Here is a 116,970-nt window from a genome sequence, read left to right on the forward strand (position 1 = left end):
AGTTCACAAATCACACCCATGACTGGTTTCTGAGCAGTTTGATGCCATTGGGAGCAACTTTGATGGCTCAGGTGTGGCTGAGCCAAGCAGTGTTGCAAGGTGGATATGCCTGGGTGCTGAGAATGGGGGATTTAGCTGTCTGTCATCATCCAGCCTTGACTGAAGGGGATTTTGTAATCTTGAAAACATTAAAAGGAGCATTTTCTCTCTTTCAACCCTTTTGTTGAAAACCCTATCACAGGCTGACAAATCCAGTGGCCCAATAGAGGCAAGGCTGCTGCAGGTCCCTGGCCCCAGGGCCAGCTGGCAGTGGGGCTCAGTGTGTGTTCCCAGGAGGCACATGAGCACAAACACACTTAACACATATATGGGTACACGTGTGATCAGTTCCACAGAAACACTCAAAACACACAAAAACACAACCAGCTTCAAGAGCTCATCCTGTTCTGCTCTCTGGCAGATCATGATGAAAGCCCATTAATAGAATATAGAGATATAGATATATAGATATAGATATAGATATAGATATAGATACAGATATAGATATAGATATAGATATATATTTATATGGACATCTATACAATGTGGATTCCATCCTGCCACTATCCTGAGACTCTCAAGTCTACAGCATAGCTGATCCCTGAATCCTCGTGTCTCCAGTTGGCTCTTGCACAGGCACACAGAGTCAGGTCTTTCAGTTGACTTCCAGGTCCCACAATACCCCCTGTAGCTGGCCAGGACCCCCTGGTCCCTCCAGTAGCCAACACACAGATCTCTAGTGCATCCAGACCAGCCTTACAGCTTCTTTGATATCTGTCTCCTAAAGCCTTTTATCCTACTCACCTGTTACAACAGCTTGACATTCACCAGTGATTCACCTAGACCCCCAACATACATGTGCACACAGAGCAGAGTCTCTCACCCATGAAAAGCCTCTGAAGTAGAGTTCAGTGAGAAGACAAGCCCTTCTGACCAGGCTCAGAGCATGACCAGCCAGACCAAGCAACCAGGCAACCCTTGACATGCCACTGGCCCCTTTGATCCCCTTATTGTTGTGGTTTTCCACCCTTATTTCTTTCCAAACCACCAAGATACCTCTCTTTCCCTCTGCATTGTTCCTCCTCTAAAGGTCCCATAGTAAGTTTTATGTAATTCCAAGATGCTTCTTCTCTGTGTCCCACACTGTGTCCTGTACCCCTTCCCCTCTCAGTCCACACAGCCTTTCCCTTTAGCTCAGGTGTGTCCCAGGCTGAGACTGCCCAGGACAGCCCTGAGAGGGGCTGCACCAGGGCTCCTGTCCCCTGCTGGGGGTTTCTGGGGTTCCCCCCACCGCCTCTGACCCACATGTTCCTGTGGTTCCAGGGTTTAGTAAAGCTCCCCAGCCACCATGGGAAGACAATTTTGGGTGTGCCACAGGCTGTGCCCATCATGCTGCCTGCCAACACTTACCCTGGAGGGAAGTGAAATGTAGCTGTGCTTAAAGCCTTTGGCAGGCTAAAGCATAAATAAATATTTATCAACGACCAAAGGTAGGAGAGAGAGATAATAAAAATACATCTTTTGGAAGGCTCCCTGTCCACCAGTTTTCTGCAGGAAGGTAAATTTAAATTAATGTTGCATTTAAGCATTGCTTTGCTTTTAAAAACAATGAATGGGCCCAGATACATTTCCAGTGACCTGCTGTAAACCTGTTACAAACTGCATCAATAGTAAATTGCCAACAGATGATGATGCTCTGAAAATATGAGACAGTCAGCTCAGACTTTTTCTTCTCTTCATCCCAGTCTCACTGGAAAGAGCACACTGGCTTCTTTCCCAACAACTGGGGAACAAGATCCACAGGGCTTGGTCAGCCTCTGCCATGGTTGTCAGAGCATCACCATGGTCCCCCTCACTAAACCAACACTTCAGCCTCATGCAGGGACCACAGAGGAGAAGGTGAGGGACTGGGAATGAGCAGGACCTAACATCACAAAAACAATCTTGTTATTTTCTTCCACTGCAACCCAAACAGCTGGATTCCCATTATAACTAGACAGATATGGAAAAGCCTCATGGTAACACCTATCAGTCTTTTTTGACACATTTCTGTGATGATTGCCATATGGATCAAGGGATGAGATTGCAAACTCAGCACTGCCTTTTTGTTTTGTGTTCATACAGTGCCAAACATGAGGGGCTGTACCAACCCAGAGGAGAGGGAGGTGCTCTTGATAGTGACAGTGTTTCGTGATGTCATTTGCTGATGTCTGGCCACAACCCAGTTGCTTTAAGACCACAGCAAATCATCACATCTGATAAACTCTGTTAAGCAGAGATCTCCCTAGATTCTCAATCTGTCAAGAAAAGACACTAACACATTGCTATTACCACAGTGGCTTCCCTATGTGGTCATCCACCATGACCCCTAGGGAAAGAAGGAGCCCTGGAACAATCTTCACTCACTTTGACTCATTGAGAAGCCATCCACCCAGTGCAGAATCTGGTCTTGGCACTTAGTCTGCTGCCCTATTTCAGCTACAAATTAGTGTTAAACATAAATGTAATTTATCTCTAATTAATTATTAAGGCAATGTGTAACAGCACTCAGGAAAGATCATACTGGTGTGTGTCTGGATGCAACCCAGCCCTCGCTAAATCATGCTGAAACCTGACTTCCCTCCTGCTGTAAGCAGATTACTTTAGTCTCAGTGTTGGTACATAAGGAGAAGATTTGTCACCCTTCTGGAAAATCAATAGACTTTTGGCAAACTGGCTTCGGTGCTGTTAATCATCCCAATGGAACCATCTGCCCATCTTCCAAACTGCAGCAGGAGAACCACCCTGCCTGAGGCCCAGCCACAGACCCTCTCAGTGGCTGCGGAGCCCTGGCACAGCTGGGTTTGCACCTCTCACTGCATTTGAAACAAGCCCAGCCGGAGGTAAAGGAGGATCTGGGAGTGCAGAGCTCATGGAGGACTCTGTCATGTCTCAGTATTTCTGTTCCATGTCTGGGGGCAGTGCCTCTGCCTGGTGCCCAAACCCAGCCGAATGTTCAAAGTGAAAACAGAGGAGTCAAAAATGCTGAAAATTCCAGATGCCTGAGGCATCACTGCTGGTGTGTCTAGCTCCTTAGCACCACATCAACATGCAGAGGATGGCGAAATCCCGGCTGAGCACGCTGGCTATGGACTATCACTTGTCACCATATGAGGCTCTGGTGTGAGTGCCCCACGTCTAGTCCTCATCCTCCCAACCCAGCTCGGTGCTGCTCCAGCAGACAGGAGCAACAAGCAGTGGGAGAACCTTCTGTGCAGGGCCAGGACAAGCTGGAGAGGCTGGAGTGGAACTCCAGGAAAGGATGAAGCTAGTGACAATCTGTAGCATGAGCAAAGGAGCGCTGGCCAGGTTCACATGGCCATTGCTGCTGCTGCAGACATCCCGGCTGCTTCCTCTGGAGATGCGCTCAAAGGGCAGCTGCTGCCCGGCTGCTGGGATGGGGAAGGGATGGGGCAGGATCCTCACACCCCTGCTGTGGCTCCCCACGCAGTCTGCCCAGTCTCTGAGATCCCCAGTGCCAGCATGGTGTGGGACCTGCAGAAAGCCAGGCCTGGTCCCACAGAGGGGGAGGCGAGCAGGGGCAAACAGCAATGCCCGACTTCCTCCTGCTCCGTATTAATCAGCGCTTTTCTGAATCACTGACGTGGTTCAGCTGTGGGATATCAGCTATGAAATTCAGAAATTAACTCAGGAGCTTTGGATGACTCAGACTGCTAACAAAACACTCCAGGGCAGAAATGAGATGTGGGGAAAATTTACCCTGGGGGTGTCTCTCAATGGACTTTAACTGAGAAAAAATTTAATTTGCGGAACTGAAGCATATTTTATTTACTTTTTTTTAACTAGCATTTTAAATTGAAATAGTCAAATAGATAATCAAGAGGCTCTTAATGGGTTGCTTTTATTGAAAGAGAGTTTGTTTTAAATTCCTCAACCTCGGAGTCGCAGACATATTTCCTTCCTACTAGTGAATTCTCTGTTGAATTTCTCTACTGCATTAATTATGAAAATCAGAATTCACCAAATAAACAGACAAGATGACACAGCACTGATGTTAAGCTGTCCACAACCTAACCCATGATCCTGCTGGAAGTTGTCTGTAAGTCCCAATAGAAAAGCAGTATGCAGTAGTCATATGTGGTTTTAGGAGTTTGTAAAGACAGAGCTCTTTCTCATGCATCACTGGGCTCCCAAAGATGGGTCTAAGTTATAACAGCCCTTAGAGTTCACTTAACTCTGCTGCCAAATGTCTGCCTGAGAGAAAAAATACATACATTTTTGTAGCTAGAAAAATATTGAGGCAAAGGATTTGAAACACTGAGCCATATGGACTCCCTTAGCTCTCTCAGAGCAGCAATGCTTCATTGCAATCAATAAATGTTTCATCATCATTTCTGGTGCAGGGAGGCTTTAAGGAGCCCAGACTTCATTCTTGGCTCCACTGTCTGCTCTCTGTGAGTTTTAAGCTTTGTTTCGTGTCAATACAGCAGGACTCTGTGCCCTGTTTTTTTCACAAAATGCAGGCTGTGTGCTGTGGACCCCCAAGGAAGAATCAGAATCAGAATCAGAATCAGAATCAGAATCAGAATCAGAATCAGAATCAGAATCTGAGCTGTTTGGACTGCAAGAAACCTTTAAAAGCCATCTAGTCCAAGCTGTCTGCCATGAGCAGGGACATGTTCAACTAGATCAGGTTGCTCAGAGCAACTTGATGAACTTGTTGTTCAGCTTGACCTTGAATATTTCTAGGGATAGGGCACCCACCACCTCTCTGGGTAACCCATGCCATTATTTCTCAACTTACTGTAAAAGCTTTCTTCCTTATAGCTGATGACCCTCTTTCAGTTTAAAACCATAGCCCCTTGTCCCTGTGCAACAAGCCCCTACTAAAAAGTTTGGCCTCATCTTCCAGTACCCTGGTACTGGAGGTTGCTATAAGGTCTTCCTGAAACCTTCTCTTCTCCAGGCTGAACAACCCCAACTCTCTCAGCCTGGAGAGGTATTTGAGCCCTCTGATTATTTTTGTGCCCTTTTCTGGCCTCACTGCAACAGGTTGATGGCCTTTCTGTGCTGGAGACCCCAGAGCTGGTTGCAGGAGTGTGGTTAAGATCTCACCAGAGCACAGGAAAGAGGTAGAATCCCCTCCCTTGGCCTGCTGTGCACTCAGCTTTGGATGTATCCCAGGATGTGGTTGGCTTTCTGAAGTGGTGTGGGGTGTTCAGGTCAGCTCAGGCTGCTCCACTCCCTGGGTGTAGGGGATGGACAGGAGCAGACTGTGGCAATGGAAAGGACCAGGCAAAATTTTTACGTGCTTTCACCCCTGAGAAGCCAATGCTGGTGACTGGCAGCTGGAGGGAAGCCAGGTGGCTGTACATTACATGAAAGAAACCCTGAGAGCAAAATCTGGGGAAAGATCTGGGGAAATTCCTTCCAAAAGCAAGACCTTGTGCTGGAGGACACATCTGGAGATGCATCAGACTGTTTGAAAACTCCCTATGACCCACTCAGGCTGTGAGAGACAAGGGCTGGATCTGGCTGTGTTTTCATAGATGGAAGTCTGGGACATGACCAGGGTGAGATTCACTTGGGGGAAGGAGTTCAGAGAGACCTGTGTGTCTTGCACTGGGCTTTGGGAGAACCTCAGCAGGAACTGAGGGGCAGTTTGGCCATGTCTGCCCCCAGTATGGCACTTCTGTGACAGTGGGGGTGGGGGATGATTTTAAGGCTTTGTGCTTAATGATGCAGGATTTATATCAGGTTGACTTTCTTGCTTTACTGCTGGCTGTGCCTGTTCCTCCCTTACACCCCCCAGCCAATCTAAGCCAAAGCCACACCCACAAAATGCTAAAATAGTGTTATGGACAGTGTGGATCCTCCTTTGGAAAGGATGGTCAGTATCCCAGGGGCAACATAGGTCGCAGGACATTGGCTTGTGAAAAGACAGAAAATGGAACATAAAATAACCCTGGAGAAATTGCTTCTCTGAGTAGTAACAAAGAGACAATTGTTGAAGCAACCTGCTAATATTCAAAGTGCTTTTAGGAATTAATTAGCTATTGCTGATGCCATTCATGACTGACTACATCTGCCTGAGACATTGTCAGAACCATCAGCCAAAGTTTTTTCCCTTTTGAACTTTATTTTCTAAAACCTCTTACAAGCTAGAGTAGGTATAGTGCTTTACATGTATTTTTTTCCTTTGAAAGATTTATGACACAGGTTAGATTATCTCCATTTCTGCTCAAAGCCATAGAAAACATCTCTGTGGCTGCTGACACGTCATGAGCATGCAAGATATTCCCTACAGGAGATGCAGGGGAAGGGGATACATCCTTGTATCCAAGTTCAAGGCCGTTGACCTGATAGCTCTGTTTTTATTCTGCCCCAGGAGGAATGTGCTCCCCTGCTGTCCTACCTGAGGGAATGCTGGAAAAGGAAAACTGAGCTTGTTTGCCAGTCCCACCTCTTCTGAGAAAACACTCCTGGAGGGAGCACTATCCCACAAAGCATTTCCATGGGTCACACTTTGCAAAGCCCATTGAACTGCACAGTAATTGGGGTTCCAGGGTGTAAACTGCATCTACTGAAAAACACAAATGTGTTTCTTCTGCAAGTGCAGGCATTGTATAGCAGAGTTATGCTGAGATGGTCTCTGGCAAATGGTTTAATTTTTGAGGGAGCTTTTGCATATGTACAACAGAATGCAGGTCCTAACTCAGCTACAGCTTCTTTGTGTTAGGAACCAACACATCTTAAATAAATTATAACATTCTTCCACCCAAAATCCATCTGCAGAAACGATATATGTAATTAACTCTTTCCCATTATCCCCTGTGTTTATCTGTTTGCACTCACCTTGGATAATGAAAAAGTCAGATTCATTTTGTGCCCAGTTACACAACCTGAGCCTTGAGTTTTACTCTGTGGGTTTCCAGCAAGCCGTGAGCTCAGCAGAGCAAGGTCCTGCCTGCTCCAGGAGGCAGCTCCTGCTTCCCAACTGGCTTTGATCTCAAGACAAGACAAAGAGCCAAGTTTTTAAAATGCACTACAAAAGTACCTCTGGGGGTATCCAACTCCAGCACAAAAGCGTTTTATCTGGATTTCCAAAATGGCAGGGTGATGGATATGTTTTGAATACAATGATGAATAATTCAGTTTTCATGCATTTGTCTGACTTCACAAGGACCCATCCTGATTTCAGCATGAAAGCTGCCTTCCTTTCTAACCACTACTGCATCAAGAAAAAAAGCCATGGCCCTTGGGAGAATCCCCTGTCCCAGGGCAGTTGCTGCAGCCCAAGAGAAGTGTCCCCAGCGCTGTTCAGCAGGTGGCTCTGGTGGGTGCTGTGCTGTGGGTGCCTGGGTACAGACTGGTGGGTGCTGTCTGTGGGTACAGACATAGGGACAGATGGACACAGGAACCAAGAGGCCACTACTGCAGAGGCAAGGACTTGTTCCCTTTTATCATTTCACTTCCAGCCCCAGGACTGCCCTCTCCCTTGCTCCAGGGCTGGCATCTCTGTACAACCAGAGGTGTTTGAACTCAGCCTGCTGCCCCAAAAGGAGCTTTTCTGTTGTAAGTGGAGGACGGCTCTGGGTGGGCAGGGGCTGCATGCAGCCGTCCATTGCAGCACAGTGAAACTGCTCCCTGGGCACGACCGACCCCACTCCTGGGTCTCAGCTCTTTGTCCTGCCCAGCCGCAGCAGGGACAGAGGCTGATGCTGCCGAGCTCTTCAGCCCTGACTGCCACTGCCACCTGCCAGCCCCGCAGTCCCCTGCCATGTCACCTCCCTGCCCCTCGGCTCCCTGGACTCCCTCACCTGCCTTGGGCATAGCAGACATGGGAACTTGTCTGAGCTTAGGGGAGACCTTACTGCTCTCTACAATTACCTGAGAGGAGCTGTAATGAGGTGTGAGTCTCTTCTTTCAAGGACAGGATGAAAGGAAATGCTTTCAAGTTGCTCCAGCGAAGGTTTAGATCAGATATTAGGAAATATTTCTTCACTGAAAGGATTATCAAGCATTGAAACAGGTTGTCCAGGGACATGGTGGACTCACCATCCCTGAAGGGATTTTTTAGAAGTGTGGATGTGGTGCTTAGGGATGTAGTTTAATGGTGGCTTGAACGCAACGATCTTAAAAGTCTTTTCCTACCTAAATGATTCTGTGATATTAAGGAAGCCAGTGTTAAGCTGAGGTTTCAGCCCACAGCTGTGCAATACCTTTCCCATCATTCCCATCTGTGCCAATGTCTATTCCAAATCTCCCAATCCCTGTCCTTTGCCCATATACAGGGCTCCTGAGTAAAGTATTTTGGTGCTGTCTGAGGGGTATTTTGCATTGTAAATATGAGGAATGTTACTTTTAGCACAAAGTAAACTAAATAAGAGTGGAAAAACAGGCAGGGGTTTGCTGGGCAGGATGTCAGCACAGCCCTCAGGGCAGGAGGGGCAGGAAAGCTTGCTCCTAGGGGACATGGGGTGAGAGGACCCATTGGGAAGCTGAGGAAGACTGCAGGGGATTTTTAAGGACCATTTCTGCTTCCACAGTGAAGTCCAAGCAGCTCCAAGGGGATGAATAGTGACCATATGCTTCTTTACCCATGGCCATATAACCACATAACCATGTGCCTGGTGCATAAGAATCCTGGTAGGAACCTGCAGCAGGATCTGGTCCAACTGTTTTGTCTTGCTCCAAGAGGGGCAGCTCTCCACCCTCAGTGTTTTCCAAGGTTTTGGGGATCCCAGGGTCTCTGATGCTTGGGATGGTTTGCAGCATCACCTGGGCATGCTCAGATACATCCATGCTCCTCTGTACTTTCTCTCTGTGCATGAAGCATGGCTCCTGCCTGCAGAGTGCCCACATGGCCCCAGTGGACTGGGAGCCATCCAGGGACACCAAAAGGGTGGCTCTGCTGGTACAACTTACCAGACTGGCCCTTCAGCCAGAATGAAACCCTCCAGATTTTCTGCAGCCTCTGCACACTCAATATAGATTGTAAAAGTATGGGTAAGAGGGACTGCTTGGCCTAGGAAGAAAAACTATTGGCATGGTTTGATCTTCCGGCTTCCTCTTCAGCGAGATGAGGTTATTTCCTTTTATTTACAAATATGAATGAACTGAGATGCACAACAGCTCAGACAGGCTGAAGTCTCATTAACTCATCTTTAAACAGGGGGGGATGTGAGTGGAAAACTGAGCACACAGAGCCCTGGAGTAAGGCCACAGCAAAGGGAAGAGGACAGCAGATCCAATACCCTGAGAGATCCTGGAGACAGCTCTGGATTCCTCGTTCAGGAACTGGTGGTGCTCCTTGTGCCAGGGCCTGTACCTTCTGCTGAAAATCTGTGTGCATTCTGGTGCCATCTCTTCAAAGGAATCATGACCTGTTGATGATGTTTGGCAACCACAGACTGAGCAATGAAAAAAGGCTGAACCGTTGCTCTAATTTGTTAATGACACAGTTATGCTGTGGGAAAAACAGATTGTGAATTGAAGAACAGGCCCAGAATGTACAAACAGAAAGGCAAACAATTACTGCTTAGCAAAAAAAAAAATTATTCTGTCATTTCAAAAATTCTGGGCATGCGTCTTTGCTGTTTGGGTGTTGTCCATGTCTGGATTTTACATAGGTAATTCAGGCAAGCCAAGACTTGTATGTACAGTAATTCTCTTTCAAGCTACTTTGCATTTTCCCTGTTCTCAGCTCCCCTGTTGCCTTTTGTATCACCGCATGGAAACCAGGGCATAGACCATGAAATTAAACAATAACAATTGATGACCAGACTTTAGAAGGAAGAGATGATCATTTATCTGCCAGACACTCAAACCATAGGGTTCAATGTGTCTGAGGACAAACATGCCATGGTAGCATGATTTTAAAAACAGATGGGCTGTTTCACTAGCCATTAATCTCACTGGTAGTTCACAAGCCTAAGACCACCCATTTATTGTATGACCGTGGGTGTGCATCCTTTTTTAGCACAAGCACTCCTTCATGAGGAATGAGTCACATACACAAAGACCCTGACTTTATCCAACTAACTAATCAATAAATGGTAAAGTGCAAGATGTAGATCCCCCTGCACTGCTCGACTGAGTCATCCTGCTGCTGGATTTATCACAGCCTAGACAAAGTCTCTAATAAGGGCACAAACTGTACAAGGTAAGGGTTTGCCATTGCCTTCAACAGTGTCAGCTGAAGCTCTCTGACTGACTGAAGTGACTGACTGAAAGGGTTACACATAGTGGCCTGCATTATGAATGGTACCTAAGCAGACCAAGGGATGTCAGTGTTTCTAGACTTGACACCTGTGACGGCACACTTGGAATTTTGCATTCAATTTTCTGGCCCCTTCCCAGTTCAAAAGGAAAGCAGAGGAACTGCAGAAAGTTCAGCAGAGCTCCCAAGCACAAGTCCAGAGCACTTTGCCTACAAGAAGAAATTTCTTGAGTCGGGCTTGTTGAGTCTGATAAAAAGAAAAAGAGGCAACATAACAGCAACCTACAGGCCCATGAAAGAGAGTTACAAAATGGATGGAACCACTTTGGCAGCAGAAGATGATACAGGGAAAGGCAACAGCCACAAACTGCAGCTTGAGATGTTCAGATTCAACTTCAGGAAAATTTCTTTATTCAGAGAGCAGTGCAGAGAGATGGTGGGCTCTCCATCCTCAGTGTTTTCCAAGACATGAAGAGACAGAGGCACATGTAACCTACTTTACATGATAATAGTCCTGCTTCAAGAAGGAAATTGGACTGGAGACCTCCAGAGGGGAGTTCCAACCCACACTGGAATGGTCTGTGATTCCCAGAGCTGACTGTATTTATTCAATCTCTGAAGAGAGAAGATCCCCTAAGCGTGATGACCTGAAGAGCAAGTTAACATTGCTGAGAGAGTCCAGTGAGGTCTTTTTTATTCTCTATGTCCCAACAAAGAGCAGGAGAGACTAAACAACAAACCCTGTGCACTGGCTGAGAACTGTTCAGATAAATCCAGTCAGTCCAAGTGGGCGAACTGTGTTTCTTGAACAGAGAAAAATTAAAGTAATCATGAATTCTGCTCTGTCCCACCCAATTGTAAATTTGTCCTCAACCACAAATTATGGCAATCACTTGAATTCGGGCATATGAGCATGCCTGACTAGAAAATCACCAAAGAAGGATTTTCTGTGTTCTCACACACACTGGACTGTCCTTTACTGTCCCCAAGTGTAATCCATCTCTGATGCTTCTGAGGAAGTCAGGAAAAAGTCCATAACACATTCAGCTTTGTGCACCAAGGTAAAACTCCCAACTGGTAGTTGCAGGTTGACAGCTGAAGGATGGGACTCAATTATACTCAGGGTCTTGAGGTGAAGTAGAGATCTTACAGTTATCTTGAGGTCAAGGCTGATAGTCCATTTTTCCTTTGAGCCTGTGAAGAAAGGGTCTAAGCAGAGGTCACAGGGATCTGGATCTTTGGAAAGACAGGACCAATAAGATCTTGTAGTATAACCTGTACAAACTGCAGGTACAGAACTCTGAACACTGTCACATTGTCACTGGGCCGCAGGAATGAATGGTAAGGATGTGTTGCCTCTTCCTGGCACTTCTATTGTAAATGTCTCATGAAGGAAAAAGAGATTCCAATTTACATATCCTGGGGCTGAAGAGATAAGCAATCATTTTGAAAAATGAATGTACACACATATAAACACCCACACATGTTGTTAAACCTTCTGACCAAGGAGAGATAAGCCTGATGCTGATTATTTATGATCATGCAGTAAAATTTCTACAGAATTGTTTTTCTTGGATGAAAAACAGAAACAGACACATTAACTCACTTTATTGTAATGCCCATTTTATTGTAATTATCTTGCAATTCTCTGAGCTTTCAGCATCTTGTTTTGGCATTACAAACACCTGCAAATCCTAGGCAAAATAAATAAAAAAAAGAACATCTTGTTACAATAATATCTATAGAAAATTAAATTGGTGCAAAGTATGATAATTGCAGCTTTTCAGTTCCCTTATATCCATACACAAACCAGTAACACATAACGGCCATTTATTCAAAGTGCTATGTCTTTTCATGTTCTTTATAAGAGCACAGCCCCATGTGACAGGCTTCATAAATAGGTAGAAAAAAGATTGTTTAAAAAAAATTATAATCAGAGAAATTGTATTATTGTAATTTTTAGGTAAGTAGCTGAGATGCAGCTTCTTTAAGTTTTCCTGACATCAGATGAAGAGCCTGGGGCAGTGAGGAAGGTAATCTAGAACTCCTAACTGCATCAGTCCTTTTAAGAACATCCTCTCCTTTAAGAGTTGTGTCCCAAGAATTTTAAGTTGTCAGGAGATTCAGAAGGAAAAATTGTTCCCTCATTGGCCTTTGCTGGCAAGTCCACTAAAAATCAGTGGAAGGAAATCCTCCTAAATACTATTTAAGCTAAGGATTTGGATGAGTGGCATCTGGGCTATCCATTATCATACCTAACACTTAGAAACAACAGACTGTTGGCACATCCCTGTAGCTGCTCACATCACCACTCAGAGGAACAGAAGGGGTGACATTGCAGAATGAGATTGTAATCAGATACACAGCTCTGAGATGGGCTGGAAGAGGGAGGATCAAGTGACCTGTGTTCTAGGATCACAGCAAGTTAGGTAAAAGGTAGCAGGATTGTAGCAGGTTCTATAGAAGAATGCTGACAGAAAGTTAACTTCCAGTACTTTAACAAGGCATTTTAGGGAATAACTCCTACACCCTTTTAGTCTCTGACAGGACAGGTACCATCCTGGAACCAGCTGGAAAAATGTGAAGAAAACAGTTTCTAGTACCTCTCCTTCCCCTAGAGCAGGAAAAAACCAGTTGCACCTCAGGGTAATGGGAAACAACAGTGACTTCAGTGTGGGTGAGAACACAGCCTGTGACTTTTGTGCTATGATTTTAGAATCACAAAAATTGATGGAAATGGCTGTGGTAGGAAAGGTAAGAACTGAGATCTCACCACCTTTCTGCACACTGCTTCAAGGCTGCACTGCCCTCATGGGGCACATGTCTTCTAAATCCAGCCTGAACACCTCAAGCCACAGCTTGTAACCATTGCTCTTGAGTTTCCATTACAAAGAAGGTGGTCTTCACAACTCTACCCTTGAACAGCATGGATGCATGATTTCAGGTGTTGAGTCCAAAGAGACAGACTGTTCCCTTGCTCTGCTGGCCACACTTCTCCTAATGTAGCCCAGTATGTGGTTACTTTATTTCCTAGTCAGAGTATCTTGCTGGCACATATGCTCTAGGGTTTTAGTTGTTTTGTTTTTTCCTCATTTTGTCACAAAAGAAGTTATTTGTCTTCGGGGGGATCACAGGAAGCACATGGGTGAATGTTGGTACTCAAGTGATGCTGCTTGTGTCCACATCATGAATGGATGGATCCCAAAAAACAATCACATTCTCAACTAAGGAAACTGACAGAGCTTTAAAGCACTTCTTGTCTCATGTAAGAGGGCTTGCTGTGGGAGATGTGGGTTGATTTCTGAGACAGAGAAAGGACTGTTGTCACTGTACACTTGGAGTTGGAAGAAGCATAATCTTCCCAGAGTGAATATGTGAGTGAAAAAGAGTTTATTTCTTGTGGCTGTGGAGAGCCCTTCCTTTATTGATTTGAGAAGCTCTGCAGTCACAGTGAGCAGAACTAGGTGTAAATAATTAAAGGCATTGCCAGGAATGGCTTTGGCATCCAGCCTGCTATAGGAAAAATATTTCATTGTCTATCTTTTGATGCTTTTTATCTTGAAATATGAGATAAGATCCTGAGAAACAGCCCTTTTTGGGATGAAAAATACAAAAGCACATATTGCTTTGGAATCTATATGTAATGCCAAGGCAGACCTGAAAAGGAGAAAAACATGTCCCCAGAATTTTAGGGAAACATGAGGAGTCATAGCTGTAGTCTATCTCACATGGACACTTAGTGTCACTCGCATGTCATCGCAATCGTGTCATTGCTCTTTACAGAAGAATATTTTCTGAGCCTTGAAAATGCAGGCACTGGGATAAACCATGAAGTGTAGCCAGCCATGTGAAGGGAGGATGTTATCTCAATTTGCATCCTTGGTAGTTGGAGCAACTTCCAGCAACAACTGGAGGTGTAAAGTGGCTCTCTGTAAGAAGCGAGGGTGGTACTTAAAGCGAACCAGTGGGAAATAAAAAATGATGCCACTGAAGATGAACAGGACGATGTAGAGGATCTCTATTTGGGGTTGGTCAATGATGGGAGCTAACACCAGGTACACAGCTGCCACCAGCACAATTATGGGGATGATAATTGGGACCTGTGAAAGCAAAACATCAGCATAAGAGGTCATGTTATTCTGGGCCTCTGTGTCTGGACAACCCTGGAACTTCTGCAGAAGGCTTTTTACATGAAACCTTTCTGCAAACTGAGGTATTACCTAGAAATATGAATTAATGGCGACATCCTGCTTCCCAGCATAGCCCCACTCCGAGGCTGAACATCCCTGCAAGAGCTACAAAACCATATCACAGCTTAACCCCTGGTCTTTCTCGCCCTCCTAGACCTGAAGGTACAGACTACTGGGTTTAATGCCAGGTCTGTTCTTGCTCTCCCTACTACCTTGCATCTAAAAGCCAAGCTGTGGACAAAACACACAGCAATTGTATTCAAATCAACTTGGCACCCTTGCACAAAAAGTTTTTACCATGTGTTGATAGACAGGTGGACAGGCAATCTCAGAGGCAATTTCTGTAACCCTGATCAGAAAGCATTTAAACTTCAATTTGAAGCCACCTTCCTCAAAGGAGGGTGGCTTGTGCCTTCATTAATAATCCTCAGTCACCGAGGAAGCACTGCAAATCAGCTCACTCATGGCATCAGGGGAAGAACACTTGACTAGTGATTTCCTTCCTTTTATCTGTTTTTTGGGGAACAAACCTGTTCCCATGTCATCTCCAAGAACTTGGAGCACTCCACCTAAGTTATTTTTTCCTCTGCCAAGTTCTTACGCCTGTTCTCCCCTCCAAGGAGTTTGCCCAGAGTCTGTGACCATAAACAGGTTACAGATTACAATGTTGATCAGAATCATCCTTCATTTACCACTTAAATCTGTTAGGAAAAAAGAGGATATGGTAGATATATTTTCATAGTGAGGAGGCAGGGCATTATTAGCTTATCAAGACAGAGAATTCAACCTTGACTTATGCCTGTATGTTCACACTATCTCACCCCTTGTTGGCTTTGCTGATACAAAACTTGAAATGAGAAAAGGAAGGACAACCACATTAAATCTGTAAGCCACCAGTGCTCACTCTCTTCTCTAAATGTTCTCTTAGTGATTTGAACAATATATGAAAATATTTGAGGGTTTATGTTATTACTTTACCTTGTAAGATCTTGGCAGTTCTGGTTTCTTGATTTTTAAATACAGGAGCCCAGAAATAGTCATTCCATAGAAAAGCCATGCCACAAAACTGGAAGAAAAGAAAAAGAAAATAGACAGCATTAAACTTGGGGTGAGATAATCCAGGAATGTCAGCCCTGCCTTGCAGATCCCAGATGTTCGTATCTCCAATTAAAAAGGTGAATATTGATATAAATTTAGCAGTTCTTCCATTAATTTCCTTTCTAGATCAAACAACGAGAACTTTAGAATTATCTGAACATTGCTGATTCAATGGGGATGAATCACATTCAGTTAAGTCTCTAGTGACAGGAGCATTCACCCATTGCAAAGGTGCTGGTTCCCAGTCTCTTCTTTCTTCCCTCCTAGTCTCCCCAGTATTGGCTAGAAAGCAATAGCCCAGGCTCAAAAAGATAATGCAAGAAAATACTTATAAACAATGTAAAACCCAGGAGCACAGAGGATGCAAACAGAAACCCTACACACACATACCTGAAAAAGTTCACGATACTGGTAAAGCTTCCTGATATTATCATTATTAAAGACATTGCAGACGTAAACAGTAGAGCAGGGGAGGGCATGAGGCATCGCACGTGAGCCATGGACAGAATGTCTGGCTGAAAAACAAAGCAAAACTCTGTGTCATGGTATGATGGACTCAGAGGTCCTTACTCACCCCCCTCAGCTGTGGGTGGGAGCTCTGCCTGCAGCCACAGCCACTCGTAATCAGCAAATAAGTGTCATATAAAACCAGACCAACTTCCAAGGAGTGTAAATACAGAAAACTCCTTCAAGGGTATTTTTATTGTGTCTCACTGGTTTCATATCAAATATGCTCAGTCTGAGCAGGCAAAATGAGGTTTTCAAACTACTGATGTGACAGAATGAGTCAAATTAGAGCTTTCCTGACCACCATCCGGACCTTTTGCCATGGGCCCACTCTTCTGCCCTCTGTCATGTCTCTCTGGGACTTGACTTCTCTTGGGATGACTGGAAAATAAGACAAGGCCTAGTTCTGAAATATTTATGTAAATACAAATTAAACCAGGATTTTTTTTCAGGACTAGTAGCTTCTTTATTGTTTGTTTCATTGGGAAAGTTTAATGAGAAAGGCTGCTTTTAAAATTTAATTTAATTTAATTTTTATTTTATTTCATTTTATTTTTAATTCCCAACAAAAATATCATGCAAGGACTTTTGCTAGAGATGAGTGCCTGAGAAATGGCATAAGCATTCAGCACATAGACTAGATTGGTCAGATACAGACCATGCACTTCTCAGCACAGAGCTTGCCAGGATAGAGCAGACACTGTCCTTAGAGAGAGAAGTTGAGGAACCAGTAACCACCGAAACCAGGAACCACCAAAAGCAGCCACTACCAGTCCAGTCATCTCCACCAGTCTGGTCATTCATATGCATAAAAGATTCCCTGCTATGAACCAGGAGCTGGTGTGGAATCATAGATTCATGGAATGATTTGAGTTGGAAGGGACCTTAAAGATCACCTAGTTATAACAACCCTGCTGCAGGCAGGGACACCTCTCACCAGACCAGGCTGCTCAGAGCCCCATCAAGCCTGGCCTCAAACTTCCAGGGACTGGGCATCCACAACCCCTCTGTGCAACCTATTTCAGTGCCTTCACATCTGAGGACAGAAATGCCAGATGCTGTGGGTAGGAAGGACCAAAAAAAGCAGAGAGAATACAAGAGGCCTGCTCAAAAGAGAGCATAAATGCAGCTCAGCCTTTTTTCTCCTTTGTGGAGCAGTGTGGTTACGTGTGTGTGGAGGTGTACCTGTGAATGAGGAGGTCTGTATCAGCAGCTGGGATGTGGCAGCAACCTCAGGGGCTTGTATGCCCAGGTACCAGCAACTGGGAGGACTGGGATCCAGGGGCTGAGTATCTGAGCCCAGCTACTGGAGGAACCCACACTGTACATATGTTTCTATATGTATTTCTCACTAATAGACCCCTGATCAGCCAGAGAGGAAATCAAAGGCCCTTGGTGTTGTTAGTGCTGGTGTTTGTGTGAGGCCCAGGTAAGTCTGTATGTGCAGCTCTGTGTTCCCTGCTGTCTCTGAATGTATATATGCAGCTATACATGTATGTATGTGTGTACGTAAACATGTTTCATACCTGTGTTTCTGTGTGTGTATGGCTACTGGGAATACATGCTGGACATGCTGGACTTACTGGTTGGACCAGGGAGAAGGGATCTGCAGCAGCCTGACCTCCACTGGGTTAGATCTGGCCCACCTAACCAATGATAAACCCAAGCTAGGAGAGATGTAAGGCTTGGTGTCACCTTGTAATTGCTTTGAAGCTTCAAGAGCAGAGATATCCTATGCTACATATAAACTGGTCTACCCATGAGAAGGCTGGGGTAACCCCTGAGACCAACCTGTGTAGTCAGTACAGTGTGCAAAGGCAGCTGGCTGGTGCTGGGCTACCTTCCCAGAGCAATCAAAGGTGCCTTACAACACATAAGCGTGGCCAGGTTCCCCTTCCCTGGCAGGTGTACTGTCACCCCACTGCCTGTGCCTGGTGTTCCAATGCAGCAATATTTGACTGGTTCATTTCAAAGCTGTTCTTAAAATTCAGGCTAGATGTGAATATGTATTTTTCTGATATCACCTGACAGAAGAAGAAAGCCCAGAGACAACATATACCTTACATTTGAAAGAGATGGGGACTAAAGTCTTTGAGCAAGGAACAAAGACAAGGAACGCCTGAAGAGCTACCATTCTGCCAGTTGAACATACACAGTGTTTTCCTGACTGCTTTAGTGTCACAAGAAGGTGAAGTTGCTCAAAGTAAGCCAGACCCATTTCTTTGTGCTTACCATATGTCCCTCCCTGGCAGCAATGTAGCACACACGGCCTCCACTGAAGAACGTGCCATTCGATGAACCAAACGTAGACAGGGCCACTGACAGGGAGATGAGCCATGCCCAGCTGCCCAGGACTTTGTCCCTGAGGTGGGAAAGAGTTCACAGCATAAGAGCAGTTTGTAGATGTATTGAATATTCACTGTAGAACCAGACAGGTTTCATCCCTCCATTATTTCTGTATCATACTGATTTTTTTCTGAAGTCTTTCTAGCAAGTCTTCTTGCAATTCCCATAATATTTAGCGACCAGTAAGTTTGTCTTGTCTGACAGCTTTTCTTCTTGCTATATATATTCTGTCCACACTGCAATGGTGTAAAACACCAAAACGGTCACAACAGGCAAAAACACCTTTTTTATGTACTGATGCTGTGGCAAAACGCCTAAAGACACTGCTATCACAACCAATAATATTAGCTTGGAAATCACAGAAAAACTATTCCCATCACACTAAAAGAAATATTCTGCATTACAACCTCTTCCTGAATATGCATAGAATTTTAACCCTTTAATCCCACATGCACCTATTACTGCTCTTCCGTGAATCAGATTTAAGCCAAAGCGATGGTTTGAATTCCAGACATTTAGTTCTACAACACATTCAGACACTTCTGGTTTGCTTTCTCCCTAACAGAAGAATTAGCAGAGTTACAGAGTTCACGATAAACATTTGAAGGAATGATAATTTTCTCACCTAAAAGTGAAGATTGTCTTTTGGAATGAAGCAACATTAAGAGTACTAATAGAGTAATAAATACTGGTGTTTGGGGTAATTATCACATGCACAAACACTCTGTTTATCTTATTGGAAAAAATCCAAAACTCAAATGTTTTTTGGACCACTTTATTTACAAGCAAACTGAAACCTGTGGTTGCTGTTAAATCATTGTAATCAAAGAAACACTGGGAAGAGTTTCCTGAGCTCCTTTTGTGGCTGTACCTCTCACCACTGAACAATGTTTCTTTCTGGCAGTTTTCCTCTTGTATAGGGAATAAATGCATTTAAATGTGACAAGTCCTCCTCTGGCTTCTTTGTACTCCTCCCATTCTTTCTTAATGGCCTGAATAGCTGCATCTCTTGCTTGTGAGCCACAACCTTCACCCCCTCCTCAGACTGGCTCCCTACCTGTTCCCCAGCCTTTAAGTGCCCAGCTTTCTTGTGACTAGTTCAATATTTCTTCCTGAATTGCTCTCTTGGGTGAAAAGGTTAATCAGGCAGGAAAAGGAGATGTGTTACAAAGGAGGAAGCTCACAAATAACTGTTAATTAGGAATGATGGGAAAGGAAGTGCAGGAAAAGTTCATAACACTGCAGCTTAGTGAGGCTTTGAGACATGCTCAAACAAAGCACTAGACCTTTAAAATCTCTTACTCATAATGATGTGAAAGGCTATTAGACAACACATCCAGCAAGAGCTCAGTCAGATCTTCAAGTGGGAGATTTTGTGGAATGCACACAGAAGCAAAGCTGCTGCTGCTGACTTTTCCAGAAAAGGATGAGCAGTACATAACCTGTGTCATCATTTCTCCCAGACATTTTTAGGGCATGATTTAGGGCAGTCAGGGATTCTGTGTCTTTGGAAATATTTAGACTAAGACTGGATGTTCTGCTGGAAGATCATTGATGGTGTCTATACCTCTCATGATGGTCCCTTCCTTCTGTTCCTAAATTCCTTGTCTTGTACAGAAACTGTTTAATGTCACCAAATACTTCAGGTTGATGAAAGGTAGAAATTGTTTCTGTGCAGCTCTGGAAAAACACAAGCCAATTGAAGTTACAGTTACCAAAAGCTACCCAGCCTGTGTATAACACCTCTCAAAGGTGTTGTTGAGATCAATGCCATTTTCCATTTCCCCACAGAGAGAGAAACTGAGACAAAAGACTCGGGTCTGCTCTAAATTCCAGGTGCCAAGTGGACAGGATTTACCCAGTTAACTCCAGTCTCACTCTCAATCCACTGCTTCTGCATTAGCAGGGCAGCACATTACTGTCTCAATTTCCCTGGAGATACCTAAAATGTGGGTCATTTCTCAGTCCCCAAGTCTGGATACGTACCCTGGCTGCATTCCCAGTGCCTGTGGGGAGATGTTCCTGTTGTGACCTTCACCCCTCCTTTATGGACACTTTCCATGAGGTAAAACATGAGTTGGGAGGAGCTACAGGTTCCCAGTGTAAACAAAGGGAATGGGGAGTAAGGAACGTGCCATCTTGGCAGCCTAGAGGCACCTTGGAGACCATGGCCAGATGGAGCTGGTCAGCCTTGGCCTCATAGAACCATAGAATTATAGAATCATAGAACAGTTTGGAACGGACCTTGAAAATCATCCTCTTCCAAGCTCCTGCCATGGGCAGGGACACCTTCCACTAGACCAGGTTGCTCAAAACCCCCTCCAACCTGACCTTGAAGGTTTCCAAGGATGGGGCATCCAGAGCTTCTCTGGGCAACCTGTGACAGTGCCTCCCCACCCTCACAGAAAAGCATTTCTTTCTTATGTCTAAGCTAAACCTACTCTCTTTCAATTTGAAGCCATTCCTGCTTGTCCTACTTCTAATGTCCTTGTAAAAACTTCCTTTCCAGATCTCTTGTAGCCCTTTAAGCACTGGAACGTGCTATAAGGTCTCCCTGGAACTTTCTCTCCTCTAGGCTGCACAGTCCCAGCTCTCTCAGACAGTGTGCTTCAGCCCTCTGAGCATCTTTGTCACCCTCTTCTTCTCTGTAACATGGCCTGACAGCTCCTCCTGGTCTGACCAACTCAGTGCTGCCATCCCCTCTGGGAACAACATTCAAATCTCCTGAAACTCGGGAGAGAACCAGTGTTTCTCAGGGCTGCATTGCCCGTGTTGCCCCACACAGAGCTCACCCCCAGGTGACAGCCACAGCTCCTGAAGACAGCAGCTCAGAGGGAGTCATGGCTGCCAAGTAGCTCACGTTTACCAGCAAATACAGGCACGTAACCAAAGGAATGGCGATCATCAGAGCTCTGGGGAGGGTCACCTGGAAATGGGATGACAGCAGCGTTAGGTTTAGCACATTTATGCCTGCATTGTGCTTTTTCTGTTTTGTTCTTGCCACCACCCACGTCTCTTATTCAAATTCCTCCACTCCCTAAGAACCCAGAACAAGACATAGATCCAGATTCACATGCCAGTTTTCACATCAGTCTTGTACAGTTCTGAAGTTAGTCTAAAAAACCCCACAACCAAACAAACAAAATAAACAAAAAACCTCACCAATTCTTAATAAAAATGTTTTGATTTGTAGCTGCCCAATATGCCTTTTGCATAGTTCCTGATTATTTTATTATTGATTTATTTGCTATTAGTGTGTTATGTCTCCTGGTGTGCTGCACCGTCCCATAAACACCTCACTGCCATGGACAAAGTTCCAGTGTGTGTTGCATCACATTTAACTACTCCACAGTTTAAATCAAAACGGGGTTGAGCTCAAAGGAGATTTGCTCTAGAAAGGAAATATTTATTTTTTATTAGTGGCAGGATTGTGTCTTAGAACACCACAGGATCATTTTAAGACTCAATAAAATCAACAGTGTCTTACACAACTGAAAACACCAGGAAATGGCAACTGTATGCATCTAAGAACCTGAAATATAAATTTTTGCATTCCCCATTCTCAACACAGAACAAGATACAGCAATTCCTAATAGTGGTGTCTCCACTCTGGAAGAGCCTGAATACCAGTGCTCATGATCCTGTGGGAGAGAGTGATCCTGGGGTCTTTGCTGCCATTTAGGTTAATGTTTAACTGTGTATTTTCATTTAATCTGTAGGATCTAGCGTGCTGCGCTGGTAGAAAGCACTTTCTATAAACTCTGCACTCATACAACTCCTACAAAATAAGAGTTGTTCACTGCTGCAGTGTTTGATCTGTGAAAATGGGTAATATGGCGCAGTGAAGGCTGATGTGAGATGCAGGTGAACTACTTCAGTTCCTATTGCACAGACTGCACAGTGCTAAAATATAAATATTTAAAGATAGGGATCATTCACAAAGTTAGATTCCCTTTCCAATGAGGTTTGGCTTGCTCTGAAGTTGCCCCTTGATGCAACAGGGACAGATAAAGTAGTTCTCTAAAGCACAGATTATAGATCAAGTATTTAAGGAAATACATGGTGTTAAGAATACTTTATGGATTACAGTAGTGAGTGCTTTTCTGAATAAACCTAGGTGACTACAGTGAGATCCTCTAAACACTACAACAAAACTTCATCCCCAAAGCATCCAAGTGCTGCCTAATAATTTCTTTCCAGTTAATGGGTTATTTTAGGACTTTCATAGGACCACAAGATGGTTTGGTTTGGATTGGACGGGATCTTAAAGATTATCTGGTTTTAAATCACATGCAATGAGCCAGGGTTCCTTCCACTACACCAGGTTGCTCAAAGCCCCACACAAGCCACTTTTGAACACTTCTGGGGATCGGGCTTCCACAATGTCTCTTGTGAGTGTGTCTCACCACCCTCACTGTAAATCCCTTGATTACCACTCTTAACACAATCACAGATAGAATCAAACATATTAGCAGCAGGATTAAGTAGTAAAACCCAACTCACTCACTCACTCACTCACTCACTCACTCACTCACTCACTCACTCACTCACTCACTCACCTCAGGCTTCTTCAGTTCCTCAGTTACATAATTTAGGTTGTTCCATCCATCATAGGACCAGAGTCCCTGGTAAAATGCCACTCCAATTGCCCCAATACCTGAAGTCGTGCCTTGAAAACCATTCTGAAAACTCTGAGTTTGTCCCTTGGCAAGCAGCACCAATCCACCCACCACAATCACCAACAAAGCCAAGAGTTTGGCAGCTGTAAAAATGTTCATAACAGATGTTGCCAGCCTCACGTTGAGACAGTTGATGATAGTTAAGATCAGGATGCAGGCAGCAGCTGTACATTTGACGGCAACCTGCGGAGATGAGCATCCTGGGTAGAACGGCGCAATGGCATATTCAGCAAAGCTCAGACAGACAGCTGCCAAACCAGCTGGTCTCACCAGGATGACAGAAGTGTAGGCGAAAAGGAAAGCAGGAAAGGAACCAAAAATCCTCAAAATGTAAATATATTCTCCTCCAGACTCTTTAATTATTGTTCCAAGCTCAGCGTACGACAAGGCTCCAAACATGGCCAGGAGACCACATGCTGCCCAGATCAGCAGGCTGCTGGCAGGGTTCCCCATGTGATGTAGTACCCACTCAGGGGACATAAAGATCCCCGAGCCTATCATGGTGCCTGCAATTAATGACACGCTGCTAATCAGGCCGACCTCTTGTTTCAGTCTTAACTTCTCCTTCCCTTCACTCAGATCTGTGGACGAATGAAGTGGATCTGTTGTCTTCCTTTCCCTCATTGTGGAAATGTGAGCAGATGCTGTTGTAAGGAGAGAATCTGAAAAATGATTAAGGCATTTGAATAAGGACTACCTCAGGCTTTAAGGTTTAGTTAATAATTACAAAAGTCACGCTGAAGGCTGTTGAGAAACACGAACTTATCTTCTGCATTTCACATTCTTTCATTACCCATCTTATCTTGGTAATTTATTACACTGAGTTTGATTATCCCTGAATCTCATTGCAAGCAATGGTAATGGATAGTATCCAGCAGCATCTCAAAATCACTCAGCAAATTACTGGACTGTGATCCTGGTTATCTTTCCTTTAAATCATGCTTCAAACAGCCTCTGAAGTAAGGATCAGGTAAGCAAAGTCCCCATGCAAATCTGTACTATATTATTTGCTTAGAAGTCAATGTTCAAGCACTCAATTCAGTGCTCAAGCATATTTTCATTCTTCACTGTAGTATGATCAAACAAACAAGTCTGTTGGCCAACATGCTAAGGCTTTGCTCAACAAGGAACAATTTCCAGTGTCTTAATCAAAGAAATAGAAATGTTTTGCTAAGCACAGTCCAAAGACTTTTTCTGCACAGTAGTAGAGGGTAATATGGATTTTTTCCATTTATAGAAAGTGCAGGAGGAGAAGCATGAAAAGGCTACAATTACATTTTTCCAGGGCCTTTTTACCGTTGTACATAAGGTGTGCACACTCCTACCAGCCACAATCTTCAGAGCACTTTGTCACAGCTCATCATACACACATTTCAATGCACATGTGACAGATGTCAAAAGCTTTTGAAGACCCCTGACCCTTACTTAGATATCTAACCCATAAAATTCCAGACCTTGAGGCAGGTTCTGCTATAGATATGACTATTACAGTGCATGAGGGTATATTTTGTGATCTGTGATGTGTATGAAGTATTGAGCAGAAGGGAACTTCCACATGGATTCCTTTGAACATGAACTAAACTGTACTGGAGAGTTACTGTCCTTGGAGGTCTCATGCAAATTTCTGTTGTGGTAAGTACCAGAAGTGAGACTTTCTCTGCCCTTCATGGCAACCACAGACCTTGAATCTTTAAAACTATCTGTCCTTCTCAAACATTTGAGCTAAAAAAAGTGTTACTATAAACAGAGCAGTAAACTATAAACAGAGCAGTAATCCTATTGTTTCTCTAAAAATTTCTTCTAAGTCATTTAGACTTCTATTTCTTTACCTTTTCTAAAAAAATAAAAAATAAAAAAAAAATTAAACAAAATCTAAAAGAAATCTAACTAGCTTTGGACTGAAAGAAGAGTCCAAGGTAACTCTTGGATCCTTAGCAAAATTCATGAGTCCACAAGAAATACAACATATACAAGTCACATAATTTCTCATGCTAAGCAAATAAAGTTGCTCAAATTTTATAATCAGGTAAAAGGACCTCAGGTTCTCTAAAGAAGAAAAAAGCTCTCAAATATTATTAAAAATTAGGGGAGGTTAGAGTATAAATGTTGTTATTATTAGATTAAGGAAATAATGAGAAAAGTTTGATGGGTTTTATAACGGATTTCAGAATCTATTCCTAATAACACCTCTCTAGTATTCACTAGGAAATGGATGCCAGCTAGTTTTCTCCTAGTTTCAAAGTCTCTTATAGAAGTTCACAGCTGATCAAGGGGTAGCTGTAACAAAAGCAAAAGCTTATACTTTATCTGTCAAGTAGGATTTTTAAACTTTCCCAGCAAAGGTGTGAGTTCTGACAATAAACATACACCTTGTACTGCAAGGGTGCAAATTAACACATTGCAAGTTAATGGTTTGCAAAGTGCTTGAGAACTTGGAGGGAGGTATCTCAGTAATGTATTTTGGTTTGCTTTTACTTAGTGACAGTGCTCTTCTTGTCTGGTTTAGCTATTTGTAGTGTACTCTTCTTTAAATTGCAAATGACACTGAAAGGCGATGCTGGAATCCTTCAGTGGTCCAAAGGTCTGGTTTTTTCCTGCACTACTGACACTCTACTTCTATGTGCATCAATGCATGTATTATGTATACCAAAAACAAAGGCACTAAATATGGTTAAATCAACACTAAAGGAAAATTTCATATGACTATAAGTAGTTAAGTATCCTTCTAGTAAGGCTATAGATATATTTCTCTAATTCTTCTCCTGTTTTAATGAAGGAACTTCTGTCCTGAAGTGTTAATGCAAGGTTCTTGGAGCAGATTTTTTCAAACCTTTACAGTTCTTGCTCCTAGAAATGAATAAGTTTTAATCCAATGTTGTAGGGAAAAAAAAAAATTAGAATTTCTTCAAACTTGATCATGTCAAAAAAATTTTTGTAAGGCCCCTCATATGACCAGAATTAATTAACTGGTATGTCAATAGCCTCAGTCAATTCCTAGAGGGAAGTCTATTTCCGATCCCAGATTGTTACTTAGTTCTAACTGCTTCCACCTAAAGTAATAAGGAATCTAATTAATAAGAAGAAGAATTTGAGGCTATTCCCGTGGAAACTAAGGCGGACTGTTTGCTTTGGATTTTTTTTCGCCATTGTCTTGTCCTTTTTTTGACTGATATTAGCAGTCAGGAGCAGCCATAAGATATTTAGTCAAATTAATTGTCACAATTAAAATTTTTAAAAACTGAATATGTAAAAGGGCAACCCACTGCTCCCTTCTAAAAGGAAGAGGTATAAGAAGGAGTAAAAAATACAAGTTCTGCTTTCTCCTGTGGAGCAGCAGAGCTTTGCTGCTCAAGCTGTCACCTAATAAATCCCCTACCTGAACAATTCTCACTTACCTTTGGCACTGCAATGGGTGGTTGCCATCTACTGGTCCCGAGCAATAATGCGACATGGCTCAGTCCCCATTTGGGTTTGGTATTTTGCATTCCTGGCTGAAAAGAAAGCCCACTCCACGTATTACTTCTTCAATATTAAGATAGCACAGACTATATTCGAGTTGTGAATGAAAATTCTCCTTAATGTACTTATGGCTGTTTTTATTTCAGGAGTAACTATGAGGACTAGAGAAAAGTAATTTAAAGTAAAGGTCAATGTCAGTGGTAAAAACTAGGCAAAACATGTGGGCAAATATTTTGCAATATTTAATTTTAGGTCCCAGGAGTGATATTTGAAACACAGTTATGGTCTTGGATTCCCTGTACCGCACTTGGAAAAGTTACAAATCTCTGGATGGGATTAAAAATAACCTGTAATCTGAGGGTGGAGTTGCCAAAACCATTGCCCATAACTTTCTCTGGAGGTAGATACCAACACTATACTTATAAATTCGTGCAGGGATCAAGATTTTATATATATATATATATTTAATTAAAAAAAAAATCAAACAACAAGCATCAAGTTGGATGAGAGGTACTAAAGGTTAGATAATTCATCCAGGACGTAAGATATAGGTTTGATGGCATTCTGTACTTAAGAACATGGAAACCCACAAATGAAGCTTGAATACTCTCACCTCCAAAATGCAAGATTTGAACTGCAGTTGCAGGCAGATTTTGGTGCCTGTGCTTGCTATATAAGTAGAGATGCCTGACTGAAAACAGAGAGGAAATAAAGACCAGGAAAGTGGTCTGAAATACATCTTGAGCCCAGAAGAAAAACTGGGGCAGAAAGAAAACACACCCCAGATGTCCTGTGTGAAAACAGACAGAGGATTCATTGAGCGGTATCTGCCTGGGGAACAGGTGCCCCATGTGTTTGATTCTAGGACTCTACATCCCTGGTGCATCCTGGCTCTTCTCACATCTGAGCTTGAAAGAGTGAAGCTTTGGGCCTCCACCCCACTGGGATGTCCTCGACCCTCCAGCTTCTTTCATGATGTGCCCATGGGCCAGCAGTGTGTGGCTGCCCCCAAGGCAACAGTGCCCCTGGCATGAAAAACAGAGCTCCTTGTGCAGCAGAGTTCTGGCTGGGATTTTAAAAATACCAATGTGAGCTGCAGCTAGAAAAACAAAAGCACAGCTTGGGCTACTGGGAGTAGGATGGTGGGGTGGAAATGACATTTCTTAGGATGCAGGACAGCCCTAGGCTTCACAATAAGAATAATCACTAATACTGAGCTTGTTTATGTTTAGAGAAACTGCCTTTCCCTGCCATGTTACAATAGAGGAACTGAAGTTGGAGGGTTAAGAGTGGATCTTAAACCCAATAATTTACCATGAGCTGAATTAGTGCTCCCTGTCTGGGTCTGCAGACAGCCTGCAGCTGAGGTTGAGCCTTCCTGTTCCTGCTCGGCAAGAGCTCAGCATATTCTGGTTCTGCAACTATTAAACTTTGAAAGACTTGCTTTTGTTTTCTAGATATTCTTTATTAAAATGTATTTGGTATCCCATGTTTCCACTTACACACTGAATATTTTATTTAGTTATCTTACTGTGTTCAAGAATAAGCTGCTAGTGCCATACTGCACGCCTTAAAAACAATGGGATCCAGGTAGAAGAAAATCTCAAAGGCTCAGGAGCAGGTTGTCCCTATGTGACTCACCCTAAAGGTTAGTCAGTGGGAAAGAAAACCAGCCTGACTGAATAGGGAGGTTTTGCTGAAACTCAGGGGGAAAAAAAAAAAAAAAAAAAGAAAAAAGAGAGAGTTTATGACCTTTGGAAGAAGGGGCGGGCAACTCAAGAAGAATACAAGGATGTCACTGGGTCATGTAGAGAGAAAATAAGAAAGGTGAAAGCTCAGCTAGAACTCAATCTAGCCACCACTGTGAAAGATAATAAAGAGTGTTGAGAATGAGAGGAAATGGTCTCAAGCTGCACCAGGGAAGGTTCATGTTGGATATCAGGAAGAATTTTTTCACCCTTTACTTGAAAAGGTGGTTAAGCATTAGAATGGGATGCAGAGCGAAGTGGTGGAGTCACCATCCCTGGTGGTGTTTAAGAAATAACTGCTTGTGGCACTTAGTGCTAGGGTTTAGTTGGCATGGTGGTATTTGGTCAAAGGTTGGACTTAATGGTCTTGGAGGTCCAGCCTTAATGATTCTATGATACTGGCTGCTCTAGAAGATACTGATGGAGTAAGATGAAACACTGATGAAATGAGAACCACAGCTGGTAAGAAATAATTGCAACTTGGGAAAAGTACTGATCCCAACACTGCTTGCACAGGTTGAGCTAATCAATCGAGTACTAGTGGTAGTTTTACTTTCAGCAACTGACGGAAATTATACAAATTTCTTCCTTCATTCTGTATTTCCTGGGTTTATACCTATATATGTACACAGTGTATATATACATATATATATATATATATATATATTTACATACAATCTGTCCTGTTTTCCTAGCAATACCTTGAATTAGCCTTTATAATTTATTTGCATTTGTTTGTACTCTTAAGAACTCCTTTTTAATGTTGGGATTAAGTTTTCATTTATTTATTAAGTTTAATTCAAGATTAGATTATCTTGTCTGACACACAATCTGTTTTGCAGAATCATTACCATTTGAGTGCTGTCATTACTGGAATACAAATAAACATATTCATAAAAATTTTCTACCAAACAAGATTAAAAATAGAACTTAAACATGCCAAAATTCTATTTAATCACTGAAGTGCATTCCTATGTTTTTGAGTAAATGCACAATAATACCTTCACTAACACAAGACAGTTTTATTATTTTTAAAATAAACTTTTACAACACATGCTTAGAGTTTAACCTGTAAATCTATATTCACTCTGTTAGGTGAATTCTACAATAAAATAGTTTCCTCTGTACAATTGCTATCAGAAACACCATAATAACATTGACCCAAATAATTCATTTTCCTCGGGTGAAAAGGTGACATAGCAACTGCAGGTACCAAACTGAATTCCTTTAAAACTTCATGATAACTGATCCCTATTTTAGAAGGAAACCCTGGACCAGAAGAGACATTTAGGGCCCACAGAAGGCAGCTCCCTTCCCCAGCCTGCCTCACTGCTGCCACAGTGTTTTCCCAATAACCCCGAGGACTGAAGGGCTTTTTGCCCACCTGCCTCTTTTCTTCTTCTTAATCACAAAAGTGAGGGAAGCACCAGCCTTGGTAGTAGTGTGGCACACCAGAGGACCTGCCCTACTATTAGGGGACTAGGAAAAGCACGTGGAGAACAGCCAGGAAGGAAAATAGGGCAACGCCGCTTGCAGCAGCTGGTGAAAGTTTTGTGAGCTGCCTCCACCTGTTTGCTTTCCCTGGGCCACAGTCGGGAGCGCAGGGTGGGGCTGGGTCCCTTATCCCTGCCTGGCACTGCTGCTGTCAACACGTGTGAGGCACATCACCCTTGCACTGCTCTCCCCCCACGCAGGGATGGGAGGTGTTTCAGCTCGCAGTCAGGGCCAGCATGAGGGCAGGGTTTGCCCCTACATGTCCAAAGCATTTTCTTTGTGGAGTGGCTATAAGCTGTACAATGGGCTCTGGGCGATCCATGCTTCCAGCCCTGTGAAGCTGATCTCCTGGGTTAAGCTTAGCCAGAGTCAGGGGAGCTCAGTCAGTTTCCATACCAGATACTGCCTAGCTTCCCAAAGAGCTAGAACAAGAGGGTAATTTTAAAGCTATGTAACTATAACAACCTGTAGACTGTCAAATATAAAGGAAAAAACAGTGTTTGCCTGGAAAAGTCATGTAAGTCTTTAACATCTCTGGTGCTTTATGACGTTGCAACAGACATGTATTTTCCAGCTAATGCTTCATCTTGTGCATTTTTACCAACAGAAAAACTAATGATCTTAGGAAGATGGTGATGTGTTGAGACTAATTCCTCCCATCTGAATGTTTTGGTTAAAGCTGAAAATAGGTATAAATAAAAGGAAAGGTGAAATGGATTAAGCATCTTTTCTTGGCCTTCCAGGGGAAGTATATATGGGAGATGGGAACCAGGTTTTCATTCCATTTGGTAAATTTTCCCCTGAGATTGTATGAAGAAAAGAACTGTGCTAAAAGGTTTGGAGGACTCTTCCTGGTCTAGAGATCATAGCTCCTTAATCACCCTTGTCAGTGACACGGTCAGCATTATGTAACACAGATATACAGGAATCACTCTTAAGTAGTATTGTTCTATTGAATGAAAATTGGATGCATCTACAGTTGATGTCCTCTAATTCTTAGTCCTTAGCCAAAATGAGTGCAAAGGCACTCTTATTTACACATATAAACTTCCTGATTTGCAATCCACTAACAGGATGTATTACGAGGGAAGAAGTTTTCCAGCCAAACTGGATTTCCATCTGGAGCTAGCTCAAGCCAGTAGGCAAAGCAAGCCACAGACTGCAGGGTGTGGTCTTGTGCCTACTTTTCCTGTGCCAGGGGAATGGAAATTGATTGTTCCCATTTGAAGAGCTAATCTCTGCTTCCCCTTGCACAGCTCTTTCCTCCCAGTGTCATAGAGACAGAAAAGGTATGGCTGCATGGGTAGTGGGTTCCTCCCCCAGCAGCTCCCACAGGAAAACAAAGCAATTCTCTTCCCTCTCACCCTGCCTTTTCCATTTTCTGCTCCAGATGCCAGCTCACCCTTGGGTCCCCACCCCAGCACTGGGGGTGCGGATGCACAAACAGCTGTTGGGCCCTGATAACAGATTAGCTGAAGACAAGGGTCCTCTACTGCAAGAGAGGGAGAGCTGACTCACAAAAATAGAACTTGAATTTTGCAATGTTTAAAAACGCATTGTTTCAGCTCAATGAATTTCTTGTTTTGTTCTGTGTTTGACTAACTGCCTAGGAAGTAGGATGCATCAGAAACAAAAGAAGTACTTTAGAAGTCTGTAAAACCTGCAGATATAATTAAAGGTAAACAGAGGTATGAATACACTGCTATTATTTATGTAATATGGGCATAACATTGGCACCTACTTTTCAGTATTACAGTACTCAACCACTTTGATTATGCTCAGGAAGCAAGATGGAATTTCCCTTCCTCAGTCTGTGTCTGGCATTCTTTACTCACTGTGCTGTGTCTTGCTGCTTGGAAGGCATGTTTGGCACAGGAGGAGGTTTGCATGGAAATGGGGGCCAGTGGGTATGTCTTCATGCTATAATCATGAGTCAGAACAGAGGTCTGAACTAGCTCTGAGCTAATACAGCTGTGCTCCATTTTTTTATTTAAATCATGTGTCCAGTCACCTTTTTGCTTGCGGTTGGTCTCCCTTGACACTGTACAAAAACAGGAAATTCTGGTGAGCTTCAGGTGCAGTTAAGATAGAAGAAAAAATTATAGTCTAGTGATTACACCAAAAGAGCAGAGATGACTACAGATGTCCAAATGTCACCCTAAGCAAGCTCCACTTGGCGTTAAGGCTGCTGGTTCAGAGCCCTGTCAGAAGAACCTTTGGCAATTGGGAGGATCAGTATTTGATACAGCAAGAGGCAGAAGGGTGTTAATAACCTAAGACATGAAATTATATGTCATTATATGCAGATCATTCTTTTAGTTTATCCTTTCCACTACAGCTTCTCATTTTTGGAGATACAGAGAAGTTCTAGTTAATGCAAGTTGGTAAAACTTTATGTAAAAAAATCAAATGGGTTTATGGGAATATTAGGGGAAGGCCTTTTTGTACCAGTTTCTGTGTTAAATGGGAAATTTTAAGGATAAGTAACTTAGAAGAGTTCTTCCTAAACATGGATAAAAACTTAAAACATGTCATTTTAAACATTAAAACCGGACAACGGATGCAGCTGCATAATGTAGGTCAAATGCTTCCATATCAGAAGAGAGGGTTGAGACAGGCTGTGAAGGCTGAGGGAATTCAGACCACTGTATAAGTACACGGAGAAGCTGCAGAGACTGAGTTAATTAACACGTTAGTGGTCAAAAGCAATAGAACTGAAGATCAGCCCTGACTTAGCACATGAATGGCTGCAGGGAAAGGCTCTGCTTGTGAAGCAATGGTGGGGCAAAAGGATGCATGAATGGGGAAGTCCTGCTGTGAAAAGAGTCTGCAGCTCCTAAGCCTTTTCTGAGGCTCTGGGAACAGATTAGCTGAGGGGGAGGCTTGTCTCATTGGGACAGTTTCACTGCAGTAAACTCTCCTATGTATTATCGTCACTGACAGCATAAAACATAAAATACAAAAAAATTCCTGCAGCAATGCATCCAGCAGCATGTCTAGTGACTGTAGCATTTCAGACTCATTGATTTTATTAATTAATTTTAAGTCTTGACAAAATGGAATGCAGAACCCAATGCATTGGGTGCCTAGATTTGGTATGCAGTGGTGATGTGGGAAAGTTAACTTCAGGATGGGATCTGCTCCTGCAAATGCATGAAACTGCAACTGTTGTTTCAGAGAATTCAGAGGTTCACACATCCACGACTGCCCCTCTTAAACTGTAGGATGACAGCTAGACTGGGGCTTAGACTGGGATAGTTAGGCTTGAGGTTTGGACTAGAGGGTCATTAAATCCCTTCCAGCCCAAACAACTCTGTGCTTCTCTGACTGCAAGGCCAGCAAGGCCATTAAGCAGAAGATCTGAGACGAAGATAGGGACTTCTTCCCTGCAGAACAGCCCAGCTGCAGCAGAGGGCAGCCAAAGTAGGCTGCTGATTTTGGGGACTCTCTCGAAGCAAGTCATGCCTGTAAATCTTGAGCAAAGGGATCAAATCTGGGTGCTTCTCCATCCTGAGAGTGAAGGATGTCACACGCTTTTTTTAAAAGAGTGTTAGCTATTGCAGGGACCTTCGTTTTTTGTGGAGATGGTTTGAGAGTGTCTACCACACCTAGTTGTTTCATTTTCATTTTCATGGAGGAATACCTTCATTTTAATTAAAACAGGTTAATTATTTGCTACCCTGATAGATCCAACAGCACTGTTTGTCAAAACTGCTGGGGAACATGAATGTCATGGCACAGCAGGATAAATTCTTTTTATGTCCAGAGTTTTAGGTCCTTAGGTTTGTGGCTTTTGAGAATGTAGACCTCTTCATGATTAGGCACTAGCTGAGTGAGGGTGGTTATGTCTGCAGCTTTTGGTTTCTATGAGTGCTTCTCAGTCAAGTGCCTTACCCAAGGTGTCAGAGGAAGACTCTGGAGGAGGGCAAAGGCATCCAGGCTTTTCATATCCTTGGCTACTGTCTTAAACTGTATATTTGTTAAGCATTTTTCATTGAGGATACTTATTCACAGAAAAGAAAAAGCATAATTACGTTAAAGGAGTTTATCTGAAATGTCTGGAGTGTAAGCAGAGCCCTGTCAGCTGTTAACACACCCTTAAAAAGACGAATAGCTAGGAAAAACATTTTGTAATGGATGGATATCAAGTAAAACTATCTAAAGCATTAAATATTTTTAAAGTTTCCACTCAGAATAAAGGTAAAAGAGAAAGGCATTTCTTTAACTCTTTTAGCATGACTCAAAAACTTTAGCGCCATTATTAAATTGTGAGATGTGTGGTAGTAGAATTGTTTTATTCTCTTTTTTAGAAAAACACTTCAGAAAATAATAAAATAATTGTATTTATCAGATCAAATCCCAAACTGATTGCACTTAAACATTTTCCTTTTTCATGATCAGGTTGAGTTTTTCTGAGAAAAAACACACTGGGAAGCACACTGATGTGGTAATCATTCAAGTTTATGCTTATCAAATGCATGTTGAGTTCTTTGTGAAGATTTGATGCTTTATACAAACACTGATTAGAATTATTGAGGACAAACAGGGTCCCCAGAAGGGTCAGAGCTGGAGAGCTGGTGTAAGGTAGACCAGCTGCTGTAAGTGTTCAGGATGCCAAGAGCATAACAGGGTTTCCTTCAGTCCCAGCTGGTCTGCATGAAGGGAAGGGCTTGCTTGAAGGCTGTGACTTAAGAAGCCTTCCCTCTTCAGTAAGCACAGGAATTGGCTTTTCAGCCCTGCAGCCTCCCTGGAGACAGCCCCAGGTGGCAGTGGGATGGGACACTGGGGATCATAGAGATTAGCCATGCGAGTGGCAGCAGGCTGCAGATATCTGAGTATTTAGCTGACTAGTATTAGGCTTGAGAAATCATTTTAATTTCTTGCAGAAATGTTTCTATCTTTATCAGGAGCTGGGAACTTTTATGTTCTCAGCCATGTCTATAAATACTGAAACCAGTCAGGATTTTCTCCTTTGAGACATCTCTATTTTTAAGAACACAGTTGGTAGTCACAGACAGCCACACGACTGCTGTGCCAGCAGTAGCACCAGTACAGGTGCTATTCCTGCAGCCCAGCTCGCCTGGAGTCCCTGCGACAGGCAGGGCCTGACTCCTCCCTGCCTACACATCAAGGGGTCGGCAGCAGCGCCTGTGCACTGCCCGCAGCACCCAGAGCTGGGTTTTGTCTGAAGTTCTGATCTGTGGAAGGCATCTGTCACTGTCTCCTGCAATGGAGCACTCTCTAACCAGGCTCTTCAAGAATGGGTAAAGAGGCACAATAGGGGATTTTCTTGTGAAATACGTGTTTTAAAATGTCGCTGACATGCAGAGATCCCTCTGATTTTTAGGGGCTGCTGAATATGCAAAATTTATGCTCCTATTGAGTGAGGTCATCAAGATGCAGCGCTGGCAATGCTTACCCGCACCAGAACTGTATTTACCAACAGCACAACCCCACTGTACCAGTGATCCCATCTTTACCTCTCTGAGGGGAAGGGAATAATTGGCTCTTTGCCCAAAATCACCACACAATAACTATTAGCACAGCAGTTAACTAATAAATTAGTAACTGCTGAGATGTGTTTTTGTTTGGTGTAACACACACATGCAAATGCACATCCTAGGGGTTGTGCTGGGTATGGAGACCTCGGCAGTCACCAGGGACCACTGGGGACCCCTCAAACAGGCCTCGCCTCCCCTTTGTGTTCCAGGCCCTCAGGTGGGCACCACCTCCGACCGCCACACTTCCTGAAAGGCCTAGAATCACAGAATCACAGAACTGTTAGGGTTGGCAGGGACCTCTGGAGAGTATCTAGTCTAGCCCCTGCCAAGGCAGGGTCACAGGAATGTGTCCAGGTGGGTTTTGAATGTCTCCAGAGATGAAGATTCCACAACCTCCCGGGGCAGCCTTTTCCAGTGCTCTGCCAACCTCAGGGTAAAGTTCTTCCTCATGCTGAGGTGGAACTTTCTGTGTTTTAGTTCACTGCTACTGCTCCTGTCACTGCGCAGCCCTTAGAAGTCTGGCACCAGCCAGGTGCTTCAGGCTGGAGGAGACCAAGGGGAGACCTCCTTTCAGTCTTCAGCATCCTTATGGGGGGAAGTGGAGGGGCAAGTAGTAATCTCTTCTCTCTGGTGACCAGTGACAGGACCCAAGGGAGTGGCTTGAAGCTGTCAGGGGATGTTTAGGTTACGTATCAGGAAAAGGTTTTTCACCCAGAGGTTAGCTGGACACTGGAACAGGCTCCCCAGGACAGTGGTCACAGCACCAAGTCTAAAAGAGTTCAAGAGGAACTTAGACATTAAGTCTAAGACATTAGACATTAAGGCACATGGTGTGACTTTCAGGATGTCCTGTGCAGGGCCAGGAGTTAGACTTCCTGATCCTGATGGGTCCCTTCCAACTCAGCAAATTCTGTGATTCTGTGATCCTCTTGGCACCTGCCTTTGACATACTTATATGCATTAATGAGATCCCTCTCCGTCTTCTCTTGACTGAACAGGCCCAGCTCCCACAGCGTCTTCTCATACGCGAGATGCTCCCGACCCCACATCGTCTTTGTGGCCTCCGCTGGACCCTCTCCAGTAGCTCCTTGTCTTTCTTGCACTGAGGAGCCCAGACCTGGCGACAGTAAATGAAAGTGAGCACAAACACACTCAGCCCCCCACGAGCCCTGCCTTGCTGCGGGAAGGACAGGGACGGGGACGTCCCCCTCCTGCGGTGCCCGCGCTGAGGGGCGGCGGGCGGCGCATGCGCGGCGGAAGGGCCGGGGGCCGACGCCTCCTCCCTCCGCCTCCCCGCGGGCCGGGCCGGGGCGCGCAGGCGCGGCGGGGCCGGGGCGGGCAGGGGCGGCGGGGCCGAGCGGCGGCGGCGGCCGGGGGGAGCGGCCGGGGAGGTTCAGCCGCGCTCTCGGTGTCCCTGTCCCTCCGCGCCATGTTGTTGTGAGCCCCGGGCGGGCGGGAGGGGAGGCAGGAAGGAGCGGCGCCCAGCGGGAGCGGCAGGAGGAGGAGGAAGGGGCTGGCGGGCGGGCAGGCGTGTCCCAGCGGCCGCTCAGGCTCCATCGCCGCCAGCCAGCCCGTGAGTACCCCCGGGGGGCCGGCGCCGCGCTGGGAAGGCCGCGGGCGGGCGGAGCGGGCAGGCGGGCCCCCCTTCCTCCAGCCCCCTTTTGTCTGCGGGTTCGGCTGCGCGCCGAGGGAGGGAAGAGGGAGGGGAGGAGGAGGAGGAGGGAGGGAGGGAGGGGGCCATGTTGTGGCAGGTCACCGGGCGGCGCGGGGCCTGCGCGGCGGCCTCGCCGCCTTTGTGTCCGCCCGGGAGCGGCGCCGAGGTGGGGACGGAGCGAGCGCCGTGACGGGCGGCGGCGCCGGGGGAGGGAGGGGCGGCATTGTGCGCTCGGAGGGGCCCGGGGGCAGCCGACCCCGGCCCGGAGGGGTGTGCGGGGCCGGGTTGGTGCCTGGGAGAGCGTCGGGGGCCCGGGGCAGACGGGGGCGGCCGCAGCGCTGGGGCTACAATGGGCTCCGGCTCGCGGGGAGCGGAGCCGGGGGCGGCGCTCGGACCCCACGGGCCATTGCGTGGCTGGGATCGCACGGGCTTTGTTCGAACGTACGAAAAACTTGTGCTATTTTTTTAGTGCTCTTAAGGGTAATAACCGCTTCCTGAGAGTGCAGCGAGAAGGCCAAATGCCTTTGGTAGCTGGTAGAACACAATGAAGCGGTAGGGTTTGATTCTGCTTCAAACCTGCCTGTGCAGACCATAATAACAAAAAGTTGAGGAAAATGCCTCCTGTCCTGAGTGGATCGTCCGTACAGCGAACAGTTTGGGGTTAATCTCCATGGCAGTTATTGTGCAAAGATTTTTGGGGTTTTTTTTTGGCATGGTTTTCTTTCGTGCATTTCCTAAGGTCAGACTTCTATTTCCTTGAGAGAAAATTAATATTTTTGGGACGGTTTATATTTTTCTGTTTTACAGTTTGTAGCAAGGTGGCTTAATACCAAAATGTATAGCGTGTTTGAGTTGTGATAAAGAGGTTCTTATCACCTGATTTCGGGATGCTTTTTTCTGAGCAATTAGATGTGTATGAGCAATGAGAATTGGCAAAACTCTTAATTCGCCTAATATTCACTTATAGGCTAGATGTGAACCAGATACTTTGAGGTTTATTTTACTTTCTCTTTGTTGCATCTCTACTGAGAGATCAGGCCTTCATAGTTTCAGTGAGCTGATGGTGTAGCTCTTCAGGTATGTGGAATATGAATGCATTCGAAATCTAATTACTATGCCATGTTACCATTTTTACACATAAAGCATAGGTTTTTTGTTATATTTAATCACGTCTAGGTTTAAAACCAGATGTTAACAACAGTCGCAGTTTTGTTGAGAATCTGAGGAAAATGTTGCCTACTTTGCTCAACAACTGTGTGTCAACGCGAATATAAATATGTTAGGGAAGTGGGAGAAGGAAACTCGAATAAAAAGGGAAATGCTAATTTAGTAGTGGTGTAGTTTGGGTTATATGTGTGGAAATGACACCAAATCACCTGACAGTTTTCTGAAGTGTTCAGAGTTGAAAATTTGGAATTTGGCCCAGCAGAATGGTTAGTAGGCAAATGCATGTGATAAACTGCTTGATAATGTACATTCTGCAGATTATTATGTGGATGTTGCACATAGGAAAGTCCACGTTACTAGAATCCTATTTTTTCTGCATTAATAACAATGGTTTGTTTTTATTTTTTTCTTGTAGTATCACTGTAGTACTGAATCCTTTTCTTCTGTTAGGGATGTTGGCACAGTGCTGAGGCAACTGTAATTGTATCTGGTATCATGATTGAGCTAATAGTGCAAGCAGTTGGCTGAAAGAGCTGGGCTTGCCTGTCTTTTTATGAGAAGATGCCTCTTGTTATGATAGTTTAAATCAAATCATACAGTGGATTGTGGAGTACACTGAAGGCTTTATGTAGCAGTTTTCCTTGGGTGTTCCTCTGCAATGTTCTCGGTGGGCCAGATGTTGCAGATGTATACAGCAAGTGTGTTAACAGAACATCAGCTTGCTGAATACTGTGGGCTAGATCTGATTTTTAAACGGCACTTTCTAGTTCACTTTCAGATATTGCCTCCTCTCCTTGGTTTAGTGATATTTGACTGTACACTGAATAATCAGCATGTGTAGAAGCATTCTCCTTGGTAATTTCTTCCTTTTCTTTGTACAGTGGTTTCCAAAATCCCAAAATTATTTGACCAAGTTTTTATACACAGAGGCATATAAGCCAATAGAGGGTTTGAATTCCTGCTTGTATGTCTTCTTGCTTTTTTTTGAATCTGGAATTATATGAAAATTAACTGCCTATTACAGTAAAAAGAAAGCTAAATTCTCTTGAATGTTAAATTCTGTGTTGTGAATCTGTAAAACGAGCATTAATACATTGTATTTTTTTTTTTTTTAAGTTTGATAGAAACTCTACTGAGGAAACAACATAAGACAGTAGACGTGATGTATAAATGCATCTCATTGTGTTTATCAAAAGTATAGGTATGTAAGAGAGTTATCAATCTTCTTTCTCTTCAAGTAATTTAGGTAAAAATGTTTGCCTCATTTAATTGGGATTTCCCCACCCATAGCATCTGTTTTCTTGCTTATTCCACATAAGCCAGTGCCCAGGCCTTTCTTTGTCTTGGGAATGAGGCAAGAAATCTCTCCTTTAAAAGTTACTGTAACGAATAATACTAATTGTCTAATGTTGCTAGTAATGAAGTTGTAGGCACTTGCACAGTCATTTAGTGGAAAAGCATTTTAAATTACATCAAAACATATAAAGAATTTGGTTCTAGCTGCTTCAGTGTCATTTCAAACAGTTTGTGTAAAATTTATACAATGGCTTGCATGCTAAAACTTCAAAGCAAGATTTAGTTTGGATCTCGCTTGGAATACCTGCTGTGGCTTTTAGAATAGTAGGCAAGAGCTGATATGTGAAATGTTTATCTTACAAATAAAGACCACTTATCTCTAAAGATTATATTTCATTATTGCTTAAAAGATACTTTTTCTAAACAAGGTTATTTAAGAGCAGTTGTAGATATGTAGAAGAACATCTGAGGAGGTTATGACAACCATCTTAGGAGTTAAGAAGGAAATGCAAAACTCCATAGCAAAAGCATCTCAGTAATAATCCACAGTTGACTTTTTTGCCAGTTCTCTGTATATGAATCTATTTGCACTACGTTTAAGTGGTGATATGATCTGCTGTCCTCTGCAGGCTATGCTAAAAACACATCTGCAGCCATTCTAGGCAGGCTTATTTTTTGACAACAAATATTTGTGTAACTTGGACTAAGTAATCTGGTGTACATTTTGTAGCTGTGATTATTTTTAATTAAATTTTTCATACAACTCCAGGATAGGTTACCTCTTACTTTGTTGGCAAAAGTCTCAGTTACAGGTAATAGGTCTGGTTGCCTGTTTTTCCATATAATGCTTCCAGTATGTAAATCCTAGTGGAAATGAGTGGAGTCATGTCAGAGCGTCATGTCATGTTCATAACTTTGCTCTTAGATTTCATCTGTGCTTTTCTAGGAAGAATTTTGGGTGATGGATTGAGCTAGTCATATAGTCATTTTGCATGGCTGATATGAAGTTTCATGTAGAATTAGATCATAAATCTCTTCAAAGAGGAAGTGAGTTTTTAAAAGCTGCATTAAGTTCTGTAACTCTTCACGTGTTTGTATTGATTAAATACAAGCTAGACTTGCTGGAAATGGCTTTGTGTAGTTGATCTAAAAATGAGTCAGGCTTGACTCATATTTTTCAAGTATCTTCTGTTTGTCTCCTCTGTGATATATATTGCTTAAATTTTAGTTCTGGCATGGTAAAGTGATGAGTTAATCAAATATTCTGAAGAAGTTGCAGAACTCATGTTACTACAGTGTTTTGACAATAAGCAAATGTCTACTGCAGCAGTACTGATAAGACAAAGTAGCTTTAGATCTTGAATTACTCACAAACCCAAGATTGTTCAAGATTATAAAAAAAACCTACCTGTATATATAAAAAAATAACTGTCTATATATTACATTTTTTCTTAAAGATGCGGTGTTTGGTAGTCTATAAGACTCAGTAAAGAAGGTAGAATTGTGTAGAGGGATTAAAGGACTGGTTTATTTTGTCTATATTTGAGATCTAAGTATTGTAGTCTGATTAAATATCTATCCACATATGTTAGATTTTAATTGGACTCACCACTTTCCTTTAGCAGGAAAAATATTACATTTCTTGGACTGAAATATTTTTTTCTCCCTTAAAAAGTACTTATTTTAGATTATAGGTGGTGTTTTGGGTTTTATTTATGTCCATTCACATACTAGAAGTTTGATAATACATTAGTTATGGTGGGTTCGGAGTGGAGATCATTAAGTGTAGGTGTGCAGGCAGGGACAGGTGTTTCTTCCTGAGAGGATTTTGTCGATACCAGAGTGTTTTGCTGTTGTAATTTATAATTATTTTAAGCAAAGTCTTAAATGTTTCACAAGTGAGCTGATGAATTTAATTTTAATCTGAGTCTGAAATCTATATTTTTGTGAAGACCTGCACATGTACTGTTGTATGGGTTAGAGATGTTTAATGTCAATTACTATGTTGGAATGTTATGTGGCTTAACACATTTGAAAGAACAACTGAGGCTGGGGTGTAAGAGTGAGATGTAGTTCAGATAGAGAAGTTAGTTTTCTGTGCTACTTTGTTACAGTCTACTAATTATAGAATCAGACATAGCAGTATAACAGAATTAGTGGTTTTACACATCATGCTGAGTAATAATGTAAAAGAAACTGCTGCCTTTGTGATTGAAAATTGTATTTTGATTTTTTTAGCAAGGAAATATGTGGGCAAGCGTTTATAATGTAGGGAGCTCTACCATTTGAATATATTGTTTTCTAAAAACCTCTGTGGTGCTTTTTTTCCTTTTAGAGTTGTAGTTTGGCAATGGCATTTAAGATTTAAGGTTTAAATCAGTAAACATATTTCCCAATAAATATTGTTCTTGTATTGCTTAGACTTTTTTTTTTTTTTCTTTCTTAGTACTAGTTATAAGAGCTATATATGTAAAGATATGTAGGAGAGCCTTTTATGTCATCAAGAGTTTTTAGCTTTCTGAGTGGAGTGAGCATTTCTTGTGTCCTCCTAGGCATGGATGAACTGTCCTGGCTGGAGATCAGAGGCACGGTGCATGTGAACATGGGTCCAGAAGCCAGTGAGGTTGGAGTAGGAGTTGCCCCAGATGGAGAAGTAGCTGCTGTAACATCAGGGCCCAGTTCAAGTGGAATCACTTCTCACACCATCCCTGTAACTGTGGTGTCAGGTGCTTCCAGTATCCAGGTACCCCTCAGTGGACATTCTCCATGCCACAGTTGGAATTTCTTCCAGCAGCAGGCTGGAGGGCAGCTGTGTGTCTGGCAAACACTGCTGGCCCACAGGAGATGGCATTCATATAGGTCATACAGTAGATAGTTGATTTGTTTTTCACTGGAACAGTCACTGTGTTTTGTTTCAAGCCAAGTCTTTAGGAACAGTATGTGTGAATTAAGCTGATTTTTCAAGGCTGTAATAATACAGCCTAAAACTTGACACGGATTTTGTTAAAGCAGTTATACATGAAACTGCATAAAGTCATTTTGAAATGTTCAGTTGGAACCATTTGTTTAATTTGCATAAGCATCTCATATTTCTCTGAGTGCCTGTTTTTATCAGAATATGATAAAACAATTAGTTCAGAATTTATGCGAAGCAATTGCTTCAGTTTGAAAAGGCACTCACTCCTGGTAGGCTTTATGAGAAGTAATATGCATTCAGTACTGAGTCTTAGTTGGTGCACTTAGAGATAAGACTATTTTATTCAGGTGAAATAAAATTAAATGTAAATTAAAATGTAGCTTTCCTTTTGCATATGGTGACCTAGAAGAAAAAAAAAATCCCGTTTTTAAGCTATTTGCCCTCAAATTTTTGATACACCATCCCAAGTTTCTTTTAAAAACTTTTGTTTGGATTTGAAGGTAGGAATTACTTTCTCCCCCAGGATTCTGGTAGTGTGCCACATTTTAGATCTGCAAGGAACTTTTTGCACCTTCCCAATCCCAAGGACGTAGGGACTGTTCTCAAGAAATGTATTAAGTGTAGGAGCAAATGTAAATAAATAAAATTTGCTGACCTTACAAGCAGGAATACCTGTTATATCTTCATCTTTTTCTTCATGTGTTCTTTCTCATACTTAAATTCCTTTTGGCATTTTCTTTCTGGCTTTCCCTTTTACTATTTTCTTCCTCTTATACTGACCTACATAGCAAAATAGAAAATATTTTACCTGACATCCTGCTTTATGCTGTATCATGTTCGATATTACTTGTACAGAAACCATAAAGCAGTTTTGTAAATCTAAAAGGCTACAATATTTTATTTGTCCATTTGGATACATTTCTTGAGAATGAAAATTATTAGTTTTTCCACACTAGTCGAAGTTGTACAGGTAATGGTACTGATAAGTTTACTTTCACAGGTAAGTAAATGCTGAATAACAGTTGCATCTCCCTTCTGCCACCTGCTTTCCATTCCCAGTGATGAGAGCTGTGCCTTTATCAGCAGCTTTTAGTTCATTTAGGTCCCTCCAAATACTTCTGGATTCCTCTCACAGGTGAATGTCATGAACCTCATATGTGTTTTCTGGTAACTTAAATGGGGGATGCAGAGGAACTGCTCTTCATTTTTGAAGTGCTTCAGTAGTTCTGTGCATTATGAAGATTTGGTGAAGGGGAAACTGCTCTTTGCTGTGCATTATCCACGTGAGAACAGTAGTTTTCAGCTTACTGTAATTATCATCTTACTGTTGTGCCATTTTTTGACTCATTTGTTCTCATTCTTCCGTAGCAGTATAAACCAGCAGAAATCAAGGACAGATCAGGGGACTTGTCCATTTCAACTCTTTGATTTGAGTTCTGTGTACTACTGTTCTTTGAGATGTAGTTAAGATTACTGTTCTGTTGGAGGTTTTTTCTGGGTTTTTTTGGTTTTTTGGGGGGTTTGGTTGTTTGGGAGGGGTTGTTCTTTGTTTTTGTTGTTTTGGGGGTTTTGTTTTTACATGAACAGAAAACTATAGAATTACATGTACTAAAGGAATGGGTTTTCTAAAATCTGTATTTATGCAGACAGTGGAAATTTACCTGGGATTATGTTCTATGTCTACTACACAGACTGTGTAGGGTAATATGTTAAAAATAGAATTTTTTATGCATTCAAAGAAAAAAATGGAAAGAAAACTAGTAGAAGCAAATATCGTAGATAAACATCTTGTAATGTCTGATGTTCAAAGAATCACTGAATGGTTTGGGTTGGAAGGGACCTTAAATACCATCTAGTTCCAATCTCCTACCACACCATGGGCTGGGACACCTTCCCCTAGATCAGGTTGCTCGAAGCCCCATCCAGCCTGGCCCTGAACACTTCCAAGGATAGGGCAGCCACAGCTTCTCTGGGCAACTGATACCAATGCCTCACCATCCTCATGGTAAAGAATTTCTTGTAAATACGTGCTATAAGCCTGCCTCTATGTCAGTTTAAAGCCATTTACCCTTGCCCTATCCTTCCATACTTTGGTCCAACTTTCCTGGAACCCCTCTGGGCACTGGAAGGTGCACTCAGGTCTCCTTGGAGCTTTCTGCAGGATGAACAACCCCAGCTCTCCACCAAAACCCCAAGAACTCCTCCCCAGCATTACACTCCGTCCAGTTTTCCAGGTATTGACTTCTGTCAAGTAAGTCCCATGAGCCTGAGGCCTTAACCAGTGATTTCAACTAGATACAGAAGGTGCAAAAATGTATACTTCTGGTACTTTCATACCAGAAGCCTTGAAAGAGTTGTTCTTGTATCAAGAGAGATAAGACAAACAGATCTGCTTGTCTGGAGTCACTCACAGATTGTGAAGAATCTTCAAATTAGTTAAAGCACTACAGAACCTCAGTAAGAGAATAAGAAGTTGATAAATATTATTCATTAATTGCAAGAAATTAATTCCTGATAATACTAGTGAAACATTATCTTGGTCTTCTAAAAGCCATCTGAAATATCTTCAAAAGAACTGAAAGCAAGGCAAGACAATGTCTTTAGTAAAGATAATTATTTGTCTAGTAGGATATTTAATTTTTACTTAATTTTTGGTTAAAGACTGAGAAATTGCTTGTCAGTGTCCCTGATAAGGGGTTATTGAGGGATGAACTGTGGGAATTATCACTGAAGTGTCAACAGTTGGAAAGCAGTTCATGCCATTAATAAGATGCTTTAAATTTTGGTCAGCTCTGAAGTGATCAAGTAGTTGGATTAGATGATTCCTTCCAGCTGACATATTTTATGTTAATTCACAGTAGCACTGGAGGCCTTTGAAAGCCCAGGGAAAGATCAAGTGGGTTATCCTGGAGATCCATGGCAGTATTGAGGCTTAGTGTACCCTAATTTGGAAATTATCAAGACTAATGGAAGAACTCCAGGTGGCACACACATTTAAGAGAGGAGCAGGGAATTGAAATACACCACATGGAATTGGATTCAACACTTGGTTGAAATGGAAAATTCCTTTTGCTAAGTGTATACTTGACACATTGGTGTCCAAATTAACCAGCCACTGCTCAAAGCTAACATCATCTTACAGAGCATTTCAGCATAAGAGGCACAGAAACATGCGAATTATTAATATTCTCAGTATGTTATGTTCTTCTATCTCTGCTTCAGCTGTAGCAGTAAATATTGAAGTGGTGGACAACAGTTACTGATGGCCAACACTTCAGAGACTTGAACTACTTTGCAGGCAGAGGGGGAGGCTCTTAACAATAATTTGCAGCACAGGAGAGGGCAGAAGCTAGAGGAACATGCTTTGTGTGAGAGGTGATAGCCAAAAATCTTTGGACACAGCTGAATAGCAGTGCATGCACAACTCCTCAGTACAAGATGTGAATGCCAGCACTGTTAATTTGAGTCAGGACACCGCCATTGTCACCTTCCATGCTAATACAGTAGTGACCATCCAGTCACTGACAGGGTTAAATATAAACTCCTTAATTTAGAGATAATCATCCCTGAGTGTCATTAATCTTTCTTTGAAATATTTAATAGTGAAAAGAGTTATGAAGGATAGTGAACTAAGCAGAAAAATTATTTCACTTGAGGTTTTGACATTTTTTTTCTTTCCCTCGAGACCAAAAAAAACCCAAAAACATTTCAGTCTCTGGTAGCAGAGAATTTGAGGAAGACTGCTGTGTTCTGTGGCATCGTCCTTTTGTTCACTTCCTCATGGGGCTGCAGATAGGTTAGTGATCTGTTTGTCATTAATTCCCATCATTTCAGAAATGAAGAATTGTCTAGGATAGAAAGGCATAGTGATCAGCAATCAATATGCAATATTTGGAGTTAGCAAGAAGTTTTTTTAAAGTCAGGATATATTTTCCAGGATGTTGGAGTACTTGCAGATGTTCTCCCCACATGCAAACAGCTACAAGAGTGTGATACTGCCCAGGCTACTTGTCCTGTCTTTTCTTAGTTCATCTCCATCTACTTCCCTCTGTTATGGCAAAGGTAGTTAAACACTTCATTAGTTCAATCTAAATATTTTGGGTTGTGAATTTTAACATGACCTGGGTGTCTTTGCTTCTTGCTTTTGAAAGAAGCAAGAGTTGATCAACAAGACTGACAGAGAAAAGCTTCGGCTGTAGCAGGCTTTTCCAAAATTCCAAAGGGTAGTGGTGCTATAAGCAAAAGAACATAAATTGTATCTTTACACAGAGTTTCAATTGAGCTGCAGTTGCTGCAACTCATTTGTGTTAGAATTGACAAACATCTCAAAGTTTTGTGAGTAGCTGCTGTAACAAAGAAAAACCCTTCCTTGAAGAGGAAGAGGAGAGAACAAAGGGAAGAGTCTTACTGAGTTCAAGAGCTTTTTGGCACTTCTATGGTCTGGAGAGAAACTGTACATTTCAGTTTTTGCTGGTATACATCCTGACTTCCATGGGGGTCTATTAGAACTAATGTAACCATGAGAAAATGTATAGATGCTATTAAACTAGCAAAATGTGCAAATACTTAACAGGGTGAAATGGACAATTCCTAGCAAAAATTCTGCCTTGGTTTTAATAAGATTTTGTTTGTTGTTCAAATAAGATAGACTAATATGTTTGTGCAATAGAAATTGGGAAATCATTTTCCCATATGAGACCTCACAGTCATGTAGCCATCCCTTGAAACAATGAACATAATTTCTTCATTCAAATTGAGAACAACATAATCTATTTCCTGACCTTACAGTGGGAATTGCATTTCCTCAATCATTAGTTCTTCCTTTTATAGATTTTAGTTAAAACTGTCCCTAGAAATCTAAATATGCTTGCAGTCCATTTTTTTAATTTCCTGTCTTTGTTTGCAACTTTTACTTCAGCATAAAAGTTTAGTGTAGTTGTGAAATATAACTGTTTTAAAGTGATTTCAAAATAATTTTCAAAAACAGATTTTAAAATGCTTTTGCAGGTGTTAATCACCTATACAACACATAAATACTTTAATTGCTAGTTTTTCATTGTAATAGTTCAAGTTTTATCTTAGCTGATTGATGGGGTTGTTCTCCCTGTAAAGTTAACATCCCTCTAAAGCTATTTTGATTTCTGTTTCTGCAATGCAAGCAACAAGCTCTCTAACAACTTTTTTTAAGTATTATCTTTCTGTGCTTGGGTTTGCTCTGGTTTAATTTTGAGTTTGCCCTTGTCATCAATTAGTTCCGGTAGCATTTAGCTCCACCAGACTAGAAGTCCAGATTATGGTTGTTGAATGTATGATTTAAGCAGCTTCTCAAACTTGCAAATAACTAAAACTTTTCAAGCCTCACAAACTAGTAAAAGAAATCTTAGACTGGCAGGATTTTCCGTTGTGCCTAGAGGAGATCTGAGGGGGGAGGGCATTTGATTCCTTCTTTGGAAAGTCTGTTCCCTGTTAGAACATCTTGTTCAATAAATTCCTGGTGAGATTTTTCTGTCATAGTAGTGCTGTATGAGATGGGGCAAATACTGTGAGTTTCTCAAGTGAATTGTAAAGTTGGGCCTTTTTTTCTGTTAAATTAAATGTCTTTCAACTTGCTTAGTGAGCTATCACCTTACTGCCTGCTTGTGACTCTCAGTTCTGACAGCAGACATAGCTGGAAAGAGGAAGTTTGTCTCTTTCCCCTCTCTTCGATTTGAAGTAGCTGAAAAAGGAGTATTTTGTCATGTATTACAACGTGGTTTCATGTAATTGGACTGAAAGAAAAGCATTGAGAAATTTTTGGTGATATGCTTTACAGCACTTCCCTTGATGGTAGAAAATTACAGCATTGAATTTTGCAGATACTTGGTTTGTATTTTTAGTATTTTCCAGCATGTAATGCATGGAATAGGCAGCTTAATGTGAGCTGTCATCAGGGCAGGGAAAAGAAGACTAATTGCAGTCACCTGACTGTGCAAGCAAGTTTATTCTGACTTCTATTCTTTTTGAGACTTGTTTTTAATCACTCCTTCCAATCACATTTGCTGTTTCTTTGCATCTGCACACTTTGTGACCTTTTCCAGCAGCATTTTGAACTGCAGGCGGTGGTTTCAGCCAGTGAGGATCTTGACCATTTCCCCCCTAGTGCATATTGTCTGATGTGGTGTCAAGTGGTGAACTGCTACCTCCTGCACCAGGACTTTGTGTTAGTTGTATCTTTATTAAATATCTTCACCAGTGTCCTTGTGCTGTCCAACATCCTCCCATACATTTCCACCTGCCTTGATGTCTCCAAATACCTGGCAAGCATTGTCAAATGTCTTCATATGAATGACTGCTTCTCACTTTACCATTTTGGTTTCTTGTATCAGTCTTTGTAATATGTCTTAGAGTTCTTTGAAGCAGAGTCCCTCATACTTTAGTGCTTATTCAATAATTAGCATAGGGAGAGCCTGGTTTGATACTACAGCAAACATACTGTGTGGTCAACTGTGCATTATCTTGGATTTACATATAGATAAATTATGGTGTGCGCTTGTGCAGCAGTGGCTCTGCACAGAATCTCTTCAGGTCTGTGAAGAATTACTGATAGCTGCATAAACCTGAACAGTAGTGCTGCTTCCAGAGGGAGTGTGAGCTGGGAGCAGCTGTGGAGCACGAGAGTAGGAGCCAGAGACCTGAGCTGGTGGTGTATGGAGCCAGCTGGACTTTTTTTTTTTTTTAATTCATTCCCATGTGCTCCTGGTTCTAGGTGAGGTTGTGAATGAGGCCTTGTTCTAAACATCGTTATTGTGTGGTTGTGGACTTCTGTCCTAAAGTTGGAAATGGTTTAAGGCATTCTGTGAGAGTTTTGCATTACATCCAGGTGGTGGGAGCCAGTAAACTTTTCTAAAAATGACTGCATGTAGGCATTCAAGCATTTTGCATTAGCAGCAAATTTCTTGATATGTTCTTATTCCCTTACATTATTAATGGCATCAAGAAAATAAAAATATGGGTTAGTGTTAGTTCTTCTGCTTAATCTACGTTCTTACCTGTGGGTATAGAATGCTGTTTACCTTTTTTTTAATGTGATTTAAAATTGGTGGTTTTGAAAATAAGACACTGCTGTATTGCACGGAGCAGCTGCATTTGGCCTTCTGAACTACCTTGATTTGGTACCAATTACATTAAAGTCAGGGTGAAGAAGGCCCTTGTGTGTCTTTATGAAGAGTTATGTGAAAGCTTTTTTCTCATCAGTGTAAAGATGAAGAGAAAAGCAGAGTGGTTAAATAGTGAAGGGAAACATGTAGTTGGGTAGATTATTTCAGGGAATACTTTATTTTGTGTGAGGATGAATAACCTGAAATTTGGACATCTAACCAGAGATTTTGCTCATAAAATCACCATATGATATTTTTTTACATGATAATTCAAATGTGGCTTGCTTTATCCACAATTACTGTTTTTGCCTGCCCTATGTACTGTGCCTGTTTGTGTACTGATAGCGGCTTTTACATACAACTGCTCTTGAATTTTTGGCTTCTTAAATGAAAAAAGTTGAAGTATTTGGCTTTAAATCCATTGAAGCGCAGATATATCAATATCATTCTTTGAACTAATTTTTGTTAAAAAGCTTTTGTCACTTCAGTTTAATTTTCAAATAGCCTACTTAATTTTAGTTTTTTACTTTTGTGTACTGTCACTGGTATAAAGTCTTTGGTGTTATTTATGACTGTCTATTACTTCCTTTGAAGGACTATGCTAGCCAGCATTTAATGAGATATTAATGTCCAAAGCTAGGCTGCAACTCTTAGTGAGTTAGAAGTGAGGGTTACTGAGTTGGAAATAGTCTCTAGTTCTTTGTCGTTTTTTTTTCTAGAGTTGGGTTGTTTTTTTAGCTTTTAGGCAACTGTAGAAATCTATGGGTACTTTAAATACATGTTGTCCAAAAAGAACATCCATAGAAAACAGCTGAAATAATTGATAACAGCAATTTCTTTAAATGTCTGTTTACCTGCTGTAGACAGATAAATAGAAAACACATATACTTCCCTGTAGCAAGGGAGGAACTAAAAAAATAAACTAAAAGAAATATGTTTTACCATTCTCTGGCTCTCCTTGAGGTTATGCAGAATTTACAAGCTAAAAAAAATTCAAGGTGGATTTTGGAGCAGATTGACATATACTTGAAACCTTGGGGTTTTTCACTGTTATTTTATGCTGAGGATACAGAGAAGTTGTGTCACCTTTCTTTGCAAAAGCTAGTTATTTGTAGTGGAATGAGGAGTCTAAAAATTCCGATTTGTTTGTTTGGGGTTTATTTTTATACTCTTAGCTGTTGAATTCATTGTATAAGAGCTACGTATTTTCATTTCTGGTTGTAGCATCCACTTTGAGAAGATCAGACTGTGTTGTTATTCCCTAGTTTCTTCATGCCTGCTCAGGAGGGAAAAAAAAAAAAAGGTAAAACTGAAAGGCCAACAGCTTGTTCAAAATGGCACTGGACCTTGAGGGAGAAGAATTCATGATGCTAGAAACTTCTGAACAATAGAATTACTGGGAGAACTTCAGTTTTTCCATGTAGTACTGAAAACTAAATCCTTGAGAAAGTAATATTTTTTATGGTACATACATCTGCCATAGTCTGGAGTAAACAAAATGAAAGTAAATGCTCTGAAGAAGGGGATTGTTATATATCAGTTGCTGGAGGTGGGAGGAATGTTTGCGATATCAGCTCTACAATAACAAAAATCTGTTTCTGGGAAATTCTGTTAGAGTGACTTCTGGAATTTCCTCAGCCCCACTTTTAATAGGGGTGGGGTACATGTGTATGCACATACATATGAAATAATTTTCTTCATATAAATTGTATTGTTTATAAATTAGTTATGTTCAGTGTGATTCCTTAGGATCACATTCTTTTTAAGATGCTGTTAAAACCCCATAATTTGTCAAATAGAAATTTAAAGTCTGTGCTTTTGTTTTTGTTTTATTGGGTTTTTTTTAACTTTTCTGACATTTGTGTAGGGGAGATGTTCTGTTTCGGATTCCTTGGTAGCAAACAGAAAAGTGAAGATAGTTGAGATTTTTAAACAAAACACATCAGCAAAAAGAATATTGATTACAATGTAGAAAATTAATATATGGAAATTTTTACTTGTTCAAGACCTGTGGATTCCAGTGTTCCAATTCTTGTTTACACATTTAAGAAAAGCTTGTTGACTCTATTAGAATGAAAATTGTTTCATTAGTCATTACAAAATACACTGAGATAAATTGTCCCTGGTTCCTGCTTGCGTATAGATATCTTTAGGGTTTTTACAGAGTTTCCATCTTCAGAAAAGGCAAAGTTTTAAGTCTTTTTTTATAGTATATTGCCTAGAAAGCACTTGAAGGTTTTTTAATTTATTAAGTAAAGCTTTTGAGTGAGAGCAAATGATAAAGTAATGAAGGCTGACATCTCAAAACAGCACCACATCAAATTAATGTCACACTTCTATATGGAAGTAGCTGTATAGTTTCTACTCACTGACAGAGCCTTTCTGTGTAGAACAGGATAATAATGGTTAGAAATTTGGGTCTTAAAGTCCTCTGAACTTGTGCTACACCACTTGTAGCACTTGCTGCTGTTACCAGAAAGGTGATGCTGACTAACCAGCTTAACAAGAAATGTAGATATTTAAAATTAAGAAAAAAAAAGCCATATGCATTTAAGTAATCAGCACCAATTAAATTAAGCATGTTTAGACAGAAATTGCAACTCATTTCATTTCACAGCTTTGTTTTCAAATGTCTGAATGTATTTAGTGTCTTCCTTTTTTGTTTCTGGTATATTTATGGAGGAACATTGGAGTGAGAGTTGCAGAATAGTGTGTGCAGCAGAGGAAGGTGAAGAGTTTCACCAAACTTTGTGGGATTTGTACCTAAACTATTTCATGTTGGAAATTAAACCTGCATGAAAAATTTTTCTTGTATGAAAAATAGTTCTTCAGTTTGATTTCTTGAGCAATAAAGGACCAGTCAGCCCCTTTTAAAAATAATTCCTTTTTCTTGTAGCTCATTTAATAAGCTAAAAAGTGATAGGAAATATTATTTTAACCAATTGTTCTAATTGTATTTTTAAAATAATTTTCCGTTTAGAAAAGCTCTCACTGGACAAGTTGTTACAGGCTTTTTCTTCCATTTTGTAAAACTATATTATATACTTTTAATCATGTTTCTAGATTTTTGTTTTGCAAACTTCTGTTACCCTCCCTACTGTGCTGTGTATTTCTTAGCAACTTTTGAATGGATAATTTCTTTTGCAATTAAAAAAACTGAGAAACTTGCTAAGGTGATTTAGTCTAAACTATGTGCCCTATTTATGTAGGAATATATCACTTCAGCTTTTCAAATGGTGCAAACAGCATAACTGTTATAAATAGTTATGAAATCTGGTTTCAGTACAAACACTTTAATTTATATGAGCCTGGTAGCTCTGCCAGTATTTGGCTGTACCGATTAAAATCCTGAGCTTGAGGACATTTTACAGTATTTTAGGAAAACTTGTACAAACAGTTCCGCCAGTCTTAGGGCAAATCTTGAACTGGTTGGGTGGGAAGGAGAGTCATGAAAGCCTGTGCAGTGAAGAGACAAGTTTCTTACATGATGGAAGAGTTCATTTTTAAGGGAAGCAAGTGCAATTTCTTAAGAGTCCACAGCTCACTTTTTAGGCCATGAACCATCATGTAGGTCTGAAATGGGGCAAAATGTCTATCATTTTCCTCTATGTTTCTTGGTGATACTGATGATATAGTAATGATTTCTATGTATCATTTGTTGGCAGAAGGCTATTCATATTCAGGTAAATCAGTATTTTCCAAACTTGATGGTGACTTGTGAGATATTATCCAGCATGCTTTAACATATATATAACATATGTGCAGATTTATACATGCTTTTGATAAAAACCTAGAGAATTAATTTCTTCTCTGTGCAGGCTTTGAGGTTATTGATATTCCTATTGAAAACAAGGAAGCAAAGAATGTGAGTTGGCTTTTTCAGCAGGCTGGACTCTGCTTTTGCTGAGTGTATTCCCCTGCCTCTTTAATGTACTGCAGAAGCCCCACCTCAAAATCTGCTCTTTTCTGTCATTGTCAGTGTTCTCAGTGCTGCTGGGATTGCTTCTCAAACTACAATACAAAGCTCACAAAGAAATAAAGCACAAGAACATTAAGGTCCAGAGTGATTGCTGAGCCAAGACAACTAAAATGAGAAATTTGGTTTTGTTAGAATATTTCAATGTACTAAGGGTCATGGAGTTCAGAAGTATAGTACTGCTCAGTCTGAGAATGAATTAAGAAGCCAAAAATATTTCAGCTGAAGAACTACTCAGTTCCTTGCAAAAGTTTTAGTTGGTTCTAGAACACTATTTTAACACATTGAAAATTGTTAAGTGCTTACTGGCAGAAGTAGTACTTTTGAGATTGTAACCATAGAAATATTTGTTAGAACTCAAATTTGGTTGCCTAAGTCTTTTGTCTAAAGTGCCTAACACCTTCTTTATTTGGACTGCTTAAGAAACCTGGACATTTTGGTGTATTTTGTAAATTTCTCAGTTGTGTTACTGTTCCATGTGGCCCTCAGAAAACCTTGCCTCTTATCAAAACACAGCACCTGTTGACTTTGACTTACTTGGGAGCAGCAACTTTCATTAACCAGTTCGGTGGTAAGTGAACTTTGGTTATCTGATGCTTCAGAGATGTGCGATCTACTTAAAAGCAGTTTTAATCAAACAAATGTCTTGTTTTCTTTTGATGTTACAGAAAATAGTTGGTGTTCAGTGTATAGAACAGTTCACTTGTGCTTGTAGTAGTTGCCTGCTCAGCTTCTCAACAGCTTTTGTTATCTGGATGCACTGTGGGTTGGCCTCTAAACCAAAGTAAGGATGTTTTAGGTAATTTTGGTAAAAATATTATAGAGTAGAAATCTCTATATACAGCCCTTTACTGCAGTATGGCATAACAGATTTGGATATGTGCATTTTAGGCTGGTTGTATAGTTTTCTTTCTTGTTCTTTGTAAGGAATCGGTTTGCAATTTCTGTCTAATATTTGTATTAAAAATACTATTTTTATTTAGTAGTTTCAAGTAGGCCCCCTATCTGAAAGGTTTTTGGTGAGTTGTCTTTTTGGGAGTTTTTTAAATGTCTTTTCAAAGGTCTGGTGGCTTTACAATACAGTGTTTAACTTAATGGAGGACTGGCAGAATTGCTGTTGGGTTTTCAAAATAATTTAAGTTGCTCATAATGTTAAGTCTCTGCCATAAGCATATATCTTACATAAGATAAATGCTACAGAGGAGCCACCCCTGTAGAAAACTGCTGGAAGGCTATTTTGCATTGAAGTAATTTAGTGAAGTTAAAAAAGCAGAAGCATTTGCAGTGTAAATAGCAGCTTCCCTTTCTTTCCAGCTGCAGTGCTGTAATTATCAGGTGTTTTGTGTTGAATTTCTGGCCTAGGACACAACTTCAACTGCAAAATACATCTTCTTTGTCAAAGTGGTTAGGGTACTTACCTGAGAAGGGAGGGATGGGATTTGGAATTTCTTAATGCAGAAAAAGTGGCTTTCCTACTTTCTGGTCATCTGGTTTAGCTACTTTTGATGTATAAAATAAAGTAATATAATTCTCTTTGATACTGTATTTTTTGTTATTATTTTCCACAGCCTTTTCTCAAAGAAGGGGCTGTTCTTTGTGCAAGAAAATTGTTACAAGCTTATTTCTTGCAAGATTCAGGGTTATTTGAGAGAGTAGTTGTCCCAAGGTCTGGATGCCTGGATTCCAGAAATGGATATTACTGTAAGCAGTGTTTCTTGTGGTAATTCTAGATGATTTCCAGTCAAGAGTCTGCATCCGTAAATCTGCCTGCTGACAGTTTCATGTTACTGGTTGAGTTACCATGTAGCCAGCACTGAGTGGATACTCCTGTCCCACCTCTCTCAGCACCAGGTTCTCCTTGTTGCTCTCCCCAAGTCAGATATAGTAATCTCATCTCTGTGATGTTTTACCCAGTTCAGCTGGGTGATGTGGCAAAATTTTCATGCATGGAAAAGGAATGGAAAAACCAAAACCTTCTGCATCAGTTACCTCGATGATTACCAAATTCATTCAAGGGGAGTGGTAAAAGCTGTTAGGTGAAGGGTGATGGGACTGTCCTCTACAGAGTCTCAACAGAATAAAGGAATGGGTTTTACATAGGCCTCTAGGTTTATAAAAAAATACTTTAACTTTCAAGGGGAGAGACAAAGTGTAAACTTTAGGAAGAAAGAGTATACTAAAACATAATTTTGTTTTTTAACAGAAATTTTGTGTTAAAATCTAATTCCTAGTGCTGCAATGAAAAATGGACTACAATATGCTGGTATGTTGTATCTAGAGCCTGTAGAAGGGGAAGAAGAGAATTTTCTATTGGTGTGTTTACGGGGAAGAAATCATGAATGTTTATGGCATTTTACCTACATCACAGCAATATGTGAGGAACTGTTTTACCTAAAGACAGCTCAGTGTGTAATACCTGTTTGTGCGTAATTTGGGGGCCCTATGGAATGATCTACTGTGTATAAGAAATTTGAAACCATTGTCCAACCCCCTGCCATAGGCAGGGACACAGACCTTCCATTAGACCAGGTTACTCAGAACCCCATCCAGCCAGGCCTTGAGCAGTTCCCAGGATGAGGCAGTGATGTAATCAAACAAAACCAGAAAAAAAATTTTGTAAATGTTGAGCATGATGTTCCCCAGGCCTCTTTGTGACTTATGAATTATTCTGTATGACAGGGTATGAATAAAAATAGAAAAAGAGTTGTTTTTTTTTTAATGTTCTGAATTTGTGTTAAAAAAGGTATTCAAATGTTTATTTCTGGAACCTATGAATTAGGTTAATGCTGGTATTGAATTAGAGAAAATGAAACTCCTTGGTAATACAGATAATCCCAACCAAAGTTTCTCCTTTGGGGAAAGGGTGTGTCTTTATACATAGGAGATCCAGCCGGGTGTCATTCTGGATGTTTCCTTCTGTTGTTGGAGTGATAGGGCTGGGTTAGTGTTGAAGAAAGATACCGGTGCTGCCTGTGTTTTCTTCAGTTTGTAAACGATGTGTGAAAAACAGATTTATGATATAGGGCAGGATCTTGTGAGCGGTTGTTGTGGAAGGAAAAAAGGACGGTATTTTTTCTCTTGCTGCTGGTAGCAATAGATAACGTTAACTTAAATTTTAAATTTTTATGAAAGAGGCCAGTGAACAAAATTAATGTTCATTGTGCTAAAATGTATTTACAGTTTTATAAAACTTCAGCTTCTTATAATGGTCTCTGAACTGCTTAGAAGAAACAAGGAGTGAGCTGTGCTCTTACCCTGATTCTTGGATCGTCTTTTCTTAAAGATATGGAAGGAGGGGTGGCCATGGTTTTGGACTTCACTGAATTGTGAAAAATAAGCATTTATTATTAGGTCTTGAAACACCAAAAATACCTGAACAAATAAAACCACCACCACTGAAAGTTAAAACAAAACCAACAGAAAAACAAACAACAAACCCCAAACAACCCACCCAAAAACCCCAAACAACCAAAAAAATTACGCCTCTTTCAAGCTTGGTTGTTTGTTACTTAACAGTGATTTGGGTAGCATTTATGGTAAATAGTTTGGCAAGCTTTATCTGCAAATTTGTTTAGAGATCATGGAGATCAAAACTACATATTGAGACAGAAGTACCTAAATTAATACTGGTTTGTACTTGAAACTTAAGCCTAGGTAAGATAATCAGCTGTCTCAGCAATCCATAGAAGAAATAACGTATTCAGAAACTGTAATATTTAAATTCAGATGTCTTCAAGGTTTGAGTTTCTGATTTTTCTTTTCAAGTAATTGCTCTTCTATAGTTGTATTTTCTCTGTGCATGCACAAATACTTGATTGTCCCTTGGAGCTAATAAAAGTTTTGCATAAAATATGAACATATTTTTTAAAATACTCGTCTGAAGAAAAATATCTTTAGCTTTTTAAAAGACATGTTAAAATCTGCTTTCAGTTTTTAAAAGAATAAAATCAACCTAATTAACTTAAGTGTCAGCATTACTGGAATAAGGCCAGTGTGATGGTGTGCCTACCCCATAATTCAGTCTGAAACTAAATTTGCTCTTCAGTATCGTAGTGAAATTGTTGGGAAATTATTTCAGACTCCATTTTAACTTAAATATTGTTCTTCTTGAGGGAATATTTATTTGAGCGGTGAAATTTCTATGTCAAAAGCACAGAGACAGCCTCAGAAGTTAATGGCTTAGAATGATTGAGGCAATAACAGTAGTTTGGGAGTAGAATTTCGAGAATGGAGCATCTATTGGCCAGTTTTCCAATGCTAAGAAAGCGTTGTTTGTGCCATAATGTTGAAAGCACCGGATTGTTTCTTTGCCTAGTATTTGAGGATCTGTTGAAAAGTGTTAGTTATGCGTTATCAGCTGTGTGGCGTAACTTCAGTTTGGTTTATTGGCTGGTGGAAACAGATGGATTTACTGGTCAAAGTAACTCCTCAAGAGAGACTGGTATTGGGAGGGAAACTAATGTAACTTTACATGCTGCATGTCACTGTTGGGAGAGAAGGGAAGGGAAAGAAACAACTCTGAATTTCCTTTTTTTATTTGCTTTTCTAAGCTTATCCTGGCTTTGGAAAGTCCTTATGGAAACCATCTTCTTAGAAAAGAATGACCCCAGTGCATTGTATCTGTGCCATGGAAAAAAGCGGTGGTTTATGCAGCAGCAACTCTTAGTTTAATAAAATACCTTTCATATTTACAACAAACAAAAAAAAAAGAACAATCTGCAGAGAAGGAAAAGTGTTACTTCCTGGAAGAGAACATGAGGAGTTGTGATAATGCAGTTACTAGATTATAAAAGCAACACGTTGCTAGTAGGTTTTGTGACCTGCCTTGTGAGCCTTTCTGTGTTTGCAGCCAGATGTGCTTAGTGTGCAACAGGTCCTGTCCTTTCTGAAGGATTTCATATGCCCAAATCTTTCATTTCATTTTTTCTTTTTTTTCTTTTTTTTATTTTTTTAATATTCATTGCAAATGTAATGGCTATCATTTCTAAAGTAAGCAATATCTGTACAGATGTGTGGACATTAAACTGTTTAAGTCACTTGGAATTTCTTGCATGTTATTTTATTAGCAGGGTACATTGAAGTGATTACTAACTATATCTGTTCATGAAATCTAGACTCTTGTTCAGACTAAATTGGGAAGCACATGTTTTGTGTGCTTTCAATATTCAGAAATCTTCTGGAGTATTGAAAACTCTTACTTTTGAAAAGACATTTAACTAATGGATCTTTCTTTCGGTTTTCCCTTTACAGGTTCGATCTGTGGATGAGATGAATCATGAGTTTCAAGCTCTTGCCCTAGAATCTCGGGGAATGGGAGAGGTAATTATTGAGGGCTGAAAATCCAGTTCGTGGTTCAGAAATGTTGATACAGTTTAAGAAGTCTAAATAATACAACATGAAGCAAAGAGCTTCTCTTAAGAACAAATTAATTATTCCTGTCTAAGGTGAAGAGAAACTAGGTGCCTTAAAGGATTGTTATTGACTGTTTCTGCTGTGTCTATGCCATTCTTGTTAGATGCGTGATAGTTCTAGGGAAGTGAAAGGGTAATTTTTTGTAAGAGTGTACAAGTCTATGAAAAGAGTCTCACTGTTTTCAGTCTCACTGTATCTAAGCTAGTGGGACAATGCTTGCTACTCTTGAGAAACCAAGGAGACTGGGATTTGAAAAAAAAGGTTTGGCTCCAGAAAAAGTGAACTGGCATACCCAGCAGAAATGTGTGATAATTTGCTGTTTTTTCACTGGTAATTACTTCTTAAAAGATTTTAACTGGGCTGAAGAGTGCTGTTATGTAATTTAGCTGCAGGGAAGAAGGACTATTTCTCTTGACTGATTTGATTTGTTTGGTTTTTTTTTTAAAATCAGTGTACTTTAAGGTTGGGGGAAGGAATTTAAAAACATGAAGAATGACTTGGCTCCTTCAAAAGCAGTTCCCTGAACTGTGTAGTAGGTAGTTGATAAGTATTAGAGTTATTTGCCCTGACAGGACCTGGTGAAGAAATTCATGTTGAACTAAGACTTCAAATGTGGATCTTCTTGTCTTGCTGGATATTTATCTAATTCAGTTGATAGTTGATCCAGTGACAATATTGCAGCCTAAGTTTCTTAAAATGATGGTAGGAGTCTTCATAGAAACCATAACTTTCTGATGAAAAATAAGTGCTGTGTTGTAGTTGCTGAATGTTTCTGAGCTGACACATGGCCATTCTTACTTGATTTTTTTTAAATGAAGCATTCAAGCAGTCACTTGGCTTTTCAGCAATTTTTGCTTTATCCAGGGTTGTCTTTGAACCAGCTCCCATTTGAAAAAAACCAATAATAGATGAAGCCCTGCTCTTTAGAAATCTGAGTAGCCACACTGCTCCCCTCCCAGTTCTTAAAATTCCTTTTGAAAAGTAAAATGTTAGTGAAGTATCTGTGATAGTACCAGCAGTGTGAAAGTGGATGGGTAAAGTTCATGGTGGTATTTGGTCTTTTCACACGCACAAAGTACTCTTTAAAGCTTTAAAGGAGTGAAAGTGAAGGATGGCACATATGCCTGGGAACTAAATTACAGTACATATGACTGTTCATACAGATTTTCATTTTAGGTTATCTCAGATGGAGGGGTGTATTTCTGCATGATTAGGATTCTGTTGGTTTGTTCTCTTGGCATTCAGTGGCTCTATAATGTTTAAAAAAACAACACACAAAGAGTAAGAGTTTTGATGCAGTACTGCAGCATCAGAAATTGATACTATATTGTGACCCTGCACTAACCAGGTTATTTTGTCTTTTATTTCAATGGTGTCTTCCAGGTATCTTGAGGTAATACGTAATACAGGTTCACATAGCTAGGTCGACTTACTCAGTAATTAACTTGATGCATTGCACAACAATAAAGTAGTTCTGGGATACATTCCATAGCTGTTTTAATCTTCTTCTTGATTATAGCCTTCTAGAATATTAAAGGAAATGTCCTTATAAAGTAAACTAGAATTGGTAGATGCTCCTACATGCTTTGAAAGGTATGAAAGAGAAGTCATGTCAAGTGAACTGTTTCCAGCTATTGGGAAATCGTGTTCCTCATTTTCTCTATCTGCCAAGATTTTTCTCTGAAAATTTTTCTCTTCTGAAATTGATTTCTTTTTCATAATTCTACTCCTTACTGATACTTTTCTTCACAACTTGATATCAATACTTGGCATTAGGAAACTTTAAGTCTGTGTTGCAGACATCTCTCTAAATGTCTCTTAAAATTTTAGCTTGCTTAAATTGTGACATTGGTTATACACAGGTGATGCTTCTGGCTCCAGCTCCTAAAATCTATGGTGACCTGTAAGGTCATGCTAGTATTCTGAAGAAATAAGAACAAATGATGCTGTTTCTCTCTGGGCATCTGCTTGCACTATATCAGGGCGAGCAGAGTGGGCTGCAGGACTTTTAGTGTGATCCAGTACAGCCACACAAAACTTACTGCCAAACAGAAGAGAAAACTAAATCTTCTTTTGATAATGTCTTGGTTTAATTTACAGCGTCAAAGCACACAGAGTTCATTTTAGGAACAAAGTATTAATTTCTAATGTCAAAACTTCATTCAGAGAAATTCAGCTGATGTGTTCATTGAGCTCTGTAACAGGAATAACTTCTGATCTTAAAAATAAATTCTAAAAAGTAATTTAAAAATCCTTAATTCAAGAGACAGTAATGGAGACTGTGCAGTTTCACGTCAGAGAGCTGGTTAAGAGGCAGTTTTAGCATAACTGGTTGTTATTATTTGTGTGTCGTAAAGGGCATTGTTCATCTGACAGGCACCTAACAGAGATCATTGCTGATACTGAAAAGGAGACATTTAGTCTCCTTAGGCATTAATTAGTGCTGTCAAAGAGTAAAACACAATGATTTTAACTACCTGTATTGATTTGAGATTACACTTCTAGATTGTCTTTTTCAGTAGAACTAATTAAGCACATTGTTTTTCTGGTCTGCCAAAGAATACATTTCATTTTTCTGAAAAGTGCTACTTCTATTTTAATTCCACAGTTAAAAGAATTGATAGCTGATAGGGCTGCTTATTTGATAATCCAAGGGCTAATACATTAATTTAAAAAGAGTGTTGTGTATGTCATAGCCATCTGTTAAATAATAATCAAATCAAAAATAAAATCAGTGGCTCTCGGGGAGTTGCAATATTGTTCACTTCATAAGATTGCATTTATTTAAGTATTTGAGGGACTTTGTTGTGTAGAAATTTTATGAAGACCATTTCAGTAAATCTGTTTGATCTTCAGTAGTTTAAATTTAGCTTCTCAGTGTGGATGATGCATTATGTTTTGTGTTAAAGATACTTTATAGTCTTTGTGTACCAAAGTACATGAAGACTGAAAGTAGTGGAATTTATCTGTTTGGAATTTGAGAGTAAATAGTTAAAAAAACCAGGAAAACCTCAAAAAAACCCCAAAACAAACCTTAAAAACCCTCACAAACAACAAACAGCAAAATACCCTGAAACAACTTGCACTTTTGCAGTGAGGATTATTGCTTCTTTATGCTTGGGGTTAGTTTTCCCTCTCATACAAATCATATGAATGAGTTTTGATATCAAAACCAGTACTGCAGTGTGCTTTGCTCTAAATTTTCTTATTGTTCTTAACTCTGAGTTGTCTGAATATACCTGTCTGATAGTGGAATTTACTATTTCAGGGTAAGCATACTTCAGGTAATTCTCATTTTATGGCACCTGAGATATTACTAGATCTGTTTTATTCTGACAAGGTTGTGTTAGATGCTGACAGCTTCACTTACTTCCATGTTTCAAAGCTCTCAGCTGGACACGTATTGGAAATATTGGATATTGGCTTAGACAGCATTTAAAATGTGATTCCCAAAATCAAAGTCTTGTAGATAACATTAAATGCTTGATTTCTGTTCAACCACTCTCTTACAAAATGAAAATTAAGTAATATTGCAAACCTGTTACAAATAGAAGGCTAAAAGTTATGTGTAGATTGCATAGGCAGATCTGGATTTTGTAATCTGCTTTTAGTTTAAATGCAGTTGTAAGATTCCCTTGTCTATTTCTCTGCCTTCGGATGTCTAACTACATCCCTTAAATTTGGGGTAAATTTAATACCGTGCTGGTCACAAAGTATGTTTGGTTGACACCTTGTGGTGATTCTACAATGCATTTGAGAGTGGGAGTCTGTCACGGCAGATCACAACAGTACAGCACCTCTTGCAAGCATAATACTCTCCTGTAGTTTTGTTGAGCTTTGGCTGTTTATCATCCTTCCACCTGAATCCTTCTCTGTTAATAAATTTTTGTAAGGAACCCAGCGATTTGAGGTTAGCCAGTCAAACACTTTTATTTCTGATAGGAGCTCTGGGCAGCACAGAAAAACAGCAATCCTTAAGTTTGTCCAGAGGAGCTCTTGTCACCTCTGTTGCAGTGTTAATACTGGGGCCTGCAAGTGCCAATCTTACCCACCTCCTCTTGAGGCTGTTTTCACAAGCGCTTTCAGTGTGACACTAGGAAATATCTCTGTTATATACTGACTCCTGTTAGCAGTTTTTTTAGTCACTTAATTTACAGAAGGAGCAAATTTCCAGAATGTACTCATTTATTGCGAATACTGTGCATATGAGGGATTTTTCTTCCCTATAGTTTGCAAGTTGTTTTCACTTTAGTTTCTGTTGATGTACCTTGTAAAGGACCTACTCTGTCTGAGAATACAGTTTTTTACTTACAGAGAGAGAAAATATGACATGTAGAATTTGGCATTTGTACTGATGGGAAAAGGTACAGGAATAAAGCAGTAAAATCAAAGTGAAATGGATGCTAGTATTTGAGAAATTGTTTGTCTGGTGCTTCTGTCATGTCACACTAAGTCTTTCTGTCCTTGAAGACAGTCCAAGAAGTGATACTGATCTAACATGACACTTTCTGTTTTACAAGTAGGAATGAAAAAAACATACATCTAAATAACAGTGTTGGTATATGGAACTTCACATATGAATGTCACAGATTTTTAACAGCCCTATGGTCTAAAGGAGTTGACTTGCTACCATGTGTATTAGTCACTTTCAAAAATTTGGAGCATGTTGCATTTCCAAGTGAAGAGAACTTCACGATGAAGTGCTGCTCTTTCTGATTTTCATAGTATTAGTTAACAGCCAAGCTTTTGAGTCTTTGGCAGGAAGGCAGTGTGTAGTTAAAGCTTCTGAGAAGATTGTCTTGATTTAACACAGGGATTAATTTGATTTGCTTTTTTCACAGCTGTTTCTATATTCTGTATTTCTTCCTCAACTTCAGAATCTCAATCCTGTTTGGGTTATTTTAGCAATTCCTTTTTACAGCATTAGCTTCAGTAATGGGAAGCAGATTTCAAGTGTTAGGATCTCCTCAGCAATGTGTATTAATGTAGTTAAAGCTGATTTTTGTATCAGTCCTCAGCACAGGAAGGATGTGGACTTGTTAAGAGTGGGTCCAGAGGAGGCCACAGTGATCAGAGGGCTGGAACACCTCTGGTGCAGCTATGAAGACAGGCTGAGAGAGCTGGGGTGGTTCAGCCTGGAGAGGAGAACGCATTGCAGCCTTACGGTACTTGAAGGGGGCTTACAAAAAAAGAGGCAGAGCAAATTTTTACAAGGGCAGATAGTGGTAGGATTAGGGGAAGTGGTTTTAAATTAAAAGAGATGAGATTTTTGATCAGATATAAGGAGGAAATTCTTTACTGTATGAGTGGTGAGGCACTGGAACAGATCGTACAGAGAAGCTGTGGCTGCTCCATCCACGGAAGTGTTCAAGACCAGGTTGGATGGGGCCCTGAGTAACCTGCTGTACTAAGTGGCAGTCCTGCCCATGGCAGGGAAGTTGGAATTAGATGATCTTTAAGATTCCTTCCAATCCAAACCATTCTATGATGCCATGATCTAAAACTAATTATTTGCATATCCTCTTAATAGTATTGCTGGTTTTTGCCCATCTATAAGCATATTTAAATAAAACATTTTTCTTCTTTTTTAATAGCTTTTACCTGCCAAAAAGTTTTGGGAACCTGATGATTCAGCAAAAGATGGACAAAAAGGGATATTCCTTGGTGACGAGTGGAGAGAGACTGCATGGGGAACTCCTCGTAAGTGATTGGTGTATATGTACTGAAAAATCAGTCATGATTACTGAATGTTATTTCAAAGCAAATTTTGTAACTGTATATTAAATTTAATTTTCCTTTCATTTTAATTGTGAAAATGCATGGTGAATGTGTTTCAGTAACACTTTTTGAAACTGTGATTTGAAACTTCTAATTTAATTTTGGTTTTAATATTGCTTTTGTAATGAAATGCAAAAACCCTACAAGTTACTATAATACTATAGTTTTATTTATTTGTTTGTTTTTAACAGACCATTCTATGTCCCAGCCTATTATGGTACAGAGAAAGCCTGGACAGGGTTTTCATGGAAACAGTGAAGTAAATGCTGTATTGTCTCCACGATCAGAAAGTGGTGGCCTTGGAGTGAGCATGGTAGAATATGTGTTAAGTTCCTCTCCAGCTGATAAATTGGATTCCCGGTTTAGGAAAGGAGCTTTTGTAAGTAATGCAGTGTGTTCAACTTGCCTGGTTACCTGCTGTGGTCTCTGTTACATGGTTATAATTTCTCTTTGTCTGTTTTTATTTTTTAACTCTTTCCTTTAGAAGGAAGTGTGTAGTTGCTATCTGTCTTCCTTGGTTGGACGGGGCAGAAGAGGGAAGTGGTTTGGGAATCTTAACTAAATAGACGTCTTAAAGTGCTTTCCTAAAAAATTTATTTAAAAGTAGGAAAAAGACCGCAAATAGCTTAATTTAAAATGTCTGATGAGCTTTATTCTTGATTTTCCTATTTTATGTTTTTATGCGGGTTTGTTTTGTAACTGGATGTTTTAATTGTACAAAATAAACTTTTCTCTAATTCAGTGTTAGTGCTTTAACTGCACCGCTATAGTTAAGGTTGAGTTAGCTCTTCCATTATAAATCTTGGCATTCCTTTCACATTTTGGCAGTTATTAATTGCATGTGGTTGAAACTTGATGACCAAGTTACCCACCAAATGCAATTTCATTGACAACAAACTGTTTGTATTGTTTACGTGCACTGTAGTGTAGAATTAGGTCACCTTGTGGTGCTCCTATTGTGTTCTGTTCAATATTCAGAATCAAACAGATTCTTTTTCCTCAGGGCACTAGAGATGCTGAAACAGATGGACCTGAGAAAGGAGATCAGAAAGGCAAGGCTTCTCCATTTGAGGAGGACAAAAACAGAGATCTTAAACAAGGAGATGATGAGGATGTTACTAAAATAAATGGCAGAGGTTTGCCAAATGGAATGGATGCCGATTGCAAAGATTTTAAGTAAGCTTTTAACTGTTTCTTGAGAAGACGAGCATGTCTCTTAAGGGCATTATTACAGTTCTGATTTGTGTGTCAGCTTTAAACATTACCCAGCAGCAGACTGATTCTTCCCCTCTCAAGTCCTCCCTTTCCCACTGTGCCACATGTTTCTTAGGATGTCATTAATGTGTGTGTCACTTCTCATGAGACAAATTCATCTTAACATAGTAACTATTAAAAGTAAGTGGGTACCTTCTGAATGTGGTGAATTAAAGAGGGATGAAAACTTTAATCCTTTTAATGTCAAACTAAATTTCTTTCTCTCTCTGCTTCTTTTTAATGCTCTTTTGCATCTGAGTGTTCTTGTAGAGAGTAAGTCCTACAGAATTTTAACTTTCCTGATGATATTGCTAGTGGATACCACAGCCTAACACAACTAATCATTTCCCCATAAGTCTTTATAGAAACCATATCTTTGACTAAGGTGGAGCAATGTATTTTCCTATTCATATAATTAAATGTCACCTATGGAATGGTGTTGTGGTTTGGTTGTTTTTGTAGGGAGAAATAGATTTGATCAAGCTCAAACTTCTTGAACAGTAAACTCTTACATGACAGCACAGCCAGTCTGTTTTTTTTTCCTAATATTAAACTGCATTTTAAATTGGGTATTTTTTAAGGGTTGATCCTTCTTTCTTGAATGACTGTGGTGCATTTATAAGTGTCATAAAGAAGAATTAAAAAGATAGAGAACTAGAGTGCTGCTCATAAATTTGTATTAATGTGATGAACATGACCAGATAGTTGTGGTTTCATTAGTTCATTACGGAGCAAGTGTATTAAAATGCATGTTTGAATCCCATACGTAAGTATTTCCCACCCTTTAAAAAATGTATTACCTGAGGCTAAGGAGGGATTCCTCAAGCCTATTTTTCAAGATATATCATTGAAAACAATACAATACCAAGCATACCAGAGAGCTCACATTGGCTCCTTTTGGACACGTGCTGCAGTACGCACAATAAACAAAGCTACCTTCATTGTTACCCATTGCAAGTACGGAATAACTTATGTCCTGCTTTTCCTTACCAGTATCTATTTCAATTTTGAAATAGATGTTTGTAAAGTACCTTCTGTATTCTTTAAAGAGAGAAGTTATTAAAAAATACACAAATGCAAAAAAGCATCCAAAGCCAGTAAACCTCTCAAAACAACAACAACAACAACAACAAAAAAAAAAAAAGGCCATCTAAATGAAATGGGCCATATAAAGTGGTGGTATAGAGCCCTCCAAACAGAGGTTTATAATTGAAGTATTGACGCAACTTTAACTATAGCAACAGAACAGCACCAATGTAAGGAGCAACCTGCATTAGCTAACCATAAGTATTAACAAAGAAGCTTCATCCTGTCCTCCTCCTTGTATTTTTATTGTTACTTGTAGCATTTTTAAACTAAGTTTGTACTGAAATAACTGCCTTTTTTCCTTTTGTTCTTCACTTTGTTGATGCTGTATTTCACTTGGGAAAAATAGGGAATATTTAACGGCTTTAAATTCGAATTTTGAGCAAGACATGGTTGCTTGCTAGGATACTTAGATAGTAAGCCAGTATGTTCTATACAGTCATCATGGGGTTGCTAGTTACATTAAAAAAAACCTCTAGCCAAAAACTCCTCCTTTCTTTGACATATTTTGTCCAGAGTAATATATCATACAGTGTTGCTGTAATAAACTCCCTTAAAGGCTGATTTCTAGCTGTACAGACTTAAGTGTTGCTATCAGTCATTACATAAGTGCTAGGAGATTGCTTCATATTGATCATGTGCTTCAGTGAGGAATAGATACTTTGGCTTTGGAGCCCTGAAAAGGAAGCAGAACAGGTAGTACTGAGGCTGTGTCTGTGACCTAGAACTAGCAGTTCAGCAAACTGGTCTGACACTGTACTGATGGAATAAACATAGGTTCTTCCTGCAAGATGGCATTTGGTATTTGAGCCCAGTTTTCACAAGTACAGCAAACTTAGCTAGAAGTTTTACATTTCGTTAGAAACAATATATAATCATAAAGTTCTGCCAATGCAATAATGTTAGAGGATCATAGATTTTCTCACACAGCTCTTTCCTAGTAGTTAACTTAGATTTTTGCTAAAAGTTGGTAGTCTATGGCCTCGCACAGAAGTGGGGGTACCACTCCAAATTAAGGTATCCTAAATCTAACTAAATGGTGTTGGGAATCTCTTTAGGATGTTACTCTGTTGACATCTCACTTCTTCTGTTTGCCTGTAGGTGTTTATAGGTGTACAGAAAGTCCCCTGTAGTCAATGGGAATATGATTAATACTGCCAGTCCGATAAGAGAGCAGTTCAGCTTTTATATATAATACTGTGTCTATGATACTGTATATTCTATTCAGGGTTATATTAGGAACACTTTTCCCGCACCAGTCATCAGTGTAGTATAGTCTATTAAATGAGTAGTGTAGGAAATGAAATGTTTCAGTCACATGCTAAATAGTTATTAGTTCGTTTTACTCAAGTAAAAATGTGTTGTTTGTCTTTTCAGATGTGAAAAATGGTTACTATATTGTATGTTTGTCTTTTCCAAATGAAATTTAGCTGTGTCTTTCTGTTCTTTGGTGTAAAATGCCCTTAGCATTTGTTTTTGTAAAATTTCTCTTCAATACATTTCACGTCACTACCAAAATACAATAAAGAGACATCCCAAAATTCTCAGGTGGCCACAATTCACTCCATTTGACTCCAAACAGCCTCACAGATCAGTTTGTTTTTCTCACAAGTGATTTGAAGAGCTCTGTAGTCAGTCTTAAAAAAAAAACCCAAATAAAATTATACTTTGAAGTTAAATGCATCCTTTATCTTGAGCCATCAATGCATGCTGGTTGAAAATGTTAAAATGAGTCTGTCATTTCCCTTTGTAAAGTCATTTGAGTTCAGAGCTTCTTTGAAAGTAGAAATACTGTACTCTGTCCATGGACAGCTTTATTTAAGACTGAAGAGTCTGTCTTAAATTTCTTCTGAACAGTCGTACCCCTGGAAGTCGACAAGCCTCCCCAACAGAAGTAGCTGAACGCCTGGGCCCCAATCCCAGCACCACAGAAGGATTAGGTCCACTTCCCAATCCTACAGCCCACAAGCCTCTGGTAGAAGAATTTTCAAATCCAGAAAATCAGAATCTAGATGCCATGGAACAAGTTGGTCTTGATTCTCTACAGTTTGACTATCCTGGCAATCAGGTACAAATGGACTCTTCAGGAGCTACTGTAGGACTTTTTGACTACAATTCTCAGCAGCAGGTTAGTAATGGACTGTGGAAGATTGATCCTTTAAGTTGTTGATGATCCTCTTGATAATCAGTCATTTCAACATGCAATGCATTGAATATTATTTTGTCTGTGACTTAGTCAAGGGCAAATAACTATATAATTAATCTAGAAGAATATTGTTGCATAATTTTCTAGTTTAGTAACTTGATATTATGAAGCTTGTTTTGACGTATTTTTTTTTTTCATAAGCATATCCCAAGTATATTATAGCCTTGACTTTTGAAAACTGAAAACTTTTTTTTTTTTTTCCCCCCAATAGCTTTTCCAGAGGACTAATGCTCTGACTGTTCAACAGTTGACAGCAGCCCAACAGCAGCAATATGCGCTGGCTGCAGCTCAGCAGCCACACATAGGTGAGGTTTCTGTACAGTACAGCAAGTGTCCCTGGCAAAAGTGGGTGTGTTGCTTTTGAATTGAAAGAATCCTTTCTGTTTACCCAGTCTTCTCATTCAAGTAGATACTGATCACTTGGCCAGTTGTAGTGGTTCTCATGAATACTGCTCAGAATGACTGCCTATGGCTATACTGTCCTTAGTGGAGGTTTTCTGTTGTTAATTTTCTCCTTTGGACAGTTTTATACAAAGAAATAAAACTTACATTTGCCTCTGTAGCATAGTAGTTGAATGTTGATGGGAGTAAAAGTTAAAAATGCTTATTGCTATAGGCAGTAATAGAAGCACTAGCTTTATATACTAGAAACCAATATGCGAATGTCAGATTCTACTGCAGTTTTGTATTTTTAGTAATCCAGTTAAAAACCATTGTAGAGTAGAATTTTTAAATCATACTGTTGGGTTGATTAAGCTTTATATTTTCCTTCTTAATGGTATCATTTAAACAGCTCTTCCTTCTTGCAGGTACCCCTGTGATAGAGCTAATTCTTTAGCAGGCATTTTTTCAGTGCCTTTAGTTCAGTGGGTTAGTTAAATGCATAAGGTTCTTTGTGTGCTGCAACTCAACAAGGAGCCTTTATTTCAGTGACAACAATTTTATCTTCCACTGTGGGGAAGCTGTTGGTGTTTAGGGGAGGGAGGTTGGAACACAAGGAAGTAATTCCTTGTTTATGGAAGGGAGATAGGGTTTAAAGATTTCAACCCTCTCCAGTTCCACTGGGATGTTGAGGTGTGTGCACAAATGTCTTTCCTCTGTGAGAAAGAAAAGATTTTGAGATTCAGAAGGGCAGGTAGAAGTAGGAAGCATCTCCAGTGACTTGTGTCCATGCTCTCTGCAAATAAATTTTCACACCAGCTTACTTAGGTGGGTTGTGAGGTCTGTTCAGACAGGGATCAGCAGCCTATAACTGGGATTGAAAAGTGGCAGCTCTTTACTGTTAAATAGCTGACAAAAACAGGCTGAGAGCTGGAAGCATGGCAGATTGAGATGTTTGTGTGAGTCCTCAGGTCCTGTCTTTGACTTACAAACTTTGGAGAAGCCTCTACTTCGTATGAAGTGCTGACTCAGTAGTCAGCTGTAATTTTCCTCTTTAAAATGTAGCCTCTTGTCATCTGCATATTAATAGAAATTTATCAAGAAATGTTTGGAAGGAGGGACATAGTTTGCTGTGCCTTGCTTGCTGCAGCAGTTGCTGATTCAGTGTTGGATAAAGTTCGTGAACCCAACGGACAGGGGAAACTGGGTAGCGATGCTTTGTTTGCCAGAGTTTCTACAGTTGTCTGTATCAGTCTTTACAGTTCTACAGCTGTCTTTATCAAATTGGGATTCTTGGGAAGTAAGATTAGCATCTCATAACTGGCTGTTTAAAATTTAGGTATCTGACTTAAACTATCTGGTTAAATTTTTTCTTAATCATCAGTGAAGAGAGATTTTTGTCTCTAGCCAGTGGTTCATTTCACCTGGCTGATTCACTTCAGACATTAGATGACTTGTTTGCTACCACTTTCTGTGCAAGACTAGTTGAACTTTCAGATAGTTAAAGTTGGGCAAGATAAATTTCACTTTGAATAATCCCTTCTGTGTAAGGATGGATAGACACATATGTGATAAATCTTCTTGGATTCTGTAGATCCAACAAAACAAAGCTGTTAGGTCTTGGGATTAGTAAGAAAGGACAGATGAGAAGATATAGAAGTGTTGATTTCTGTAATTATGTACCTGCTCTTAAGAGCTTCCAAAGTACAAGCAGTTCTGATTTTAACAGATAGGCTGTGTGATTTGGGTGGTGTGAATATGATGATGCTTACTAAGAATGTTGGCTGTAATGAAACTCTTTGTTACTGCAGCAGGCGTCTTCTCCGCAGGCTTGGCCCCAGCTGCTTTTGTGCCAAACCCGTATATTATCAGCGCTGCTCCTCCAGGGACTGACCCATACACCGCAGCTGGATTAGCTGCAGCAGCTACCCTAGCAGGTAACTGAGCCCTGGAAAGTGTTTGTCTTGACAATTCAACGGAACGAAAAGAGGAAAAAAGTGAAATTTGTCCTTTTTATTCTCTGCAAATGTAGTTCTAGGAGGGAGAAACTTGTATGAAAATACTGCCATTTTGAAAATCTTTACTAAAATAGAAAAGCTTTCAGTTTGTTATATATGGATTCCAAGTTTCTCTTGCCGCTGGACTTCCATATGCAAAAATTAGGGCTTTTTTTCTGTTCTGAAAATGTTTATGCTTAGTAAGGTGCATGTGACATTGACAGTATGTATTATTTTCATAAGATGAGACAGCTGACCTTTCCTTTTATGTTTTTACTCAGTGCATTAATTTTCTAATTCCAGCTTTTCTCATTTGCAGTGGGCATGAGAAAAAAGATGTTCTCCAGAGCATGCTAAAGGGCTCAGATAACAGAGAAACACAGGAAAATCTCTTCAAAAGTTACTAGATATCAGTGTGAAACAACATGACTGAGTATTCAAGTCCCAGGTAGTGCTCAGACTTGAGCAAAACATTTGAAAAAAAACAAACCCTTCGTTTACACATGGTGTTTCACAGGGAAGGCAGTAGAAAAAACTAAGACGTGTACGTAATGGTGTATGTACAATGCCATGATACAGAGAGATTATTCTTCTACAGATAGACTTCTGCAATATACTGGAAGAGTTAAGTGTGCCCACTTTGAAGAGCATCATGTAAATGCAGGGGAGGCACATGAAATAGTTGTGTTTATGAGCAAGGGCATCATACAGAAAGGAGGAATCAGATTATCAAAGTCTCAGTACATCACTATCAGGAGGATAAATTTTGTTCATTCTGTGATGTTCTAAAATGATCTTTTCTTTCAGCCATGAAAACTGATTTTTTATGTTCTTTGGTACACAGACTCTGAATGCTTTAAGGTTCTTTGTCATCTGAGTCTCACAAGGGTATTCATTTTTTCATAGAGAAGATATGACTTGGTGTGAATTTTTTTAAATTAACCCATTTGTATTCATGTGTCATTTTATCTAATATGGGAATTCTTTCCTTTTAATACCTATTTCTCTTCTGACACTGAGAAGATGGATCAATGAGGGATGCTACAAACAGTATTTTAAGCAGCTGCACTAGATGGAATAATCATGCTTTCTGGTTTTAGGTCCTGCTGTGGTTCCGCCTCAGTATTATGGTGTTCCATGGGGGGTGTATCCAGCCAATTTATTCCAGCAGCAAGCTGCAGCAGCAAATACCACAGCAAATCAGCAAGCGGCTTCCCAGGCACAGCAGGGACAGCAACCGGTATGTTCAGCATGAAAAGCAGAGGGGCCTGACCTTAACATTCCAGTGTGTTGGGGTCAGCTGCTCTAAAATTTTACATAATTCAGATGTTGTGTTTTATTGTATGATAAATGAAGGTTAAAAACTCACAATTTTCTTACTGATTGTCACTGTCTCACACCATATTAAAGTTATTTTACAGTCTTGTTTCTTAAGACAATAAGCATTAAAAATAGTTCCTTTCTTCAGGTTGCTGTGCTATTATGTGCGTAGCTGATGCTTCCTGTGTAGCAAATTATTGTGAAGTTTAATCTAGAAAACTGACATAAGGGGATGGAAATATACATTCTGGCAATTTTAAGAGGATATTGTTTCTTTTAAGCTTGGGAAAAAATTGATCTGTGTTTTCATAAATTAGCTGGAAGATTGAATGTTACACATTTTTCTATCCTGTCAAAAAGTAGGGGAAAAATAGGGAAATAAAGGTGTTTCTAGTAGTTCTGTTGCTTCTCAGGGAGGAAGGCTTGCCCAGCTTTTTTTTCTGTGACATTAATTGTATTGCAGCATCACCATATACCATATGGTGTTTTTGCCTTGGTGAAGCAAGAGCGAGCAATTGTTACAAGAACTTGTTGAAAATTATGTTTCTTTAAGTAACTTTTTTAAAAAATGCTAATTTTCTATTGTTACTCTGACTACATTTTTAAATTGTTATATGAGCTTCCAGTATAAATGAGTTGCAATTTTGACAAAGGAAAACCCCAAATTTTACAAAAACTTTACATTTGAATGAATGTAAGCGTCTCAAATATTTTACCAGCAATATGGTTAATTTCAGTGCTGTTATTAGAAATGTAATATAAGAAGTCTGAGATACCACATAATTTCAGGGGTTTCATCACTATTTTTATAATCAGGTGGATATTTCTTTCTACTAATTGTTTTTATCAGAGACCTGCATTGGTAACTGAATGTATATCATCTCTACAGTGTCTTTGTTTTCACTATAAAATTAATAACTGATTCATGCAAATAGCATATACAGTTCTTTGTGGGAATATATTGTAAGTTATATTTCTCCCTTATTTCAGACCTGAAGAAGTTGATTTTAACCAAGAGAAGTATAGTTTTAAGAGTTTAGATTGCTTTCAATCAGATTCCCGGATATTCACTGTCAGAACATAATAAAATATGCCTGCATTGCATGGTGATGGAGTGTTATGTGAATGTTTAAAATTTAGTGGGTGCATTATTTACAGCACTCTTGGCAGCGGAGTGTTAATTATTCAGACAAGTTACTACAAGTGCGGAAAATACTCAAATTTACATCATTCAGTTGCCTGGAAATAATGTAAACAAATGTGTTTATCAAGGAAGATCAGGTGTTCAGTTAATAAATAATGTAAATTGTAAAATGTATCACTTACAGATTTTCTTCCTTCCTTTATACTCATTACCATTGATGGAACATGCCTGAGTCCTGCTGTCCAAAGCAGGGCAGAAATTTTATGGTCATGTTTGTCGGCAAAATAGTATCTACCTTTTATTCTTTGTATGTGTATATTCTGGAAACCAACAAGGTGCAGTTTCCCAAAGTGGAAATCAGGGCTGAGAGGCATCAAATACTCAAAGCAACTGTTCTAGACCTTTGTTAGCACATAATAGATTGGCTTCCTTACCTTTTAAGGAAGGGTGTTGTATCGGCCTTTTCCAGGTCCTGCGAGCTGGAGCAACTCAGCGCCCGCTCACTCCCAACCAGGGGCAGCAAGGGCAGCAGGCAGAGTCACTTGCAGCAGCTGCAGCAGCAAATCCAGCTTTGGCTTTTGGTCAGGGTCTTGCTACAGGCATGCCAGGTATGTATGTTAGCAGTGGATTAGAGACTCGTGGAAAGTAACAATATTGGTGTTATTAGGTAAGAGATTAACCAAGTCCTGTTACGTTTATGATAAGCTGCTTAGAGCTGAGTTTTATAGTTTTATGTTACTCAGTTGGTTTAAAATACTGGCACAGTATTTTTAGAGCACAAGAAACTCCTAGCATTTGTCAGTTGGAGCATTTTCTCTGTATTTGCTGTGACAAATGTATGCACAAGAAATATAATAGATTTTTGCAAGATAATTTCATCTATAATGAAGAAACTGTCTTAAAAAGTCATGTGTTTTCTGGTTCCTCTACAACATTAAGTTTTGCTAGAATAACTTTTATTTGGGACATAATAATATCTAAAACTCAGAATCCAAAATTAAGAAATTTAAAAGAAAATTACTGCTTGATCATATCTGAAGATCACAAAATGCTTGGAAGCATTCCAAAGGTTGGAGCCTCAGATTTTTTTAGCGTACATGGCTGACGCCCTGAGGAACGGTTCATGTGTTGGGAGTGGTTAGCTTGAAGTTCAACATCACTTCTAAGCGTTGGGTACAGTTACCTGAGCAAGAGCAATTTCAGTGTACTTGGCCAATCTTTAGTATGAAGGCTAAAGTTTTTACATAGTTAAGTTAGATGATGTTGATGCATTCCTTTGACCCCTGTACAAGTGCTCTCCTTGGTCAACAGCACTGTGAGATGCCCTGCAGCCTGGAGTTAGAGTTGTTTGCTGCATACTCTGGGACTGTACTGTTCACTTGGCCTTCCATGAGCACATTTTAGATTTTTGCTGCAGAGCTGACTGGCTGTTGTGTTCTTCTTGTCTGTTTTCTTTTGTAACTGCAGTTTCTATTTCTTCTTCTGCAGCAGTTATCTTCAGCTTTTAATACCTTTCTCCTAAAATGAGAAATCAGCAAAGTCCTGTCCTGGCACCTGCCAGGTGGTACTTCTGCACCTCACCAAAGCAGTGGATAAGGCCTACAAACAATGAGGCATGTGAGAGATGTTAATAAGCATCTTTGCACAAGCCTCAAAGGCTTAGCTGCAAATTTTTTTCTTTTCTTTTTTATTTTTTTTTTTTTGAGAGGGGTGTGGTGTATGTTTGTTTACATTTACTTATTAGTTCATACTTTGGATCTGGAGTAGTAGCTGTCTTAACTCAAGACTAGCTCTTAAAACCCATAATCTTCCCCCCGCTCCAGATTGTTGATTGAAGGTAATACTGAGTGGTTTAATACATAATCTTAGTAGTGCAAGAGCCTGTCCTTTGAAGAAGGTATTTGAAATCTTTTTTTTTTCCCTCTTCCACAAGCCCCAAAAGGTTTTCTGTGAGGGCAGGAGCCTTTTTTTTCAATTTCCATTGTAGATTTCTGCTTTATCCCATCTGATGCTGCAAGCCTGGATGACCAGAGAAGAACTTTATTCTTGGGAATATATTTCAGACTGTTCTATAATAGAATTGTGTGCGACTGACTTCAGCCTTACCAACCACACTGTTACAGGGAATAAGGCTCAACATATAAAGAAAGACATGTATTTTTTCAGTCTTCACAAGATTGGATTTGTAGTGAGTCATAGGGAGTGCTGGTGATTCCTCTTTTTAGGGTAAGAAGGTTGAGGAAATGAATACATGCCTTTATATGTGGGAATCTCATTTCATACACTTGGTTTGGTGTCTGTATTTGACAGAGATGCTTGAGCTCCATTTATAGCAAGCAAAGAGAAATAGGAACTTTTACTCTTGATTTGTCTGCCTCTATTTTAGTTTCCTGATTTAGGATAAAGTGAGTTTGGCTCCAGAGATGCCTTTTTCTATTAACTTACTATAAAATTGAGTCAAGATGACTAAATAATATCTAGATACCAAAATGTGACTTAGTGAATCCCGGACAGCAACCATTGATCAACACGTAATATAGTAAACAATATTAAGTCGTACAGAATTCATATTGCAATGGACGAAGATGTTTTACAAGAAAATGAAGGTCCAAATAGAGTTTGAAGCTTTTAAATACTCTTTACAGAGAGAATATTTTTAGTTTGACTTCACAGTTAGCTAGCAAGTGAGAGTATACTGTTCAGCTTGTCCATGCTGCTGTCCTGAAATTATTTGAGCTGCTTTCTCCTTGTCACAGCCTTCGAGTTGGATGAAATTCATGTTATCCCAACTATTTAATGCCTTTGTTTTGAAATTTGATATTTCAGGTGTTTCTTTTTTAACTATTTAGAAGTGTGTATCCCTGTGTCACTTAAGATACCTATCTCATTCTACATGCAGAGAGAAAGTGCCTGAAGTCCAGGTTACCTTTCTCATAATGTCACTGTTAGGTCTCCTTTCAGAAAAACAGAATGATAGAATGGTTTGGGCTGGAAGGGGCCTTACAGATCATCTCATTCTAGCCCCTTGCCAAGGAAGTGGAACCTTCCACTAGACCAGGTTTCTCAGAGCCCCATCCATCCTGGTCTTAAACACCTCCAAGGGTGAGGTGCCAACAGCCTCTCTGGGCAACCTGTTCCAGTGCATCACCACCCTCACAGTAAAGAATTTGCTCCTAATATTCAATGCAAAGCTACAGTCTTTCCATTGGAAGCCATTCCCTATTGTTCTATCACTTCATGCTCTTGAAAAAAGTATCCAGCCTTCCTGTAGGCCCCTCTAGGTACTGGAAGGCTGATAAAAGGTGAAACTTTGGGTTCTTGTTTAAAACCACTTAATATGAAAAGCGTTTTGCATTGGAGTTGCGCAATTCCGTTTAAAATTCTTCCTATATTAATTGAGCAAGTCATTCAGTAACAAAGATTCTTAAAAAACAAAGTGTTTCTGCCTGAGTGTATGTGCCTGAATGAGAGTGTCAGAGGGTATTCCCAATTTCATAGGACAATCAATATACATTCTGGTTTTGAATAAAAGCAGTCCTCATCACAACTTCTGGACTTGGCTTAATCATCTAAAGTCAGGAGTCTGCTTTAGACTTCAGCTATCTGAGGAGTCATTGTGCTCAGGGGAGAGCTCCGTTGTGCAGTTGCTGTAAAGAGTCTGCAGAGCTGCTCAGCTTACCCTAAAATAGATGTCTATAACAGCAGGTCAGCCAAATCCCACTAGAGGCTCTGCACTGACTAGGTCAGACACAACTTAGTTTTATGGAACTCACACAGTAAAGCTGTCATGGTGCATCTGGCTTGCAGGTGGACATACAAAGTGAGTAGTCTGGGAAAAAACACCCATGTATAGAACATTGAAATCAACAATTTCTATCCATTGGCTTAACATTTTTTGGTTTTATTCCCTAGAGGAATTTGAAGTGTGGCATTGCAGTGGGTAGTATGAAACAGAAGTCAAATTTCATTATGGCAGATGTACAGTATAGGCAAAGTTACAGTGGTTATAGAACGTATAAATGGGTTACTGGCTGGATAGTAAGTTCTGCATTGGATTTGTGAGAGGATGTGCAGCGATAAGGCTGAGCATATTTTCTTCAGAACAAGCAAAAAGTTACAGGGGTTCAGGTTTTGGAGAAAGAAAGTTGGGAAGGGGAGAGGATGGCATTTGTAAAAGGGGCACATAATTGAGTTGGCAGTAAGGAGTGTTACATCTGTTAAATTGTGTAGAGAGAAGTAGCGAACTGGCATACATTTGGGTGTCATCACTGGGGGAAGTTGCATTGCTGGATGGATCTGTGCAATACTGAGGAAGAGCTGCATAAGCCAAGAAAGCAGATTTAATTTCCTCTCATTCTTAAGGTGTATTCAAGGTTTGTGTGGTAAGAATCAGAAAGTTTTTCAGTCTGTGGTTTCTGGAGACATTTAGAAATCCTTTCAGCGAAACACCATATTGATAAACTAGATTGTTTACTTTCAAATTCCCTGCTGATATGGAGACAGTAAGTGTAGATAGAGCAATTGAACTCTAAAATAAAAGATGTGATTAGGAACTGATTAGGAAACCATATGTTTTAGTTTTCTGACTGCGTGGGAGCACCACGATGAACTTGAAGGCACTGAAGTGAGCTTTGATAATTGTTAATTTTGAGAGGAAATTGCACAGCTACAGGGAGAGATGATGTGATGGAAAGTAATAAAAACTGAAACAAGGAGACGGAATTAGAGAGGAGATCTGCCAAGTCACCACCTTATGTCTGATAAGAGAAAAGGCAGGGGAAGTTTCTAGATTTGTGCTCACCTTTCTGGGATAAGGCACAATTTGTGGAATAAAAAGGAAAGAAGAAGAAGAAGATCAAAGTTTTGCTGTGAGAACCGTTCTTTCAGTTATTTAATCTGATCTTAAATGGTCTCTGAAATTTTATTTTTGACATCAAAACAAAAAAATTTATACCTTTGAGGCTGCAGGTGCACTTGGCAAGGTTTTAGCAATTTCACAAAGAGTAGGTCCTATGTTGCTTTGTTGCAGTAAATTTGAGTAGAAAGCTAAGGCCTGTTTTGGTTCAGAATGTATTTCAGAAATTGGAAACAGATGAATCCATCAGTTCTCATGCATAGCTTGAACCTTCTGTGACAGTATCTGGATGGTCTTGACCTAGTTTATCATTACTTTAAATGAACTGTCTGTGGGTGGATCACAGGTTCATATAATGTCGGGGAAGTATCAAGAGGGCTTGGGCATCTTGTAATGCAAAGAAAGAGCAAGGGCAGGTTGCTTCCATTTTTCAGTTTAGCAGTCATATGAGTAAATTGTTTTATACAATCTAATACTAATGTATTAAACTGTGTAAGTATTAATTTCTGTAAATTTAATTTCTGCAAAGTGTAAGTTATCTCCCCTACCCTCCTCCAGGTATTTTGCATTGGAAAATAGGCTTGTTTGCATCGTGGGCCTGAAGTCACATAAAAAGCTGTATGTTAGTTTTAGATTAATCAAAGGGTATAAACATAAAATCAGTGGGGGTTTGTAGCAGTTAAACAGTTAAGCATTATCTGTGGGTTTGTGCGTTTGAAGAGGGTAGATGGGCAGAGCAAATACAGGTAAGCATTAGCCAATTCTGAGTTCTGAAAAAGTAGTTTTATATGATACAGCAGGAACAAACAGCAGAACCAACATGGTGTTATCAGTTGAACCTGCTATGAGTAAAAGCAGAAATTATGTGGGTACTGGTAATTAAACATTGCTAATGTGTTCAGGAACACATATTATTATAACAAGCTTTCCTACTGTGTCACTAAACTAATATTTTCTGGCTACAGAACGACAGTAAAACAGAAAACAGTTTGTCATCTTTCTGTACCATGGGAATGTAGCAGCCTTTCTCATGAAGAGGTGAAGGGGGTAGAGCAGAGCACATTTTTGTAGGTGGAAGAGGCAGTGGCATCTCTAGCAAAGGTTTTCGAACCAGTTCAAGTGTAAGAATCTGTTTTGGTTGGTTTTAACTAGCCAGGTTTTCAGACAAATGATGTGGAGGACAACTCTTTTCTTGTGCTGTTGATGGGAAAGAAAAGGTAGATGTGCCTAGAATGCAAAGCAAGTAGTGAGCAGTGAGAACAAACAGGTTTAGAATGATAGCAGTGATGATTCTTCATAATTAGCATGATGCATTCACCTCCAGAACTGTGAATTGAACCTAAAGATCTGGACTGTCATTGCTCCTGTCCTGTTGAGTGCTACCTGAGTCTCCTTCGAATCTTCATATTTTCTTAGTGTGTAAGAATTGGGACCTGTGTATCCTGCTTCCCTGCAGAGCACTGTAACCACCAGGCCAGAAGGCAGATGATGTTTCCAGCTCTTTTTTTGGAGTGTATCTAGGCAGAAGAGATTACAGAGATGTTCTAGAAACCGAGGAGAAAATATGGCTTGGAAGGCTGGTGACTGTGATACTTATCTTAAATCAGAGGTCCAGTTATGTTCAGGTACATATTTCAGAGAGAACTCTGCTAGACCTAGTTCTGAACATACAAGGCAACTGATGGGAGCAACTGACTTAAAATAGAATGCAAAATCTTTTCTTACATCTACAAAAATAGATGTGTGACTTTTGCAATCTTGTCTTTTTTCTTAATAGTGTTAGTAGATATTTGAACATGGGAGGGATATTGAAATTTCATTGGGTTTTGTTTTATTGCTTCGTAAGAACAGTCAACCTAACAATTAGAATTTGTAACATTTTGAATACCAGCACCATTTCTTAGATTATTGTAGCTTGTCTTCCTTTTTTTAGGGATTCTTATTCCAATTCATCTACTTCACTATAAAGTGTCAAGAGCTTTAAAATTAATTCTCTTGCTCTTGTTCTAAATAAAGGGTTTTTTTCGGCTTGGCTTTCTTTTGTCTCTCTTGCTTTTCTTCATTCATATATTGTATTCTGTATTCCTTCCTATGGCTTGCTTTTCTCCATTTTCAACTCCTCTTCCTTTTCTGCATCAGTTCCAGTTCTTAGCTGTCAACTGAATGAAGTGTTATGCTTGGATTACAGTCATCTTTATTCCTGTGAAACTGACTGGTCCAAGGTACTCCTGCACACACAGCATTCATTTCCTAATGTGTTTTTTGCAGATGGACTTTTAAGTGTGGCTAGTTAATGTGTGGAATTTCCAGACTTGCATTTAGCTCAGCCCTTTAATTGTGCATGTCTCAGTAACTTCTCCATGTACAAAGGAGTACAAGAGGAATGTAGTGTATTTTAAACAGCTGAAAGAAATTGATTCGATAATGATCCAAACACTGCCAGTTGTGTTGTACCTGTGCCTTCTCACTATGGTGTTAGAAACTTTAACCTTGCCAATAAGTTCAACTTTAGCCACCTAATTTTAGCAGTTATTTTAGTTGTTAAAAATTACTTGAAGCATTTCTAAATCTGATTTTGTGCCATGATGTTTTCTGCTTTTTCTTTGATGTTTAGTTGATGTTCAAAGACAGTGTGGCGGAAATGCTGGTTTATAGTTTGTGGTTAGAATATTTCAAGGAAAGAGGAAATGCTGACTGTATGATACTATCTATACCACTAATCTTTGTGTCCTGTGTTGTGTAGGCTACCAAGTGCTGGCTCCCACTGCCTATTATGATCAGACTGGTGCCTTAGTAGTAGGCCCTGGAGCGAGAACTGGGCTTGGCGCACCAGTCAGATTGGTGGCCTCAACTCCTGTTCTAATCAGTTCTGCAGCAGCACAAGCAGGTAAATATTTAATCCTGCACAGAGGTTTCTTTCATTCTCTGTTGAATCTTAACAGTAATGTTGATTAGTATTTGACAATGTTGTTTTCTATGCAACTCTGAAGTTTTCTGGTTGTGAAGGATATACTGTGCATGCTTGCTTTATTATTCTGTCTCCTCCTGTTCTTTGAGACTGTTCTTTCTCACAGATGGGGTTTTCCATTTTTAATTGGAATTTACAGTCCTCTTCCCATACGTACACAGGCATGTTTCTGCAAATGTTACTTGTCAGATAACAACATTTTCTCCTACCTCTCCCCATGCATTATAACATGCACTTCTCATCAATCCCCTAAATGGTGTCCTCTAGGAAGCATCATTCCATTGCTTCGGCCTGGCAGAAGATGGACTGCTCTGGAGCCTTGCTATGCTTTTCTCATGAAATTTATTTTCTCCTGAAAAATGTGGCAAGGAGAAAGCTTTGTATAGAATGGAAAGCAAATGAGGAGAATTAGTTATATCGAAAGTCTCTAGTTTCCTTCTTTTTTACCAGTTGTAAGATCTAGTATTACTTTACTGAACCATTTGTTGTATTTGTTAAATTAAAATCCAGAATATTAACCCTGGATTAATTAACTTAATCTGTTCAGAAAATTAGATTTTAAGTTAATCTACCAGCTTCTTTCTGTATGTAGAACTCACTTCTGGCAGTAGCTGAAGATGTCTTTGAATGACTCTTAGCTGCAACTCTGCTACTGCAACTTGGGATATAAAAAGTTCAGTAAACAGTAATGTCTTATATGTTTACACTGAAAATTCCCTCAATTACATTAACACTTCTGCAGCCTTAATTAGCCTAAAACATGTTCTGTCTTCACCTTTTTGCCTTGAGTAATTAAGATTGTGTAATACTATTAAGTCTCTTAGTCCTTTAATATGTGAATTTCTGCTTGTTTTAAGAGGGCTTCAAGAAAATACAATTTAGTTCTGAATAATCCATTTTCAGTCAGAAATGTTCAAGAGAGTAATTATGATTGAAAACGTGTGTTTTACAGCTGCAGCTGCTTCAGCTGGAGGAACAGCAAACAATCTCGCGGGAGCCACGAACGGTCTATTTCGGCCACTTGGTGCCCAGCCACAACAACAGCAACAGCAAACAAATAGTAGCCTACAATCCAATTCATTTTATGGCAGTAACTCTTTGACCAATAACTCCCAGAGCAGTTCCCTTTTTTCACATGGTCCTGGCCAACCAGGAAGCACATCTCTTGGCTTTGGAAGTAGCAGCTCTTTAGGAGCAGCTATCGGCTCTGCACTTGGTGGATTTGGCTCATCAGGTAGGTTGTTAATATAGTGAGGACATTCTATGAGACTTTTGTGCTAAGCAAAAAAATGTATCTGTATCAGGCATCATATATATACATACATTTCTCAAAACAAGGTAAAAATAGGTTATTCAAATTTAAAATAAATTGTAGGGGAATAAAAAAAGCTTTTTAAATTAACTTGGGTTCTGTATACAAGATGCATTTTTGAACAATATCCTGTAGTCACAGGTATCTCCAAAATACTTCTCCATGCTGATCACTGTACTCTGCCCCAGAAGTTTGTTACTGTTTTTCAGTAAGCTGCTTTTGTTTTCAAGGAAGTCTTCATTATTTGGTTAAAGTAACAATTGATGATAGCGAAGATACACATGTTTTAATTATCATATTAGAAAAATTCATAATTTTTGGGAACAAATTAAACAGTATTTGACTTTCTAAATTTGATCTAATATTGAAGTGCTTGTTTCCATAACATTTTTTAAGGATTTATAAAACAAAAATACTTAATACCCAAGAATAGTCCTTGTTAACTCTAGCAGGTTTAATCTTAGATATAGTTAAGCCTAAATAGTTCTATGCACATCTGGGGCCTTTAATTAATTAATTTCAACAGATACTCCTAAATGTAACCAACCTGTTTGTACTTAAAAAAAAATAAAATCATTCTGTCACATTTCTGCTCTAAAGCAGAAATTTCATACTCACACAGTTTTTAAACATGCAAGGTAGGTTATCTTATATTTCAGATTCAGTTTTAGTAAGGCAAGAGAAACATTTATTTTAAAGAAGATTTCCTTTTGCTATTAATTTTTAAGTTTACACCACTGAATTGCTTCTTATTATTAGCATTATTTTAATGAAATCAGGGGAGCATAATCTTGCATATCTTGCAGATGGGTAGAAGTTGGGGGAATTGTATGTACTCTTAACAGTATTCTTTTCAAAATTAAGGAAAGTTAGCATTAAAGAAAGTAATTTTTAAAAAATTACAAAATATTACAAAATGGCTTAATATATAGGGGATAAAAAACAGAAGGAAAAGCACACCCTTCAATGTTAAGAGAGGTAGTTGTTATTTGGTAACTAAGTGTGACTAGTGACATCAAATATACTGCATACCAACACAGAGTTTTTCTCAGAGTTGTTTTTCATAAAATAATCAGAAAAATTATTTACTTTAACAAAGCTAATGCTAGGAAGTCCAAAATTAGTCCAAAATCAGGTTTTTAGACTGATGCTGTCCAGTATTTAATTTTAAAGAGAAACTCAAAACATCCCATGTTGAATTTAAATAAAAATTGAGGCTACTCAGTGTAGTGTAGGTTTTATTAATTTTCATTAATGTCACAGCAAGTAAATTTTATTTATAAAATTGTGCTATCCAAGTGTATATTATGTAATGTAATTTTTCCTGAGCTATTTGTAGGGTTTCAGTGAGTCCTTAGCAGCTGTGTTTCACTCTAGGTACAGTTTCGTTACAGTGATAGATAGTGATAATAAATATATATATTTAATACAGCGCAAACTATTTAAGGTCTCCAGATAGAATAGATTTAAGTCATTAAAGTTTTTATCCTGCATTATCTGAAGAACCTCCATAGAACACAAATTTTAGCTGTGTATCTATTTAAGAAAATCAGCATAGTTTTTTCTGGCACAGGAGATGAAGCCTTTTTCTTTTAGTTAAGGTCAGTTCCAGAGCTTTGTCCAAAGCCCTCAGCACAGAAAGCACATGCTGAAATCTTGCAGCAGTATCCAGGGTGATTTAATTAACATGATAGTTTGCACAGGGAAGCAGGAACTTTATGCTTTTGCAGTTTGAGAAGTGCTGATGAAAGGTGCTATCTAAACCTGAAATATTTTTAGTAGTGTTATTAGAATAAACGTATATTGAAAGTGCCCTTCTGCCAAGTATAAACTGTATTTGCCCTAACAGCCACTTCAAAAATGCTTCCTGGTTATTTATTTATTTTTTTAGAGTTCTGACCTGTATGTATATATGATTTGAATTACACAGATGACCACTTAAACAAGTGATAGTCATGCATATTGAGGCAAATTGAAAACAAGTTTAATTTTTTATGTGCCAAGGTTTCAGCTTCTTTGTAACTCCCATCAGTGTATTGAAAAGGTTAAATTTCAGTTAAAATACAACCATGAAGACTGATAGATGTTAGAACATATTTTGCCCTTATGTTTTCAGTTTTTGCACGGGGGCAAATATAGCTGCAAAAAATGCAAAGGTGAGCATGTTCTAGCTTGAATGACTGAACAAAGTAACAACTGAAAGCAGCTAACATACCATATAAGTGACTATGTGTACTTACAGTCTTTGTTCTTTTATAATAAAATTATTCACACTCCATTTTAAAGGTTTAGGTACTCGGGGAGAAGGATTGCAACACATGATGATAAGTTACTGCAGCTTAACAGGTAGCCAAGAATTAGATCAACTGTGGCAGCTTTCCAGATGCCACCTTCTGGCTTATAACAACTGTAAAGGAATTGGATTAGCTTAGAGAGGGGGGAAGAAGAGTAAGCTAATGCAAATTATCTTCTCTGTTTTGTGAGCTTTGCTTGTGTGTGTGAAAATGCAGCTCAGCTGGTTCATGGTAACTTGTTAAGCTGCAGCAATTTAGCTGAGTAAGAAACTCTGAAAGATGGAAAAATAGCAATCCATCATGTAGCATTGTATTAGCATTTATATGGTTCAGTGAGCCAGAGCCTGTAGAGCTGGTCTCAAAGCTTGAGATTTCTTTACACTGTTGCCTTTATTTGCTCTTCTGGTTTCTTATTCTCAATCTCCTTGCCTAGTTAGTCTGGTATCTTTTCCTTCTGGTTTCTCCTCTAGTATGTCTTCCTTCCCAGTTTCCAGGCAACATTTATCCCCTGCTTCCCTCCCCCTCCTAACTATGTTTGTTTCTACTTGTGCTCTGTGATGTTCCTATCATCAGCTTACTATTCCAGTCTTTTTGCCCCACAGTCACATATACTTTCTACAGCCTAACTTTTCTTCAGATCTGCTTTCTTCTCATCCTCAGTCCCACTGAAAACGCTTGCCAGTTTTTCTTGCAGTCCCTTTGTCTTACCTTTATTTCTTCCTCTTTCTGGTTTCCTTTTTTCTCTTTTCCCCACCTCCCTAGTCTATTTCTTGTGTTTGGCTTTTGTCTCCCCTGCACTTGAAATAGAAAACTGCCTTTCCTCGTTGCCTCATGGGCCTTTCCAACACAAGGTAGAATCTTGGACAGCAGTTTTAAAGTCTGTTTTTGACATGGCACAACCCTTAACCAACCATCTCAGACATGCAGTGTATGGTCAGGAGTTTAAGTTTTCAGCTATAAATCTGTAGCAGATCTGTGCTGAACTTGGATGAACTGTGGTCTTGCAAAGATTTTTAGTTCAGTCTAAAAGTGTGAAAATAAAGGTCTCCTGTTGCTGGCATATTTGGTCTGAGTACATGAAAGCATCAACTTCTCAAAGAGGTAGCTAGATTATTTTGGTAAGGATAAAACACTTTGCCAGTATTGCTTAAATGGCAGTATTTAGACAGAAGTTCTGTTAAAATTTTTGTCCAAGCAAGTTCCTGCCATGAAAAATATTAGCCAAGTTGTTAATGGTATGAGAAAACAAATTAGTATCTTAAAATGGGAGGTTTCAGGCGACCTTTATATTGTGCCATGCTGCCAGCTTTAATAGGAAGGTACTTGAAAAGGATAAAGGTTGTGGAAGTAAAAATTCTGACCTTTCCTTTTTAAGTTGAAGTAGCCAATAGTAGTAATCAGTTTTCCAAATTCAGCTTAAGAAAGATACTTGTTACTAAAATATCCATAATCTTGGTTTGGTTCATGAGTATAATAATGTTCCATGTTTAAAACAGGCATTCTAGTTTAATACTTTGCTAGTATGCAGCAGTTACTAGAATGTAACATTTCTAAAACTTTTTATTGTTCTAATTTGTCCTAGACTGCTCGTCACCCTGCTGAATGATGCTGTGCAGGATAACCAGTCCTTCACTAATACACTGTTATCCAAAGTCTAATTTGACTTTCAGAAACACTGATAGCAGTAAAATCACATTTTTAATTTCTCACCTAATTTTCCTATCTCTGCTGTGCTTCTCATCTTCTTTCTTGGCCTATTCCCTCTTTATAATATCTTTTCAAAGCACTTCTTTGAGAGCCATAATTCTTGTAGGGAATTTAAGGTAGCAATTTTTTTCCTACAGGTGAGGGGTTTAAAAGAGGAAGTTCAGAAACAGCTGAACAAGAATATAAATTATTTTGTGAACCCTTAAACAACAACTAATTTCCTCTAGACTTTTTCCTGAAATGAGTGTCACTGTCTGACTAATAATTTAAGGTGGAAAAAAAATTTATCATATATGTAGTGGCAATATTTTGAGAATAATTTATTCTATAAAGTGACAGTGTAATCTAATCTTATAAATTCCATATTTGTCCCAAAGCCTGAAGTCAGGCATCTAAAACCGAGTACCGCAATATTACTGTGAGAAGTCTAGTGTGAAATGTTGAAAGACATGAACGTTGGTGAAATACTTGCCAGTGGTATGTTTATACCCACTTAGATTTACTTAAAAGCATGTGTGGTTATCACAGTAATTGTCTTTGTCATAACGATTGCTGTAATTATTGTGATCGCATCTGTTGTTGCCCAGCTGTAGTTGGGGATAGGTTTTATTCAGTTGACACTGTGTAATTAGGGTCTTTTTATTTCTTCTTCAGTTGGCAGTTCTGCAAGTAGTAGTGCCACAAGGAGAGATTCTCTATCTACTAGCTCTGACTTGTACAAAAGATCTAGTAGCAGCCTAGCACCCATAGGGCAGCCATTTTACAATAGTCTGGGATTTTCCTCCTCTCCAAGTCCAATAGGCATGCCTCTGCCAAGCCAAACGCCAGGACATTCACTTACGCCACCGCCATCACTTTCATCACATGGATCCTCATCCAGTTTGCATTTAGGTAAAAAAAACAAAAACAAAAAACCAAAAAAACACTTTTTGTTTGTATGTGTGTATGTATTTCTATGTGTAAAATATATGTTGCATAAGAGATGTCACATTACCTTTGCTGTTAAACAGTTTTGTAATGAAGAGGGGCCATTCCTGAAAGGTGAAGAGCACATTCCTCTGCTCATTGATTTGACAGTGAAGGGCACTCAGCTTTTGGCAGTATCCGGCCAACAACTGATTTTTCTTCCCTTACAGAAGCCAGTAGAGAGCCCAGTAAGAATTGTTGGTCCTTTTTGTAATATGTTTCCACAGTATGACAAGCAAAGGTGCATTATTTTTGTTTCTCCTACACTGTGTTACCACTTGAAGGATGTTTTAGATGATGTGTTTAACAGTGAAGTGACTTTCATTAATGCCCCTTGCCATGATAAAGTAGAAAAGTGAGCAGTGCTCTCTCTCAATGTCAAATGTATTGAAAGGTGATTTTTGAATCAGTCAACCTCATGGCCCATATACTTTGCCAGGAAGACAGTAGTTTATACCAGGCTGATGGAAGGAGACAAAAACAAGGCATTTGTCAAAGAAGTAACAAAGGCATTGTTAGTGGTGGCTCTCTGTTATTGGATGTATTTTTTAAGAAATGCTGAAAATAATTTCTCAAATGTTCTTTTTTGGCTAGTAAGATGACATGGGAGCTCAACCTTTCTTTAAAAAATAAACTAAAATAAAAGATCTAAAGAAACCCCACCATAGCATATTTAGAAGATAATGCCTCTAACCTGAGGTTACCTAATACAGTTTTTCTTTTCTGCTGCAAATATTTGCAGTCATTTAATTTGGATGCTAAAATCATACAGTGAAAATGGATGTAATTCAAGATTGTGTTGCCAGTTGCTCCAGTAACTGTTTAATGCACAGTTCCATGCTTGCAATAAGCAGCATAATCCCCTGTACTTCTTAGTGCAAATAAAACAGGAAAAAAAAAATTTAAATGCCTGCCAAAATACACCTCAAGTAAGAAATATGTGAGTAATTCGTATAACAAGGTTAAATAATTAAAATATATTACATTTGCAGTACAGAACCCTTCAAGGTTAAGTGCTGAATACCCGAAATAAAACTGGGCAAGGGGATGTTTCAGCACGTTTTATTTTTTTTTACTTACCTTTTTTCCTTTTTCAGGTCTACAAAGTGCACCTTTGGGCTGAGACCAAGCATGGAAAGTTTCAGCCCAAATGGAGGCTTTTGAGAAAGTTCTGAACATCTGACAATGGGGTTATCATGGAAATCTTTTTCTTTCTTTCTTTTCAAAATACTCTCACCATAGTTTTCATATTGCTGAAAACTATACTTAAACCAAATTTTGGAAGGCATTATCTAAAATTTAAAACATTCAAAGTTTTGTTTGTTTCACATTTGATAAATGTTAAAAGACTTTTTTTTCAGTTCTGAGAAAATAGGCTGTGATCAATATAGAGGATTGCCTCTATCAGCAGAAATTTTTAAATACTGACTTTGACCCATTTTGAACTGTTTGGCAGTGTCAACTAAGCCTAATAGCTTGTTAAAATCATGTACTAGATCAGTGTGTAACAGCCAGAATATACAGTTGTACTCTGAAAATTGACACAACCTTGTTGGCTTCCATGTGTCCTCTTCATCCTCCAAGTGAAGTGGACCTTGATTACTGATAAACTTTCTGCAATATTACAAAATCAGCCTGAAATTTGGAAGTGGAGGTATTTTGGATATTTGCTTTCACAAAAAATGCAGTAATTTTTTTAGCTTTTCTGCCCTGTGCCATATTTTTGCACAGTTGCATTCCAAGTGCACCATCTCAGAGTTTAAGACTATTTCTGCAGTTAATTGTCTGTCTTGTTATTTTTATTCTGGTGTGTTCATCAGCCACTCTTGGAAGCATGTTTTGTTCTCACATACAAAAAATAAAAATAAAAAAATCAAAGCTTTCTCACCAAGTGAGAAGTTATACCTGAAATCTAACAGGGAGTGTATTTGAAGAAGGGTATGGTTATCATGTAGTCACTTTTCAGAGTAGAACAACATCGTAAATTCATGTCTGCATGCAGTTTTCATTGGTATTCTGATAATGCCTGTCAAATGCAGCTCTCCCTCCACCTTCCAAACTTGTCCTGCCTGCTTGTATCAACAGGTTCAGCTAAGTTTAACTCTTGTTTTAAAATGGGCATCAAACTCGGTTGTTCCTGTTTCAGCCACAAGAATCTAGAGCACAACACTGGGAAAGGGTGCATGGTTTTATAACCCCTTTGTCAGACACTGCTGCAATTTGTAGCTTAAAAGAACAATTTCCCTTTTACAAGAAATTTGTGACATTTTACTGTTTTTCTCTTCTCACCAACTTCTATCCAACATCCTAAAATAGGAATGTGCTAATGACTTTGTGCTAGTGTCAGTTCTCCTGTATTTGAAGGGATTTGTCAGTTGTCTGTAACTGCTTCTTTACTGTAATCAGTTGGAGCAGTAAGGTCATGAATTTGAACTACCCTTTCACTCCCAAGTACAAGGAACTGCAAGAGTAAGTGGTTTTCTGTTGTCGTAAAAAATCCTTTTAGATTGGTAATCTTTACCCTGTTTGATGGTACATTGCAGCATTTTAAGAGTTGAGTTTTGGTAGAGCAGGATTTCTAAAATTGGGCTTTTGGAGGTAATTATTTCCTGTGTGTTGTGAGCCAAGCTTGTTAGCAGTTGGAGTTGATGTTTCACCTTCAGAGATGGTCATTTGGGGTAAGAGTAAAGGCCCCTTGGTAAGGCAGTATGGGGAGCTTTGCATTGTCTCGGCAGCGTCCCTCCTCCCTAGGGCTGCAGTAAACCAGGCATAATAAACATGTGCATTGATTCCTAAAATAAACAGACATGTATTTCAATTTTCCATATGAAGATGAAACTTTTAGCTTAGGATGACGTTAAGCTACTTACAGATGAACAAATACTTCATAGAAATTAAGTTTAAAGCATTTATATCTATGTGTGTTCCTAGAAAATACTGCTGACACATGTAAGTAAGATGCAGTAGATGCAGTAGATGTTTTCTGTCTTTATTTACTAGAAATAATTGAAAAAATACTTTGATAAATACTAACAGACTAATGCTGTCAAAATAAATGTGCCTGGATCTAGTTTTTAATGTTTCTTTGATGTTTTCCTTAACATTAAATATGTTAAGAAGTCAATAATTTAACATGCTTTGTGTCCTTGAAACTTAGGCTCTGATTTAGATGATCTGTATCCCCTTTATATCTCTCTGCCTTTTCCTCCCTATGGATTAGTCACAGGAGTTTAGGTTCAATTAAACTGTAAAACAGCTTAATATTACTTAGTGCTTTGGAGATCTTTCTTTCCTGAAATCAGAAGTGATAGCTAATTGATTATCTGAAGAATGAACTGCACACTTCATTCCCCAAGAGTTTGGAATTGTGTGGCTATACTGATGTCTAATAAGAATTTTAATTTTTCAGTGCTTTATTCAGTAGGGTATGTTCCCCAAATAACTTGCAAGATGTAGGCTGTTACTTTCCTAGTTTGGTGAAGCAAATAGGCCACTGTATTCACAATTATATCTGCATATAATAAGTACCTAAGACCATATGCCTTTGTTTTGGGAGTTTTAACATTTTTCAAATTTGAAGAGTTGCCACTGAGCCATAACATTGCTGTAATTAAAGGTTGTGAAAATAAAAGCTAATTACTAATTAAATTACTCCTTTTTATAATAGTGTCCAGTGTTTTACAGGGTTCTGCTTTCTGAGTACAACAGGTTCTTCTAGGCATGATGGATGTGCTTTCTTAATACAGCCTTCCTGTATTATTGTCCTGCTTAACATGATTGTCTGAAATAGGCTCACAGGCTAGACAGGAGCCTCCCAGTTGCAGCATAGTTGTCTTAAAATTCTTAAAAAGTGATGGTTCCCAAATTAGACTGAAAAAAGGCTTAATAATTCTTGAGCAGGAAATGTATATTATACATATATAGCATATTTTTTTAAAGCTACCAAGTTTCTTCTTTTTTTTTTTTTTTTACTTGCTGGATAAATTGTTGCATTTAATTTATAGAAACGAAGGCTCACTTTAAAAAAAATGAAACAATTTCTGATTCATATGTGCAATTCTATGTCTGTGTATGTTGACTGTGAGCACGTGATCAAAACTGCCCTATTAGTTTCTGGTACAGAATTGAGCATGTGATCAGTGAAGTAATAGAGCTGCTGCAACAGGAAAGGAGCCTAGAATTTCCTTTCAGATGGGCTCTGGTGCCCTCTCGTGATATTAAATAGTGTTACTGCACAGCACGTACAGGGAAGCCAGGATTGCACTGATGTATTTACATAGTCCAGATGAGAGATACCATCGTTTCAGCAGCATAACTTTTTTTTGTTCTGTAGAAAGCCATTCCTAGAGGAGAAATTATGGCAGAAATTATCACTCTGCACACTGCTTTAGCTGCAGAATGCTGGGGGTTTTTTTCCCTTTTGTTTGTTAGTACTATAATGTTTGTCAATGGAAACTAAAATTGATAGTTACAATAATTAGATTTTCCTGGCTGTAGAGAATTAAGAGACTTTAATTTAAAAGAAAACCTAGTAGTTTTTAAAAGATATTGTGGGGCATAAGGTATTTATTGTTGTTTATCACAAAATTTTGAAGACTAATTATAAAATAAATAATATTCTATTTTAGGACACAGTACTATACAGTGCAATAAATGTGATCCTTGATGTGTCTTGCAGAGCACTAACATTTCAGATTCTGGTACTAGAATGTGACCTTTTGAAAAAGATAACTTTACCGTTAATACATTGGCAGTCCACTGTTGCCTGGCCTTATAAATACTTGGAACCAGAAGAAGGCTTGGCTGGGGCACAGTCAGCTGGGTTTTTTCTCTTATATTCCCTTTTTTCTTTCTTTTTTTTAAATTTTTAAAATTAAGTTTATAGTAGAGCACCATTCAAACAGCACATACTGCAATTTATTTTAAATTCAAATGTAGATATTTATTATGTTGACTTTGAAAGGGCTTTAATTACAATGTCAGTTCCTAGACAGGGAGACAAAATGCTTTCCTTTTCCAATTCATAGTCAATACTTTCAGGGAGTGTTTAGTTTTTTCTTTCCTTAGTTTGGTTTTAATAGTAGAATTGAGGTTTCCATGTGGGACTTGTCTTTGAGTATTTCTGCTTGTAGTATACTAAGAGTATCCCTCTAAAAAAAAGTCATACAGCAGTTAGGAAAGATGCTTTGGATGCTTGTTATGATAATTGCTGCCTGTTATAAAGTGGAGGGGAGAGGCCTGGTAGAAGAGTTCAGAGTGACATGAACTGATCAGAGAGCAGGGTGTGAGGAGAAATGCACAGGACTGTGGAGTGACAAGAGCTGTAGGTGGAATCACTAGCACAAAGGAGTAGGACCTAGACACAGGCAATTCAGTTCTTAGTAAGGAAGGATGAAGTTAGAGTGATGAGTGTTTTTGCAGTGAGGAAAGGACTTCATGTTTCTAAAAGGAGCTTCACTTTATTTGTGGTTGTTTGATAATTGAGTAAAGCATTCTTAGTTACCTGGTTTGAAATTTGACATACTTAGTGCTGAGAAGAGGTACCAGATTGGAAGCTTGGGATGCTGAAGTCATCAAATAACCTGCAGGACAGGTATAGCTTGACAAGAAGCACCACATGTGCCTCCCCAAAAATGCTCTTAACATGCCGTAAACTGGAAAGGTATCTCAGTAGGGACTGAAGGGTAGTTCAGATTTCATGGTCTATTTTGACACAATTGGCTAACTTCCAGACTACTAACGAGGGTATAAGCCAGTATGACTCGTGAAGTGGAAATCTGCCCACTAAGCTTAAGGCCCACCCAGTTCTAAAGTTTCTGTAAGGCTGAGTGGGTGCTCACTTTATTTGCCTTGATATATTCTTCTAATGACATTTCTTTCCCTGGTGCCCTTCACATAAAATAACAATGAGGAGGAGAATGGTTTTATTTATTGCAAGATAAAGCTATCTAACTCCTCCAGCCATAATGAGGTAAATATAAATAACAAGACAACACTGTTGTTTTCTTTGGCTCCAGGGTGTATCCATAGTTTTAGTTTCACTTGCTGTTTTGCTGTTACTTATTTTCCTCGCGGCTGTTACTGACAGAGCTGCTTCCTTGTAGGAGGACTGACAAATGGTAGTGGTCGCTATATTTCTGCAGCCCCCGGAGCCGAAGCCAAGTATCGCAGTGCAGCGAGCGCCTCCAGTCTCTTTAGCTCCACCAGCCAGCTCTTCCCTCCTTCGCGCCTCCGCTACAGTAGGTCTGACATTATGCCTTCTGGACGCAGCCGATTGCTGGAAGATTTCAGAAACAATCGTTTCCCTAATCTTCAACTAAGGGATCTTGTTGGACATATTGTTGAATTTTCCCAAGACCAGCATGGTTCTAGGTAAATATTACAAGAAAAGTTAATAATATTTTACTGCTTTGATATTATTAAGATCAAACTTGCATGAGGTGCTTGTCATCTTAATACAAAGCGTGCCATTAAGTGGAGCACGTGCTCTTAGGCTGACCTTCCCTAAGAAATTTCATTGTAAAAGTATTAATTTAGCTGCCTGTAGAAGTTTTCAGTGTAGAACTAGCCTCATAACTAGACTAGTAAACTGTAGTATTTAGGTATCAAAAAGGCAAAGATTAAGAAAACAAAATATGTGGCATCTGGAATGTAAAACTTTTTTGTCAGTACATCATTGGTTACTTAGTTACAGTTATTATTTTCATCTTTAATGCTTTTCAAATGGAAGTTTTCAAGTCTTAATTTTACTAAAATGTACCCTTTTATATGCAAAGGTACTACTTTCATTTTAATAAATTTCATAAATGTTGACTGCTTTCTTTAGAGTGTTGAGGTGTCTCATTGAAACAGTGTTTGAGAGGTTTTCCTGTTGTTGATGCAAAGCATAATGTACCTTTTTTTGTGCTTAGATTTATACAACAAAAGCTGGAGCGAGCTACTCCAGCTGAGCGCCAGATGGTATTTAATGAGATCCTGCAAGCAGCCTATCAATTGATGACTGATGTGTTTGGAAACTATGTAATACAGAAGTTCTTTGAGGTAAGCATAGCACTAAGTGCATGGATGGACATGCAAATGAAGTGCTGTAAATCTGATTAAATTTAACTGGGCTTCTCCTTAACACTGTAGCAGAATTCCACATGACTTCAACAGAACCCAAGCCTGTAACTCTGCATTGGTGTTTTCTGTTCTGTATCCAGTCTTTTTTTGCCATTATGGACACAGTTTCTCCTTACACTGGTGGTGCATGTGTTGGTGAAATCTAGTGAGTGCACAGGCTGCACATTGAGGCTTTACAAACCTCTTTGCAGAACTAAGATTTTCAGCAGATGAAAGGGAGCATAAATATTTGAAAGATGCTTTTTGTTGGTTACTGCATCATGGTACAGAATGGGGTCTGGAAAATGCCCTTGCTCTCAAACAGCTGTGTGAACTTCATCCGGTTCTGTGTATGAGGAAACTCCCATAAAATATATTGAGGCTGAAGAATTTTGAGTAAGGGGTATCATAAGATACAATCCAGTATTACTACAACTAGTATTTAAAACAGATTTGTTTTCTCTTAAAAACTATGTGGTAAAAAAAAAAATAAGGCTTTATCAAAGAATTACAAGATTTGGCTTGCAGAGAGGAAAAAAGTAATGCCTGTGTCCTGGGAAAAATTATATGAAGGATAGGTATCTAGTATAGTGTACGTTAAATCAAGGGCCATATCAAAGAGTGGTGGAGAGAAGGTGACATGGGAAAATGTCCAGTAAAAAATAAGATACTTGCTGTAAACAAGAATGTATTTTTTAATAATCTATAAAACAATGTGCTTTATTATTTTACTTCTTTTTTATTAACCAATCAAAATACCTTTTGTTAGGTGTCACTGACATATGATATACAAGATCTTGATTTTGCTTTGGAGTCATAATCTGCTATTTTTTCCATAATATTAAGCTGGATGAATACACAGTTAATCATTGTTAGTTGAGTGTTTTCATCTTAATTCTGCAGAACACTTCTCAGGAAACAAGTTCACATGGCCTTATGTGTAATAGGGGACCTCAGTTTACTGTATAGGTAGGCAGGTGAAGTTGTTGGTCAAGCTTTCTTCAGAGCTGACTACTGGTGTGGAATTTGACAATTCTCAGCCATGCTGCAGGAATATTGCTGTGCCACCATGTGATTGTCCAGGTGGTCACTTCTATATCCTCTCTTAGAAGATGTGAGATAACGCTGTACAAGTTTTGAGATAGAAAATCTCATTTGGATTCATACGTGATAGTGACCTGTGATCATTTTCCCTGTATAATTTGTTTGAAAAAGTAGTTTATTGCACTTAGATATTCCTACAGACAGACAAACTATATTGACTTCTTGTTGTCTTTCAAGGTCATGCATTTGATATCAGGTATGTGAACTGGATGTGGAATATTACAAAATGTTGCACTTAGGAGAGAAAAGCTTCTGATGATTATCCTCACCAAAATGCAAAGTGAAAAAATGATTCAAATATTAGAGTCATGTACATCTTGAAAATACTTACTCTGACATGTAAATTCCAGTGTGCTGCAATATGTCTTCATTTGTTAACAATATATTTATTTTCTTTTAGTTTGGAAGCCTGGATCAAAAGTTAGCTCTAGCAACACGCATCCGTGGTCATGTTCTGCCACTGGCCCTCCAGATGTATGGCTGTCGTGTTATCCAGAAAGCACTCGAGTCAATCTCACCTGACCAGCAGGTAATTGTAAGTTAGATCAATGCTTTTAAAATTTTATTTATTTTTATTGTATCCCTCTTCTTACTTAAATAAGTTGTTGATTATTCCCTTCATCATGAAATATCCTAGGGGCTAAAATAGTTGTTCAAATGCAGGTGCTGAGGTACACAGTTAACACCAGTGAATATGAAGGTTGGAGTCAGCATGAAATGAAATTGTTCCCCATTTAAGGGTGGGGGGGAATACCATCATAAAGACAAGGATAATCTTTGTTTTTCCAGAATGAAATGGTGAAAGAGCTGGATGGCCATGTTCTGAAATGTGTGAAGGATCAAAATGGAAACCACGTTGTACAAAAATGCATTGAGTGTGTTCAACCCCAGTCGCTCCAGTTCATCATTGATGCATTCAAAGGACAGGTAGTGTCAGTGGTTCATTTCCTTTTTGCAGGTTTTTCACAGAAAAAGATTTTCCAGTCTTTGTCCATCATTTGCATGTACAAGATAGCATTTGCCACTTTGTGCTCGGCTTGTCTTAAGTACAATGAAAAAGGGGATGTTGACATGAAAAAGATGTTGGAGAAACAATTAACATGCTGTAAAAAGATGAATTTGTGGGAGGGGAGGCTCTAGAAAGACATGTTTGAATGTATTATAAATAATAATAAATATTTATGTAATATAAACACTTACAAGGCTCTTTGTGTACCCAGGCTTTGTGTTTGTGTTTTGTGATAACACCATTTCACATTTTCTTCACAACTCTTGCAGGGTCATTTTTGATATAGTAATAACATATGTGCTCTCTAGTATATATTTTTCATTAAAAATTACATTTTCCTCTCCTGTTGCTTGTGTTGCACGTGTGTCTTTTAGTGTTTCCCAATGAATGTCAGTCCTTAAGGAACTGTGGTGATGAAATTCACTAATCTGTTCCCTACATATGGACTAGTGGGGAGTGAAGGGGGCGTTGTATTTGTTTACTTCAGATTGGGGTTTTTGTTTTGTTTCCAGAAAACATTACTGTAAGATTGATACTGTGCTGCAGGCTAGTGAATGTGCTGCAGCTAAATAACATTTTAATCCTCTGAGACAAGTGTGTACTTTTATAGTCTTGAGAAAAATTGTAAAAATCTTACTAACTTGGCTATAAAACTGAATTTTACTTTAATGGATGGCCAAATGTATTTCCTAATAAAATCTACAATATCTTTCTCATTTTACACAACAGCAATACCTGAATTATTGTTGTACATAGTACTAAATTGCATACCAAGGTTTCTCTGGTTCGGTCCTTTTACACCAAAAAGTGTGTATGAGGTGCAGGAGATGCATTTTTTTAAACTGTAAATAGAGCCCCTTGACTAAAATGTGAGTTGGTTTATTTACTGAACATCCATCCTAAGCACCAAGTAAGTATATAGAGAAAATAGTTGCTAACACAAAATGGCAAACAAAAAATAACACAGTTCTGTGATATTACTTACCATTTTCTCCTGCCTGCATCATTTGGGTTGATGCCTAATCATACAAGATTCTGTGTTCAGTCCTGACCAACACTGAAATTTTTTTAATTAATCCCCAAACTACAAATGTAGCTTCAGGAGAAGCAAGCAGAAGGAATAAGCAAGATCTGGCTGTATATTTTGGGTAGTTATTTACAAACTTTGTAACTGGGAGCCTGTTGCATACGCTGGAACATGAAATTGGTGAAAATCAGCCACCATTATTGAATTCCTTTTTAAAATCTTAAAAAATTTTTAAGTCTTAAAATTTGAAAATAAAGTAAAAAGGAAAGCCTGAAAGTTGAACAACACTTAAGTAAGGTTCATACTTCTAGGCTTTCCTTTGCAGCTATGCAGGCTAGAAACATTATAACGAACACTTGGGTTCTGAGTGGTATGTTTTCTGGAGTCCTTGATACACAAAAACCTGATTTTTGTATCTTTTCCTGACTTTTGCTGGAAATTGAATTCTGGCCCTGGCAGGCAGAACTTGTTTTAATAGTAGTTATGTTCAGTTCCATTTTGAATGCAGCAATACTGCAGTAGATGTGAGCTTCAGTTGGTTTAACTTCAGTTTGCAATCCTATTTTCAAGGTCTTTGTACTTTCAACTCATCCATACGGCTGTAGAGTAATTCAGCGTATTCTGGAGCACTGCACTGCTGAGCAGACTTTGCCAATCTTAGAAGAACTGCATCAACACACAGAACAGCTTGTGCAGGTTAGTGTATCTACGCTCATTTTTAATGCACTGTAGAGGTTTTTTTGTTACCATAATTTACTCCTGTATCCTAGTTTAAATGCATTTGCCTCTTTTGAAATTTGTAGACATTGATTTTTTGTTTTTCTTTCCTTCCGTAGTTTTAATGAAAATGAAGTTGGGAGGCAAAGAAGATATAAAAGCGTTTTTCTTACACTTTTGACTGTAGCTTGGTGTTCAGGGGAATATTACAGCTGTTAAAAAAGTATGATCTTAAATTTGAGGACTTCTTTCTTAAAGAGGATAAAAGATACTCTAGCAAAACACTGGTTTTACAGATTATTTACGTTTTTCATGTAAACTTTGTGGTCCATTGAGTAATTCTTGATGAAAAATTTCTTGCATCACTTTGCTTCTGTAATGTTGATGTTATTGTATTTTCCTTATATCCATGCAAATAGTAATTTCATACTTCATGCTCATGTACAAAAGCTGTCAGTATTTATTCCTTGGTGTGAACATAAAAGAAAATTGAAGTCATCTTATTTTCAGGATCAGTATGGAAATTATGTTATTCAACATGTACTGGAGCATGGTCGTCCTGAAGACAAAAGCAAAATCGTGTCAGAAATAAGAGGAAAAGTTCTAGCTCTGAGTCAGCACAAATTTGCCAGGTATTGCACAACTTCCATATATAAAAGATTCATTAACCTTGTAAAGTTGTAATACTGGATTTATTTCTTGTGTTACAAAAGAAATCTGATAGTGATTTTTTTATTGTTTATCTTGCCTCCTGAAATTTCATATTTTTATAGAGATGAATGGTAGTGGCATTTTATACTAGGTTTGGGGGAGAGAAGAGGCAAATGTTCTGTAGCAAAACAAAAGAGTTTCTGTGGGTTTATGGGATGGCTTTTGTTCATTTTGTGCAAGTGCAGGGAACAGGTTTCAGGTTTTCATATAAGGATGCCCAGAGCCAGGTGAAAAGGTTTGCTGGAACTTGGGTGATGTGTTGATAATGATAAGCTGGGACTTGCTGACTCTCAATCCAGCCCAGCAATTTGCAAGTATAACAGGGCTAGCTTTATAAAGTGGTAGTTCAGTCTGACAAGGATTTTCTGCCTTATAAAGTCTGAAAGACTGCTGTAGGAGGCCTGAACTACTCAGAAATTGGAACCTAAAACTCCTCTTTTCGTGTTTTTTGCTGAAATATGGATTATGTGCCTTTTGTGAAGGAAAAATACACCTCAGAATTCATTCTAGGTGATTTAGTGAGACTAACTTTGTCATCAGAATGAAGTAGAAATGCACTGTGATATTATGGGGGCATTTGTTTTAAAAATTGTTGGAGAACTACTTAAATGGATTTTATTTTTCTTTGCCTGAATAGGACTCTTCATAACCCTCTAACTTGCTTAACTTCTAAAGCACAAATTTAGGACTGGGATCATTTTACTGTTACAAACTTTGATAGCCTTTCGAGCTTCTGAAATAAACTGGAAGGTCAGAGGCTTGCTCTGCAAAAGAATATTTCATGGATTCTTTGATCTAGGCATGCTCCTGGAAAGTGCATTCACTCAAAAAGCAAAAATCTTCATAATTGGCTTTCTCTGTTGTCTTCAAAGGACCCACAACCAAAATAGATGTGCTAGAATACATATAGAGCTTGAAGTCCAGTATACCCCATATAGATTCAGTGGAAAAGTCTCTCCTACAAAATAATCAGAAAATAACCTTTTCAATGGGTGAAATAATGATATATAATCCTTTATCTTCCTCAGTCATTAGACTGGAGATTTGGAAATGAGGAATCAATGTGGTTGCAATATGCATTTTACTGGTGTTAAGAAGAACTAATAAACTTCTAGCTAAATTGATAATTATTACCTGAAAGAGTGTTACACCTCCCGTCCCTTCATGGACCTGCCTTATTTTTCAGCAACGTGGTAGAAAAATGCGTGACTCACGCGTCCCGTGCGGAGCGAGCGCTGCTGATCGACGAGGTGTGCTGCCAGAACGACGGCCCTCACAGTGCCTTATACACCATGATGAAGGACCAGTACGCCAACTACGTCGTGCAGAAGATGATCGACATGGCTGAGCCCGCCCAGAGGAAGATCATAATGCACAAGGTATGTGTGTGCGTACTTGCAGTGATTCAGAAGTACGTCTGTGCGAGCTTTTCTGCCACAGAACCTTGCCCTGCTCTAAAACCCAGTGCTTCTGTAATCTAGAACTCTGTGTATAACCATGACATTCTTGCTTGAATGAGCTTGCTAAAGCAGAAAGCATTCAGTTCTCTAAGCACTGAGCTAAAAAGGGAAAGTTTCAATAGTTGGATTTCATCTCCTGTCTTTGTGGCAGATTTTATGTGAAGATACTTATAATGGGAAAATGTAGTATCTGTCATCGCTGTTAATATAACAGAAGAAACATGGGTTTCTCTTTTTACTTCCTGGTTGTGGGTATAGATCCACTCTGCAGTTCCCCCAGAAGAGATTCCCACACTTCTAGAGTATGGGTACATTTCTTCTTAAGAATATCCAGACGTGGAGAAATGAGCTGTTGCCATAATGGCCCGAGGCTATTTAACACAGGGCCCAGGATACTCCTGCAAGAGCTCTGCTTCCCCCAGTCACCAGCAGGGCTCTCCCACAAAGTGCTGCCTCCCTTTTCCTGCAACAGGTACATCAGTCGCTTGATGAGTTAAAGTCACCAGTTGTACATCTTTCCAGAAACTTCAAGCACTTTGAAATATAGGCTTCTGGCATCTTTTTGCATCATTTTTTTGAAGTGTAGTCACCTCTGCTTAAAAGTGTGGATGTTAAAAACCAAATGTGTTTCTTATTACAGATTCGACCCCACATCACGACTCTGCGTAAATACACCTATGGTAAACACATTCTGGCCAAGCTGGAAAAGTATTACCTGAAGAACAGTGCTGATCTGGGGCCAATTGGTGGACCACCAAATGGGATGCTGTAAAAGACAAAGAGAAATGGAAGAAAAATTAAATTGTGAATTATCAAAACCTACAACTTAACTCTAAATGTTCTGATTTTTTTAAATCTATTTATTGACTTTGTTCATCCATTTGTAAAATTTTTATTCTTGTGTATATTTTTGGGGAGTGAATTGTTAAAAAAAAAAACAAAAACTATCTCCAGCCCTGATCCAGAGACCTATCAGATTGGATGGCTGGCAAAGCACAGAATGCCTGTATATGATGTAATTGTATCAAAATAGCTGTCACATATTTTGTAAATTTTTACCTTGTAAAGTCACTGAAATAGTTTTTAAAGGGAAAAAGTACAGTATTCTTTTAATACACTGGCTTGCAATCTGGTAGGTCTACCCAGCATCATAGCACAACAGGTTTATAGAGTTGTATATAGAATTAATCCTTATTTTTCCCTTTTGTGTGAAGTCTTTTATACCAGATTAAAATTGATCAGCTGCATAAACATTATTTAACATGTTGAAAAGTTAAGTTGTATTTTGGTGGTTCACAACATCCTATCCAAATAACAAACAGGGCACAGCAAATTAAAGTAGGGAAGAGCAAAATGATGGAAATTTTAAAAGACCAGTTTTTGGCACGTGCTGTGGATACAGGTTTTTTTAAATGATGCGCTAAGGTTTTCTCTAGCGATGTATTAAAAATAAAGTGCTGTATATACTTATATATTTAATTGTTGAACAAGGTAGAGGGGTTAAAATGATGGTGGTACTTCCATTCAGCGAACTACTCTGTTGGAAAAGGAGTGAACCCTGTATTAACTTTACAGTCAGTTTTACAACGCAGGAAGAGTAGAGATATGTATTTTTTTATTTTGCATATAGAATTGTAAGGATTTGAAAGTGTTGAGCATTTATTTTGCTTTCTCACTGTAGATGCGAAAAATAGGTAATGATAAAGAGAAGGGGCCACTGAAAAGTAAACTTGATAGCTCAACATTTAAGCATGATTGATTAAATATTCAGATAGCTTTTTGCTTCCTATAAATATATGCATTGTATACGTGTAGTTAATAGGTGTAAGTTTACAGTTTGAAAACAAATCTCTCATTTCGATGTTTATTACAAAGCCTTGCTAATTTAGTAGTGATGCTTACCTTGGTTGTACAGATGTACATTTGTAAACCTTCATGCTGTAAATGTAATTTGTTTTACTCCTTTTTGGGACAAAAATTTGCATTTTAGTGTATATTCATATCCCCGTTCCCTTCTTTCCCCCTGGCATATAGTGTTGTATAATGTAAATTTATTTCAGCAAATCTAAAGTGATTTTTTTAAAATTCTATCTTTATATGGTTTCAAAAATATGAACCGGCTTTCTTTTTATCTATTGTGAGAAACATTATGTTTTGTTTATAACATAACTGTTGAATCTGTTCATATGGACACTTTGGGAAATCAATCTGTTCAAATTTTAAATCAGGATAAATAAGCGTAGTAAGAAGTGGACTGAAATATTTGGTTATCACAGAAACCAATGCTTCTTCCATCTTAATAAATGTGGCATGATTTTTTTGTACAGAAGAGTACTGTATTTTTGAATAGCCTTCTCGCAGCGTAAAGCAAATATGTATGATACTGTCGATTTTTTTCTCTGGACATATGACATTGTAACAGTAACATAAAGATGATGTACATATACAAGCGGCCTTATGTACATTTCCCAATGATCTTTTTAAGGCAGAATTGTGACCATATGTGTATAATTAAAATCCTTTTTAATCCTTTGCCTATGGAAATATTTTGGAAAAAGCTTACTTTGTATATTCAGTTTCTGAAAGATAAAGAAAGTGCTTTGTATGTTGTTGAAGTAAGTATTTTGTGTAAAATGTTCATTTGGATGGCTTAACCTAAAGTTTTGATCAACATGGTAGTTTGGAAACAACGTCTTGAGCATTGATCAAATAAAAGGCTGTTTTGGTAGGGGTGTGATCATGAGAAAGAAAATAGCAGTGGTATAAACTTGTTTGAGGAATTCTGTCATGTTACTGTTGATACCAGGGTTACATAACTGTTACTAAAGCAGACATCTGAGGCGCTGCGTTTCTAATGGTAGTGATAACTCCTTAATAGGCAAATGGGAAAGTTTCTTCTGGCCTACTTCCAGTGCCTGCATGAAGGGAAATAGTAGGCCTCATTGTTTTGAGTAAGCACAATTCTAATTGCCAAGTAGTTTTTGCATGGCAGTTCACAAAAATTCTCCCCAGAGGTACCAGCCCTGTCACTGGAGCCAGAGCTTTCCTGTAGTCACCCAAAGGATGACTTCTGAGCCACTTCCTTGGACACATCAATTCTCCTTAGTGACTATCTTTACCCTGTGTAGCTGTGCTGTGTGTTATAATCCACAGAGCCGACATTCCTTCAACACGTAAGACAGTACGTCAGGCTTTTGGGGATGTCCAGGCAGAAACTGATAATGTCCCTGTACTTTGTCCCTGCAGCACTCATGCCATGGTTGAATTTAAACAGTCCTGTAACTGTCATCCTTGGTGCTTTTAATATCTTGAGTGTAATATTCCACTTGCTCTCCTGAGATCATTTGTGCACAAATTCTATCCAGGAACATGAAAATCACTGGATTTCCTTTCAACTATTTTAGGGTTTGGGTAGAACCACTAGACTTTTTGCTCAAGTATTGCTTTTTGATATAGATTGTTTACGGACCAGTTTGATTAGGCTTGACTCCAGGTGGCTCGTATTGAATAATGTAATGTTCACATGTATATACTGTAAAAATCAAATGAAAATGTGTGAATAACACTGTGTGAAATATATCTGGTCTTGCGTTTTTCCTGTAGGAAACCAGCCATATTCTCAGTTACGTGAATTAACTGTGACTGTGGAGGTCAGCTTTGCGAAGGTGCTCACTCACTTGTTCTGATGGGAATTGGGCAGTTACTGAAGAACCCTGGATTAGATCATTAAAATTTCAGAGGGTAATTTTGAGCAGCTAAACCTTCCTGTTTTATACACCATCTTTGCTGACGGCTAGTTAAGGTTACAGCCTGGTAACTGTTTCTGTGTACATCCCTTGGATCCAGGATGAGTTCTGGAACATTTGAGAGTGTTAGCTTTCAAATGAGAGAAGAAATGGTTAGCTCTCTGTGGCATCCTTGGATCCACACTCATTTCTGTTACTGCCCAGGAGGTTCTTCTAAAGACCATTTTTAGCTGAAGGTGTGGAGTGAAGCGGACTGACAGCACAGGAAATGAGCCTGGTGGGAAATAACTCACCTAAGGGGCCCCTGTGGAGAGAACAGTCATAATGCCCATCCCTCCATCCCTGACTTTTCCATCAGAGCATGGAGAAAATTGAGGTTTTGGGGTCATACTGCTCAGATGTTTAAAAGTGCTGATGCAAATTTAGAAACCTATTTAGTTACTGTTCTCTCTTCTCTAAGGAACATGTATTTGAAGAGATGCTTATGGCTCACCACAGCATAGTAGTCCAGCAGTGGGGTTGGCCTCCATGAGAATGTTGGATGCTCAGCATTCCAGTAACTCAGAAAGTGGGTTAACAGTGGGGTGACAACAGCTACCACCATGTCATTTGGGGAAGTAAAGCTGAGAGAAAGCAAAACAATTTTAATACCTAGCAACTGGTCATTGAAAACTGCAGGTTGCATGTAAGTCAGGCACCTTGGAGGAAGACTCAAGGCAAACTGCAGAGCAGCACTTTGCCCCTGCAGTCAGGACAGCCACAGCACTCCAGTGTGGAATTCTGCATGGAGCGGTGCCTGAGCGTGGCGTGTCCTGAGAGTGGCAGATCCTGCCCTCATGGTGACAGTTCTCTGCTGCTGCTTGAGGAAGGAAAGCAGAGCACCATGAGCTGTCTCACCTGAGCTGTCACAGCTCACCGCAGGGCAGGAGTGGCTGTTGGTTTGTTACCACAGCGGTTCACATCATACCGAGCTGCCAGCTGAAGTCTCATCAGTCTGTGGGCAGCACCGATGTGATGAGCTACAGGCAGTGCTTTACTCAGCCCAGACAGTTTCAGATACACAGGCGCTATCTGTGCCTAAAGGATGCTGATTCAAGCACCTCTTGGCTTGGGAATGAGGAAGCTTTGTTCCTGTCAAGGATATATCCCTTCTGGGGCTCTGCTTGGTTCCTGATGTAGGGCTAGGGAGGTGTGGGAGAACTTGGCAAGTGTAGTTCCTGCCACCCAGGAAGAGACAATTTGAGAGATGCTTCAGAGTGAGCCTGGGGTGTTAGCTCTCTGTGCAGCAGAGAAGCCCAGGCCTCCCCAACTCCATCACAGAAGGGGTTAAAAACCAGCATTGTTGTCACAAAAAGAGTCACTCATGGGAAGGACAGAAGCATGTCCATCCATCCAGTATTGACAGCACTCCAGAGCTGATAGAGGACATGGGCTTTCCTGAGCTGGTGCAGGAAAGGAGATACTGCTTTAGCCAGGAGAGTGAACCAGATACCAGCATCACATGTGAGGTGTCGGAGCACAGAGGCTGTGGGGTGGGGGAGCGACCATCCTGCATCGAGGCAGGGGCGGGTAGGGAAGACCAAGCTTAGGGATTTAACAGAGCTGCTGGTGCTCCTCAGTGTGGTGGTGCACAAGGATTTCCTCTGTTGGATGGAGCCTGCTCCCTCTGCAGGCTCGCTCTGTGGTCAGGGAACTTGCCCAGCAAACGAGATGCTTGAATTAGTTTCCATTACCAGCCTCAGGGTTTTGAACCCACCTCCCTCACTTCACAGGCATTTTCCTAACCACAAGGAGCTGGGCGGGTTTACTTTCTACTCCTGAATTTGGGCTGGGCTTTTAGCTCAGCTTGAACCATTCATTGCATCACAAAGAGCACAAGATGGAGCATGACTCCTAAGGCACGCAGGTGGGAGTTGGTAGGTTCGGCACCTGAGATCCTTGTCTCCACCTCGATTCTCCCAGACTCACTTAATGCAAAATATATCTTGGGAGCAGCATTCCCCCATCATTATCAGACTGGAAACTTTCCAGAGGCTTTATAAAAAGCAGCTGAAATGCAGGAAGACCTATTCTAAAGACCCTCTTCCTTTCATTAATAAGAACAAACATTGGAACAAAACGTCTGCCTTCTCACCAGCAACAGTACTCTGGGCACAGGAGTCTCTTCCTCTTCTGCTTGCACAGTGCCTGCCCAGCCCTAAACTCCTCAGGTCTGCAAACGAGCTGGGGCACATTGCAGGTGACACAGCTGGTGTACAAGACCATCGGACAGGGAAAAACCCCTTACATAGCTGAGCCCTAATGAGCTTCGTCTGAGCTTCAGACCTGCCTGGAGGGTTCAGATTTCCTGGCAGCCGCGCAGCGCCGCAGCCCTTCCTCAGCCTGGCTTCTGGATCTTTTCCCAGCCCAGCCTCGGGGAAGCGAGGCAGCCCTTCCCCAGCACAGCGGTGCTCAGGTGGTGGAGGCTGTGGGGAAGCTGCCTGCTTGTCTGCTGATCACAGGACAGGTTCACACGCCTCAGTTTCACAGACACTCGCTGCGAGTACTGGCTGCAGATCGTACCCACAGCAGCTGCCCCAGTACCTGACTGCCACAGAGGAATGTCACTGGTGGGGACTGGGAGGAATTGGCCAAGCTGCTGAGGTCCCTCTCCTTCCAGGTGATGTTGGCCGTGCCTTCTCAGGCTGCAAGGCCGCTGTCAAAGGGCTTTCCTCAGTTCTGGGGAAGCAGAACAGTTGTAGGTGTCAGGTCCCAAAGTAAAGATCCCCAAAGACACACAAGTGCCTACTGAGGGCTAATGGAAACTAAGAAGGGAAGTGTTATGGCAAGGGAGCACACACAGGTGGTGGCAGAGAACACTAGCCAGCCTGGCTAGCAAGGGAGATTGCGACAGCACATTTCACAGCTATATTCTCTTCTCCCAGATATAGACACCCTATTCCTGGTCTAAACCAGAGGATCGAAAATTAGAGATTCCCCGGTGGGAATTGTTATAAATGCAAAGGCAAATTCAGGATAAAATAAAAAAGAGAAATTTATTATAAAACAACAAAGAACAAACAGCGAGAAAAACCACAATAAAATGGACAGCGCAGCGCTGGGTGGACAGGGTCTACACCAAAGGTATAGGAGTTCCCAAATCCACACTTGAGGGTTCTCAAGCCTAGGTTTTATAGAGATTTGGTGTCCCCAGGCTAGAATTCCAAGCAGGTTCCATTCACCAAGTGTCCTTGATTGTCGGGTGAATGGATTTCCTGGCATGGAAAAATAGAGTTAACAAGTGTCTGGACAGAATCTCCTCATATGTAAAGAGATTCTGTATGTTTCTTGATTTTATTTCAATTTGTGTCATCAGGGCAGAGTGGTGGGATCCGGGCCGGAGCCAATGGATATCTCGGCAGTGCTTTTCCCTTTGTCCCTTTTGATTGCTTTTCCAACAACGGTTTGACAGGTGGGGTGTTCAGGTCTGGCGATGACTATCTTCTCGGGGCTTGTCTTTTTGTCGACCTGATTGTTTCCCAACAGAGATCTGCAGGGCGTTGCTCAGGTCCTCGATGGATATCTTCTCCCAGCCAGTTCCTTTGTCCTCCTGATGGCCCTCGTCCTGTCTATTTTTCTGGGCTGATGTACCTGCATGTGTTCCTTATCTGGGTGTTGGTTGCAATCTGTTGCCTCTCGGAGGGGAATCATGACCAGACCCGGAGAAGGATTTTTTCATTTTGTATTTTATATCATTACAAACATATATATATATCTTATTTATACCTTTTACGAATTTTTACTCATAGATTAATTTATTACAGGAATGAAGACCTCTTTTTCCTCCTCTCTATAATCCTTTACCTCCCTTTCTCTAAGACAGCTAAAATACAGCATCAGAAACTATTTCCATTCCTCCTCACACAGGATCAGTTCAGGAGGAGAGGTTTTAGGAGGCCACCTATTTATACAAGCTGGATCTTGGAGAAGGATTCAGCCCCATTGCCTGGGCTCAGGTTTGGTGGGTCTGCCTAGATGCTGTTCCTTGCTCCACAGCTGTGTGTGAACTGGATCCAGAGGCTGGCACAACAATTGGAGCAATCTCTCAACAAGCAAGAATCAGAGGGCTGAAGCTGAGCTGAGGAGCTGAGGTTGGGCAAACTCAGTGCAAATCACAGAGTCAATTCCAACCCCTTTTTTGGAGGGATGGGATGAATGGAGCAGAGTTCAACCCTATCAGAGGTCCAAGCTATACACTGATCTCTTTCAAGTGCACCATTTGGCTTTTAAAAAGCCTTTTTGTATGAAAACTCACCATCTTAAGTACTCCAAAAATCACATGATGTCTCCTGTTTCCTTGAAACATCATGTGTCTCATGAGAACTAAGGGTTTGATTATTCATCCCAGTTTGGCAGACATACAAGTTCACATCCTGCAGGGAAAGGGTCTGTCCTGCAGCCCTTCCCTATGTGCCTCCCACCCTCCAGCTCAAAGTCCAGATGTCTGATCAGGGTGTTCAAGGTGACCCAGCCCATGTTTCTGTGAAGTGCTGCACATCCCCCACTGGCCACTTGGGGAAGGGATACTCCACAAGGGCCATGCAGCTACACCCCACCAGTGAGGCTATGGGGGAAATAGTGGAAAACCCACTTGTGTTTAAATGTGGACACTTCCAAGCAGACTCATACACTGGGAACGGATCCTGTTGTATACTTAGGGATCTGTGCCATTGGAGGGACCCTTAAATGTCCAAGACACCTGGCCATGGAAGGGCAACAATCCCTAGGAGCTTGCCTCACCAAACCTTCTCTTCCAGCAGAAGGTCTTAGGTGGCACTGGACACCTTAATATACACAGTGGCTCTCTTCACCTAGCACGTACCAGAAAACAGTAAGCAATGTTTTATAAATCAATGGTTAAATCATTGTATCATATATCATATAAATCATTATAAATCAATGGTTAAAAGAGGGAGGAAGGGAAGGGAGGGACAAAACAAACCAAAGGTTTTGTTGGGGGTAGGAGTGAGAACAACTTAATACTGAAGAATGGAATAGGATGAGAGGTGGCAAAAAAAAGCATCTACATCCACACACACACAAAGCTACTGTAACCACAGTGTAATAAACCATAAGGACCTTTTGGATTACAGATAATGGGAGAAGGGGAGGGGAAGGCAGAAGGAGCACCTTGAAAACCAAATGGTATTTTTAAAAAGTACATAATGTAGTAATAATAGTAAAAAGATGCTTTATGCATTGCAAAACCTTCATTTCAGGCCTCCCTGTGAAGTATAGCTAATTTCACAGTCACCTAAAAGAAATCAAACTAAAATAAAGGAAACAAAACAGCATAAAATATGAAGCAATTAAAATATCTGTGTTCACCCTGCCATCAGGCACACGTGCCACACTAGGCTTAAACCCACAGCTTTCTCTTCCCTACAGACATGCAGGTCAGCAGTGCAGGAAGCCCCCCACCAAGGGGTTACAGCCCTTGCTCCCCTCCTTCCCTCCAGCTCCTCACCCATCTGTGTGCCCCACAGTGCCCCTGCCCTCCTCCCTCTGGCCCTGTGCCTGTCTCCCAGGGCCAGGTGCCCCCATGGAGGTGGTTCACCACCAGGAAGGTGCTGACACGCAGACACTCGGCCACAGCTTGGTCTCTGCTTTAGCCTTGCACCTGCGCCATCCCTGCAGCACACGAGCACCAATCCACCTGGGGTAGGGGCATCCCCACACCCAGGAGCTGGGCAAAGGCTTCTCCTAATGAATGCATGAGAAGGGCCAGGGTGAGGGATGAGACAGGATGGGTGGGATGGGTGGGTGAATCAATGCTCTGACAGCCAGGGCTGGGAGGGACTTGCACCGCCTGGAGGGTTTGGCCAGGAGTGACGGCACCCAGCCTCAGACAGCCAATGTGTGTGGAAGGGGGTAAGTGGCCTTGAAATGCTAAATGAAGGATGATAATTGCAGCAAGATGCATCCGTTTGGTTAATCAGGAAGAAAACCTGTAGATTACATCGTATCAGTTTCACAGCACGGTCACCACTGGGAGGAAGAAGAAATGTAAAACCTGTGGCTGGCCTCAGAGCCATCACTCCTCATGGACCCTCAACCAGTCTGAGATCCAGATCAGCTCAGCTTGATGAATACATAAAAAAGCAACTGTACATTTTACAATGTTCTAAGCAGCTGTTACTGAAATGGAACCCAAATCTCTGATGCAGCCTAACCCTGCTCTCACAACTGCTCTGCTGCAGCATCTGCTTCTCCCAAGACCAGCTTTTTTGCATACGTAGGAGTACTAAACCTGCTTTGGCAGAATTCCTGGAGTTAGACGTGCTTACTCAAATTCTCCTTGTAGAAGAAACACCTAACTCAAGATATTTGGCTGTTTAAAGGTGACAGCCTTGAAACTTATAGCCAACATGTTTCATGTGGACTGAATACTTCTGTATTTTGGTTAAAACACTTTCATTTTCTCCTTCGTTTGGAACTCTTTAACCAGCAGTACAGCTCTGGTTTGTGCAAAAACTGATAGCTAACTTCAACAGTATGTTGTATACCGGGTATGGTCAGAGAGGAATGGGGACTACATTCCACAAGGAGAACTTTATTAAAGTTTTGTACAAGTTATTCAAGCATAATCTATCATAAAACAGAGCATAAGCCTCTATCACAAATCAGGACAGTAGAGGAATAACAGAGAAAATACAGGAGACCTTTGACAAGAGATTATAACTCATTTGACCTGGAGTCCCCATCTCTCCCAGGCAAATAATGGGTCACTGTGACACTGCCAGAGCCAGCTGTACAACTAAAAATACACATATTGCATTGTCATAGCACTTACTGAGGTACTATAAAGGCACCAGGTATCACAGTTCCTGTTTTGCAGGGTGGCAGGCAGCTGTGCAGGGTCCAACTCCTCTCATGGTCAGAGGGTTTGCAACTCAGGCAATCTGAAAAACTTCTCAGCACCTCCCCAATGAATGCACTGAAGAAAGCTCCTGTCCCCAGGGGGACCACAGGATCAATGAAACCTGCTCTGGAGGAGCGGGGCAGCTGCCAGAGGGCAAGGCAGCAGGTACCAAGCAGGGGATGCTGTGGAAACAGGGTAGCTCTGTCCTCCCTGTGCTACTGGCCTTTTCTCCAAAGCTCCCAGCAGCCAGCTGCCTGTATGTTCCTGGGAGTCGTGATACCCTTCTCTCCATGCTCATTTTCATGCCAGGGCAAATCCCATTCTGTGCTCAAATTATTTAGGATTACAGAGGTCAAGGGATCACGCAGTGCAAGCCAGCATGAGTCACCGTGAGTGAGCTGCCCCGAGCTGACCACAGGGGTAAATGCATCACAGAAAGGCAGCAGAGCATCTCCCTGGGCAAGGGAAAGAACAACAAAAAAAGTGGTTATTCAGGTGAGTGCTTTAAGAAATACCTGCTTAGTCCACAAGCTCTGAAAGTGGTGGGCCAAATGGAACAGTGAAAGCAGCATCCAGTACTACAGGAAAAGGCCTCATTGAGAGGGAACGAGTCACTCTTTTCTTGTGGGCAGCACCCGTGTAACTTCAGGCTAATGGGAAACCCCTCCTAGGTTTTCATGCACCAGCCCCCAAAATCCAGTTCTGAGGCTCTCTGTAATGAGCATGCAGGATCCTTCCAGGCCCTCACATGCAGCATCAAAGCAATGCAGCTGCTTTTATTACAGCTGTTTATGAAAACTATCACAAAAGTGGCATGCCACTGCCAGCTGAGCTTCTGCCAAAGGAAGCTCTGCTTAATTAGGTCAAGAATTATTTGGTTAGTGGCACAGACCTATTTATATACAGTTTTCAGTGTCCACACAGAAGTTCTCACTAGCAGAACAAAGAGAAAGGAGATAGAGGAGAAAGAAAAAGTCACCAGACTCTTGGGAGAGGCAGCCAAGTTGATTCAGTTAGCAACTATAAAGCCAACACTACAGCTACCCTGACACTTGGACCATTACACTTTGAGTTGTTTAAGCGGGGAAAAAAACCCCCAACCTCCGGTTTTTTACAAGAAGGCTTATTCTTGTCCGAGTAATCAAGGTCATCCTTTCCATCGGTGCATTACACCGGGGAGAAGAAAGGAGATCAGAGCGCACATCGCCTCAGGCAAACTTCACACTCCACACCTTAGGGTGGGCCACAGGGGAGTCTCCTTTGGTCTCTCCCTTCCTGGGAGTGAAAGCCAGGAGGCAGATGGAGTTGCTCAGAGATGTCTGACTCACTGCAAAGGCGGCTGGACAGAACAAGCAAAATCAGATATCACTGTGCAAGCAAACTGGGTGCGTTCAGGTGATCCTGCTGCAAGTCACAGCTGCATGTGAAAGGGTCAGAATCAATTGTTTCTACATCACTGCAAAAGACATCCAAACCAAACCTCACAGGATTTGCTAAGGCATGCAAGGAGTTGGGAAGAGTTAAGTGTATCTGGTGCCACCAGCCTGAACAAAGAGAAATGGCCTGGTGAATAGGGGAGCCCTGTGTCAGGGGACCCAGAAGATGAGCAGAACAATGGCTGGATGCCAAATGTCACACGCTGGCAGACAAACTCTTGGTAATCTGAGGCTGAAGGTCCATCTTGCTTCCTCTTCAGATTCGTTCTAAATGTTTGTATTGGTCTAATGACTGGGCAGATTGCTCCTTTGTTACTGCATGGAGTTAGAAAGACAAGGATGTGGTGTGGGCCATGGATAATAGAGGCACTGGCCTGAGGTACTTGAAAGGGGAAGAAGAGAAGCTCCAGGCTAGCAGCAAATTAAGCTTTGCAAATCTTCCTGGTCTACACAGTCTCCGAACAGACCACCAGCCACACTGTCCTAACCTACTCCTGTCTGGACAATCCTTCCTCCTCCGTCTGCAGGTATTAGCTCACTGATCAAAGCTTCGTGTTGCCAGCTCACCATTCTGAGGCACCATCCATGGGAAAAACGCTGATGTCAAAGGGACTGTCAGTGGCAGTACTTTGCCCTTTCCAGACACCATCCCCTTTTTTGGGGTGCGTCTCCCACCTCACTCTAAGAAGTTTCTAGGGCAGACTGAATCTGAATGCATTTAACTAAATCTATTTAACATCCATGAGTCCAGAGGCACCCTCTTTCCTTTGCTGTTCAGCAATCATCACACAAATTCCAGGTTTAACCTAAAGCCTTGCCTACACATTATACCTGAGAAGTGAAACAGCAGAGCTGTGGGCTTCCTGTTCTTACAAATCCCCTTTAGCCAATTGAGCTACCACATAGGGGGAAAACCAGACTTTTTCTCTGTCACAAAAGCAACAACAGAGAAAACGGCAATCATCACCTCGGAAGCCACTACCTGAAGCCAACCAGAAATAGCACAGGTGAGCAGTGAGCTGTCAACCCCAGTCGGTGGGCAGCCCGGACACTCAGAGCAATATCAATATTTCCACATACTCTAACCTCCCACTGCGTGTTAGGGAATATATTTCTCTTCTCCATCCCAGGATGTCAGGCTGTAGATGACATACTTAAACAAGTTTGTCAGCTGATGAAATCACTGGGATGTGATGTGTGAGTGTCTCGGTTTTGGAAGACAGGTGTCTGCTAGGGAGGGCAGGAGCCTCCCTTGGAATGAAAATGTAGACCCCACTCCCTCCGAATTATTATAATTCTGAAATCAAGGGGCTTTCAGGCAGAGATCTGGGGATAGGAATAAGAGTTTTTTACTTGTATTTATAACAAGGCAAACAAAAAACAATAACTACAGCATTAGCAACAAAACAGAACCAGGGGCCCCGTGACAGCTTTCTCAGCTGAGACGGGATGGAGGAGAGGCTTTGTTTCACAAACCCCTCGGGCAGTCCCGGTGCTGCTGCAGGGCTCTGAGGAACACTCAGCTGGAACAGCAGGGATGAGCTGAGATCCTGGGCCGGTGGCTGAGGTGGATCAGCAGTTCCGCGGCGGTGCCCGGCACTGCCACACGTCCCGGCAGGACAGGGGGTGCGAGGCCACCAACAAAGAGGGAAGAAGGAGAAGGAGAAGCAGCAGCTCCGTCTGGGTGATGGTAAATTCCCTTCTGTCCGCAGCAACAGCTCTCAGCAAAATGTCCTTCTCCGAAGCTGAAGAAGCTGCTAAACTGTCCCCACCCTCCCCTTTTCCTGCCCCCCTTCCCCCGCTGGGCCCAGCCGAACCCTTTGTGTTTTCTCAAGCACCCACCAAGTATCCGCAGTCAGGTTTTCCCCGAAACTAATGGGTGAAAATTCCACAGGTGAGCCAGAACTAAAGGAAGGACACCTAACCCCCAACAGTGAGTCTGTCCAGCTTGATGCCACAGCTACAATCCAGCCCTTGTTAAGGAACACAAAGCAGAATCTAAGCCTTTTTCTCATCCTACCCCAGCTAGTCACAGTCCATTAATAAACCATTTAAGGTTGGCACCAGGCTTCAGGAGTCATCAGTCATCTGCTCTGCTGGCTGCACTGCTGCTGCCGGGCAGCTGCGAGGTGAGGACAGAGTGACAATGGCACATCCTCACACACTGACACTGGGTGGGTCTGACACCCGGAAAGAAAGGCAGGCAGCTCCTGCTGCTGTGTGATACTCACGTTCATCGGGGGTAGGGATCGATGGCTTCTGCTACAGAACCCATGGGTGGTGGTTGCCCAAAAGCAGCAGTTGCCATCCCCGCTCCCCACTCACCTCCGGTGGAAGTGGAAGCAGTGGGCTGGATTTCTCCCGCGGCTGTTTCCCCTCTTCCCCTGGCAGCACACAAACCAGCTCAAACCAGGAGTTCAAACCAGCTCCTTTTTCCTAAGGAGACTTAGTCCTTAGGAGGAGTTCAGTTGGGCTACACTGCTGGAAGCCCTTGATCCAGTTCTGGGAAATCCCCACAGCTCCACTGTACTGGGCAGAGACAACCAACTCCTATGATCCCCTGAGCTCCGGGCTGCCAAGAAACTCCTCTCCATACAAGTCTCATCTGGCTTTTCAGCATGGAGTTCTTTGACTGAAACCACAATACTTAACATGCTTCAATGATCAAGCGGAGGGCACGGGAATGTCACTGAAAACACTTGGCTTCCAAACGCTGCATTGTTTTTCTCTCACCCCATTCACAGATCCCGACCAGAACATCCTGATCAAGCTCTAAATGTTTTCTGGCCAATCCAACAAGAAGCCCCACAGCCCTATTTGATCGAAGACGCACACAGGCCCATGTGAAACCCGTGCACCGCTCAACCCCAGCAGTGCCTAGCCACGGCTCCCAGGGGTGCTGCACAAATGTTCCCTCCCTCCTCCGTGCTGCCATGGTGACCAGACACAGCCTTGGCCAAAGTGACCCCTGCTCCACCAAAATCTGCTGGCAAGGCTGGCCGTGCCTGACATGTATCTCCTGATTCCCTGTGATGACCATGCAGATGGATGTCACCACCCGCCCACCAAGTCTGGGTGATGTTTTCAGCCTCGTGCTCTGCAGGCCCCAGCCCCAACACCTCCAACCAAATCCTTGTCCCAAAAGTCTCATGCCCAATGTTCTGGATGCAGCAGGTTCAAGACACGGCAGGAAGAAGAGCATGGTGGCCACAGCTCATGTGAGGGAAAGGTGGGGTGGTAGGAGCTGCATGAGTAATTTAAGAGAGAGGGAAAGAAAGCAAGCTAATTAAAGACATGATAAAATCTCAACAGTTATAGCCACGTTGAACATCCAATTAGGTCTATAAAGCCTTTGGGCCACAGGTGTGGGAAGAGATCCTGGGTCTGGCACAGATTGACCAACACCCACCTCCAGAGCAGCCAAGAAACACCGGCTAAGGCTCTTTTTTGGTTACCCCTCTCCCAAGCAGCTCCAGGGCAGTAGGGCCCAGTGGCTGCAGCCTTAACCACATCCCTGATCCATCCAGCTGCCCCATGGCCATGCTGTGTCCATTGGCCATGTGGCCAGTGTGTGCTTCTACAGCTTCCAGCAGCTGTAAAAATTCCTAAAAACTGCCTTTTTTTTTTTTTTTCAAATAACATTTGCACA

General features: G+C 40.4%; 2 protein-coding genes across 15 annotated transcripts; one reads left to right on the plus strand and one right to left on the minus strand.

Moving 5' to 3' along the window:
- Positions 1-9,807: 9,807 nt before the first annotated feature.
- Positions 9,808-26,519, minus strand: LOC131578237 (b(0,+)-type amino acid transporter 1-like). The gene is made up of 7 exons (XM_058836801.1): positions 26,477-26,519; positions 22,962-23,743; positions 21,195-21,328; positions 18,289-18,418; positions 15,940-16,064; positions 15,430-15,517; positions 9,808-14,361 (listed from the first exon to the last, which is right to left on the minus strand). Exons 1-7 carry the CDS (start codon positions 26,502-26,504, stop codon positions 14,128-14,130), a joined length of 1,521 nt encoding a protein of 506 aa, XP_058692784.1. The 5' UTR covers positions 26,505-26,519; the 3' UTR covers positions 9,808-14,127.
- A 10,148-nt stretch (positions 26,520-36,667) lies between these two features.
- On the plus strand, positions 36,668-104,817 carry PUM2 (pumilio RNA binding family member 2). Of its 14 annotated transcripts, none has more exons than XM_058836786.1 (23): positions 36,668-36,856; positions 39,221-39,305; positions 41,953-42,143; positions 58,680-58,748; positions 64,436-64,541; positions 64,811-64,998; positions 65,623-65,795; positions 68,817-69,087; positions 69,377-69,470; positions 71,361-71,483; positions 72,644-72,783; positions 74,477-74,615; positions 81,606-81,749; positions 82,783-83,064; positions 87,798-88,034; positions 94,214-94,481; positions 95,021-95,150; positions 96,715-96,849; positions 97,104-97,241; positions 98,921-99,046; positions 99,578-99,699; positions 100,965-101,157; positions 101,879-104,817. In XM_058836786.1, exons 2-23 carry the CDS (start codon positions 39,275-39,277, stop codon positions 102,008-102,010), a joined length of 3,432 nt encoding a protein of 1,143 aa, XP_058692769.1. In that variant the 5' UTR covers positions 36,668-36,856; positions 39,221-39,274; the 3' UTR covers positions 102,011-104,817. The 14 variants fall into 14 exon arrangements, with proteins under 14 accessions (XP_058692769.1, XP_058692772.1, XP_058692768.1 ...); XM_058836789.1 differs by having other exon boundaries at positions 71,376-71,483; XM_058836785.1 differs by having other exon boundaries at positions 36,669-36,856; positions 71,358-71,483.
- Positions 104,818-116,970: the final 12,153 nt, after the last annotated feature.

This window comes from Poecile atricapillus, chromosome 3, assembly GCF_030490865.1.
Source record: "Poecile atricapillus isolate bPoeAtr1 chromosome 3, bPoeAtr1.hap1, whole genome shotgun sequence".
Lineage (NCBI taxonomy): Eukaryota > Metazoa > Chordata > Aves > Passeriformes > Paridae > Poecile > Poecile atricapillus.

Bases quoted from the DNA above. Each gene is read 5' to 3' on its own strand.
- LOC131578237 (XM_058836801.1), bottom strand. From the start codon at position 26,504: ATGGCAACCACCCATTGCAGTGCCAAAG. The intron at 23,744-26,476 runs GTAAGTGAGAAT...ATCATTTTTCAG, and splicing joins CACCCATTGCAGTGCCAAAG to ATTCTCTCCTTACAACAGCA. The intron at 18,419-21,194 runs GTGAGCTCTGTG...TTCCCACCTCAG, and splicing joins GCTGTGGCTGTCACCTGGGG to GGACAAAGTCCTGGGCAGCT.
- PUM2 (XM_058836785.1), top strand. From the start codon at position 39,275: ATGCATCTCATTGTGTTTATCAAAAGTATAG. The intron at 96,850-97,103 runs GTAAGTTAGATC...TTGTTTTTCCAG, and splicing joins CACCTGACCAGCAGGTAATT to AATGAAATGGTGAAAGAGCT. The intron at 97,242-98,920 runs GTAGTGTCAGTG...CCTATTTTCAAG, and splicing joins TTGATGCATTCAAAGGACAG to GTCTTTGTACTTTCAACTCA.